The 144,179-nt window shown below is 34.1% G+C and overlaps 7 protein-coding genes across 9 annotated transcripts in view; 3 read left to right on the top strand and 4 right to left on the bottom strand.

Moving 5' to 3' along the window:
* Positions 1-4,182, bottom strand: part of LOC147073688 (splicing factor 3B subunit 4-like) — a 6,072-nt gene extending 1,890 nt beyond the window's left edge. The window contains exons 1-4 of the mRNA XM_085944195.1: positions 4,131-4,182; positions 3,794-3,877; positions 2,892-3,166; positions 115-299 (exon numbers count right to left, since the gene is read on the bottom strand). Coding sequence (XP_085800321.1) covers positions 115-299; positions 2,892-3,166; positions 3,794-3,877; positions 4,131-4,164 — 578 coding nt within the window. The 5' untranslated portion in view covers positions 4,165-4,182. The remainder of the gene's footprint in view (positions 1-114; positions 300-2,891; positions 3,167-3,793; positions 3,878-4,130) is intronic.
* An 8,869-nt stretch (positions 4,183-13,051) lies between these two features.
* LOC147073687 (uncharacterized) lies at positions 13,052-17,320 on the top strand. The gene is made up of 2 exons (XM_085944233.1): positions 13,052-13,319; positions 15,255-17,320. The coding sequence occupies exons 1-2, from the start codon at positions 13,107-13,109 to the stop codon at positions 15,585-15,587; spliced, it is 546 nt and encodes a 181-aa protein (XP_085800359.1). The 5' UTR covers positions 13,052-13,106; the 3' UTR covers positions 15,588-17,320.
* A 7,517-nt stretch (positions 17,321-24,837) lies between these two features.
* On the top strand, positions 24,838-70,947 carry LOC147073686 (HEAT repeat-containing protein 6). 3 transcript variants are annotated; one of them, XM_085944132.1, is made up of 17 exons: positions 24,838-25,000; positions 25,527-25,769; positions 25,934-26,209; positions 40,087-40,293; positions 44,540-44,821; positions 56,730-56,938; positions 59,511-59,740; positions 60,349-60,746; positions 61,477-61,684; positions 62,240-62,406; positions 62,584-62,706; positions 63,577-63,701; positions 65,122-65,209; positions 66,075-66,299; positions 66,731-66,946; positions 67,392-67,698; positions 70,677-70,947. In XM_085944132.1, exons 1-16 carry the CDS (start codon positions 24,848-24,850, stop codon positions 67,647-67,649), a joined length of 3,408 nt encoding a protein of 1,135 aa, XP_085800258.1. In that variant the 5' UTR covers positions 24,838-24,847; the 3' UTR covers positions 67,650-67,698; positions 70,677-70,947. The 3 variants fall into 3 exon arrangements, with proteins under 3 accessions (XP_085800258.1, XP_085800257.1, XP_085800259.1); XM_085944131.1 differs by lacking the exon at positions 70,677-70,947 and having other exon boundaries at positions 67,392-67,793; XM_085944133.1 differs by lacking the exons at positions 44,540-44,821; positions 70,677-70,947 and having other exon boundaries at positions 67,392-67,793.
* A 922-nt stretch (positions 70,948-71,869) lies between these two features.
* On the bottom strand, positions 71,870-79,869 carry Polr1A (RNA polymerase I subunit RpI1). The gene is made up of 3 exons (XM_085944130.1): positions 79,782-79,869; positions 75,415-79,644; positions 71,870-72,744 (listed from the first exon to the last, which is right to left on the bottom strand). The coding sequence occupies exons 2-3, from the start codon at positions 79,618-79,620 to the stop codon at positions 71,944-71,946; spliced, it is 5,007 nt and encodes a 1,668-aa protein (XP_085800256.1). The 5' UTR covers positions 79,621-79,644; positions 79,782-79,869; the 3' UTR covers positions 71,870-71,943.
* Positions 79,870-88,021: 8,152 nt separating this feature from the next.
* On the top strand, positions 88,022-90,780 carry Polr2D (RNA polymerase II subunit D). The gene is made up of 3 exons (XM_085944180.1): positions 88,022-88,200; positions 88,283-88,463; positions 90,558-90,780. Exons 1-3 carry the CDS (start codon positions 88,137-88,139, stop codon positions 90,730-90,732), a joined length of 420 nt encoding a protein of 139 aa, XP_085800306.1. The 5' UTR covers positions 88,022-88,136; the 3' UTR covers positions 90,733-90,780.
* Positions 90,781-93,538: 2,758 nt separating this feature from the next.
* LOC147073683 (protein FAM117B-like) lies at positions 93,539-107,866 on the bottom strand. Its single transcript, XM_085944269.1, has 7 exons — positions 107,461-107,866; positions 104,619-104,749; positions 102,219-102,405; positions 101,326-101,468; positions 100,153-100,261; positions 97,189-97,292; positions 93,539-96,499 (listed from the first exon to the last, which is right to left on the bottom strand). Exons 1-7 carry the CDS (start codon positions 107,675-107,677, stop codon positions 96,308-96,310), a joined length of 1,083 nt encoding a protein of 360 aa, XP_085800395.1. The 5' UTR covers positions 107,678-107,866; the 3' UTR covers positions 93,539-96,307.
* Positions 107,867-117,199: 9,333 nt separating this feature from the next.
* Positions 117,200-143,421, bottom strand: Ube4A (Ubiquitination factor E4A). Its single transcript, XM_085944246.1, has 17 exons — positions 143,340-143,421; positions 141,138-141,804; positions 140,585-140,713; positions 139,405-139,568; positions 136,781-136,963; positions 135,947-136,099; positions 135,134-135,305; positions 134,212-134,353; positions 131,590-131,790; positions 127,389-127,556; positions 126,179-126,302; positions 124,938-125,083; positions 124,650-124,799; positions 123,206-123,449; positions 122,876-123,038; positions 118,801-119,005; positions 117,200-118,470 (listed from the first exon to the last, which is right to left on the bottom strand). The coding sequence occupies exons 2-17, from the start codon at positions 141,787-141,789 to the stop codon at positions 118,284-118,286; spliced, it is 3,183 nt and encodes a 1,060-aa protein (XP_085800372.1). The 5' UTR covers positions 141,790-141,804; positions 143,340-143,421; the 3' UTR covers positions 117,200-118,283.
* Between the last annotated feature and the right edge of the window lie 758 nt (positions 143,422-144,179).

Genomic DNA, 144,179 nt, shown 5'->3' with positions numbered 1-144,179 from the left:
TAATGTACACTATTTATGGCGGATCTTAACAGCCTACCTCCACCCTTCGCCACTGCAATCTATTACCCTCAATTAATGGTATTGAAGAAAATGTAACAATATTTCACGATTTACCTTTCTGCAGCAGATCCGTGTCTCTCCCCTTTGACATCCTTTTTATAAGCGTATGAAACTGAGATGGGTCTATTGCAAAGGTATTGACTGTTCATGGCTTCGATTGCTGCATCACTGGCGTCAAACGATGCAAAATTTATGAAGGCAAACGCTTTTGAGTTTCCTGTATCGGGATCTCTCATAACCTAAAATAGAAAATATCACAAACATTACTTAGAAGTATTTGTAGCTTGTCTAGAATGAGTATCATCTTCAGAGTCCCAAAAGTGCATCAGAAAAAATCATTGTCTGTTAAGTTTGGTAGGATAGTTGGTGAAAAAGATACATACAGTCGAACTTGCTTATTACGATCACGGAAATAGCGAGATCTCGGATGTAATGAGGAAACATTCGTTGACATTTTAGTTTATGATTTTCTCCATACATTTATTCACTTTTATAACGAGCTACTTCTCGGGTATACTGAGCAAAACTGTTAATGTGTCGATCGTTTAAGAACATTTTCGATCCTAAGCAATCAAATTCGACCGGGCAGTTAACTAGATTGATGCCGCTGGGATCGGATTACGTTTATGACACTAGTTAAGTGTCTAAGTACCTAATTGGTGTTTTCGCCAACAGCATTGAAAAAGAAAAATGTTATATAACGAATAATGCTTATAACGAGCAAATTCAGTCGGTCCCATCTTCCTCGTAATAACCAAGTTCGGCTGTACTCGAAACAAATAAACTTTTTTTCAAATTGCCCTTATAACTGGCAACTCTATTAAATACAGTAAGATCATGCGATTGTTTATTTAAATAATGACAGTTCATTGTATAAAAAAAACCTTTGGTTTGTAACACTAATACAAGGCATTTTTATTTCTCAGCGTGGCCCTGGACAATGGCTAATAAATATCAGAGGATGCGTGTGATGTTTGCTAAAAATTAAGAATATACTGCAATGGTTTTTTGGCAAATGGACACGAATCTACACTGCCCTTCTTAGGAAGAAGGCAGTAACTCGCAAAATTTGTGAAATTGAGTTATGAATGCCATCCATTAGGTAATTTTGAAAGCTATATATTCTGTTCACTTTAAAATCAGTATTATCACTAAAATAACGTTAAAATCCTTAGTGAAAAAATAGACATCTTCTAAAATAATACATTTTTTTAGCAAAAAGGCAGTAATTACACATATTCATTGCAGTTACTGCTTGTTTATTATTAATTTGTTTGTATTTTAACTTCCTACTAATAAAAATTACTACCGTTTTTCATTAATTCACAGTACTAAAGTTTGAGAAAAAACACATTATGTCATTTATCTCGAAAGTGTGCGAGAGTCAGTTACTGCCTTCTTCCTAAGGGCAGTACAGTCCTGGCTCTAAGCTTGACGCAGCATGATTGATAGGCACATCTGACAAAATCTACGCAGAGCAGTTATTTCCATTCAGCGGCATGGAAAATAGTCTGGGCAAATTTCAATAATAATTTTTGCTTCAGCCATTGATATATTATTCTACAAAATATACAAATTCATAAAATATATGATCAGAAAAATAAGTACTTTTTCCAGAAAAGGCCGGACACCTGACAAAAATCTGTAAGAATCATTCTAATCACAATGTAGGTAGAGTTCAGTTTTAAGTATTATCATCATAAGCCGGGGTAGATTCACTTCTGAATGAGGGCCTCCATTAGCTCTATCCACTCCTATCAGTCTCCAGTTCTTTGCTGCCAGCTACATCCATCAAACTTTACGAGGTCGTGTATCCAGCGGGTTTTAGGGCGTCCCGGTGGGCGTATAGAGCCACTTTGGTACCACCGTATGTCGGCATTTGCCCAGCGGTTGTTTACTCGCCGAGCGTCATGTTCAGCGCATTGCCATTTCATGTGCTTATTTCGCGATATGCCCAACATGCACCTTTCCAGGCCACGTTGCGCTACTCATAATTTTTTGATTTCTCCTACATTAAGAGTCCATATTTCACATGGATACGTGAGCACACATAAGTACAGTATAATCTCGTTTTTACGTCCCCGGAATTCACGTTTTCCCGGCAATTGCGTGTATTTTTTTCAGTCCCGATGTATTTCAGTACATTTAATACCCGCATTTACGTTTTTCTTTCCCGCGATTTACGTCGGAAATATTCAAAATATGCGAGTTACGCGCACTTGACAATGATTGGGTCGTGACATTCGAACGATTTTTCAATAAAAATTTTAATTGAATGTTGTTTTTTAATAAAACGTTATTTTTTTAGAAACATAAAATTTAAATGTTCTTTTTTTCAATACCCCCCTTTTACATTTTACCTCCAATTAGGTTTTTTTTCTTCAGTCCCTTAAAAAACGTAAAATAGGGGTTATACTGTATATACAATAAGTAATTCTCATAAAAATAAATTATTTTCTTTTATTTTAAATTAAAGTAGCAATAAAATTGACATATACGAATTACTCAATGTGGTATGAAAATTGACCCTTAATATAATGAGGGCAAAGTTCATTTTTTCATCACTTTCATCCGTATTTATTTGTTTATTATTACGAAAGAATAACTCTTTCAAAGAAGAAGAAAGAACGATTCTGGCAGACTATTTTTTAGGGCAAACTAAAATTTTGTGGTAATTTTATTTTTCGAACACTTTATTCATATAATAATACGTCAATGACTTGAACGATCTAATTTCTAAGTGAATCAAAAAATTTAATAAGTTGTTTAATACGATTACAATACAGTACTTATTACATAAGTACACAATTGTTTTTATTTTTTATATTCACCTTTGGTGTTTGTAATATTACTCCAAATGCTGAAAATGTATCGTAGAGAAGTTTCTCATCCACTTCAGGATCCAGATTTCCGATAAATATATTAGCCCCTACGTCCAAATTTTTCTGATGTGCTGATGCCTTATTGACTCGTATCGGTTTTCCATACAGCTTTATCATGTTCATAATCTTGATGGCGTAATCAGCATCATCTTCACCGAGGAACTCAACAAATCCATAACCCTGGTGCATTTGCGTCACCCTATCCTTGGGCATATGAACATTAACTAGAAAAAACAATGTTCATAAAATCATCTTGTTAAAAAAATACACAATGTTTTTATTATCTAGCAGTGGTGTAGGTTCTTACCATAGACTAATATACTAATTATACTAGTTCTTACTAAGCAGCTATTTTTTTAATAACAACAATCGTCAGGTGTTTGAATTTGGAACTAAGCTCATCACTGTATAAAAAATATTGAATGATATGTCAAATGTTAGCATATACTGGTGGATCTATAATAGTAAAGTGTGAAAATTATAAGTTGAAGTGTCATGGCCGCCGTGCCGTCGTGGCGCTGCGATATATTATAAAAGGATTCTAAGTATTGTAGTTCTCGAAACGGTTCTCGAAATGAATAATTAATATATAATTAGTATTATTACCTGAGCAACAGACATATTTACATAATATAATAATTTAATAATTATCGCAGTGTACCTATACCTATTTCAATAGCGAAGGGTGGAGGTAGGCTGTGGAAATTCAACATAAATATTTCACACTAAACTTTGTCAGTCATACTTAAGTATTTGTTTTCATTCAACTAAGAATGCAAATCGCAGATGGTAATACAATTTGCCAATTTGCCGAGATTACAATTATTGAATATTTACAACAAACAACTAACCTACTGGTCCTGCTTGTACGAACAGCTCCCACATAAGACTCTCCTGTACCTTGTCGTCCAAGCCCCCAACGTAAATAGTGGCATCTGAAAATATCACATTTATTTTTTACAATGAGCTTTTTTAAAGCATGGTGCGTGAATACTTTCATTATTATAAAATACAGAAACGTATTAACAACGTAAGTTTAACCTCAATCTGTTAACTTCACAACACAAAATATAAGACTTTTAAAATGATATTAAGAGATTTCAAGATTTGCAATAGTATAGATAAAACAGTATATTAGAATGGTGAAGACATTTTCGCGTTGTTTATAGTCAAAATAAGACAATTTACCTTGATTTCTTTCAGCTATAGGACCGGCTGCCATTTTCAAACATACATGTACGAACCATCGAGAATAGAGGCGGGAACTGTCATTTTCATTATCATAGATAATGTCATTATATTATTCAAAATAGCAACATTAGATTGAAGACTGCACCGCAGTGTTGCCATGTCTACTAAATTTCAGTAGATCTACTGATATTTTTTGCCAATATACTGAATTTTTGATTTTTTTTCGAAATTCAAGAAATCTACTGATATTTGTGTTTCTCCATAATTGTAAGTTTACTGATGATTATTTTAATAATAAACTTGAAATGATTTACGCACGATCTTTTTTAATGTGTTACACTTCTAAATTGACGAAGAAAGCACTGTAACTCTACCCAAGAGCGCCATTTTACCCATAAATATCATCATTGTTTACAATAAATAAATATTATTAGTTATTTTTATCCTTATTAGTCTTAAATTATATCTAATATACTACATTTTCCAAAATCTACTGATATTTTATGAAATCTACTGAAATTTTAAATTTTGACTTGGCAACACTGCTGCACCGTCCAATCTCATGACACGCAAGTCAGACTATTTAGGCCTACCGCGCATGGACAATTACATAACCGGCCGGTAGCATTCGGACAATCGTTGGTTTGCTCGCGCATGATCCAATTTATTACCGGTCAGTATGTTTGAGCGCGCATGGCGTGATAAACATCGGAGGCAGTGGCGATTCTCCCTTGAGAGCGCTGGAGCGGTGCACACCCACCCACTCAATTTATGCGAAAAGACTTTTTTTAAATGAGTATTTAATTTATATTTGATTGATTAAAAGTGTTCTGATCTATTACCGTAGTCATTAATTCATATACAAAAACAAATTCTAATATGTGTTTTTAACCGGCTATTTTAAATAATAATATTATATGTTGATGGGAGCGATATTCGCCATCGCTCGACCAAAGCGCCCAGTAATCTAATTTCGATTTCTTTGCAATGAGAAAGAGCGTCGTCTGTCGCGTGGAATAGCAATACGTAAATATTTTTTCTACGTGCTCGGGAGCGACAGTTTCAGTCGCTCTCGGCCCGAACGCAGATTCATCGGTTTTAAAACAATACAGCCCGTATCACACATACAATTATTGTTTGACAATTTTTATTCAATATTATTATAAAAATAAATTCTTTTCACAGTACGCATTTAAATTTTCGCACATGTTGACAACATTTCTCAAATTTAGGCGAAGTACAATTAAAAATAAACTTCAAGTTTTTTTTCAGTTTGATAACTAAATTCACAATGTTTATCAATTATGATATCTCTCCAAACTAGCTCTGTAATACGTCTGACTTTTTAGATACAAATAAACTCAAAAATGAATTGTCTGTTATTTACAGCTTGGATAATTTTTATAATGCTGACACATTTACGGAAACGGTTTTACTATTAAATTTAATTTTTACTATTCCGATGACATCAGTGGAAAGCGAAAGATGTTTTTTCACACTCAAACGGATCAAGTGTTTTAGTAGAAACACCATCGCGCAATCAAGATTGAACGCATTATGTATACTCAGTATCGAAAAAAGAATGATACAAGCGATTCCTGACTTCAACAAACGCGTAATTGAAAAAGTTGTGTCGATGAAAAACAGAAGAATGGATTTCTCATACAAATGAACAATAAATCCCGGTCACTGCCAGATACGAGATATTTCGGTAGTACTAATAATTCGGTCAAAACAAAATAGTTCGTGTCAACCAGTTTGTGTTAATGTTTAAAATCCATTTTTTTTCAAGAAAAACTGTTTAAAGAGGTACAACAAATAATAAATAGTGAGTTATTTATGAGTTATTTTAAATGTACTAAATTAAAAAAAAACCAATAGTTTTATTTTTTATTTTTTGGTGAAGTTTTGATAAAGGCAAATGCCTTTTTACGGCAGTCAAAAGGTGAAAAAAGTGAACTCCCAGTAAAATAACTCACCGGTCGCCACTGATCGGAGGCAATGCGCGCGCACTGAAGATATGCGTCCGCACCGAAAAATTGCGCACGCGATATGATAAGAAACGTCAAAATGGATTTTGTAGAACTTATATATATAGAGGTTTTGTATAGATTACATATCAAGCTGTTTTAAAACGTGGGTGTATATATTATTAATTTATAAAGAAAGAAACTGAAAAAATGGGACTGGTACGTGCATGCAAAGCCAATAGGTACGCATCGATGAACTGTCAAATGTGGATCTCGTAACGGTTCGATGTATGCGTGCGCTCCATACGACGCGTCATTTGTGCATGCTTGTGTGAGTGCACTCTCGGCCGGCTATGACATATCATGCGCGGGTTCTCATTTAAAAGCATTGCCAATGGAGCCCCGGCCGGCTCGAGATTTTCAACTCGGCCGTTCGCTCGATCGTCCAGGTGCGGGGTTGCATTGCAATACGATCGTTACAACTCCTCGATTGTTGACCGTACGACGGTAAATCGTTCATGCGCGGTAGGCCTTACAGTCTTCGGACTTTTTTTTCTCGTGGAGCACCCCAGATCTGCGGACTTTTTAATCCGCAGACCAGGCTCGTTGGATTTCAAACACGGTTGACATTTTACTCTCCGAGTTGCCAGACTTCGTCCGTCGATCACTACGTAAATTCGATTTGACATTAATACGCAATCATTCGGACCGAAAAAAATCTGTAATTGTTTTAAACATTTTTATTGATTGATTTGTTAATTCAAACATTAGGAAATGAGAGATTTATAAATTATTTTTTTAATTGTATTTATGAAATTCATAAAAGAAAACGTAAAACTTTTGCTGTTTTCATTGCTCTATTATTTTATGCAAGTCTACATATAAATAACACAAAATTGTAGGATTATCGGAAGACAACAGATCAACTCCAACTCTCAAATGATCGATTTGCACTAAGGAAAAAATAGTTTGCACGTATCAATATACTATTGTAACTAATTAATCGTAAATGAATACAAACACTAAGAAAAATAGGTTTAATGATTTTAAACAATATTTTGACAATATTCCCAACCTATTTTTTTTTTGTTTTTTAATATAAATTAACCAACCAACAAAAATCGAGAAGTGTTATATTACCTACCTACATGTTTTCGGTTTGAATGATACATACATAGTTCAAACTCACGGTATCTACTGATTAACGGACGAATTTCGGCGGCCCGAGGATTAAAATATCAATAAATAATATTGCTTAAAACCAAATGAACCCTAGTTTACGTATATTTTCTATGACCCTACACGCGAAAAAAAAGTCCGAAGACTGTAAAATTTACAGTCTTCGGACCTTTTTTTCGCGTATCGTCTGACTTGCGTGCCAATGGAGCGCCGGCTTTAGGCCGCAAGCTTGATATGATGTAGGTACCTACGTGCCAAGAATGGATGTTCTCGAAACCCTGGTTTGCATGCCACGAGGGGCGAGATTGAAAACCTATCTTATTATAATAAATATAATTTTTAGGGCTGAGAGGATCTATTTTTTAAGGGCTATATTTATAAGGGATTATGGAAGTAATGTGGTTACTTTTTATAATTTATTGTTCCAAACTAAATTTATGCCCAATTACTTTGAATAATCGAGGCCCTACTTACTGTACTTACGCTTTTCATGTTTCAAGATGACAAATTATATCAGGTAGGTATGTACTGCGTTAAACATTACTTATATTAACACCAAAGCATCATTTTTGCGATTGCCTTCTAATAAATTGTATTTCCGCTACAATTATTACTTTGACATTGTGAATGTCTACTTTTTCTCTGTGCGATCTATTATTTATCGGTGAAAACATTTTTACCAATGTGTGTGGTTGTCAAAATTTAGTTAACATATATTTTACAATTAGTGATGAATGTTTTTTGTTTGGTGAAACAAACTGTTTTATGTGTTTTCATTAATTTATTTGTGACATCATCTCCTATATATTATCTTTCATTATTATTATCCTACAGCTTTGCCCGTTTTTGCGAGCGATTGTGTGCCTTATTCGTCACGTCCGATGGGTTAAAACGCCAAACACACTTATGGAATGTTCGAAATTCAAATAGGTCATATAGAGTATGAAAGGAAGGGTTTTCCGAATTTAAGTTATCTTGCGATATAATATTGATGTTTCTCTAAAGCTTTCCGGCACATACGTCACATTATTGACAACATGGGAATTTATTTTTTCACAATATTTGCAACACTCGAACCGACTAAACAAAGATGGCCGCTTTAAATTGAAAATGCGTTTTAACCGATATATACAATCAATTTTCACAAACTAATCATAATAAGATTGATCGATAAACATATTAGAACTGATTTATTTAAATTTTTATGAATTAAGTTCTCTGTTTAAGTTAAGTTTCTACACCTCTGAGGGAAATCAAGTCTTTTGACACTATAAATTTATTACTCTATGTATACTAACATACGGTATTTCAATTGAATCACCACATATTTACTTATGAGATGCATTCGAGTGACTGTAAGTTGAAGTGAGCACAATTTTATATAACTTAAAGCGTCAATTACATTGAGCTTTTTTATGAGCTGATTATTGGCAAATTTAAAAGCGGGCGGTTCAGCTACTGCGATTTCATGATTACACACAAAATTTTCCATTCGCTGATAAGCCACAAGCCAGCGAGCGATTTTGACGGAACGTAGTTCGTTTTTCCACCGGGAGGTCGCTACGCTCCATAACAATGTTTCCATTAAACGTCAAAAATGTAAATTTCAAAATGAGTAGTTCGTTTTTCCACCACCATCGCTCTACTGCGCAGACGCAGTAAGCCCACACGCCGGCGTGTAGTGTGAAAAGTTGACCGGCTTTCAACTTTTTTCGGTGGAGTGTTTACAACCTGCTTATTAGCTTATTCGATGATTACACTGGGCGAATTTACAGGCAGATTATAAATTTGCCAATAATCAGCTCATAAAAAAGCTCAATGTAATTGACGCTTTACACAGTCACAAAAAAATCACTTTTAAAAACAAGGTAACATACGTCATTATTTGTTGTTTATGTAAAAAACGACAGGTGATATTATTTACGTCTCCTAATGATTTAAAAATGCACAGCACTATATAATAACTCACATTTATAACAAGCACCCATAGATAACTATAAATATTCAAATAAACAATAACATTTATACGAATTCCGATTAAAACTGATCATTTCATTGAAACGCGGGCGTACGACATATCGGCGTTTTACGACACCAAGGAAAATTTTAAAATATGATGTCACTTTTTTTTTTTTTTTGTAAGGCTGTTGAGTCAATTTTTATTTTGAACCAATGAAACTTATATACATTTAAATAGCTCATTATAACCCAAAAATATTTAAAAGGTATCAACCAGTGTTGCCAACTAACATTTTCAAAGTTCAGTAGATTTTTTGATTTTTTCTTCAAAATACCATTGATTGACAAAAATGTATGAAATTCAACGATTGTGTTTGGTGAAAGCGTGCATATTGACATAATCTCACAAGTGTCTTTTAAAAAATCATGTAAAAAGTGACTTTTGTTCATCACAAATATCATTATTTCTTCTTTTCTGACAACAGTTTCAGTAGATCTAATGAAATTCCAGTAGACATGGCAACACTGACTATGCGATCAACCCAGTGTTGCCAAGTCAAAATTTAAAAATTCAGTAGATAGACATGGCAACACTGACTATGCGATCAACCCAGTAGTGTTGCCATGTCTACTAAAATTTGCCAATATACTGAATTTTTGATTTTTTTTCGAAATTCAAGAAATCTACTGATATTTGTGTTTCTCCATAATTGTAAATTAACTGATGATTCTTTCAATAATAAACTTGAAATGATTTACGCATGACCTTTTTTGATGTTATTCACTTCTAAATTGACATAAAAAGCATTGTAACACTACCCAAGAGCGCCATTTTACCCATTAATATCATCATTGTTTACAGTAAATTAATATTATTAGTTATTGTTATTCTTATTAGTTTTAAATCATATCTAATAAACCACATTTTTCAAAATCTTCTGAAATTTTAAATTTTGACTTGGCAACACTGGGTTGCAGTGTTGCCAAGTCAAAATTTAAAAATTCAGTAGATAGACATGGCAACACTGACTAATGCGATCAACCCAGTGTTGCCAAGTCAAAATTTTAAAAAAAATCAGTAGATAGACATGGCAACACTGACTATGTGATCAACCCAGTGTTGCCAAGTCAAAATTTAAAAAATCAGTAGATAGACATGGCAACACTGACTATGCGATCAACCCAGTGTTGCCAAGCCAAAATTTAAAAAATCTGTAGATAGACATGGCGACACTGACTATGCGATTAACCCAGTGTTGCCAAGTCAAAATTTAAAATTTCAGTAGATTTTGACAAAAAATTCAGTAGATTTCATAAAATATCAGTAGATTTTGAAAAATGTGGTTTATTAGATATGATTTAAAACTAATAAGAATAACAATAACTAATAATATTAATTTACTGTAAACAATGATGATATTAATGGGTAAAATGGCGCTCTTGGGTAGAGTTACAATGCTTTTTATGTAAATTTAGAAGTGTATAACATCAAAAAAGGTCATGCGTAAATCATTTCAAGTTTATTATTGAAAGAATCATCAGTTAATTTACAATTGTGGAGAAACACAAATATCAGTAGATTTCTTGAATTTCGAAAAAAAATCAAAAATTCAGTATATTGGCAAAAAATATCAGTTGATCTACTGAAATTTCAGTAGACATGGCAACACTGGATCAACCATAGAATATTATTTCAAAATTTAATAAAGTAACATTTTTTTATGGCTGTTAAATGATAATTTTTCAAACCAATGAAACTTATATACATTCAATTGGCTCATATAACCCAAAAATATTTAAAAGGTATTCAACAATAATTGGTGTTATACATATTATTTAAATCATTATCAACCAGGATCAATCCACTGCTATAGCAGGCCTAGCAGCCTGAAGTGGTGTCAGGTGATATTGTGAAGGCCTGACTCCAGAATAGACTACGCATATGACTCCAAATTTGTATTGGCAGTGACGAGATGCAAATCGTAAAACTGACAAATCAGCGAAATGTCAAAATGTCTGACGTAAATGAAAATCCATCCCGAAGGGAAAACTATGGCGCCGTTTATGCATACTTCACAATTATATTAATATACAATACCGCCAAGCCGTCTGCAAGACCTAGCGAGACAGACTGGCGAGAGCCAGCTGGCTCAGCTAGTTTATATAATAATATGTGAAAACTACTTTCAAAATGTTAAGCCGGCGCTCCATTGGCACGCAAGTCAGACGATTTACAGTCTTCGGACTTTTTTTCGCGTGGAGCACCCCAGACCTGCGGACTTTTTAATCCGCAGACCAGGCTCGTTGGATTTCAAACATGTTTGATATTTCTGCCAGACTTCGTCAGTCGATCACTATGCATATTCGATTTGACATTAATACGCAATCAGTCGGACCGAAAAAAAATCTGTAATTGTTTTAAACATTTTCATCGATTAATTTGTTAATACACATTAGAAAATGATAGATTTATAAATTATTTTTTTATTTGTATTTATGAAATTCATAAAAGAAATCGTAAAACTTGTATTGTTTTCACTGCTATATTATTTTATGCAAGTCTACATATAAATACACAAAATTATAAGATTATCGGAAGATATTACGAGAATCGTAACTTTTCACTTTTGACAGCTCGGCTTTTTTATTCGTTCGTTGATCAGTAGCAGAGCATAGACAAATCTGACGATTTATTGTCCTCGGACTTTTGGCTCACCAATGGAGCGCTGGCAAAGTTATTTTTTGTGAATTTTGATTATTGCAATGTGCGATTAATTCCCACCCTTAGAAATTACATTAAACCTAATTGTATTACTTACACTTTAAAGCTTGCGGCCATCGTCTAGATTAAAATATTTGTTTATAATTTATTATCTCAGGTGATTTTGTTGTTTATTTATTTGTGTATATTAATAAATACGCAGTGTCTATTGATTTGTATAGATTATTAAGGATTACTGATTCTGCAATGCAAGCACACCGTATTTTTTTTTGTTAAATTTAACCATTGGTGGCCGTGCTTGGCTTAGGTCCAATAAAAAAAGCTAATTTTTATATAAAATTTTCTGTAAATTCTGTAGGTACTCTTACCGCTTGTGTGATAATGACAAGTCAGTTAACTTATTGAAATGAAAGAATTGTTTCCATAATAGCATTTAAGAAATTAAATGCCTATATTTTACCACGTCATTACAGTCAATATAAAAAACTAGGTATGTTCACTTTTGTTTTTTTTTTACTTATCAAGAAACTCCTAATAATATTCTATATTCTTGAAAACGGACTAAATAAATGTATTTGGGTTGTTTGTCATAGTATTGTTAGAGCTTTGGGACCGTTAATTAGTCGAGGTAAAATGAAAAGGTTGTACCTACACTCTCTATGGGAGCGAAAAGATCATGACGTGGCATATGAAAATACAGATACTGCGCTGGATCGACACGTGCATAGATTAATAAATGAAGGACTAACCAGCAAGGCAGGCTATGTATCCTCTGATGGCGAAACAAAACCTGGACGGCCGAAACCGAGATGACTGGACTGTGCCATGGGAGATTAATATATTAAGAATGTTTGGTCTTTGCGACTAGAAAACTTCGACATTTGCGGTCCAGGGTGGCAAAAGTTTTCGAAGGAGGCCAAGACCCGCCGATGGTTGTAGTAATATAAATGATGATGATTACGATCCTTGTATTCATTCAAAAATGTTTTTAACCTGTGCAAAGGAAATAAATAAAATATTGTCTATGGACCACGCCGGTGAACCATAGACTAGTATTGTAAAATCTATGGTAAAATCTAATTACTAGCAGTACTAGCCCGACGTACTATTTGACATATTTACTATTTTAGCAAGCTGTCAGAAATGTTAAAATCCAACATTTCCGAAGATCGTGGACTTATTAACGAAAGCATAGATGTAAAAGTTGAACCAGATAGCAGCAAAGTCAATTTAAAGTTGGAGCCTCTCGCTTACGACCCCGAGAGCCCGAACAAATGGCAGGACGTGTATTCGAATCAACAAGTATTTATAAAGCAAGAAGTGGAGATCGAATATGACAACTACAACGACAGACAGGTAATAAAACACTGCTTTTTGTCAACATGCATATCAAAGTGTGCTTAATTTGCTCGCGTAGCATTCCATTTCAAACAACTTCCATTTTGTATTATTCGCGCCCTTAGGCTAAATTCCCTTCCCCCACCAATCTCGTTCCTCGTATTATCCACGTAGAGTAAAAAAGTGTATGGGCAACTGCTTGCTAATACAAATAAAATTGAGTTGTTAAAGGTTTTTGATCCATTTTTCACAACATGAACTTTAAAAACTATTATAATAAAAATAGATCATTATAATATTAATTATGTATGGTTGCATATAGATTGCTAAAATAATGTTATTTTAATTTTAGTGATGACTGAATATAGGTAATATCAGTAAAATAATATGTCATAACATTGTTTGAAATACAGCATTATATTTTATTAATTCGATTATCAATTTCATTCAACTAATCTTTGTTATAATATTAGATACAATATCTTACAAAGATCGCAGAGCTGTCACTTTATCATACAATACAAAATACTTACCACATAGTCGACATCTTAACAGGGAAAGTAAAAGTCAGAGAGTACTCAAATTAATGCGTTAAACTCAGCATTTATTTTGTAAAATTAATGATTTGATGGACTTACAACTATATACATTACAACAGCGTAATATAATTATGTTTTATTCGACAAATTACCTTTTTTAGATAGCTATTTCGGTTGTCACACCATTATGACGTGTCTCGAATGGTCCCTTTGTTAAATCTCAGCAATCCGATGTCTTCATAGCTAAAGGTATTAAGACACCTGTAGCTTCCGTCATAGGGAACCTCCCTCTTCTTCGACAACTCTTGATGGCTCTTTGACAATGGGCCTCTCTAAATTATTATGATCTCTGGAGATTTATGTTGATTTTGCTCGTTTAGCATATTTAAGTATTGATTGTTCAGTTTTGAGTTTACATCAAATCTTGTACATGTGTGGTAATTGAATAGACAATAAATCAAAATTTTATCCAGTTAATTCTGCCGTATAGCCATGAGCTGTCTTATAATGACGTATACGGTGAACAGTTACTGATATTAGCTATAGTTCACATAGTGATACTATTAAAAAACTATGAAGAAAAATGATCCACGATGTTGAGCGATATTTCCAAAAAATGCAAGCAGTGCACTTTTATGATGTTTGACACGCCGCCACTGTCCACATTCGTCTGTCGTCGTATTTAGAACCGATGATATCAGGATGTTTGTATTTTTGGCATTTCCTTTTTTAACCATGTTCAATCCTAAGAAGATCATATGGGCCTTTACGGAATGGAGGATATGTTAACATTTTAACCCCTTATCATATTTATAGCATTTTACACTGCTATTCCAAAATTACGGGTTTCCAACTAGAATGACTAAACCAATGTTTCCTAACCTTTTTACATCCGCGGACGACAAAAAAATCAAAAAAAATTTTGCAGATCATCAACATTAGAATAAAATAATAAATATTTATATTTACATTATTTTTGAAACAATTGTCGAAATATAATACAATCCCACTTCAAATGTTGGGTTTCTAGGTAACTATTTTTGAACTGCAGAAATTTTTAGGGCCCACCCAAAAATCTTCGCGGACCACCGGTTAAGAAACTATGGACTAGACTACAAAGTGATTGATGATAAATGATTTTTAAAATCCTTATAAATTCGTCACTTACTATATTAATGCCCAACATACAACTTTCAATTATTGACAAAAATCATTGTTTGGCAAATATGGCTGGAGAACTCTGGATGCATTTATAATATATGAAGCATATCGTCTCCAACCACTGTGTTATAAATTAAGTGATTCATAGTATCATCAATAACTACCATGCTATCTTCTATGGTTTTGTACAATGCATATTTTTTAATTTATTTTCTGCTTATTTCTAACACGTACCTACTTATTTCTGTTTCAGAATCCTTTTTCTGCTGACTCATCCTCCCTCGCAATAGAATCCGATTATTATGAAAATGGCAATACGTACAGTACATCTTCGAGTACATACGATATCGAATACGATAACGAGTTCACCATCGACGAACATAAAGTAAAAGTAGAAAAAGACGACTCACAATTACTAACTCCCTTAATTCGAACTAACAAATTGGTTGACTTACAATCATATTTCGCCTGCAGTAGCTGCGATTTTTACGGCAATCACTTAGATATTTTGGAGCAACATAAAAAAATACATCACCCGCCTGTTCTCCCCGCCCGCTTACGAGTACGATCGACCCGGCCCGCTTAAAATCAATCCGAAAACCATGCTGATTCCGCGTGGGAAAGGTATTTTTTATTGCGACATCTGCACTTACCGATTCAAATCGAAACACAACCTCCTGCGGCATAACCTAATCCACAGCGGCGAAAAGCCTTTCGATTGTAAGGTTTGCAATTTCAAATTCAACAGAAAAAGCAACTTAAAGGAGCACATGTTGATTCATAACGGCACGAAACCTTTCTCCTGCGAATTCTGTGACTACAAATGCTTCAAGAAAAGTAGTCTAACAAACCATAACTTTATCCACAGCGGAGAGAAGCCGTACTCGTGTGAAATTTGTGGCCATCAATCTAAATCGAAAGGACATTTTGACCGACACATCTTGACGCATAGTACTATAAAACCGTTTGCCTGTCAAATGTGCGACCGTAAATTTAAAATCAAAAGCAACTTAAAACAACACGTATTAATACATAGTGGAGTAAAAACAATTTCTTGCTCAAAATGTGATTACAAATGCTACACAAAAAGTAATTTAAAATGCCATGAAAGTATTCGACACAACGATAAAGTATTTCCTTGCGAAATGTGCGATTCCAAGTTTAAAAGAAATATCGACTTGAAGCAGCATTTATTAAACTGCCATGAAATAAGAGAGCCTGTCTTTATGCACGTCGATATACATCCAGAAGATATTGTAACGACTGTCGATGTACAACCGTTGGATTGTCCAGTTCCTGTCGATGACCAACCAGAAAGCTACATTCTTCCAGACGATGTTCAATCAAATAAACCTATTTGTTCCGATGAGCAACCGAAAAATCTCTTACTTCCCATCGATGTACGGCCGAAAGAAAATTTATTTCCCGTCAATATACCACCAGAGGCCAATTTGGTTCCTGTTGATGAACAGGTGGACAATTGTTTAGTTCCAATTGATGTGCAAGCGACAAATGAATTGGTTCCAGTCAGTGTACAAACAGTAAATAATTTGTTTCCCGATGTTAATAAACCAGAAAATCTTGCAGTTCATGTACAATCGAAAAATAGTTTAGTTTCAACTGATGTTCACCCCAAACAGAACAGTATTCAATTGAAAGTGTAGAAAAATCCGTTATGTAACGAATATTCTATTGTTGACATAATATTATATAACTCCTACCTCATTCATTCCTCCATTTTCAAAGAATTTCTCACTTATGGCAAGACTATTTTACGATATTAAACTGAAAATGAATTTTACATTTTTAAAAAGTGAGCACGGTAATGTCACAGCTAAATATTATAACGTTTTAAGTACCTCTTTTGTGTTGTGCCTAAATGAGATTTGATTTAAAATTATATTTTGGATTTTTGTTTTATTTGTAACTTAATATTTAGGTATAAAAAGTATTTTTCACAATTTTTGATCTTATTGGTATATTTTGGAATTATTTTTGTCTTTCCTTTATGTTTATACTGTGATTTTTATGTATGTATTTATTGACTGTAAGGATATGCAAATAAATTTTATGGAACTACGGTATTAAAATGTTTGTTTTTATATCTTATTACCCATATAATAATTATAACATAGGTAAATCCTAATCTTCAAAAAAACCAGTAGTATCATGTCAAAAGTAAATTACCTACCATATTTGTTCTTAGAACTGCACAGATTGGAAGTTATATTTACATAGTCGCTGTGCTATTTATCATAATATATTTCAAAGACTACAATATATTTCACATAGTAAAAGTTATACTATTCACTAAAATTCAAAAAAAAGTGTAGAAATAAGAAAAGCCATTAAAATAATTAAAAATTTCGGTAATTTTTATAGTAGTCCATATCTGTACTCCAAGCGGCCATGGGTCACAGGTTCGAATTCTGGGTCTGGCAAATACACAATACTTTGTTTCTTAATTTGTGTTTAGTAGAGTATAGACCTAATAGGTTGAGCAAGTGGCTAACATCCATTTCTTGTAACTGTTAATACAAACCTCCATTCTTTGGAGGCCCATACAATCTTATTTGGATCGGACATGGTATTGAAAAGAAAAAAAACATGGTGTTTTGAGACCAACAACCTACTGTTTAGACCGGTAGACCCAATACAATCTACTTATGTTTGAGTTAGGTACGTACGGTAGTTAATGCTAGGTTTTGATTTGGTGTTTGGTCTTAAAAAACCGCAAAAACTATATGGAGTAGCTACTATAAAATTACCAAAAAATTCTTCAAATGACAATCCTACTAATATTACCTATAAGATTTTTTGCAAACTTCATTATCGAATCATTTCATTCGTTAAAAATTAATAAATATTATAGTAGTTGTCCTTCTATCTAAAAAGAATAACTGGCAGGTTCGCATGACTTATATTATTTTCTAATTCATTTTGGACGATTTTTGAAAACAAATAAAATTCGAAAAATTGAAATTAGAATATTGGGATACGAATACTATTTATATAATATGGCAATACTGCGATCTGCGGGTTATAGTGCTGCCAACCGTACTATAATTATAGTATTTGTACTATATTTTTGGCCCGCGTACCAGTGTTGCCATATTTTTCTATGCTGATTATAGTACAAAAGCATAAAAATTATAGTATTTCTGAAAAATATATAGTACAGGAACATTTTTCGTCTTGAATCCTTTAAAATTATAGTATTTTTGTATATTTGGCGTAAAATTATAGTATTTTACATTTTTCGCGAAATCAAAATTATAGTATTGTACTATAATTATAGTACGGTTGGCATCACTGCCGCTTACTATGTACGATATAAAAGAGGTATAGTACGCCTAAAATACTATAATTTTCAATTTTGGAAAAAAAAATTTGAATGTGATAGATCGTAAAAACTACAACGAAGTGATCATATATTATTTTAAGCCTTTAACTTCCAAGTCGTTTTTTTTATACAAAATTTTATAAGCACGACGTGCCCATAGCCTGATATGATTCATTATTTTCCTATGTTGCTTAGAGAACCTTTGTACACCGACTGGTGTACCGTATCGTATTACCATAATACCGTACAGTAGACAAAGGGTAGACAATTGTTTCTTTCCTTAGAAATATAATGTATTGTATCAATGTAAAAATATAAGTACGGCAATGAATCCGTTCTAGTCGGGGAGTCTCAATCGTTTTTTTCTAATTCAGATGGAATACGGTGAATTCCCGGACATCCATACTGAAACTGAACAGACTAAACTCCATTTTCTTTTTCTCTACTTCCTCAAAAGCTCTTCAATTATTGCACAGACAACATCGTCGTGTTAGATAAATAACATTATAAGCCGATAATTGAATTGTGTCCAGATACAGAGCTAGTAACTATTACCGGTGCAAAATTTATTAAGAAATCACGACAATAATAATTATTTGTAATACCATTTTGGATTTACCAAGGGTTGTGTTGTGGTAGTGAATGAATTTTGAACTGTTCTGAGTTCGAATTTGTATCTTCTTAACTATTGATTTGGTGCTAATCTACATAAGAACAACAGCATATCCAAAAAAGGTAGGTGCTTACTTTTATATTAAATTAATCATTCTAGACAAATTGAATACCTATATAATGCTCTGGAGTTTGATGATTGGCAAAATTTCGTTAGGTACTTAGTATTGGGTGAAATAATATGTAGCAATATTTATTATAGCTGCATTATTTAACTGTGGAACCATAATATTATATTATGTACCTTTCTACTCAGTTCGTCCTATTTTCATAGGTACCTACCTACTTACTATTATTTGGTGTCAAAATAAGCGTAGGTATCTTACCTATTTGATTTTTTTTTTCAAATTAAATCGTAGGATCGAATATGGACAGCGATAGTTCGAGTAGAGAAACGTCGCCCCCAAGAATAGTTAAGCCAGCTAAAAGGTTGCAGAAGTATCGTGATGCTTGGGAAAAAAGACCTGAATTCAAGGGATGGCTAACCAATGATTATCAATCTAAGTTCAAAGCCAGGTGCAAACTGTGTAACGTAAGTTTTACTCCAGAAATACAGGTAATAATGGGTCATTCTAAAGGTAAAAAACATCTAGAATTAATAAAATTAAGATACCTACCATAATACTCAAAAAACTACACTTTCAGATTTTTTCATAAATACTACTCGCTGCCCTATTTCCAGGTTGTTCTATCTCACTTTGAGTAAAATTATCAGGAGAGCAATTTGAAAGTTCACATTGAAATAAATGCACCACCAATATATATATATATTAAAAACTGTGTTATTCATAAAAGAATAACTTATTGTGAATAGAAACATATTAGATCCAATCCAATTAATGCCATGTTTGAATCTAAAAAACCTTGCCTTGATGGAGATGGGCAAACTGTAATATATTTTTAGACCCTAAATTGTTCTATCTGCAGTATATAGGTGAGATATTTTGAATCAATATTTTGGTAGGAAGTAATAATACCGCAGAAAAAGGTTTATTTAATTATGGTTTATTCATTTATATAAAAAAATAATACAAAATTATAATTAAGTGTACCACCCTAGCTTCAAGACTATACACTAAAAAACAAGACTGTACGCTTACAACAAAATTTGGATCAAAAACATGAAAAAATAGGAAAGTTTAAATTAATCATAATGTAATATCACACCCCATGTTGTTTGAAAAGAGCTTCCCAAAATGTTTTGTCAATATTTTTAAAATACTTAAAACAAGACCGAATATCATCCACTTTTTTGTCAATTTTTTGAACTGCTGTTACTGGTAAAGCCATAGGAATAACTCGTGGTGCATTAGTGGATCTACGAGTATTATTGGGTATTACTATGTTTGAATCAAATATCTGGCTGTTATGCTGAAAGCTTAACTTGTATCGTATAATATCTGGGTTACATTGTTCATAAATAATGTGTTTCAGTTTACTGTAAGGATTCCCATTAAAATTACGGTACTTGAAAACAGCTTTGAAGTCTTTGAAATCATCTTTTAGTAGCTGCTTAACATTATATTTTTTATTTGACTTCACGTTGATAAGCGCTCCTAATATAACCAAGGGAAAGAAAATGCAATAACAATGTTGAATACTCAACCAATATTCACACGCAAACGTTACGTCATGTCAGTCACGTGGGACAGAACGCTCGATGCCATTGGTCAGAAATGACAATATCACACAATAGAACAACATGGAATGAACATTTTTTAAACTGGAATAAAAACAGTCTGGAATTGAAAATATTGTTTAAATCGGAGATAGAATAAAAAAGAATTGCAGATATCGACAAATCCATTCATAATTTTGGTATTCTGACTAATAGGTTAAATAGAGTTTTGGAAATAAGACAAAATGGCATTAGTCATTTTGCGTAAAAATGGGATATAGAATAACCGGGAAATAGGGCAGCGTACTAGTAAAGCCGCGAAACAAAAAAATACCAACTGTGCAGAAATTCAACTGGCGGGTTTTTTCGCGGAACATAATAATATCATTGTCGCTGACCACCTAACAATTTTGCTGTATAGTGTAGCCGATACAATATCACTCGGGCGAACAAAATTGACAGCCATATTACAAAATGTAATTCCTCCAGTTTATAAAGACAACTTGGCAAATATTCTCAGACACACTAAATTTACTGACGAGTCGATTAAATGTCGTGCTTCGTAGTTAGGTTTTACGACAAAACCACTGGTAAAGTAATAAGTACATTGTGGGAGTTGATTCAAGTTTTTTCAGAAAATCAAAATAAAGTAAGTGATATCAGTGCAACAGCAAAGCATTTGTATAATTTATTTAATTCAACATTTACAAGTAGAAATATTCCGATGGAAAATATTATTGGTTTTGCATCTGACGGATGCAACGTAATGATGGGAAAATACAATTCAGTGGCGTCTCGGTTTATGGATAGCTGCCCTGGGATCATCATTTTAAAATGTATTTGCCATTCTGCACATCTTTGTGCCAGTGAAGCCTTCAAATGCCTCCCAAGATGCAGTGAAGATTTAGCTCGAAATATATACAACCACTTTAAAAAAAGTTCCAAACGTCAATATCAATTACGGGAATTTCAGAACTTTTTGAATGTAGACTTACATAAAATGTTACATCCAGCACAGACCCGCTGGCTATCGTTAATAATATCGTTAACTAAGTCGTTAATAGAATACTAGACCAATGGGATGCTTTAAAGTTATTTTTTACCCATTCATGGTTCTCGGAACGCCTTATTGCGACCGAACATATTCATAATGATCTTAATGATCCATTTATGAAATTATACTTTATCTTTTTGCAGTGGTCCTAACGCCTCTCAAGGTGAACTGTGGATGATATAAGTCGATCATGAGGACCAAGAAGAGTGATGGTAAGAGTATATATAGCGGTGACGTAATAATAATCAAAATTAACGTAAATTCTAGTATAAAAGATAAACATATAACTCAGTAATTAAATTCGATTAAATGAGATGTTAATAATAGGTATTTCTATATTAGTGATAGGTATTTTGATGTTAAATAAATAGGTGTTAGGTATATAGATGATAAGAATAGAATAATCATGTATTGGACTTCGGTAATGTAATAATAATGTAATAACAATGTAATAATAATTAAATGTAATATGAAATAATGTCCAATGTAATTGCAATGATTAGATAGTATCAGTTTGTAGGATATAGACGGGCGTTAATGTATAGAATCATAATGATAAGCTTAACGTAATATTAAAATAATCTGAACCATAGGATAATTCGAGACGTCGATTAAATGTAATTTTGTACCACTAAAATCAGCCGAAAATCTATCTGAGTCCAAGCCCCATATAAAGCATCAACATCAAATCTAAACTCTTTATTCTCCTAATTCAGGAAACCCAAATTTTCCCGATTTTCATTTTATCAGTTTTCATACTAAATTTCTCATACATGTGAGTGGGTGGGGAAAGGAGGGGGAGGGGGAGGCAAGTCCAGCGCCTATCGATCCGCGCTTTCTGCGGTCCAACTCGCGGCCGTTCTGAGAGCGGCGTCTGCAGATCGGTATTGCGGCAGTTGTCTTGCTCAGACGTATGGCCCCATCCCTCACATACGATTTGCAGAATCCGCGAGATTTTAATACAATCAATTCATAGCCGATAGCTCGAGTTCCACGCATACGATCAAATTTAAATTTGTAATGACGTGACCGTCTCCAGCTCGCGGTGGACCGAGTTATACCGTTGACCGAGTAACTAGAAAGGGTTGTGAAATATTCAACCATATATGGCTCAGGACTAAGATTAATTTTCACTCAGTAAATATAAATTAATTAGAAATAATGAACATACATGTACTTAGTTAAGATGATCTAATAATTAAATAAATTTGTTTTACATTGCTACCATATACGGTACGCGCGGGAGGCTCTCTCGAAGGTACGAACTTGCGACTCGCACCGCTCAGCCACGACGAGACTTACGTCACATGGGGTGAACTCATATGCTAGAGTTTTTGAAGACGAACATTTTGATACCACATACATCCCCGTACGCTAATTATCGTAATTTTCGCGTGGTTAATCGAAATGCTAGAAAACAATGCTTTTAGGATTTGTAATTGTTGTTCGGGCAAGTACCGAGTAACGAGCCAGCAGCGAGAAGCGATGACGGCCTCTAGATACCGGTCGCGCCGGATACAGAAGCTTTGAAAGGGTTTGGGGCGCGGGATTTTGCGTGACGGTCAATAAAACGCGATTTTTATAGCAAAACCGTTATGCAGATTTTTACAGCCCTAAACGTTGATCTCAGGGGATGAATTCGCCAGAATCAAATAAAAACCTCGGAAATCTTGATTCGATATTCAGTTTTATTTCATATCCGACGTTGTCTCCACGTTGGAGCTCATCGTAAAATCTCCATACAAAATCTCATCTCTTTGCAATTTTGAGTAGGCAGCGTGGACCACCCACCTCCTACCTCCTTCTTTGGGTTAAATACCTAAAGTTGGACTTGTCGATTTCAATCGAAAAATAATTTCGAATACCTAAACCTGTTGAATTTTGAGAGAAAATACCTAACGGGTACATTTTTGGACGCGAAGTTTAGTTTTCGTACAGCGGTTCTTCAACGGAGGCCCCGAAATTTTTCGAACTTTTATTTCTTTCAATCATCGGCTTCCAAAGCTCATCCGTGGCGACTCCGTGTATTCGTTAAGAATAATTGTGTAATTTTGATTGTTTTGAATTACGTGAACTTTCATTTGATTGTGAGCTTTTGTGATTTTGACATTTGACTTGAAGCTGTGTAACCAAGTCCAATCTCTTTGTGTGTAACAGTATAATAATTAATTTTGTGGACTATATAAACTTTTTCTGACTATAATTAAATTAAACCAATGTGACTGTGAATAATATATGGAGCTGTTTTAACTTTTCGAAGAATTTTATTTCAAAGACCTATGTGGTCACCACCTTCGACGAGACCTTGGCCTGCGACTCCTTAATGATGGACCTCCACTTCCAACCCTCAGAGCTAGTCGAGGAATTCGGAGGCACCTCACTGTCCTAGTCAGGTTTGCCATATTCCTTTGCTGTGAAGGTTTTTCACAAGTTACTCTCAAAGAGCGCTGTGGAATATGTCTCATGGGGAAACCACAATAAAAAAACGCGCCATCGTCAATCTTCTATCAATTTTAATTCTGCAAAAAATGTAAAATACTATAATTTTACGCCGAATATGCCAAAATACTATAATTTTAAAGGATTCGAGCCGAAAAATGTTCATGTAGTATATTTTTTACAGAAATACTATACCTAATTTTTACGCCTTTGTACTATAGTCAGCATAGAAAAATATGGCAACACTGCCTCTTGGGTGGTTGAGGAAATTTGTACACAAAGCAGTGATGCCAACCGTACTATAATTATAGTACAATACTATAATTTTGATTTCGCGAAAAATGTCAAATACTATAATTTTATGCCAAATATACCAAAATACTATAATTTTAAAGGATTCAAGACGAAAAATGTTCCTGTACTATATATTTTTCAGAAATACTATAATTTTTACGCCTTGTACTATAATCAGCATAGAAAAATATGGCAACACTGACACAAAGACAAATAATATTTTTTTACCAAAAAAGTTTTCATTAAGTACTTTATTTATTTTTATTGGAGGAAATTTTTTTTGGAGTTATCTAAAAATAGGGATTTCTAGGATTTATGGTCGCGTATTATATTTTTTCCCCAAATACGATAATTTTGGAGGCTCTGTACTATAATTCCACTTTCAAAATACGCCAACACTAAAATTGAGTAATCAAAATAAGAAAAATGGCCGACACCCGTGGGCAGCTGCATGCCCTTGCATACAGTTTTTCGTTATTATCTGTCGATGGCAATTGTCCGGACAAACAAAAGTTGAACTCTTTTTTAGATGAATTAAATGCAATTCACCACAATTTGTACTCGGGTACCGATGCTAGTGTAAGTGTGATGTGATTGTTATTATTTAGTTAACCCAACTTATTCTGACAGTGTTTTGCTATATATTATTTTTCTACAATAATTTACTATTCTTTGTTACTGCAATCTACTTATTCTCTTTTAATTGCTAGCCATCGTAAAGTGGACGTCTCTACTTGATCAGCTCACGATATAAAACCCAAATTTTATTTCATAGTGGTATTTGTTTTTTCAAAATATCAAATAAACTTTCCCGTTTAACCAATGTAAAAGTGTAACCACTAGAGAAAATAATTTTATTTAACAAAATCTTAATATTCCACTGTGACCGCCTTTCAACCTCTTTCTACGAACATATAAATAAGGGAGATATAGCTATTGACATACTTACATATCAATTGATAATATAATAATTACTTCATTACTTCCCGAGGGGAAAGTGAAATATGAATGGATAAATTCTCATTAAGTAATATCTAGTAAATTAATAATAAATGGAATTTTGGTTGCAAATAGTATCACCGAACAATATTTTTTACTCTTTCAGGTCGTTTCATCACTAATAAAAACAATCAGCTGGACCGTCCCTCCGTCTGAACCATTCTTGGTCTCAAAGAGCTGCAAATTCCTCAGCAGGTTGATGAAGAAGCATCAGATCCAAGCGAAAGAGAGCGGAGAAGTCTGTTCTTGGCTAATGAAAGCATTGACGCAATGCAATCATTCGATCCTAGAAGATATCTTGGAGGCGCTGTACATTGTCTTGAGAAATAGTGTACAGCATGCCCCACAGGTGGGCAATGGGCAACTTTCTGTGAAAAAAAACAAACATGTTCGATAATTAATTTCAATAATATGCCAGCATAAAGTTCCTAATAATTAACAAGAATTTAGATTTTTTTGCTCATATTTGGATGGGGTTTCTACCTAGTAATCTAATAATTGTATAATTTTTAGTTATGTGAAGACCTTATTGGCAAAGATGGTATACTGTTAAGGTTCGTGAAAGAAGAGGACATGCCATGTGATGCCACACCTGCTGAGCAGCAGTATGTTGAGCTGGCGACACTGAAATGCCTTCAAGCTTTAACCCGCTGCCAAGATGGCCTTATTCAAAATAACGAAAAGAGACTGCCTTTGCACGTTGATTATTTACAAAAAGCTTACAACATAGCCCTTAGATATTTATATAAGAAGAGGACTAAAGGACAGGATGAGATCAATTATTGTGAGGTGAGGATTGAGAATTCTTATGTACGAGGGTAGCCGTTTATATTTCGGGAATAACAAACAAAAACGAATTGTTTTACAATAAAACCAGTTTTATTGTTTTTCAAAATATTCTCCACGACAATTTATACACTTTTCCATGCGTTTGAACCAATCTGGAAAGCATTTTTGCCACTTTGTAGAAGGTAACTCCAAAACATGGTTTTTGAATGCATCAACCCCCCTCTTCTGGTGTAGAAAGTCGTTGACCATGCAATTTATCTTTGGCTGTCGGGAATAAAAAGAAATTATTTGGTGCCAACTCGGGTCTGTACGGCGGATGACCCATCAATTTGATGTTTTGAGTGCTCAAATAGGCGCTTGTTTGAGCCGATGTGTGAGAGCTCGCATTGTCTTGATAAAGGATGATTTGACGCCGACAGTTGCTTTTCCTCATTTCACCAAAAACTTCTGGAAAACAAATGGTTGTGTTCCATTCAGAATTGAGTTCTATGATTCTCTAAAGGTATAGTTGCGACATGGCCCGTTTTTCTGAATTAACAGGCGACCATTTGCTTCGAAGTGCTTCAATCTTAATGTAAGTAAGGTAAATGTACCAGTAGTTGACCATGTACCAGTAGTTGACCTTTTTTCAATAAAATGCCCAAAATAATAAACGTAGACACGGGATTGCTCTAAATTGTAAAGTTGAGACAAGTGAAGCCATCTGTGGTCGGATTGAGGAACTAACACACCACCATATGTCATAGGAGCGTCATAGCAGCTATTTGAAAACAACACATCACGCCGTAAGCATTTTATTTTTAATTTCTTAAGTAAATTGTTAAGGATATCAGTGGATTTAAGCATATAGCAATTTAATGTTTTTGACTTCATAATATCAAGTTAATGCATTACGGGCAGTCATAATATTGATGTATCGATATCATTTGTAATTTTTAAGTTATATTTACAAGGAAGCAAGTTTGTGGGGGGGTCAACTACTCAAACTTTTTTAAATACTTTTTCAGTAGTTGACCAGGGTGGTCAACTACTAGATAAATTAAATAAAATTGTTTCACTTAGTTTTGAACAATTTTTACATTCATAAGTATGGAACGATGATTATTTATTAATTAGAAGTGTCTAGGGTGGTTCTGTCCAGTAGATGACCTAGGCGTCAACTTTTTTTTTTTGGTTTGTGTATTTTTTTCTTCGGAAAACAAAAATTTCTTGAATTATAGCCCTGAATATATAGCAACTGAATGAAGCAGGCCAACAATAGCCGACAACTTACGAGAAATAGCGACGCGATAAAAAAAAATGCAGGGCATCACGGAGGATTTACTTTGGTCATTGTAACGTACCCATATAATTAATGTTAATGTTAACGTTGGTTTTGCCGCAAATTGTTTATCAGCCTACCTCACCATACTTTTTTATATAACCTGCCTGCTTCACCATACTTTCATATAACCTGCCGCCCCTAGGGGAGCAGGGTCTTAGCCAAAAAAGGAATCAAGACAGTGTACCAGCAGGTAAATGCCGACGATAAAGAATGCATAACCGTCATAGTAACAGGGAGTGTCGGTGAGGCTGTCACAACAACGACAGTCCTCTACAAGTACAAAAGAATTCCTCAAGACATTTCCGAAAATGTGGACTTTGTCCATGGAGCCCTTAAGCTGTAACAGTACTAGGAGAATCGTAAATTGTGCCTTCAATGGTTACATCAGAGGAACCCAAGCGGTATTTAGAGAGAGTTCCTGAGTAAAAACATTGATGAGGAAAATCTTGAATCATTCCGCAAAAACAATGAACCTGATAAAGATGATAATTCACTGTTCGCACTGTGGCGAAAAGTAAAAAATGAGTTGGAAAATATCACTCCACCTGACCCGGTCAGACTCATCAATGAGGCATTGCAAGAAGAGGAATCCGATGATATGATGTCTTTGGCCGCCTGGAATACTATGAATTATTATGATGTTTCATCTCCAATCGCTAGGGCACCTGTGGCTTGTCTAACGACTTGTGATGGTGATTCGTCTCCAATCGCCAGTGCATCTAAGGCTGGTATAAGGATTTGTAATGATACTTCGTCTCCAATCGCCAGTGAACCCGTGGCTGGTCCATCAAATATTCGTAGTCCATTCAAGAGACATTTTTTCTTCCCCGGTGAAGGGGAAGAAAAATTCAAGAAGAAAGCAAAAAAGGGAAAAAACGCCCACCCCACTTGCCAGGAGTATTTCCTAAACAAAAAGAGGAAGAAAAAAGAAATGGAACGGTTGAAAAAAGAACGAGCTGCAGAGAGGCAAAGAAAGAAAGAACTAAATGAGCAAGCAAAGGAAGAAAAAAAATGGGGGAATTGAAAGCAGTCAAGAAGAAAATGCGTTTTTCTTCCGAGTCTTCTAACCCAAGTGTTGAAATTTCAGACTCAGCGGAGAGTGAATGGCATAAGTCTAGTGATGAAAGCTTTAAGCCTTAAACTCGATGGCTGCCCGTTATGAAAGTCATTAATGAACATTATATTATAATACTTCCCGGGGAAAATCGTCCATATTTCTAAAGTAAAAACTACTATTTCATCGATGCAAAAGTGCGGGAGACTATGGAAATGGCCAGAGCGATCCGATGTACTTAGCCATGAATGGAAGGCTGTAGTATCCCACATAAATGACCCGACACAAGTAAGCAAAACTCGTAATGTTTATTTAGTTCCGGAATTGGACTTTATTTGGAATATCTAAGGATTTTTATGTTAAGTTTTATTTTGGTAAGTACTGAGCCTATGCGTTACTATGTAGTATGTATGTACTTAGTTGCTAAAATAAATATATTTTTGTATTTTTAGTTTGAAGTAACTAATTTTGCACCTTTTGTTACCCAAACAAAGCTGATGATTGGCTGTCAAACAAAATCCTCTCCTATGTAACTTGTTACTGAACCGCCCATTGCTACCAAGTTGATTCAAGTAGCTATGGGCTAGAGTGGTCTGACAGGAAGCCCTGAGGCAACTCTGATGACAGATTTGCCATAAAGCCTTCTGATTAGACATGGTCAACTACTGAAAAATATAGTGGTCAACTACTGGAACCCCTGATTAGACATGGTCAACTACTGAAACATATAGTGGTCAACTACTGGAACTTTCAATTTATTTGGATGGTCAACTACTGGAACAAAAACATGGTCATGAAAAATTTAACACAATTTTTTTGTAACAGACCCTTTCTTAATTTTTGTCTTGTCATATTAATTAAGACATTTGATCCATTATGAGTAGACTTGCTTTGCCAACATTCGGTGTAATGCTAAACGTTAATCGTTATTTTTGTTGAATTTTTTTCTTAAATGGTCAACTACTGGTACGTTTACCTTACCTGTAACAATCTTATTAACGATTTTTGAAGCACCTCGATTGTATTTTTTGAGCATTTCATTGCACCAATCGACACGCGCCTCTTTTTGTGCGATTGTCAAATTATGCGGGATCCAACGCGAACATAGCTTCCTTACGTCTAAATATTCATGCAAGATCATATACACGCTAGTGTTACTAATGCCCAGAGATGCCTCATTCTCACCGTATGTCACATGACGATCTTGTATTATCAGTTCACGCACAGCATCGATGTTTTCTAGAGAAACAACTGATTTTGGACGACCTTCACGCGGCTCGTCTGTGAGTGAACGACAGCCACGATAAAATTCACTAAATCAGCGATATACCGTAGTTTTTGATGGTGCTTTATCTCCATATAAAGCATTAAGTTCAGCGATGCACTGTTCCCGTTGATACACCCCTGTTACAGGCGGGCTTCTCCCGGTGTAAAATAATCATTTAGTAGTCATAAGTCGAAACGTAACCCTGACCTCTAGAAACGGCTTCATAAAACATCTAATCTGATTCCTTACTCAACTACGTAATTTTTCTTATTCATAAGTAAAGGCCTTCGTCCGGTGTGTGAAAATCACATATTGGGCGGAGGTGTAATTAAGATAAATTTAATTTAATTTAAAAAGTATCAATGATGATGGATGAAAGAGATAATTTTAAGATTAAATATAAGTACTTATTCAAATATAATAAATTTTGCCGCGCTTGCCGGCAACGTTCAAATTTCCACGCGCCTGCGCCGGGGTGGTCCTCGTGATTCGTCAAATCAAAAACATCACGCGATAAAATTTGGCCAATCACGAGAGTCCTTTTTGGTGGGCGGCGGCGTGGGTACGCGGAATTTGAAAAAGAAAAAAGAGTTAGTGAGTGTCCCTTTTTCAACATGTACGGACCTGCGAAACTTATTGTTAAAACAAAATATGTAAACGTGTAAAGAAAATGTAAAATATAAGATAATACTAAGTTACGCACGAGACAGACGTGGTTTCATTTAATTTCTCCTCAATTTAAAATATCTTTTTTTTGTGAATCCGGGGTTCGATGGACACCTGAGCTAGCCGCTGGAACTCCGGGTATCTCACCGTGTTAATCTACGTCGAAAGTTGTTAAAAATAATCGCAAAAAAAATTTCACGAGTTAATTCCATTTTTTGGCCGAGATAAATTTTTCAAATGAATTTAAAAAAAACAAAAAGCGTCCGTTTGTTAAAACGTTCTAAGTACTTTTGCTGTTAAAAATGTCAAACTTTAAAATACAGAAGTCAAATTGCACCTAGCAACACCAGTGTTGCAAATTCTCGAAATATAAACGGCAACCTATGTATGCCTACTAATATCAACGGCAAACAGTGCTTTGCTTAAAATTTACCTTGATAAATATTTATTTATTAACGGGTTATTTATTAGGTACGAAAGGAGTTCCATATGTTCGCGGAATGGGACAGGATAAAAGAATATATTATATATGTTTTATATTTCTATTTTTCAATATAATTTCCTGAATGGTTTCCACACCTTTTCCCTGTTTTGTGAGGAATTTAATTACTGCACGGAGCTCATTATTTGACATTTTTAATATTATCATAGACTTTCATTCGTTCTTTTGAATATTGGAAGAGATTTAATGGAACAATCAACTTGAAATTGCACAAGTATACCTAAAATCAAAGGATTACCTAAAAATAATTTATACCTGCTACTTTCACCAACATTCCACGAACTTATGGAACTCACCTCGTACAAGTAAATTTTAGAAAATTAGTGTTAGAATAAATTATATTTCTACAAATTTGTTTTATTTCGTATTAATAACCGAAATAGCTATCGACTTATAAACCAATATATTGATTTATAATTTACATTATCATTTTGTAAATTTATTATTACCATTGAGTATTTAAAATAATAAGCGAGTACCACATTAGTGCAAATTGTTTTTTTATATAATATCTATATTATTTTTTTAAATCACCATGATAATAGCGACATCTATACCTAATATAATCTTTTAGTTGCCACCAATCCAATATATTATTTTTTGTATGAAATTTGGTTATACTTAACGGCCCACGTGCTCCACGTAGGTCAAAATGGAGCTTTTATGGTATTTTCAAAGCATGATCCTGGACATTCCTTAAACGTTGTAGATAATCTAGTTATATAATTTTGAAGCCTTATTATCCTTTATATTTATTTTAAACATTTGATGACTGCATAAAGTATTTTTATTACATAAAATAGTATTCTTTTTGGCTTGGATTCACTAGATAACAAAATGTATCGCAACATGATGCCCAACATTGAGTCTACGTGCCGGCGCAACGTTGCGCTCTGTCGCCCATCGCAATGCACCGCATGCAACATATGCGGCTTTTCTACGTGACGCGAGACATGTTACACGATGTCGCTTCGCTTGTACCTTGTACTCAGTAGGGGACAAAATGTCTCGCAACATGGCGCGCAGCATTGAGTCTATGAGCCGCCCCAATGTTGCGAACTGTTCCGTACATTGTATGTAACATAACGAGGCTTTTCTACGTGATCCGCGACATGTTGCATGAGTACGCTCTACGAGCGAGCGCAAGGGGCAACCCATCGTCATTCGCGCTGACAAGTGCGATGGTATGGTCCAAACTGCGTGATAGGGAATTTGTATGAGTTTTCACACAAAAAGTGAAATAATAAAATTAATTTAATAACAATATTAAAATATATCGAAACTCTAACGATGAAAAATAATTATGTTAAGGGGGGACATGCTCGTCGAAGGTCAAAATTGAGTTTTTATTGTATTTTCAAACCATGATCCTGGACACTCCTTAAACGTTGTAGATAATCTATTTATATAATTTTGAAGCCTTATTATCCTTTATAGTTATTTTTAACATTTGATGACTGCATAAAGTATTTTTGTTACATAAAATAGTATTCTTTTAAACCTCTCGCTCTAATGTTTTAGAATATAGTCATATTTCGGTACATAACTGTGCAGTGGTGTTAAGATTTTTTACATTTATTAATTTTTAAACGCATTTATAAAACCATTAGTATAATTTATTACGAGATAATTTTTGTAAAATATTCACGATAAAAAATTATATTGATAATCTCTGTGATCCCAAATTTGACAAGAATTAGGCATTTTATTATTCAAAAAATCGGCAAGATTAACACATTTGAAGATGATTTTAAAGATACTTATTATAAGCTATGTCTTTGACCATTCAAGTGTGATAAACATTTTATGAATAATGATTGCTTTATAATAATTATTGACCTAAGAATAAGGTAGTGTTTTTTTGAAATACGCCATTTTTTTTGTCATTTCCTAGTGGTTAAGCTACAACATACGGCCGTAGCTATAAATTGACAAACTATAATTAAAGTAGGAAGTAAAATTATGTTAACGCGCGTGTTTGAACATGTATCTAACCGAATTTTTTTTTATTTTTTTTTAAACGGTACATGTTCAAACACGCGCGTCAATATAATTTTACTCCCTACGTCAATTATAGTTTGTCAATTTATGACTACGGCCGTATGTTGTAGCTTAACCACTGGGGAATGACAAAAGAAATGGCGTATTTCAAAAAAACACTACCTTATTCTTAGGGCAATAATTATTATAAAACAATCATTATTCATAAAATGTTTATCACACTTGAATGGTCAAAGACATAGCTTATAATAAATATCTTTAGAATCATCTTCAAATGTGTTAATCTTGCCGATTTTTTAAATAATAAAATGCCTAATTCTTGTCAAATTTGGGATCACAGAGATTATCAATATAATTTTTTATCGTGAATATTTTACAAAAATTATCTCGTAATAAATTATGCTAATGGTTTTATAAATGCGTTTAAAAATTAATAAATGTAAAAAATCTTAACACCACTGCACAGTTATGTACCGAAATATGACTATATTCTAAAACATTAGAGCGAGAGGTTTAAAAGAATACTATTTTATGTAACAAAAATACTTTATGCAGTCATCAAATGTTAAAAATAACTATAAAGGATAATAAGGCTTCAAAATTATATAAATAGATTATCTACAACGTTTAAGGAGTGTCCAGGATCATGGTTTGAAAATACAATAAAAACTCAATTTTGACCTTCGACGAGCATGTCCCCCCTTAAGAAATTATATTATTTTTGTTGCCGAGAAAAAAATCAATGCATAAAAACGTTTATTTTTATTTCGATTTTTTATGAATTATTTTGATTCATATTTGTTAATAAAGAAAATATTATCGATCACTGTGTATTCGAAAATTAATATATCCATTATTTAATTTGATATTTTTTGTTCTATCCATTACAGAAAAATAAATAAAATTTACTATTTTTAATTTTAGAACATAAAAATATTTACTTGATGGATAATTTATTGTTCAATAAAAATTTTGTGATTAACATATTGCAATAACTTTAATAATAACTAAGCGATGTTATTTTTATCTCCGTAAAATAAAGAAATTAAAACACCAATTTTCATAAGCTTACTATTTTCTATGGTAATGACGACGTTACCTACATAACTCAGCTTCACTATTGAACGGAATGAAATGAGTGAATAGCTAACCATTCCTCTGAAAAACTGTTATATAGCTGTTATAAACTGTCTATATAATTACACCTCTGTGGAAGCCCATATGCGTAGGGGTGGAAATGGTAATTTCCATTCTTATATAGATACCTACCCATATATTTATATATGGCACCCACCATGGCCTAGTTAGTATAGCACCTGTCTCTGGTAAGGCATGGGTTCGATCCCGTGGCTGGCATAGCATTGCGTTTTTTCAATTTTTGATCTAGTGCAAGAATCTAATGGATTAGGCGAATGGCTAACAACCATTTCTCGTAATATTAACTTCAATATTTCATACAGTGTCTGTTAAATACTACCTCACTTTTTTTAAATAGGTGCATACATTCATACATAATACGGATGTCATCTAACATAAGAAAGAAAACATATCATCAGGTATATCGATACTTGCAAGTGTCGATAATATCAAGGACCAAGGTGTTAAAACTTTTTAATATTTTCTTGAAAAACAACAAAAGAAAATGTTATTTTGAGACCCGTTTTCAAATACCGGGTGAAATTGGCGGTAAATTTAAAATAGATGTTCGTTCACATCTCCGAAAACAATACTTATTCCGAGAGAAAATGAATGAACAATAATTGACTGCTGATAACTTAAATATTTATAAACATGGTAAAACATGTAACACAGCAAGGTTCCAATGAATTCGGCGAATGGGTGATAACCATTTCTCGTAGATAACTGAGTTTCTTAATATAATCTAAGTATATAATATGTGGCAATATGTGGTCCGCGTACTATGTACGATATAAAAAATGTATATTGGTAGGTATAGCATAGCACATCCAAAATACTATAATTTTGAATATCGTGATTAAATATTATTATATTTTCGACAAAATTATTTTGTTAACTATAAATAATAATTCCAACTTCGCGGCTCGGCCAGACAATAGCTTACGTCATATATGTTATTACGGCGCCTACATAAAGTCACATACGCGATCAGTGCTTTGAAACCTTTTAATATTTTTAATATCATGGAAATTCTGAAAAAAATAATATATAATAAACTTTTATCATATTTTTTAATACGTGGATGTATATAATATTATAATTAACATTTCAAAAGAAATGCGGTTGTGCGTTACTAAACATTTAAAAGTTTTCGATTATTGTTTTTTTAGTAATTCAGCATTTTTTAAAGGTTAATTTTTTATGTTGAAAATTCACTGTTTTTGTGAAATACGGGATTTTTACATATTGTAAAATGAAAAAAAAAATCCGGCGTCTGGGTAGGAAATTATATAGATCTTATTTGTCGGGCTACGTCTTATTTATGTTCAATTGCATAATATTTTCGATATTTAACTTTGCCTATAATAAAATGAACAGTTTACGTAGGCGTGTGTAGTCAAGATCTTTCAACATGCATACATCATGTCAATTCATTTACACTAAAAACGTTGTGGAATCGCCATCAAGTGTTATGTCAAGACCCAAATCAAGATAAGTCTCCTCGTAAATAAATAAACATTTTAAACACTGTTTTAAAGTTGCATGTCAATTGTTTGCAAATATTTATATAAAAAAAATCATACTTAGTATTTTAAACAAATGTGCACGTTTTTTGTATTTCTGACGTATGGAAAACATATGAAAACGCACGTGTGGACTTGTTTACAAATATTTTGTTTCACTAAAAGTAACGCCGTGTGGTCTCGGTGAATGTTGTTTTGATTAAATTTCGCAAATTTGTATGATATGGACTGCCCAGACTACATTTAAATTGATGTCAATGTTTGCAGTTCAGGACGTGCGTAGAGTTTCAAATGTTTGTAACGTGCATTTGTTAAGTGACATAAGTTTACAAACAATTATATAACTTATTTGCGAGCAGATGATTCTATTATGGAGTGGGTATTCTACAAAAAGATCATACAATAATATCTTCTGGTTATAATCCAAACAACTAATAATCCCCCCTTCAGCAAAAGGTGTGTAAATACCTCTTGAGTATTCAGCTCAGTCGGTCGGAGAGGTTATTAAACAAAAGAAATTATTTTTAATAATAAAATTAGGTTTATTCGCAATTTTTTAAATTTATTTTACTCAAGTACAGCGTTTATTTTTATTATCGTTAATTTATGTATAAAATTTAAGTATAATGGATGTTAAATATGTAATGCGCCAGACACGATGTAGTATTAAAACAAGAATTTACTTTTATAACGCGCGAGAAATCCACACGTAGATATACGTGGGTTGAGATTATTTTTATTTAACGGACGAAAGCAGACTGAAAGGACTCGCCAGGAGTCTTCTTTTTATAGGCAATCCTCCCTCGCCCCTAATTGATCGATAGAGATAATGAATTTTGTCTGTCGATTTTTAATCGATCATAAATCTGTCCTATGAAATATCCCCTTTTTAATTTATTTGAATTTACTGGTTTGTCTGAGGGACCAAGTGTCAAGAGACATTCTTTCATGTTTAAGTGGGCGGATGTATTGCAGTTATAAAATTACGTCTATGTAATCGGGTTTATTTTAAATGAATTTTTAAAGAGCACTTAAGTGGTTGTCTTTGCGATAAACCCGTGAATAATGTCTTATGACGAGAGTGGACACATGATTAGATTAAAATAAGAAATATATGCATTTAAAGCTACTTATCGGGTACCTATTAACATGATAATAGGTCCTGTAATTTACATCCACCGACCTACACATAAAGATTAATGAGTTTACGGTGAAACAAAGTGTCTGACGTCTTTACCTTAATAACTATCTACTATAATTATACTTAATTTAGCTTATAATTACGTCCTTTACAGTAATATGAAATAATATTTGACTATTTTAACAATATAAGAAAAATATTACCTCCTTACAAGGGAATTCGCACTGCTTTGACGGGACTTTATTAATCAACGGTGTGGCTCCCGCAAAGTACGATTTTTAGACCGCTGTTTTGATACCGCGCAGCTATATAAGAGTCAAGATTTTATTTAATTCGCCGAGATGTCAGCGAAGCTCCACAGCAAAATTTCAAGATTTTATTAAACATGCGAATTTCCTTATGATTTATATTACAGACCATAGGTATAATTACTACAAGCACAATAATCGAAGAAAATTTTCAAAAAGTTACATACTAACAGAGCTATACAATTATCTATCTTTTTAGTCTGCCCGCCGGATACTTTTTCGTCTGGATACGAGTTGCACTCACACACAGAAAGCGGTAGCGGCTCACGCATACCAACGAATTTGACTTGCGGCCGCTTGTTATACAAGGACTTTAATACCATCAAGTCGATTTACATATTTGTTTAAAAAGTTACTGGCTTTAATTTTCCTCGATGATTGTGCTATACAATTTACATTTATCTATTTAACAAATTACATATAGTATATTAACGGATATAAAGTAAATATATATATAAAATCAACAATACATCTCTGTCACTTAGCACAGCTCGTTCATCTCTTACATACTACATAGCATAAATAGTAGATATTTCTTTATTATCACTTTATTAAAACTTATACCTAAACATTTTATTTCTTAATATTAGGACATAGTTTATACATTACAAAACAAGGCAATAATTATCATTCTATCATTCATACTTTAATATTATAAATTTAATGATACATTCTATCATTCATACATAAATTACCTTGTTTGTAGTAAATATTTCCCCGTCCAGCATGTTTACATACCGGACGGAGGACTGTGAAATCTGTGAAACATCAAACATATTTATATATGGTTATACAAGGAAGTCGATTAGGCGTTTTTATTAAGCCGTATAGTTAGAGATCAGGTTTACATGTCGCCTTATTACTAAATAATTATCTAACGTGGGAGGCGTCCACCTACAATAAGGAGGTAACACAACTCTGTGCAGGTTCTCAATTTCATTAAATATATACATTTAAAAAGGTGCTGTGCCACTGGCTCCAATGGCTGGTTAAAGACTGTCGGTAAAACGGATAATAAAATTTGTCTAGACATCGCATGACAAGGCCTGAAAGACAAAAATGTGCTCTAATGATATTGCAATAAGAGTCACTTTGGCGGCTATCGCATTTCGGCGACAAGTATGTACAACATATTCTGCGGCATTGCGTAGTGTGTCCGTATTTTGAACAAGAAACATGTTCCGCGGCTTCGTTCCCGAAACATCGACGTAGATGTTGTGCGTCATGTTGCACGATTTGTTCCCTAGTGAATCTAAGCGATGGTGCCCACAGAACGCGTCAGGCGCCGCACTCGCGCAAAATTTCTACAAGTGGCGCATAAATCATTGAAAATACAACGTAATCAAATACGCCAGCGCCCACTGGATATGGCGACGCATTATACGCGCGCGCCGCATGAATCATCGTTTTTTCGCGAATCACCGCTTCTCGGCGATACGAATGAAAGAAAATACAATGGAGTCCATTCATTGACCACAGCGAGCAAAAACACGCTGCGCGAGGCATTGTCGATCGACGGGCGGAAAGCAATTATTTAATTACAGAGAAGTCATTGTTTTATTTTATTGCGTGTTCAGTTTATCGCTGGTTGAAGAATGTCGTCGTAAATTTTAATTACAAGCCCCGAAATAATATAATATTTTTATTGCTTTGTTATGAGAGGCGCTGTAATAATATTTATTTTGTGCTGCTTGGGCCGCTTATAACATAGGTGAAGGGTAATGCGCGGGAAGAGACGTGTGATTATGGTTATGAATAAACACTGCATTCGCCGACTTCGCGCGCCCGACGCGTCTGTGGGCACCATCGCTAAGCCTTAAACCTCTCGACCTAACCGAAAAAAAAACTTTTATTTTAAACGGTACATGTCCATTTCAAACACACGCGTTAACATGATCTTACTCCCTACTTCAGTTATAGTATGTCAATTTATGGCTACGGCCGTATGTTGTAGCTTAACCACTGGGAAATGCCAAAAGAAATGGCGTATTTCAAAAAAATACTACCTCATTCTTAGTTTAATAATTATTATACAACAATCATTATTCGTCGTATGTTCATCACATTTGAATGGTCAAAGACATAGCTTATAATCAGTGTCTTTAGAATTATCTTCAAATGTGTTAATCTTGCCCATTTTTTGAATAATAAAATGCCTAATTCTTGTCAAATTTGGGATCACAGAGATTATCAATATAATTTTTTATCGTAAATATTTCACTATAATAATGTCAACATAAATTTTACTAATGGTTTTATAAATGCGTTTAAAAATTAATAAAAGTAAAAAATCTTAACACCACTGCTCATGGATGTACTGAAATATGACTAGGATTCTAAAACATTAGATTGAGTGGTTTTAAAGAATACTATTTTATGTAACAAAAATACTTTATGCAGTCATCAAATGTTTAAAATAAATATAGAGGATAATAAGGCTTCAAAATTATATAAAGGAATGTCCAGGATCATGCTTTGAAAATACCATAAAAGCTCCATTTTGACCTACGCGGCGCACGTCCCCCCTTAAGTAGGAATTAAATAAATTTTATATGAGAAATGGATTGCCTCTGCCAGGCCAACTATCAAAGCATTGACTAATTTCAAAAGAATCTTAAATGACATAAACCATTATTTCACAGCACAACTAGAGTAAATCAAATTATTATCAGGAATTTATACAAATTACAACACTTAATTTACCACCATCCATTGCAGTGGCAAAGGATGGAGGTAGGCTGTGTAGATCTGACATAAATAGCACACATTAAACTTTTTAAGACATACTTATTTGTTTTCATTGAACGAAGAATACAAATTACAAATTCAATTTTCAGTTATCTATTGTTTACCTCCCACCAATAGACACTATTTTTTACTACTGCATGCCTACTTATTTGTGTATTTGAATTACTACGTTGACTTGACGTAATGTATGGTTTCTATTTCAGATGCTAATATGTGCGAGTAATATACTTTTCCAAATATACTCGGTGAACTGTGATATTGATAGAAACCTCGGAGAAGTGATTGGAGCGTGCCGATGTTGGATGCTGTACTCCCTCGAAGGTTGCGAATCGGTCAAACCACACAAAGTTATGCCATCTCAGCAAGCCATCGCTGAAACACCTTTAGGGCCTTCCAATAAAGGTGGAAAGGTAAATTAAATATATTTTATCGTATACTATAGACTAGTAAACGAAATGATCTGTAATCCATCAACGAACAGAACATATGGCCGTCAAATACATGATATTATATAGATTTGTTTTCTTACATCTTAATTTTTCATTAACTTACTAACCCACTAAATTTAAATTTTCATTTTAACCCTTAAACGCTTACTGAACTACGTATAGTACAAACTTTAGTTTCGCTCTTTTGAGCAAAACAGAAATCAATTTTACCATACATTTTTATATCAAAGTAGGAATCATTATTTCAATTTTGCAGATTGATGTCATTGTAAGTTGTGGTCGTTGTCAAACAACGCAAGTCGTAGATGATGTATATTATGTATGAGCCGGAATTTGGCAGTTATTTTTTAACGGCTAATGTCTTCAAATTTAGTTTTAACCATAAAAATATTAGACATTGATCAAAAAAAAAAGGCTCTATATTACGACCGTACGCCCTGGATAAACGTCAGATTTCTTTCTTCAATACTTGAAAGCATCTAAGCGAGATTTTTTGAGCATAGACAATCATCGAAAAAACCGCTATTATATGGCGAAAACGCTATTATAAGCGTAGACAATAAGTACAAATATAAAAATCATTTACAATGTAAGTATAAAATTCAAACATTTTAAATTAATAAAATTCGCCGTTTTCAAAAATCAGTATAGCATAATAGAGTTCGCCAATGCATTTCATAAAATTTAAATAATTATAAAGTAACCTAAGACATTCGTGCACACACCAAAGCGAATTATTCGCAGCGAATATTCGCCAATCAAGCTCGTATTGGCTTACGGGAAAGAGCATGCGACGTTCAGATTTCGGAAGGGAATTAAGTTATTATCTTACAAAGTTCAATATGGAGCGCTGCGATTGTTTGACGTTTCGGTATCGAGCATTCAAATAATATATCAATAATTTTATATTATCATTGATACAATTATTTGTCTCCGACACTGCCATCCATTCGCATTTACCACGTCAAAATAACCCGAAAAAAGCACCCGAATCGATATGGAAGGTCCGGTCAAAAGAGTCTAAAAAAATAGCCAAATATATGACAAATTGATGGCTTTCATTGTATCTTTTGATCCCCTGCGTGAATAAATGTTACGTTTGTTCATTAACAACAGGTAAGTAGGGAGCATTACAGCGGCATTGGCTTTTTTTGAGACTCTTTTGACCGGACCTTCCGTATCGATGGCGGGTGGTTTTTTCGGGATATTTTGACGGGGTACCTGGTGAATATTCGCGTTGGTTTGTGCGAGCCTTAAACCTTCATATAAAAACGCTCTAAATAGGTAAGTAGATATGCGAAAATAAAGAACATTTTTCAAAATAACGTTATAGATAACAATATTTTATATATAAAATTGAGCCGTGTTAACTAAACGACATTGTTATAATTTCAGATAATTCCGACTCAAATTTGATCAATAAAATAAGAAATACGAGTGATAATGGCTTGGATGGCTTGTATTTACTCTTTGATTAGTGATTGTTCTTATAAGATTGTAATATTTATATCCATAGTCATTATTCCGTATTAATGCATAACCGAGAAAATTAAGATTAAAAAAAAATACGAGGTTAGTTTGGTATAATATTTAATATGAAAGATAACATGCTTCATGAATATTTATGATAGGTATATTATGCCGAAAGGTAAGTTTTAAGTAGGAAAAGTGGCATTTAAATGAAAACCAGCGACGTTTAATTTCAATCAGTGTGAGCCGTTTTATCGAGGCTGTTTGACCGGGCCATTTGTTTGTGGAAGCGAAATGTTAAATATCATAATATCATAAACTGGAGCCTGTTTTATTTATTATACATTTAATTAAATATTATTATCTTATAACAACCATCACTAATCAAAGAGTAAATAAGAGCCATTCAAGCCATTTTCACTCGTATTTCTTATTTTATTGATTAAATTTGAGTCGGAATTATCTGAAATAATAACAATATCGTTTAGTTAACACGGCTAAATTTTATATAAAAAATATTGTTATCTCTAACGTTATTTTGAAAAATGTTCCTTATTTTCGCATACTTACCTCCCTATTGAGAGCGTTTTTATACAAAGGTTTAAGCACGACTGTCTTTGTGTCAAAGGTTACTTTATAAGTATTTAAATTTTATGAAATGCATTGGCGAACTCTAATATGCTATACTTACTGATTTTTGAAAACGGCGAATTTTATTAGGTAATTGAAAATGTTTGAATTTTATTCATTGTAAAAGATTTTTATATTTGTTCTTATTGTCTACGCTTATAATAGCATTTAAGCCATATAATAGCAATTTTTCAATGATTGTCTATGCTCAAAAAGTGTCGCTTAGATGCTTTCAAGTATTGAATAAAAAAATCTGACGTTTCTCTGCGGTGTACTCTCGGTAAATTGAGCCGAAAAAAATATTACTGGCTTTTATAAGATGGATTGATTGATTATTTATGATAATATAATTGTTAAAAATAATGTCAACACAATATTGAATACAGCATTTATATAGTACAAAGTGTTTTTGGGTGAAAATATAAAGAAAAAACTATTAATTATTTGTCCTGGAATCACACCTATCCATTGTATGAGTATATATTTTTTATTAAAAAGAAGAAAATCATCCATTTAAGGGTGCTTTCTTTTTCAAGTGCAAGAATTGAGTTTTTAAGTCATGTTTTCGTAATTTTGCTATTACAATTAAACACCTGGTTTGTCGTCTATCCTTCACCAAGTTGATGGAAATGGTAAGAGTCTTGCGTATTGCTGATCAAGAATATGTAGTCCTAGAATATTTGTATTTTTTGATTGTACATTATGAATTTGGATCCATAATGTTCAATTTAATTCATTGATTTAAATATGTTACGAGGGTGGGTCAATAAGTCCTTAGAAAAGCCGACAGGTGGCGCGACTAGTACTGTAAGCGGTTTGTTTTCATGCAGCGGCACTACCGATTCAGTATGCTGCGAAGTTTCAATCAGATTGGTCGGGTTGTTGTGTGTTTCTCGTACATTTAAAAAAAAATTTGCTTGTGGAAAATGGAAAAATGGAAAATGGAGAAAATTGAGTTTAGAGCTGTTATTAAACATTTTAATATAAAAGGGTTAACAGCAAAAGAAATAAAAAATGAGTTGGATTTAGTTCACGGCATATCTGCTCCTTCACTTGCAAACTATTTATAACTGGTTAAATGAATTTAAATGTGGTCGTACATCAACAAAGGATGAACCACGCTCAGGACGTCCTGTAGAGGTGACTACACCAGAAATGATCAATAAAATCCACGATATGGTGTTAAGTGACCGAAGATTAAAGTTGAGTGAGATAATTGAGGTTACAGGGATCTCAAAAAGTAGCGTCATTTCTATTTTACATGACAAATTGGGCATGAAAAAAATTTCTGCAAGATGGGTGCCGCGTTTGCTCACAGTCGACAATAAACGCAATAGGGTGGTGGCCTCTAAAGCCCTGTTGTCGCTCATGCAACGCAATCCGGATGAATTTTTTCGTCGCTTTGTGACTGTAGATGAAACATGGATACACCACTATACTCCCGAGACGAAAGAACAGTCAAAGCAGTGGATTGCGAAAGGCGAACCATGTCCAAAGAAGGCGAAAACCGTAAAATCAGCTGGTAAGGTTATGGCTACTGTATTTTGGGATGCACGTGGAATTATTTTCGTTGACTATTTGGAAAAAGGAAAAACAATAACAGGGGATTATTATGCATCTTTATTGGACCAGCTAAAAAACGAAATTGAAGAAAAACGGCCTCATTTAAACAGGAAAAAAATCCTCTTTCATCAGGACAATGCCCGTGTTCACACATGTTTACGATCAATGGCTAAAATTGAAGAATTGAAGTTCGAATTGGTCGACCACCCACCGTATTCGCCAGATTTAGCCCCCAGTGACTTTTTCCTTTTCCCAAACTTAAAAAAATGGCTAAGTGGACAACGTTTTTTTTCAAATGAAGAAGTCATCGATCGGACAAATGCTTATTTTGAGGACCTTCCGAAAACTTATTTTTCTGACGGTTTAAAAAAAATTGAGAAACTTCTAACCAAGTGTATTGAGCTCCAAGGAGATTATGTTGAGAAATAAAAAAAAAATACAAAAATAAAAACTGTTTTAATGCTTTTTTCTAAGGAATTATTGACCCACCCTCGTATGTACATTAAAATTGTTAAGATGGATTGTTTCAATGAAATATTTTCAGAGAATGAAATTGCGAAAGCATCGAAATTCTAAACCGATAAGCAGCTGGAAAGAAAATTCAAATATGGAAGACACAGCCAGCAATACTAACCATAGTGCAGGGTTTTCTTACACTGCTGCCAACTCTACAGTCAGTAATTTCGACAATGTTGCCATTCCTCATTGGGCTGTCACCAGTGAATCAGATATGTCTGATTCGGAGAGCAGCCGACAAGCTAAAATTAAATCATTGCAAGCAAAAACACGATTGGCTGCACTAAATTTACTCACCATTGTGATTAGGGTATGTATTAAAAATTAATATTCAATTAATACTATGTACAAACATTACGATAAGGTTCGATAGTTTGGGCAAGAAACAAGATAAAGAGGGATGGGTGTCGAAAGGGATAAGACAAAATAACAAGCTCGATCTAAACTCCGTGGATGATAGCAAACACAGGCAATTAACATATTAACGTGCATACTTTTTGCGCACAAGAAAAAATCACATTTAAGGTGATGTCTCTAGGTAAAGTTGTTATCGAAAAATAGCTAGAAAAGTTTATTAATCGGTAAATATATATTCAAAAGTAATGAGAAAAATAAAATAAAAAATTAAGAAGTATCATGGAGTTCTATATACCAAAAATACATGTGAAATTTGGTACATTTCTATCGGGTGGTAAGAATGAATGACATTAGATTTATTATCAAAATTACGATAAAAATGTACGTAAATCTATTACCCAGGGAAACGCTAAACGAAAATTGGAATTTATTATATCCTTATATCTTTTTTTTCAAATTTAAAAAACATCGATTTAGAGGTTAGAAAGCACGCAATTAAAATCGAAAAATCTCGGCAGACGCAATTAATCGCAAAAAACGCTTAGCGTTTCTATTAAAAATATTATTTATTAATTTTTACGGCAGTTATTTAAATTTAATCTTGTATTTTTGTATATTAACGAATCGATAGAAATCGAAACCATAATAATTGCTCAAATTGGCAACATGTTAACAACACTTAGCCGACGCTTGGCCGTCTGGTGCTGCCATCATGGAATTATTTGGAAACAAAATATCTCCATACAAAATACACACACATACCATAACATGACGTTGAAAATGAAACTCACACAAAGACATCACAAAATAACATTTCTCTGCATTTTGACAATAATCAGTTTATCAGTTTGAGGCGAAATTGCCATATGAATAAAAATAACTTAATAATTGAAATTACAATATTTACTTAATTTACGTAGAAACCTGCCTATATTCAAAATTTGAAACTGCGAATTATTTGCAATTAGTATTTGCTTAAATTACAACTGTTTTTTATCATTATTTATGATAAAAATAATCAACAAAATAAACAAATCTCGCATTTTAACATATGGTAGCATTCGTGCTCTCGATCGAATATCGGGTTTATAACAATTCTTCTTTATTTGGCCATTATTATATTGTTTGAAAACAGGAAGGAATCGACTCATCAGTAACATTTTTGTCAAGTAAGTAAACTTTTCAGTGTATAATAAATAATATTATTATCGTACATCAAAATGACAAACTATGTAACGCAGTTTTGATTGTCAAACAAACATTCAAAAATTATTTAAAAGAGTTACATATACTGTATTTTCAATCACCATCATACATTTATCATCAATATATATTATTTTAGGCGTAGACTCATCGTTTTCGTAAAATTATAAATACTTTACGTCTGTTTGAGGTTATGTTTATGACAAATGTCATCGAGCCTATCTTGTACGTTTTGTAAATTATCTAATAGATAGTGAATTTCTTTCATTCGCATAATATGATTGTAGAACCGAATTCAATAAAATAAAATTTAAATTTCATTCAAAATTACTGAAACTTGTCTCGAAAATGTATCTCATAATCATCATTATAATTATTCACAATGCTATACAATGTAACCAATGATTGATTATAATCAAATATTTTATGTGCTTTCAAACACGTGTCCGTGTTTTTAACACAACATAATCGTAAATTGAAAACGTTATCTACAGTGATAAGTTTGACACGAGTATATGAATGTAATGAGGTTATGTTTTTTTGTTTACATATAGATAAATCTTTTAATACTGATGAACTCGACGAAATATTGGACGACAGTGACTGCGAAGTCGGCGACGGTTACGAGTCCGACAACAGCGACGACATTTACATTCGACATTTACAACCTTCGACATCACAATCCAGGGTTCTTCCCTGGTTCACAAAATGGTAGGTTTACAATTTTCTTAATAATATATTTATTGGTTTTATATACCATCCGGTCATACACTAGATTCATTTTCATTACATGCTTTGGCATAAAAACAAGAATTCATTACATCTTGTACACATGATGTAGCGATTGTCTCGAATGAGGAGTTGATGGTTTGAATAGTAAACTTCAATCAAAACATATTATTGCCCATCATTATTTGTATTTTTACTGCTAAATACTTGAATTAATGAGGAAATATGGATTATGTAATAATATTTTTTTTCCTATTGTTTCAGTATGCCGAATGCTGGTCCAGAATTGGAGGAAGATTTGTTGGCGAGAGGGCATGTTGCTGACAATGTCCTCAGCTCCTTTTTCGAATACTTCAACCTCGCTCTCTTCGAAAAAATAGCTGAGCAGACAAATTTATATTCAGCACAAAAAAGGGACTTGTGGTCGGTGAATACGAATTCGAAATTCGTATTCACCGGCATCCAAATTATGATGGGTACATTAACCCTTTGATTAGTATCGCCGCACGTATGCGGCGACACCGTAGTGATCCAAATAGAGTATCGCCGCGTATGTGCGGCGACACCGTATCATTCGAAATTTTCAATAATAATAGATAATAATAGAATAATTTCGATGTAATTATTATTTACAGACAACACAAATACATGTATCATCAATTTTTAGATGTTATTACAAAATAAATATTTGTTTCGAGTGAGAAAAAAATACGTAAATAAACGCAACTATTACGAACAAAATCTAATTCCGTAAAATTCCTACATCCCCTTTTATTCTCTTTTGAAAAAAAATTTAAATTCTACCATCGGAAACAGATGTTCTGTCGAAGATTCCAGGCCCAAATTGGAAACAACTGTGTTCAAAATTTTATAAATTATTACGAAAATATTTTTTTATGCATAGCATTTTCAGTTCTGTTTGGATCCCAAATATGTAGAAATTCATTTATACATATAATATGTCTACAAATTATTATAAAAAATATTATTTTCAAAAGTTTCCAATACAGCTCTATTTTGTTTACATTTAGATAACCAAACGCGGCGGCGCGACAAGAATAAGGGCCATACATGTGTCCCACATTTCAATTTTTTTCACACTTGTTGACAGCTTGATTGCTTTCGGGTCATTAGGTATCGTTGTTTCAATCACTCAAGAGAGATTCAAATATTATGCCGATTTTAGGTAAACCTCACCCTCTGCACAACCCTTAGCAAAATATTTGGATATTATTATTAAGTTTTTTGCTTGAAGTCGGATTGCATGCATTGAAATTGGATCGCGATAATAATTATTCGATATTATTTATTTTGTGATTTTGCCATTTTATATCTATTTTTTACTATTTTTATTACACAATATATTATAGCGGTGTTTCCCAACCAGTGTCGCGAGAGCAAAGTATAGTAAAAGCAAGGTCAGTTGTTCTCAACATTTTATAAAAATATAAATTTTTATAAAATACTAGCTGAAGTACCCGGCTTCGCACAGGGTCGCTTCGTGGTTATATTTGTCTTAGATATTTGAAAAATAATAATAGGTAATTATTTTTTTAATATTAAAATATCTTTGTAATACAATATGGCAATATGAAAATAATTCTAATAGGAGTAAAGGTCAAACATAAGAACACTAAATTAAAATCGAATCCAAAATATGAAAACGTTATTAATGTTATTAATATGTAGTAAAAAAAAAATCAAAATTGGATGGAACAAACAAACAACAAACTTTGTATTTTATATAATAATAATTTAGATACCTTCGCAGGTGTGCGCACAACAACTGACAAAAGTTTCATCGCAATCGGATGAATGGTATAGGAACGCATACGAATAGTAGAAGAAGATGATTTTCTAAATCAGAAATCTTCGTGGGCACGCGCATGACAACTCACCAAAGTTTCATTGCATTCGGATTAATGGTATAGGAACGCATACGAATAGAAGAAGAAGAAGATGGTTGTACTAATTCAAAAACCTTCGCGGGCAAGGGCACAACACTTGATCAAAATGTCATTGCAATCGGATGAATGGTATAGGAACGCATACGAATAGAAGTAGAAGATGATTTTCTAATTCAGAAATCTTCGTGGGCATGCGCACGACAACTCACCAAAGTTTCATTGAAATCAGATGAATGGTGTAGGTAGGCATTCGAATAGAAGAAGAAGATGATGGTTGTACTAATTCAGAAACCTTTGCAGGCGTGCGCACGACAACTCACCAAAGTTCCGGATGGATCCAAAAAAACGGATGAATGGTATAGGAACGCATACGAATAGAAGAAGAAGAAGAAGGCAGTTGTACTAATTCAAAAACCTTTGCGGGCTTGCGCACAACAACTGGTCAAAATTTAATCGCAATTAGATGAATGGTATAAGAACGCATACGAATAGAAGAAAAAGAAGAAGAAAATGGTTGTATCAATTCAGAAACCTTTGCGGGCGTGAACACAACACTTAATCAAATTTTCATTGCAATCGGATGAATGGTATAGGAACGCATACGAATAGAAGAAGAAGAAGATGGTTGTACTAATTCAGAACTCTTTGCGGGCGTACTCACAACAACTGGTCAAAATTTCATCGCAATCGGATGAATGATATAAGAACGCATACAAATAGAAGAAAAAGAAAATAGTTGTAACAATTCAGAAACCTTTGCGGCGTGAGCACAACACTTGATCAAAATTTCATTGCAATCGGATGAATGGTATAGGAACGCATACGAATAGAAGATAGAATAGAAGAAGAAGATGGTTGTACTAATTCAGAAACCTTCGCGGGTGTTGACACAATTACTGACGAAAATTTTATTGCAATCGGATGAATGGAATAGAAACGCATACGAATAGAAGAAGAAGAAGAAGAAGAAGATAGTTGTACTAATTCAAAAACCATTGCGGGTGTTACCACAACAACTGACGAAGGTTTCATCGCAATCGGATGAATGGTATAGGGACCATACGAATAAAAGAAGATAGAATGAAGAAGAAGAAAAAGAAGAAGAAGAAGATGGTTGTACTAATTCAGAAACCTTCGCGGGTGTTGGCACAATTACTGACGAAAATTTTATTGCAATCGGATGAATGGAATAGGGCATACGAATAGAAGAATATAGAATAGAAGAAGAAGAAGAAGATGGTTGTACTAATTCAAAAACCATTGCGGGTGTTACCACAACAACTGACGAAGGTTTCATTGCAATCGGATGAATGGTATAGGGACCATACGAATAAAAGAAGATAGAATGAAGAAGAAGAAGAAGAAGAAGATGAAGATTTTTCTAATTTAGAAACCTTTATGGGTGTACATACAACCACTTACCAAAATTTCATTGCAATCGGATGAATGGTATAGGAACCATACGAATAAAAGAAAATATAATGAAGAAGAAGAAGAAGATGATGATTTTTCTAATTCAGAAACCTTCATGGGTGTGCATGCAACCACTTACCAAAATTTCATTGCAATCGGATGAATGGTATAGGAACGCATACGGGACAGACACACAGACAGACATTCATTTTTATATATTAGTATAGCCTATACTCTTCCCGCAAGTGCAAGCAATAAGTTTACAAAGTTTTATTGCAATCGGATGAACGGTATGGCTGCGCATTAAATACGAACAAACAAACACACAAATATTAATTTTTATATATTAGATATATTTTTATAAAACTATATTACTACTTGCATAGTAAATTATGGTCAAATAAATTGAGTGATTCTCAACATTTCATAAAATGTTTTTTTTCTAAATAATTTTACCTCAGACTTTTTTCGAATGATTATTATTACACCTATTATAATTATTTTGATTGTATAATAAATTTAATTTTCTACAATTATTATTATTATACTTACTATTCTTATTTTGGTTGGATAGTAAAATATTGTAAAATAAATTCAGTGGTTCTCAAGATTTTATAAAAAGATTTTTTTTTCTAAATTCACCTCATATATTTTGTTCCAGCGATTGATATTCTACTATAATTATTTCAATTATATAGTAGACTATAGCAAACCAGCGGTTTCCATTTTTTGTACTTTATTTAATTTTTTTTCAAATGTTTATTATTATTCTGTTCTAATTTTGATTGGATATAATGAAATGAATTTAGCGGCTCTCAACATGTTATAACAAGAAATCTTCTTCTTAGTGTATCTCACATTTTTTTTCATTGATTGTTATTTTGCCCTGCTAAATTTCAATTATGAAAAAGTTGTTCCTGTCATTTCAAAAACCTCTAATAAAATTATGATAAAGTGTAAACAATAAATGCATAACAATGATAAATAGTGTACTCGTGCAAGACAGAAACTGTTGAACAGACTGATATATTTCAAGTATCTACCTAGGTGAGTTTATATAATAAGACTTTATCTATACCTACTTTCTTTTGCAATATATTACAACATAAAAATATTCTTTTTGGTGATGAGAGTCAGAAAATATGTTTTACTATATTTTACTATGTAAGAAAAACAAGAGTAGCAAGTGTGAGATAAATTTAGATAAAAAAATATTTTTATAAAATGTACTGCAATTGATTTACTATAGTTTATTACACAATAAAAATATTTTTTATGAGACCTAATTACCATTGGGAAAAGTGCGGGATAAATTTAGATTTTTTTTTTTTTTATATAAATTGTTGAGAACCGCTGATTGATTTACTATATAGTTTATAACGCATTCGAAATAACTACTATAATATATAATAATTACCATCGGAATAAGTGCAAGATAAACTTTGAAAAAAATCTTTTTATAAAATGTTTAGAACCACTGAAATTGATTTTTATTATGTAATCGAAATATAGTCATAGTATATTACCGCAAACACTGTCTTTTTACTTAGCAGGGCAAAATAATAATGCTTGAAAAAAATTGTGAGGTAAACTGAGAAAAAGATTTCTTGTTATAAAATGTTGAGAACCGCTAAATTTATTTCATTATATTACTATCCAATCAAACTAAGAACAGTATAATAATATCTAATCATTTGAAAAAAAGAAATTTCTTATAAGCACAAAAAAAAATGGGAACCGCTGGTTTGCTATAGTGTACTATATAATCGAAATAATAAATTATAGTAGAATAACAATCGCTGGAACAAAATATAAGAGGTGCATTTAGAAAAAAATATCTTTTTATAATATCTTGAGAACCACTGAATTTATTTTACAATATCTTACTATCCAACCAAATTTAGAATTATAAGAAATTAAATTTATTATGCAATCAAAATAATTATAAAAGGTGCAATAATAATCATTCGAGGAAAGTCTGAGGTAATTTTTAAAAAAAAAAATTTTTATGAAATGTTGAGAGCCACTGAATTTATTTGACTATAATTTACTATCCAAGTAGTAATATAGTTTTATAAAAATATATATTTTATAAAAATATATTTTTATAAAATGTTGAGAACAACTGACCTTGCTTTTACTATACTGTGCTGTTGCTGCACTGGTTGGGAAGCACTGCTATAATGTATTGTGAAATAAAAATAGTAATAGTAGGTACATAATAAAAAAATATTCTAAAAACTTGTAAATTAACCCAAAATAAAATACTTAATAAAAGAAAATCTTCAAAATTAACTCACTCCCGAGATGTATATTCTAAATATTTAACTCACTAATCAAAGGGTTAAGGTTTCCGCAGACTCGAATGTACTGGTATTATGATCTAAGCATTCCAATCATTAATCAAGCAATGCCCAGAGACGGGTACTTCGAACTGCGGAATCACTTTCATTTTGCAGATAACACTGCTGACCGCACAGGCTGCACAGATAAACTTTGGAAGATTAGTCCCTTTTTAAGTGAGGTTCTAAAAAAATGCCATACTTTGCCCAGACCTGCTCATAACTCCATCGACGAGCAAATGATGCCGTTCACTGGCCGCTGTAGACACAGGCAATTTGTGCTTAACAAGCCAAATCCTGTAGGCCTTAAAAATTTTGTTCTCGCGGCCAGAGATGGATTAGTGATAGATTTTCACATATATGTAGGGAAGGGAACGGTATCAGATGGAGATATGAAGCAGTTCGGTCTGGGCGCAAGTGTGGTCAAGTTACTCTGCCGGACTCTCCCCAATCCTCCTGCATTGTCTATACTGATCGTTTTTTCACTAGTTTGAAGCTCGCCGATTCGTTACTTCAAGACAAAATATTCTTAACTGGAACTGTCAGAAGTAATAGAATCGGCGATATGATTAAGAAATTAAAAAAACGATAAGGCAATGCAGAGGGGAGATTGGGATGAGAAGGTTCGGTAGGATGACAAAGTCTGTGTAGTCAAGTGGAAAGATAATAAATCCGTGTTATTATTTTCCACTGCGGTCGGCAGTACTCCTGTTGGTACCTGCATGCGATGGTCGAAGGAAGTAAAGAGGAAGATAAGTGCCACTCAGCCGGCCATTGTAAAGCACTACAATATGTCGATGGGTGGCATTGATCTTTGCGATCGGATAATTGCTTATTACAGGACTGCGATGAAGACATGCAAATGGCCTGTGAGGGTTTTTAACCACTTTGTGGACTTGGCGGTGGTAAACTGTTGGCTAATGTATATGCGGAATTGTAAACTAGAAAATGTACCCTGAAAGGATATTATGGGACTGTTGTCGTACTGAATCAGATTAGCGAAAGCTATGATTCGGTATGAAGATCGGGTAGCCAACATTTTAACACTGCCAGCACGAGGTCGGCCAAGAAACATGTCGACATCGCAGGTAGACACAGAGCCACCAGCTCGCAGGAGAACGGTTGTCCCCCAACCGATCGCTGAGGTACGTTTGGACAGCGTTGGCCACCATTCAGCATCCGTGTGCAGATACCCTGGATGCAAGTCCCGCACCAGGTATATTTGCATAAAATGCAATATATACGTGTGCACAAAATTTTGCTTTGAGCTGTATCACACAGTATAGGATGCAGCTCAAAGCAATTTTAAAGTACATATTTAGGGTTTTATTTCATAATTTTAACTAATTTTAAGTGTAAATATATTTAATTATCCTATTTATAATGTTTTTGTATTGTTTTTATTGTGTAATGTTCTATTAAAATTGACCATTCCTATGAACAAGTTGTTTTCTTTACCTTCCCTAAGTTTATAGAGTAGGTAATATTCATCTGCAGTGTGACCTGGTATGTGCATATAGTATATTTTACTTTATAAAATAAAAAAAACTTAAAAAAATTTTTTTTTGTTAATAGACTAATACTTCTCTTCCATAAAATCAAAGAAATATTTTTTTCGATGGCTGGTTCTCCCTCGGGTCTCAAGAGGTTATATTAGAATATATTATTATATTCTTAAATAATATGTAAATGAATTTTTGTCAAAGAGATTGGACTCCTCCCCCAGAGGTAGCACACAAATGTCAGTGTGTACTCGTTTTGTGAGAGAAAGTTCTACTTCTCTGAAATTAGGTACACTTTGCTGCAAATGGGCCATACTTGGACATAAAAACGCCCCACTGAGTATTTTTTTTATCAACACAAGCTTACAACCAATTTATGATAAACGTATTTTCATTATAAAAAGTTCCCGCAATAAAAACTTTATAAGGATTCAGGGTAAGAAAAAATAATGCAAATGGATGTAAGTATTTTATTTTTAATAACACAAAAAACACAATAATATTACGAAAAATTATACACAAATCAGTTAATAGCAAATGGTTAAATATTGGAATAAGACATATGGTCTTGTTTTTACATATTGTTCTATATAAAATAACATAGCATTATTGTTTAGATAAAACGGTTAAATAAATAACACAAATAATTACAGTTAATTACAAACAAATAAAAATTATTATATTACCTACATATTTACACATGTGTATTTTGAAAATATTTTATGAAATAAAAATATAACATGGGTTCGTTTTTGACATATTGTGTATAAAATTACTTGTTTATACAAACCTATTAGAGACAAAATACAGGTAGGTATGTTGAAAATTTGATTTTATAGTTAATTACAATATTTTATCTATTTAACACACTTTTTTAACTCTCATTTAACTTTAACACTCATTTAACTTTAACACTCATTTAACGTCAATTTCCGAGAAATGCTTCCCACACAGTAATGAATATTTAGATGGCACCCAGCTCTCCCGCCCGACTGCATCAATCCACAATTTCCGAAGAACTTCATTTTTCGGAAATCTGAAATAATTTTATTTATACCTATAACATTATAAAATTGCTACATATACTCCATTACATACTTCATATAAATACAATTTTTTGTTTGGTATTCTTAAAAATATATTTAACTCTGAAATGAAATATAAAATCTATGTAAATAATGAATGTCATTAACTAGCACTAACAGTTTTTACTTTGAAAAAGACATCGTATATTTTGGGTTCAAAATAATATTATGCATACGGCCCTGGATTTTTCGCAATAAACAACCATTTGACGCTTGATGTAAAAGTTTTGAATTGTTATTGTAAAAGATCTTTTAGGAAAAACTATCAATGTATAAATAATTAATAGTATGCATATTGTTCCGAAATGCTGTTACTCATTTGTATTCTTCCATTAATAAACATTTTTTTACCGAATAATTACGTAAAAGAATAACAATATCATATCCGCCGTGTTGTTTTACCACACGAACTTGAAGTAGCTCCAGAATACCAACATTACCAACTGTCTTTCTCCGATTCGTATTTTTTAGTACATAAATGATAGCGTGTTCCCTCTCCAGTCTTTCAATCTCTTTGATTTTTGTCTAGCAATTTTTTTCATCTAGAATTCCATTCCACTGGCAACTTTAATTTACTTTTAAAATTAGTTATGGTAACTCACTGCCATCTGGTTGAAACTGACCAAAGTTTTTAGTAACAGATTTTTAGAAATTCATGGTAGATGCCTTTAAATATAAATAAATGGCGTAAAAGTCACATTATATGTGATATTTAGGCAAAGACATCGCCTTAAGTAGCTTATTGATTTAGGAGTTCCTCTAAAACAGTGGTTTTCAAATTCTTTATTTTACGACTTTACCTACCCTTATACCCCACCCCGTTTACACGTGCATAGATTTACTGTGCACAGTAAGAAAATGTATGGGGAAACATGTATTATCATGCAGTTGGCAAGATTGCGTCCATGAATCAAACAAGTTTGGAAACTTCCGAATTGTGATGATTTATTACGCGCAAGTAAGATTATTTTCGATCTGCGCCTGTGCAGTAGAGCGATAGGGGCGAACATGCCGGTAAAAAAATGAACTACTCATTTTGAGCTTAACCGATTTTCAATACGACCTGTCAGATAGTAGTATAAAATGACAACCTCGCGTCTCGCTTACTCTTGAAGAATGGGATTGGAGAGACAGTCAGCACTTTTACATGTAAACAGTTATTGTCATGATAGTTTAAAATAAGCACGATTGCCGACAGTAATTACAGTACAATCGACAGTACAGGCGCTATTAGTTTGTAAAAAGGAAGTTTCTCGTCTCAGTTTGAATACCACTGCAATATAATATAAAATGATCAAATTAATTTATCGACTTCATCTATTAAAGCTAACCACTAGTTGTGTGAAACATACTTTTTATGAATTTGAATTAAATCTCATGTTCACGATAGCTCCATTGAGAAGTCATAGACAAGTGATGTAATATCATTATTATATATATATTTACTTTTGATTCATTTCTGTATTGAAAGCTGTAAATATTTAACAAATTGAGTATGGACATGTATTATTATTAGGGATATCTATGGAATAGTTTTTTCCTAGTGAGTGGTAAATCAAAAACCATAATAATATTATATAACTTCAAATGGTAGAAAAATTAGTAACATGCACTTTGACATAATACTGCACTGCCGTGATACAATAAAATATTACCTATCCTATTATTTTCTACTTGTAGTCATCAGAGAAGCATGTGATATTCGGCTACTGGTGGTCGTTACTTCCCGGAGATATATCGGGGGCGAGTTCAGGTCATGGACACGGCGGTGGAGGGCTGGCCCTCTGTGTTCAGAAAGAATCCACAGCATCTGGGCGGGCTGCGGCTCTTACCAGTCTTCTCTCATTGCTTACTGTCTCCAGGACATATCTCGCTCAAGCTGAAACTAGGTATGTATTCAACATTGAATTTTATTCATTCACTCATATAGCGGCAGGGTGTTTGAGACAGAATAAAAATATTCACAGTAACAAACATTTTCACATTCTCAAGAAACAGTTATCGTTGGTTATATTAACTTGGTGGATGGCAGATTTAATCCCTATTTACAAATCTACTGATATGTATTTTTGAATTTGTAACTCGATGTTCGACTTGTACCGAAACTAAAACATTCACACATTAATACAATTAAAGGGTACACAGCAAAAACTGGCTCATCGCATTTTTTCATTTTTGAGATTTAAATGCCAATTTGTTCAACAGAGGAAGTGCTCAAGAATGGTATCATTAAAACTACCAAAATCGATTTCATTGCTTCATAAATGAAGAGAGAAGAAAGTGTAGTCAAGGCAAAAATCAGCTCATTCTGTATAAAACTGTACAAATACGGGCTCATTGCATCATAAACTAAACACAAACGAGCTGATCACAAATTCATCGCTATTTTCACTTTCATTATATTTCAAAATAAATGAGAAATCAACATATAAATACTTTTACTTAATATTAAACCCATTTTCCAACCAATAATAATTTCATTCTTCTTTATGCCTCTTCTGCATAATTATCATTTTGTCAATGACCTGTTTTTGCCATGTACCCTTAAATTAATATAATCTGTGAGAAGACAGACTACGTCAATTATTATTGTACATAGAAAGGCATCCAAATACACTAAACTATAACCAACAACTTCTATTAAGATAAACCACAAAAATTGCATGTTTTACGAATTTACTGAAATGTCTAGTACTGAGTATGTATGACTACTATATTATAATATACAATGCTGTCGTGATTTCGTTCAACGATTTACGAAGTATTAATTATCTGTGGTTATACTGACTATCTATTCTACCACACTATAATGCCTTGTTCGGACTGAGCCAGTGATTTAGTGAAGTAGCGAGTGATTTGGTAAAAAACCGTGTCTGAACAGACAAATTTAGTCCAGTAGTTTAGTAAAATGGTCAGTCAATCCGATCCATTTTATTCTATTATTTCTGGCGAGTAGCGATCCCCACCACCTCTCACTATATACTAAACAAGCCACAAACCAAGTCTGAACAGGCGAGTGCATTAGTTGTCGGCTGCCGTAGGAATGGCACAGCTATATTTATAACATCTATGGGCACAGCGTTGAAACAAAGATTACTACACGAAAAAACATAACTTATATTATTATACTTCAATGCGACAAAAAGTCGCGAACGTGTGTTGATAGATCCGTAGATAAATGGCGATATTTCACAGAAAGCTTGTTGTTATTGAGGATAGGTAAAGAGGTACACATTATCTTATGATTATTATATATATTATATTATTATATATAATTATTATATTCATTTATTATTCCGTTTAGGTACATTGTACACTCAGTATGAAGGATATTATGTCATGTCAGTAGGTAGTGTGGATAATTTGTTGATTAAAACTTTGATAAATAATGGAAATATTTCACAGAAAACTTGTTGTTATTGAAAGTAGGTAAAGACGTAGGTAGGTAGGTACACATTATCGTAGTGTTCATAAGAATAATAATTATAAGTTATATTCATTTATCATCTGTTTATATTTTTTATAGTCAGTAAGGACAATGGAGCATAAAATCAGGGGCGGATCAAGTCAAGCGGACGCCCTGAGCGGTAAAAATTTCGGGCCCCCCAAATTCAAGTTAGAAAAAAAGTTTTATGCGTAGAAACACTCATTAATTTATTAACATAAAATATAACAAAGGTAATAGAAATAAAATAAAAAAAACATGTTTTAAATAAATTTTCGTCTTGCAAATTCGTCAATTATTTTGGCAGTGTCAATTCGGTTTAAAATTTCTTGCTCTATATACAAAATTAAATCTTTTTCTCCCATAGTACTTCTCAAATAATTTTTTGCACGCTTTAAAACAGAAACGATCTTTCACCTGATGCGTTAGATAAGGGGATTGTTAAAAAAATATTTCTACATTTGGGAATGTGTAAGACATTTCTTTGGCGGTTCGATAGATGTCTGGTGTGGTTTTAATATTGTGCATAAAGTACCTATTTATTACCTAAACAAACTACAAAAATACATAGGTAAGCATACAAAAATTTATGCAACCACAAAAATATAATAGGTAGGTATCCTATGTAAATTAGTATTCATCATTAGTATCAATAGGAATTTGGAGCATAAATCGATTTAATTCAACAACGCCGTTTTTGCATAGTGTAATTTGAATTATTTTTGAAGTTACGACAGACGGCAGCACTCTCGTGTCGCGCGAATGGTGTCCGTTTGAAATATCCGTCGCTCAGCGCTCTCGACGCTCTATTCATTTTGACGCGTCACTCACTAATGAACTGTGTTCTGACACTTTTCAGTTACTAATTCACTAATTCACTCGCCACTCTACTATATCACTCGCCCAGTCCGTACCGGCCTTAACTTGTCAGAAATGCCATTCATTGCTGTAATACTTCAGTATAGTCCAAGTTTTTTGAGCTGCATTATAAATTTCTTATAATGTGCTTTTTTCAGTAAACGAGCAATGACTTCATTCACCCCGTTCTCTGTGACTTTGGGCCACACCCTAGAAAATCTGCACACGCTGCTTTGCTACTCTTTGTCCAATGAAAGATCGGTTCGGGTGTTGGTTGTGACTCTCAAGTGTGTGGTTGCCTGCATCCAGGCTACGCCTTACAAGAAACTAGATGGGACGTTGCTCATTGGTATCGTTAAGAATGTGAAGAAACTTCTGACTCATAAAGGTATACTTTACTGGTGACTATTTATAAATGGCATAAATAAAGCTGACATCAGAATCTGTCAAGTTATTGTTGTATTTCTACGCTGAAACCAGAGTGATGTATCTGTAATGAATAACAGCCCATTTTAGATAAATTTAGATTTAGATTAACGTGTCCAAATGCGACAAAAATTAAACATTTTACATTGCTTTGTGATCTCATTTACATTGTGATGGGAAACTGTACCCGGAATTCTCAACATCAATGTATTTCATCACATCTTCACTTCCATTAAAGATTCTCCGCATACTCACAACGACACATTCACATAGTCTCCATGATATATTTGACGTAAAAGACAAAATAGCCAAAATACGGAATATATAATTACATACATATTATTATTATGGCTTGTCTTTGATGCGTTGAATGTATGGTGTACTAAATTCAAATGTCAACTGGCGATTTCTGTTTTGTTATTGTCAATGTCTTGCTATTTACATCGCTAGTCGACTGATTTGAAATCAAAGCAATCCAACATGTCATGTTTGCGGTTGATAACAGGTACAATTATTATTTACACTTGTCGATTGGTTAGCTTGCTTAAATGTGATATTTCTTAATTTCAGATTGGACAATTCAGGTGGCAGCACTGATTGTTATGGGATGCGTTGTGTCAGTTGATCCCTTCGTTCCAGAAATAATGAATATGCTTCTGACTTCATACACGTCAAATATAATCGCCGCAGATACCTCATCAAAAGTCATTTATGAGGAAAAGTCTAAATCTCACAGCGTAATTAAAAAAACACACCAAGACACAGTCTGCAGTGATAGTGAATTTTCAGATAATGATTCTGAAGAGGAAATAATTCCTGAGAGCCAGATTGCATCTAATTTATTGAATAGCAACACGATTAACATGGCTGACTTCACGGTGTTACCTGAAACTATCGAAAAGATTAGTTGGCTAGTGGAAATATGCCTTCTAAATTTAGGGTGGACATTTAAAAATGGAAAAATGGAGGTAATAGTTATGTTTTCGTTTATTTCTGTAATATAATCTACGTATTGTTAATTTACTGCTGATTGAAAGAATTGACTGTTTTTCTTATCTGGCAATTTTCTATTCGAGCATAAAATTCTGTAATTCATTTAAGTATTTGCAACCCTATAAGCGTGTCCGGAAACTTGTACGTATGCAATTTGCCGTATCACACACACTTCACCATGAAATGTTGTATCGGAAATATATGGTCGTATATTCAAGACTGTCCTACCTCATTGGGTCGTATAGTACTGACATAAAATTCATATCTAAATAAAACATGGTTCTTGTCGGTTTACACTTTACATGAAGCCAGATGGAAACAAATTTTGAAATTAGCCGATATACTGGATTATTTGTTAGGTTAGGTTAGGTTTTCATTCTTGAATTCATGATTTTTGTCAAAATCAGCTATGTAAATTGAATTAATGTTCATATTGACTCTAATAAAATTGGAGACCGTAAAGTATACGGTCATCTCTTTCTGATAGAAAGCTCACAGTGAAATTTTTTTCGTACAACTTACAATATAACCCACTATAAGTATGGTACATATAATTCTACTCTGCCATATAAACCAACATCACTTATACAGCTTTTGATGAGAAATATAATATTTCCCCATTTGCTCTGGTTCAAACACACATTAAAACCGAACCCATGACTAATAAACAGTATTTTTTTATAAATCTGTCAATTGTTTTCACAGAGCTGTAAAATTGCGTTGATTCCAATCAGAGTGGAATCTCTGCAGGTGCTGTCGGCGATTGCTTTGCAACATTTCCAGAAGCTTCTGTCTCCGTTGGTGAGCATCATGACCATCATGCTTTCCTCTGCTCTGCGAGATCCTGTCATGGATGTTTGCTTACACGCTTCAAAGTGTGTCAGCGCTATGGGATTTGCTATGCAAAAGCTGGGTTAGTTAACTTGATTTTTTTAACTGATTAGGTATACATTGTCAAAGTGGCAAATAAGACTATACACATATGTGTGCATTCCTCCTAACCAAAGCTTCTTATGGAGCGCATGCACAATAGCACTTATTTAAATAAGTCAGCGTAATCACTAGTTGGTGTATTTTATTGATAGTAAATATTGACTAGTGACTAACAAGCTGGGTTACTGTTGTTCCGTGCAGTTATTGACGCTGACAGCTGTCAAACAATTACATTGCAAACAGAAATAGTAAATACAGTTTCTGTATTGATTACTGATTATCTATGCAAACACCAACTAAGTAGAGTAAATGATTGGCAAGCTTTTCCAATAATTATTGGTGGTCGATGAATTTGGAAAATGATGTATGTAACATGATGAGCGTGTTGTTATTTCTACAATGAATACAAATTCTGCACGGTGCATGCATTTACAATTAAATAACCGATGAAGTAACCATCAAAAAAGGTGTTCAAAGTTTATACTGATGAAAACTGTCCAAACTACATTTCAGTTTTATGTTTTATTTCTTCCAGATGAATCACCTGGCGTCTTAAGCCTGTCTGACAGTTTATTCTTCTGGACGAGTCTGTTGCGAGGATCTTTAACGGAGATCCTTCAGTCGGAGCACAACGCACCCGCCAGAGCCATCGCATGTGATTGCATCAGCAGTATTGGAGAAAAGACCTTCGTTCACCTACCGGTAAATTTCACTTTATGTATTATATGAAAAGCACTAAAAAGATAGTAATTAGTAATTTATTAATAATTAGTTGTTCTCTGTTTCTTGCATTAGTAACATTAAAATAAAATAGTGTCTATTCATTTATTAATCGTAACAATTTAATAATTAAAGGAATTGTTTCGTCATCCCATTTAGGAAAATCTAAAATTGCTCTGTGCGACTTTATTATTGGGATCCAGTGGCGATGAAGATGTTTCGATCCGCGCCGCCGCCGTCAGAGCACTTGCCGTGTGCATCATGTACCATCACTGGAGAGAGGTATATTTTTATCAGATCAGTCAGATTCATAGAGCTTCGACTATACTAGAGGGAGCGTTATGTATTCTTTATTATAACATCACTGGATTTCTGGAGCATTTTTTGTGTGGTTAGAATTGGTAGTCATTGTAGCCACAGAAAATTTATGTGTTCTAAGTTGGCCCATTGAAACCTGGCGGCATTGTTAAATGAATCTTCCAGTGTCCGTCCGATGGTATGAAAAGGACTGAATGATATGATCAATGTAGCGCCCTCTCTTAGTAGACAATTCTTACTATATTATTGACATGATTATCTTTGGCAGTCAATATTTCGGTAATATAATAAATATTTATAATAATATATGCCATTTTTGTGGTTGTGGATGTAAATAATTGAGTTACGTAGAGTCATAACTCACATTTTAAAATTTTCTTATTTTTTAGTTGTATATCCACCAGTATAAGTTGTCCGTTGAGTGTGGGCGCCACTTGTTAACATTTGACATACCATTTAATACTTTTTATACTGTAATAAGCTTAGTTCTAAATTCGAACACCTGACGATTTATGATGGTTTTGATTCCAGTGCAGGGCGAACTTAATTTTTTGTTTTGAAATTCGTAACAATAGCTGCACGTTTCATATTTTATCGAAAATTGTATTGCTTATGGTTTTTGACAGACTCAGTGTTAATTTTTTTACAAATGATTCACACACAGCTAATTTAAACGTTAGTCTTATATGTAGTACTTTTTTTTCTGCTTCACTTTTACGTATTTGGGCTCCATCTACATAGTATGTAAAGGTTTTCTTCAACATAATTGGTCAAATCATTTTTTTTTTTATTATTTTTGAGTTTTTCAATTATTTAATACAGCATTGCTTTAAGGACGCTGGTTTCCTGAGCGATTGCGGTGAATCAGTGCTACGGGTCCTGAAGGAATCCATCCCGGCAGTCAAAATCAAAGCAACATGGGCCCTTGCTAATATCACCGATGCCCTGTTGCTTAATTTGTGAGTGAATATCTTTGACTTATATCTAGAACTTAACCTTACGTACAAAATTTCAATATTAAAGTGGTCAAAACAGGACATAAAATAATGGGAAGCGCGTTATCTTTTGAGAGTGGTTTTAAGAAGGTATCTGGCCAAGAATGCATGGTATTTTTTTCAATGTATGCCAATGGCACCAAGGGGTTGGATGAATGACTGACAACATTTATTAAAAACATGAATGCGATTTTGCAATATGAACCCTTATATTAACACTTTACCCACTCCTAAAATTGCACGTTGGTAATATTTGAAATAAATCTGCAGATTTCAATTGCAAAATTAAAAACTATGTATATAACTTTTGAACCGCCTGCTAAAATTATCAAATTTTAAATGTTTATTGTGACTAATACACAAATATTAATATTGTTAGTTCAATTCAAACATTCAAAGATTTCAAAACACCAGCCTATTCATGGAAGGAATGACTTCTGGATGTTAAATCGTACTAACTTTACTAGGATCTAACATCCATTTCACTTTGAAATATCATTTATGATAACACTAAAAAAATATTACATCTAGCATACATATGGACACGAAAGGCCGTTCCGGACTGGTCGAGTAATTTAGTAACTAAATGCGTATGAACAGGCAAATTTAGTCAAGTAATTTAGTAAAATCATATAGTCGAGTCGATCCATTTTGTTCTATTTTTAGTCGACTAGCGACCCCCACTACCTCTCACTAAATACTAAACAAGCCACGAGACAAGTCTGAACAAGTTATTTTTAGTCAAGTTCATTAGTTGTCGTAGAATTTCTTCCTCAAATTCTTCTAATATAGCCATTCTAAATGAAGTTATTAACTTATTTATTTTTTTAATTATAAAAATTTCAATAAAAAGAAAATTCTATGCCGCAATTAGTTAATTGGTAGTAATTAACGTAAGAATTGGTATAATTATGGCGAATAAGTTCGCTTTCGGCAGTTAACCGATTAAATCTTGTGAATTATTCGCTGAATAAAAAAATAGTTAATTATTTATTTTTGCTTTGTTACGTTGTGCTCTGTTCATTTTGACACTTCACTCACTAATGTAGTGTTCGGATACTTTTCAGTTACTAAATCACTAAATCACTCGCCACTCGACTAAATCACCCAACGAGTCCGAACCGGCCTTTAGAGCTGTTTCACACGAGACACTGGTATCTGGCCACTGCCTATATATTTAAATGAACGCGACACTCGTGTGTCCCTGTCTGAACACGCCCATTCAGTTATGTGTAAAAGTGGAATCTCGCCACGCCGGTGGCGCCACACAGGTGTCCTGTGTGAAACGAGTCTAACACTTCACACCGAATGACACCGCACAGGCTAGCAGATTTAATTTTGTGAAAAATTCTTTTTTGTGACATTTTGCATTAAATCATTATAGAGAAGATCCTGATATTGAACCCATTGATAATAATCTGCTGGGAAGACTTCTTCATGAAAGTGTTGTAGCATCCAAAGAAAATGACAAGGTAAATGCTGTTCTATTATATTATAAAGACATTCTAGAATCTAGACAAACATAATATAACAAAAAAGGTTAGGTTTCCTGGTATGCTTGACCATTGAAAATAATATTCCATATTTATTGAAATAATTCACCAAAATCTGAGAATAAAAATGTGTTACAGTAGTATGTAACACCATTTATAATATTCTGTGATTGTTAGTTACACAATGGTGTTTTATAGAATTGAAAACATCAATATGATATTATGTATAATCAATATAAATGGACTTTGCAACTGTCGACGCTGCCTTAGTCCATCCAGTCAATTTGCACATCTTTTTAAGTTATTAGTCCCACTATTACAATCGATATCCAAAGTATGTACTACAGTAAAACCCCGTTAATACGAATACGATTAATTCGAAATTTTCATGAAAATTCATAAAATTTATTTACAGCGATTTCAAATTATTTTATAAAATTGGGATAAAAAATCTTTTTCATAAGTTTTGCTGTTTTTTTTGCTATACTATTAAAATTTTGTTTCGATTTTCTGTCCCGTTTATTTTGAATTGTTTTAATGTACAATATAACCCCCTACATATGGGGGGTTTTCTGTATTGTGACCAGCACATCATGGCTACGTGCAGAACTATTCCTGCCTTTGGTAATGCCAATTGAGTGGGCAATAACTATGTTCAACCAAATTGCTTCAAATATTGATATATTCCACTTGCATGAGTGAGTTTACGTGGACTTTGTTTTAAATTCAATGATTTCGTTTTGTGTGTACTCGACTTGTTTTCATAATTTGACTTTTGATGTGTTGGCCAAAATATAGAAGTCACAATGTACCACTACATTGATGTTATTGTTATTTATTGCAGATAAAAATGAATGCAGTTCGTGCAATTGGCAACATTATGCTTTTGTTGAACGAGAATCATTTAAAATGTAATTCCCGACTTCAGTCGACCACTCTTGCCGCCATTGAGAGACTAATTTTCTGCGCCTCAAACGGGAACAACATGAAAGTGCGCTGGAATGCTTGTCATGCATTGGGAAAGACAATGAGGAACGAGACATTATTTGTCCACTTTAAGAAATTACAAGTAATTCCAGATTCACCATTATTTACTTTTTTAGTGCTAACACCGCGACTGGCGCGTTTGGAGTACTTGGCCATTAGATATAATTAATACAGTTACATGATACATCACAATGGTATGGATAGCGTGCTTATCGTTAGGCCTTGTCTCGCACACCAAAATTATCTCAATTACAGTTTTTCAGACATGATTTGACATTACGAGCAAATTATAATATGATTGCCGCCTATTCTCAACTGGTGACCTTAAAGGATCTTTTCAGGTACTTATGGGGCAAAAACCATCGCTTCATGTAACATCATGCCTGCCTTGAAAACGTGATGATTTTGAAATCCCTTTCCCAAACATTTTTTTTAAGGTTAATGTTATGAAAAATTATAATAATATATAAGTCAAATTAAAATTTATAATAAATACTATGACAATTATTCCAGATCAACCTTTTCACTTGCCTCTGTGACCTGATTGAAAAATGTCGCAATTTGAAAGTGAGGTCGCACGCGGCGGCCGCTTTAAGATCGCCCGGCACACGTCAGCTGTATGGAGCCGCTCTCGGCCAGGTGTGGTCTTCCGTGCTAGGTGCCATGGACAGCGTCAGGCACACCGATGACTTTACAGAATACTTGCACAAGGATCATTTGGTTGAGCAGGTAATGGACTTGCAGCCTTGTTACACGTTTCTTCAGACTTTAACGGATTTGTATACTATATTTAATTATGAAGTAGCAATTGTTAGCTCTTCGCCCAACTCATTGAGTCCTAGCACTAGATTGTAGAAACAACATACATTTTTTTGCCAGGTTGCGGGATCAAATCTATTTCCCACCTTCAGAGAGAAAGGTTTCATACTACATTTCATGCCATATTCTCTGCAATAAGAAGTGTGCTTTATCCCAGCTCACAGTGCAGGGAAAGTACAAGACAGTAAAACGAAATTGTCTTGGCTACGTAACCTTCTTAAATGACTCCACGTCCAAGGTGTCAGTGATCTGATGCAACTGAACCAGGATAGAGAGATGCTCTGCAATTTGGTCACCTGCCTTTGATAGAAGATAAAAGAAGAAGAAATCATTTTTAAAGTTATTACTTTTACAGCTGTGCGTCACTCTCTCACACCTGACCTGCCTGTTGACAACCGATGATCTTTCGGACATCTTGGAAGCGACAAGCTTCCACTGGGAATGTGCCGAGCAGCTCCTCAAGCAAGTTGCGCAGAGAACCGAACCACAGAGCGACACCTGCACCAAATTGTTGGAAGCCGCTAAATTTGTTACCACTGGACTAATTTTTAACACCGAGAGACAAAAAGATTGTCTGAATATCTTACAAAATATGTTCATTTGGGAAACATAGCTTTAATAAACTAATTATTTGTATAATGCACTGACCTCAATAATAGACTGCCACTTATTTTTAACCTTTTTATCGCGACATAATTTCGCTCATGTACTTGTTCGGGCGCGCTGCGATTTTTACGATTCATAAATCATACCGAAACGTCATTAAAAATGTACCTAAAAATCCACTGAGTGGCTCTAGCTATAATAAAACATTCCTTTTAATTTTACAGCATGTGAAAATAAACAAAAAGATCGTAAATTAAGCAACAGAGCTTTAAGAAATTCTGTCATACATAATAAAGCACGCTTGGAGTACATACCGCAGAGTGAAGTGGCCTCTATGATACCGGATAAGTGGTAGACACTTGCGCCGATGATTAATGTTCACACGTTTTTTAACACCAACACAGAACGCACACAATCGTTATTGTTATATTATTTCCTTACAACTTGGTCTCATATTTCAGTCACACCTAATTAATGTTTATGGCTTAACTATATTTCAAAAATTGATTTTGTCATGGTAGTCATAAAAACAGGGCACAGAGCATAAAGCGACATCACATGCTTCACACATAATGTTCGTCATTTTTCTTTTTTTATCTTTAGTAGTTGAAGCAATACACACACGACATCTTCGATATGGTTTTGTTTTATTTACTGTTGGAGGAATTTTACGGGGTAAATGTCTTAGGAGTTCTGTTTTTAAAATTCTTTTTGGGTTATTAACTACACGAGTAGTTTGTGATGTCGATGGTCTTGAGGCACTGCCATATGTTTCGATTAATTGCCGGATTACGTTTAATTGAAATTCAGCTAAACTAATTTTTTTACCGGTGATAACTTTGTAAAGTATGCTACTATTTAATAAAAATAAATCTATGATGTGGAATCCAACCTTTTTATACCACTTAAGACTCTTTCGCATACACGAGAGGCTGCTCAACATCATGTCAGCTTTGTCTACCGTGCCCATATTTTTATTATAATCCACAACGCATTGTGGTTTTATAATGGGTTGTCCTGTGGCCCTATTAATTTTATCTGTCGGTACCATGGAGTCATCGTGCATGGTACTGATCATATGCACTTCCCGCCTATCATGCCATTTTAACACGAGCAATGGGCCACGGTTAAGAGATTTTACTTGTCCTTTCTTCAGTTTATCAAATTTTGGCATTGACTTTCGTGTTTTACGTACCGTGCCGCAAGCATTTGTCTTTTTTTTATGTAGAAACTGAAATAATTCTGGGCTGCTGTACCAATTATCACAAAATAGTTTATGCCCTTTACCAAAATAATCCTTCATCAAAGTGGTGACAACAGCCCCAGATATTCCCAAAAGTTCACTATCACTTATTTCGGTTTCTACACCACAATAAATAATAAAGTCTAAAATATAACCGGTTTCCACATCACAAATCACAAATAATTTGATTCCAAACCTATGTCTTTTTGACGGTATAAATTGTTTGAATATTAATCTCCCTTTAAAAACAATGATACTTTCGTCGATGCAGAGATTTTCGTTTGGTAGCATTGTTTCTTTGAATATTTTTCTGCAGTGGTCAAGAAGTGAGCGCACTTTATAAAGACGATCTCCAGTAGGAATTTGGGTATCAGAGTAATGTAGCATTTGTAGAATCAACTCATACCGATCTCTTATCATAGTTTGGCCAAATATTTTAGAATTTAATAATGGATCAGCACTCCAATGTTCTTCAATTGTGAGATGGCGATTTCTTGTCATCAACATTGATACAGCATAAAAAACATACATCTCTTCTGGGCATGTATCATACCAGGCATGGATCCTTGCATTCGGAGTGTGGGCCTGTGTGTTGAGCATATGGTTGTGGTAATTATTTGTATGGTTAACTATGGTATTCATTATTGTTTTGTTAAGAAAATGACGAAAAAATTCCATTTCTGTGGAATTTTCATTGAGCTGTACACTAGGGTTAACGCCTGAGTTGAAACTATCAAAATCGTATGTGATCGGCACGAAGGGACCCGCAGTCCACGATTGGAGTAAACTGTCTAGTGCTGCACTGGTAGACGGTTCAGCCACTCCTTCATCACTGCCTATATTGGAAGGCTCGTCAACATCGTCGGGATGTTCTACTAGCGCAGCTTCTTCATTATCACTTTCCATCTCATAGTCCGAATCCAAACATTCAACATCAGGGATAGACATTTTTATTTAAACACTAAATATGCTATTATAACTTAACAGTTTTGAGGAAATTTAAAGTTTTAATTCACTACACAATAATATTAAATTTTAATCTTAGTTCTTTATTCGACTGAAATGAGAAGAATTTTAATCATCACTTTCCTTGAAATAAAAATGAGTGGCCGTGAATTTTGAAAATCTATTCTACATTTTTTAATTTAAATTTAAATATTTTACAGATTATTATTTACCTATTCTCAATTTTTCGTATGTATTTCCATACAGTACAAAAGATTTATTATAGGAATTTTAAATTATTTATGTGTTAATAATTTCGTTTTCACTTTACAACCACTGATTTAATTCATAAAATCACTTTTCATTTAAAGAATTAACGCACATAATTAATTATTAACAGAATGGCGCATCAATAATAATTTTATAGAAAACCGTAAAAAACTTTGAAATGTATCAATCACAACACGAAAGCAATCGACTGTTGAAAATTATCACCGCACTAGCCGATTTCATGTATGAGATCATTAACATCAATTCGCGCCGGCGCAAATTGCGCAAAGCAACTAGCGGTAAATTTTGAAACCAATCATTGGAAATCTGTTTTACTCCAATATCGACAGGGTATGTGTCTTTGCTTAATTTCGAATTATCTAAAAAGTCTTATTGAAAAAAAGTCACAGATGTCAGTAAAGGAATAACCCAGCTAGTTTTTCAAACAAATTTCGACTGTATTACTCGCCGAATTACGAAAATACGGAGGTAGAAACTTATGGGCACTTCTGGATGCCCTTAGCGGTGAACGGTTTAACTATCATGGGCATTTCTAGATGCCGTTAGCGGGAGGAGGGTTAAATAAAATAAATAAGGTTTGGCAACACCAAGTATAAAGGACCTGAAACTCTATAATCATATTTATTGTATTCAACACAATAATTATTATTTTTAGATACAATAAAATGTCAAAGAAATATTTTTTGGCTGAGAAAGGGTTACCTTATATTCGGGTCAATATACTATAACCATAAACATGTCCACATTATATTCACGTACTAATACTTAATCTTAAATTATTTAATCTTGTATAATTATGTTATCAAATAAAGATTTTGTATATCATATTTTTGTATGTTTAATTTAATCTTGATGTCCCAAAATAATGTTTCATAAGATCGCAAGTAACAAAAAATTCTGACCGCCAGCCACACTACGGTTGTGTGTTAGAAAATCTCTGGAGGCTGATACCTGATAAATGATGTGTGTTTGAATATAACTCAGTCAAAGTTTGTCTAATATAGTTATATTCAATTTTTAATTACAGAATTTCACCTTATACAATATTATTCTATAGCATATTATGTGCAGTGATATCAAATTGAAACTAAAATTGTGTAAAATATTTGCAGTTATTATTAGTCTTACGGCGATTGGACCAATTGGGCCTCATGCTGTAGGTGATTTCGGGTGTCACAAATAATAATGAAACAGCAAGAAATAAGTTGATTTTTAAATTATATCAACAATTTGATTATAAGACATTTGGAATGCAGGGTCTTGTGCAGTAGAATCGTAGTATCGTTGGGAGAGTTCAACTCCATTATTCAAGAACATCTTCGGCGTATGTCATTCACGAAAACACATTCGAAATGAACTCATTCATACGTGAGATGCAAGTACGAAACAATATTCTTAGATGGGTAAAATAAACTGTTTTGCTGTCGTATTTTCTGCTACTAATTCTAGATATAAATTAAAAATATGACTGATAAATACGCAAGAAAATAATCATATTGATTGGATACCTGGTTTTGCTATTTATGTATTTTTTCCCTCTTTCACAGCCTTTCTTTCAGTGTCACAGTAGACAAAGTTTCCTTGAATGTCTTTGGCTACCGCTTAAATTTTTATTATTTAATAAAACAGATAATTTTTAGATTCACTCTTCTTTACATGTGATGATTATACCTGTCAGCCATCAACCATTGGTGTTACTTTATGTTGCAGTGGCTATGTGACGTTTCTAAGTCTAATAAAAACAATAATTGAATGAAAAAACAAAATATATTTAAAATATATATTTACAATAGGTAATTGAACAATATAATATTCAAACTTGTCAAATCGAGTTGTTGTACAATGAAAACGAGCCCGTACCACTTTTGCACGGTTGCCCGAGCATCAAGCAACTAGAAGACGACTTCAACATGTCCAGTTTACCCTTAATGGCTGCCTCTTTCAAGAAATTCAACGACGATTCAAAAGACATCTGCTGCAGCGGCGATGTCGAAGACTCCATACCCTTTCTGCTCAACGGTTCAAATGCACCATTATAAGTCATATAATCAGAAACTAGCGACAGATGCCTCAAATCTACGTGAATACCGTAGACATTAAACACATTTTGGATTTCCTTAATGATAACTTTGCAAGCCGCTTCGATGCCGTAAGTATTTGCCATGGCATGGATGTCGTTAGTATAAAGTTTATTCAGATTTAAAACTGCTTCATATTGAAACATTTCATTTATATTTATACCTTCTGTCTTTAAAATGATCTCACTACTATTGTTTAAATAGGTGATAGCTCTTTTTATATGAGGTACTTCATAGATGACACATTTTCCGGGCAGTTTCTGCAGGATTGCCGACAGGTCAACCTTGGAGACGGACAGAGGCATGTAGAATATCAACTGACACCACAGATAATTGTCTTTATCGTAACTGTATTCTGTGGCGTGAGAGTAATGCGTGACGACTTGCAATGAATGAATATCGGCTTTCTCTTTGAAATCTTCAAAACCTTCATCTTCTGTCTTGTCTGTCTTTTCGGGAGCGTCCTCGGTGTCAGAATGTTCTTCTTCTTCTGATTCGGGATCTTCATACTCCTGACACTCGGTGTGGCGCTTACGATTCCTAACCTAAAAAGGTATAAAAAGTAGTTCATGAGTTAATGAGTTTTTTTTTAATGATCGCTTTTGAACATTTGAATGAGTCAACAAAACTAGGAAGTTCAACAATATATTATTATCTCATAACAATGTTTAAACCGCAGATGGTACAGAAAAGTTTTGCCTATATAGACAGTGCACAAACATACGGAAATGAAGCTGGAAAAGGTCTCACTAAACACATTACCACCACGTGACATGATATATAAGTTCATGATGGCCGTGCGGTTTAAGCGTTAGCCTACAATGTCGAGGGTCCCAGGTTTGAATCCTGGGTCTGGCAAATACACATTGTTTTTCAATTTGTGTTTAAGTCAAGGTATGGACTTAATGGGTTGAGCAAGTGGCTAACATCCATTTCTCATAAAAACAGAAATCTGTTAATACAAACTCAACTCTGTGGAGGCCCATAATATTATCTTATTAGGATTGGACATGGTCACGCTGACAAATTAAGTATACGATAGTCATTCAGCAGTATATTTTGAATGATCACTATCTTTATAAATTTGATTATGGAAAGTGCACACTCGAATAGTTCTTCTAATTGGGAAGAAGAGATTGAAACTGTTGTGGCTTTAGCAGTTATCGGTCAACAAAATAAAAAAGTGAAAAGGACATGGGTCCATTATATAAATTAATAGAAAACAAGAAGTATTGGGAACATTTTTATAGTGACATCTATTTATTTTTACAAAAAACATCTAACAATCCTTGGTTACTATATAAATGCATTGTCAAACTCAAACCAAAAATTACATTTTCGGTCTTCAATTTTCGAAAATAATGAAAAAAATAAGTTCTATAAGTTAAGAACAGTGCTTTACATTTGATATTTTGAATTATTATTCCTGTAGTAAGCTGGCAAAACATGATATGTCCGTTTTTCTGTCACTCAGGATTCGACCCCGAGATTCACGACTTCATAAATGGACTACCACTCGTGCATTGCGGCCAGAGCATTGTCAAGCAAATACTGGTTATTACAGACGGCCCTTGACTTTCGAACATTCTACTTTCGCACAATTCACAATTTTGTACATTTCTTAAAATTTAGATTTTTGTTGCAAAAACTGTGCGCTTTCATGCAGTCACTCCTCTCTCCTCCGCTCCCTGCCAAATCCCTTTTCATCCTGTCCCTTTCGCAAATACGTAAAAGGGTGATATTCAACTATCTCTTGACAAGTTTATAAAGAAAACACTAGATTGCTAATACACCTCTTTACCTTTATTATACCCTGTTGATAAATAAATATTTTAAAGTATACTTTTCGGTGTTTTTTTTTTAAATACATACGAGAGGAGTTCCATAAGTTCGCGGAATGGTGGTGAAAGTAGCGGGAAAGTAGTAGTATTGGGGTTAAAATAATTTTTTTATCGTTAAGTAATCCTTTTTAGGTATACTTGTGCAATTTCAAGTTGATTGTTCCATTAAATTGGTTCCAATATTCAAAAGAACAAATGCAAGTCTATGATTATTTTAAAAATGTCAAATATTGAGCTCCGTGCAGTAATTAAACTCCTCGCACAACAGGGGAAAAGTGTGGAAACCATCTAAAATGATATGAAATTGGTTTATAGCACTCTTTGTTGTGGTAAAACCATGATTTACCATTATTAGAAGATGATGACCGTTGTGGAAAGCCAAATGACGTCACTACACATGAAATGGTATTAAAAATCAAAGATACCCTTATAGAAAATGGTTGGCTAAAACTAATCGAAATCGCAGAAAGGTTCAATCTATCCAAAACAATAATTTCCGGAATTATACACGAAAATCTTGGGATGTCAAAGGTAAGCGGAAGATGGGTGCCACAAATGCTTATGGCACATCAAAAAAGTTACCCTGTGGAATGTTTAGTTTTTAAAGCTGTCTGGCGTCAGTCAATCAAGAAGAATTTATCAACAAAATTGTTATGGGAGATGAAAAATGTGGGTTCATCATTATGACCCTGTGTTAAAACAGGAGTCCATGCAGTGGCATAAAAAGGGTGCTTCAGCCCCCAATCGTACCATCGGCTGTGAAGGTGATGGCAGCAGTGTTTTGGGAATCAGAAGAAATCCTAATAATAGATTATAAACAAAAAGGCACCGACATCACGGGACAGTACTACGCTATTATTCTAATTCTTAGTCTAAGAAACTATTAAAGTAAAAAAACAAAAGGCGTGATCTTACTTCGCACCTGTTCACAAGGCTCAAATTGCTATGGCTATGAAAAAATGCGGCTTCCAGGAATTACCTCATCCACCTTACAGTCCTGATCTGGCACCTAGCGATTATTACCTGTTTCCAAATTTGAAGAAAGACTTACGTGGAAAACATTTTGATGATGATGAGTCCCTACAGGCAGCCGTAAATGACCATTTGAAGGCAAATCGGAAAATTATTTTTATGAAGGTTTAGAAAAATTAATCGATAGACCTAAGAAATCTATTCATGTCCGATGAGATTATATTGAACAATAAAAACACAATATATATATTATTTTTTTTCTGTCCCATTTCATACTTTCGAACAATCAACATTCAAACAAAATTTCAGAAAACGAAAGTCAAGGGCCGCCTGTATTCACTCGAGCAGTTATGCACCGCATGGAGGCAGAAAAGAACAAAAAAACCTTTTTTTAGTTTGTACCTGTGTATTGTCATCATCATCATTCTGCACTTCTTCATCTGAGCTATCAACGTCCTCAGCGAAAACGCCTTTCTTGGTTGGATTATTGATAGGAACATCCGGATCACCATCCGGATCATCATCAGCATCCTTCTTCCTTGACTTTTCTTTTTCTTCCCCAAAATCTTCTTCCAGCATGCCCGATCGTTTGCCGGCGGCTTTCCATATATCTTTGAACAAGAGCGCAAAGAAGCGTTTCTCCATGTATTTTAAAATATGCTTGGGAGTAACGTTGCACTTATCTTTGTAGTTTCGGTGAGGCAGAAACTTGAAGTTCAAAGTATACAAAAATTCTCTGTTGGGTACGACCTTCAATTCCGATTGCACGTCGATCTTTTCCAAGACGTCCTCGACAGTAACGCGGCACAGTCTTCTCTGCACTTTCTCAGCACTTTTAGAAACATTCTTCAAGTGGGTGTGGAATGGTATATCCATGCTTGGCGTTTTTAAATTAGATGAAGCCAACATTAGGATCTCTCTCAAGCGAGGAATACCCAGCGTGACGTTCATTTCACCTCTTCCGGCAAAGTGGAAAGTGTTGAGGGTCATCTGAGTGGAAGGCTCTCCAATGGACTGTGCGGCGAGAAGTCCGACCGGTTCCCCGGGAGCCGCCATCGATTCCATCAGTTTTATTTTCATCATATCATGAAAATCTGAAGCGGTAGATGTGAAGTTGTCCATTTCAGTTAAATGATGTCTTTTTTTCAGATAGTTATTGACAAGCGACTCCATTTTTTCATTTATAACACCAAAGAAATGATCAGGTTGGAATTTCGACACAAGAGGATCCGGGCATTTCATGCAGTCTTTCAACTTATAGCCGTCTTTTACATCAGAATCTGCCGAATACCAAGCATCAATCACTTTACATGCTTGCGGGTCTCTCCCTGGATATTTCTTACAAAATTCATTGAGGTTATCACTCTCTGTGACGAATTTAGAAAACTGCAAAAATGGTGTCTGTCTCTTTTTAGGATCGGGATGTCTCTTTATCCACTTTTTAATATTCTTGCCATACTTTGTCACCATGGCATCATCGTAATCTTCTTTGAGTCGCTCAAGGATATCAGCATCGACGATAGCGTCAGTGTTCTGGTCTAAGAATTTCAACTGCTTGTTTTTTAAAAACGTAGCTTTACAAACGTCCATACCGTCCTCTCCATATGCAAATTGTATAATACTATCATCAGAATCCCGAACCGTCATGTCATAATTGATGGTGAGTCCTTCCAGATGCTTTATCAGACACCTCTGTAGATAACCGGATTTACTTGTCTTGACTGCGGTATCGATCAGGCCTTCCCTTCCCGCCATGCAATGGAAGAAAAACTCTTGTGGCTGTATTCCGGTCATGAACCTTCCATCTATGAAACCACCGGCACGAGGGGACGTTTCGAAGGGAGGAAAACTGGGCAACGATCTTCCGGAGGCCATTACCGGCGGCCTTTTACCCTCCAATTCTATTTGACCCAGCAGGCACGAGATCTGCATAGTGTTCACCGTAGACCCTTTAGCGCCAGACTGTACCATCAATTGCAAATTGTTCTCTGGGAATTGGGAGAGCAATCCGGAAGGTAGACAGGTCTTATTAATATCGTTTGTATACTTATCAAGAGCAGATTTGTATTTTCTATCCAGAATGGCTTTGAACTTTGCATTCTTACTGCTGTCGTCTTCCAGAGTTGAAATGAGAAACTTATAATCGACATCTGGAGGCAAATCCACAGCTTCGGCGGCGGTGGCATTTCCAATTTTGCGACAACTTTTGACAATTATAGTCCGAATATCATTGGCTTTGGGAATAACTAAGATGTCTTTCACTCCCAAAGTGAAGCCTTCCCATTGCAAAAAGAAAGTGAACAATTTCGCTAGAGAGCTGAGTAAAACCCCGGAGACATGTCCACCGTATAGTTCATACACGCAGTGTACCAGACCGTATTGGGTCGCACCAAAATGAGACTTATCCAAAACGCCCGACAATAACTCTCCGTGCTGAATGATAACTTCACTCTCTGTCATACTGTTTGGATTGGGGAATTGAGTGCCTCCAACGATCCAATGACGTGAGGCCTCAGTTTCCCATGCCTTTGAGCTGATCTTCGCCGTCCCTATGAGCGTTATTGGGTTTTTATTAGCGGGAACTATGTTAATTATGAGAGTGGACAAGATTTGTTTTCCTGACCAAAGCTTTACGGGTTTAATAATAGAGGGGGGGAGAAGTTTAATGTTCTTTCTCAGATGACTAAGTCCCTGATAGACGAGCTGTTGGTAATCGGTTTTAGAGAAGAACCGTCCTCTGAGAGATAATCTCACTCCCGATATGACGTGATCTTGGATGAGACCGCTCAGGGGTGTACCATCTTTGGGAACAAGATACTGCCTGTCCACACTCATTAGGTTGTATGCCTCGCTGCGGGCTATTTCGTTTTGCGGAAAATGTGCGTTCATTTCGTCCCCGTCAAAATCAGCATTGTAGGCTTTGCAATTGGCATAATGCAAACGCAATGTTTTTTCACCTTTCAATACTCTCACTCGGTGCGCCATTATACTGGGTTTATGCAAGGTGGGCTGACGATTGAGGAGCATGATGTCTCCATTTAAGAGATGCCGGTGCACGACCTTGACTCCGGTGACTTTGCTTTCATCCGGTGTAAGCAGTCGCATGGCCAGACTTTCTCTTTTTTCAGCATCCCGCGCTGGAATACTTATGACACGACCGTCTTCGTTTTCTATGGTTACTGCGCCGGGATGTTTGTCGGGCCCATTGATCACCATCCTCCGCAACTCTTCGACGTTCCACGACGTGACGGGTACGGGATAAGTTAATTTGGTGGCAAAGGCTTCCGGAACCCCGATCTCTTCGATGCTCAAATTAGGATCTGGCGTTATGACCGATCTGGCAGCGAAGTTTACTCTCTTCCCCATCATATGTAACCTTATGAGGCCATCCTTCTTTTCGATTATTTGTTTGAGACCGCGTTCACCGCTTTTAGACTTATCACTATTGATTAGATAATCAACGATCATTTGCAATTCCTGCCAAGTGTTCTGCAATTTTTCCAGATTCGTCGAACCGGGGGCGTTCTCAACGACCGCCTTGGCTTGGCTTGAAATAATAGAACTGTCTTCGCACATCTCCATCTGCGTCGCTTGTATGATAGCTCGCACCACAAATCCATTTCTCATGATTGATTTATACACTTGAGTCTGGGGATGTTCTATGATTTCATCTTGCAGAAAATTGCAAGGTCTGACAATAGGAGGAGGCACCGGGATTATATTCAAAAAGAATATATCAGTCGGTTCAGGTATTTTTATCGTTTTCAATACAGGGATCAAGTGCATCAGAGTCGCCTTATCTTCGGCCCAAATTTTTCTCAAATACTCCTGTGTTTTATCCGGCATAAGCATCGTATTTTTTTTTAACCCTTTCCTATCAAGAGGGTCGACGATGACGCACATAAGCTTTTTAGCGACAGACGTTATCTTAATAAGCGGTTGACGACAGTAAATGCAGGATTTTTCTGTTTTCTTTTTGAATGCCTCGTTTATAAATTTATTTCTGATTCTGTAAACATTCTTATTGATGAACAGCTCCATGTGCGGACTTTTCTTTTTCAATATCCTCACATATTTTTTCACTACCCCACTCTCCATAATATCGAAAGACAACGCATCGTCAGCCGTTTTAATCTTGGAATTACTTTTAATCAAATTGGAAACGAGAGAGTCAATATCCAAAGCATCCGTAAGGTGACCAGAATCGAGGAGATTTATTTTCAGATTAAGTATTTTTTTCGTCTGATCGTCTATCTGTAGGCGGAAGCACTTGACACAGCTGCTACTCAGAATGGTGTTGAGAGTTTTATGAAACAACGGGTGGACAACCATCACCGGCAGTCTTATGTGGCCGAAATGACCAGGACACGTCGCTATGGTTCGGTGGCAGGTGCCGCACGGATCGCTTCTTTCGTTGAGAGGGCCGAGAGCCGGATCGTAGAGTCCGCCCTTCAACGGATGTCCCAGGGCGTCGAATGTCAGCGGGCTCGATATCTTCACTACGCTAAGCTGCTCTATTTCATCCGAAGTAAATATTGAAAAATGAACGCTCCGGGGGACCATCGGCTTGTACTGGGCGCTGCCCGCCGGCTTGTTGAAAGTCGTCATAACGCCGGTGCATTCAAAACTTCACTAAAAACAAGTCATAACCTTAAAATTATGGTATCAAATTGATTATCTTAGTATTATGAATATACTCAAATTTGAATTGTAAGAAATTACTGAAACAATTATTTTGAAATTATAATATACCAAAATATTTTAATTACCTAAAATTTATATTATTATTGTTTTATTTATTTATTTGACACTGACAGTCAAATGCACGCTGCCTCAAGTGACAACAGTACATAGCCTAAAAATTTGACTTCAAAACAGTGTTGCATTGTCACCGAATTATAGCACGCAGTTCAATTATAATATTTCCGCAAAAACTATTGCCTCGTCATCCTGTTAAAAAAAATTACAAAAATATACAGTAGGTACCTATTTTTGTTTTTCGTCAAAAAAAAATAACGGAGAATTTGAGAAATTCCTAGGCATTTTTTAATTTAGGTACCTACCTCTTCTGCGAAAAATGCTTACGTCCAGTCTAATCTCTTTTCCAGACATCTTCATACTAATTATTCCTATCCAAGTCTACTTGGATCGTACTTGGACCGTGTCAACGCGGCTTTAATCCAAGTGACAGCTTCATACTATTTATTCCTATCCAAGTTAACTTGGATGAGTAGGATGCGGTCCAAGTAGCTTGTATAGGAATAATTAGTATGAAGATGTCACATACGAGTGCCATCCAAGTTAACTTGGATAGGAATACATAGTATGAAGCTGTCACTTGGATGAGACATCTTCATACTAATTATTCCTATCCAAGTCTACTTGGATCGTACTTGGACCGTGTCAACGCAGCTTTACGTCGGTAATTCAATAACTTTCATTTTAAACCGAAGTCAAAGGTTTTTTATCTCTTTTTTCTTGGTTCGCCAAATTTTCTTTTATAGCAAAATTATAGCACTTTGGATCAATATAATTATTATAGGACGGAAATATCGAAATCTAAAGGTTCAAATAGACATGATGATCGGGCAGATAGGTATAATATCGACCCTTAATCGGCAGAACAACGTAAGCGACACTTTTTGGTAAATTACGTTTTAAATGGAGAACTGTTCAATATCACCTAGCGCATAAGTGACAAAAATATTAGAGCCCGATCTCAATCGCGTGACATTTTTTTAGGGCCTGTGCCTTTTAGCGTTTTAACTTGTATCGCATTATAAAGTGGAGCAAAACAACGTAACCGACATTATTTGATAGTGTAAGCTACGGTACGGTTTATTCGGTGGTCCGTCTGGTAGTGAGTTGTGCGAAAACCGATTTGGGAGCAAAGCTCGCGCCGTCCAGTAAAACTGGCTGAGATAAAATAAACCTGGTAATAGAGTTTATTAAACAATAATTACCCGCCGTTCCATCTCACTACTGTCGGAATAATCTACGAAGAATAGTATCTTCCTGTAGATTTTTGAAATGTTAAAAATGTATAAGTATAAAATTTATACTGAAAATTTGGATTCTTTGAATGAATCCACTAATGTCGTGATTCGGAATGTTTTCAGAAACGTATTTAATAGACAGTAAGTTCAACTTGGGTTTTCATCTACCAAAAAAGATAATAGTGTTCTTTTTGCGAGAAAGTAACAAATATGTCTGGTGACGAGAGACTTCGGCTAATTGAAACGGATACTTACAAATGTCCCCTTACCGTAAAGGATAAATGCAAGATGTTCTTTAATGATCTGGCCAAAAGTAAAAATCACAATGACATTTTGTGCGCAAGTTTTGACCTCGAGAAGGTGCTAAACACTCCCTAGTCGAAATACGCATACTATAATGAAAGTATCTACGAAAGTGGAACAAATAATGGATATTGCTTTTTATGGGGTGAAACTGATGGTAAACGTGGCAGTAATGAGATCTCAGCAATCATGCACAAATCTTTGGACAGGACTGACAAAGCGGGAAAAAATCAAGGAATTATTATACTGTGATTGGTCAGAATAAGAACCGGTCAACACTGGGTATGCTATCTTATTTTATGAAAAATTCAACTTTCATTGAATTGATAGAAATACATTTTCTATTACCAGTGGGTCTATTCTGTATTATTTGTCGATCGCTAAAGTGATAAAGTGATAAATATTATCAAACTTAGGGTAGGTTTGTATTATAGAATTAGCACTATTGCGAGGAGGTGTGAGGATGATGAGGTAGATGGACTTCAATGGATCGAAGGTAGATGCGTGTTTGAGTAAATATCAGTTTATTCTCCTCAACAATACTTGAAACAATTCTTACAGACAATATATTTAGAATTAAGATTAATTGATAAAGTTAAATTATAAAGGCGTGTTGCTATGAGAAAAGTTGAACTGAATGCGACGAGCAGAGATTCGACTATATGTGGCAAAGATTTGACGACGTGTGTTATCAGATTCGCCCCGCTTTGAGCTTTTATAGAAATTATAACAAAGAAAGGTTATCTGAGGTCAGGACGTTGACCCGATGACCACATGTCACTTGTTTACTGTGAGTTTACTAAGTACGAGCAAATCTGATAAGTTGGCACATTTCCGGATTGCTTTATATGGCCATGAAAATGCTTGATAACGCATACTCGTTACAATGTTGCTAAATAATTCTTATGAATAATTATATTTTATCAAGAAAGCAAATGTGTTTATGATGAAATTTGATGTCTTGCAAATTGCTACGAAAGTTGACTGACCTGACAGCGTGTGCCGTCAGTCAGATTGTGAATCAAGCCAATACGCTTTTCTTATCAACTAGTTTACATAGTAACAAATATTATTAGATACTTAAATATATTATGATAATTTAAATGTAATGATGAGTTTCCATGCTAGTCCCGACACACTTATTGTAACAATTACAATACGTTGATTATAATTGTTGCAATAAGTACTAACACTTTTATATAAACCTACCCTAAGTTTGATAATATCTATCACTTTAGCGGTCGATAAGTATAGAATAGACCCACTGGTCGTACGACGATGCCGGTCGATTCCCTTCATGCGACAATTGAGTCATTTATATTCAGAGTAGTTTAGGCACTATCAGAATGACCCACCATCATTTCCAACGCTAGGTCATCATGTCATATGCAGAATTCCGTGACTGGAAATCTTTCGCTGCTACTTGCATTCCTTCAAAGTTCAAAATTAAATTTGGTGAATTACGAAAGGCATAATTTAAAAAACTTACCAAATATTGTACCTACTCTGGTGACAGTAGGACTAAACTGTTAGACCTAGAAAACGTCATCAGATCCCGATCAAGTGTTGTGATGCTTTAAGCGCAGCCACCCTTGCTGTATAGTGCTAAATCACCAATATCGGAGATCCAGTATAACGATCTTAAAAGTCTCTGTGTTAAATGTAATATCCCTCAGAGATGACGGATGAGTTTATGAAACTGCCACATGGATTATCATTGGAAGATACTTTACCGGAATCCGATCAGGAAGATGTGAATGAGGATAATACAGCGATTACTGCTTAAAAAATGTGGGACAATAATTTTTTTGTAAAACTGAATAGTTGATTACAATTTTATTTTATCATAATTAGTAGGTCCCCATATTTAATTATGTACGAGTAGATACGTACCTATTTCATTTTGAAAAATAGCAATACCTGATAATATTAATAATATAAGCGAAACCTTAAAAATACCAATCATTTATTTTTATTTTACCTATATGTGATTAAGTATCTACAAGCAAAAATATTAATTTAAAAAGTCAAAGTATTTTTAATTTATTTAACAACGTCCCCTTTCGTAAAATAAATGGGTGCTTATGTTATTTATTTTAATACCTAATTAGTAATGCCCTGTGATAATAATTAGCATGAAATTTATAAATAAAAACGACTACGCCAAATAGCGTAAGCGACATGCCTGGAAAAAATATCGTGTCATAGACATAAGCAAAACAGCGTTACCGCCACTATCTCGAAAACTAAAAGCACTAATGCAATTGTTTTATAATTTCCGTATAGGCAGTAACCAATTATTATTAACCACATTAACAGAATTCATTTTTGGAACTAATTACGGAAATAATTTTAAAAAAACCTTCTCCTCTAAAATTTATGAATTGTCGCTTACGTTGTTCTGCCGATTAAGGGTCGATATACCTATCTGCCCAGTGCTCGAAATGGAAAATTTTACGAACAGGAACGCTCAATATATTTCAAAAATGTGCAGTATTAGATATAATATCTGTAATATAAAAAAATATCTTAGTTTTACATAATGTACTTTATAAAACATTTTCATCATTACCTTCGCCCGAATCAGTTGTTTGTAACATAAAAAATATATCATAATATAAGTTTACTAAAAAATACATCATTCATAATAATAATAATAATTATACAAATATGTACACCTAAATGTAAGTATATGAATCTTATTGGAGTAGGAAACATAAAAATATATGAAATAATGGACAAACCAATACAATTGTCCATTTGTTTCGTCAGTAGTTTGAATAAAAACATGTAACTAAGTGTAAATGGAAACATGAGTGAAGATACCTTATCGTGATTGATTTTTGGGTTTTCACCACGTGTACTTCTTCCTTCTTTCCTCGATATCATATAATATCTCTTGATAATGGCCTCTGCAAGAAGCCCGAAACGTCGAGCAAAGAATGAAGAATTACATACGGTGAAAACCCAAAAATCAATTACGATGACAAAACAACCGTGAAAGTCTCAAACAGAAGATAAGTACATTGGTTAAACCAAGTTACATGCTACTTTATTTAAAGCTAGTACCTAAATTGGAAATATTTTGATTAAACTATTTTTTAATCACATCAAAATCCATCATGTACGAAAAAGCAGGAGCATGGTTCATAATAAATTAATTTAATAAAATTAAGTACTTAATGAATACACAAGTTTTACGAATGTAGCATTCATCATTAAATATGCATAATTTTAAACAACCCCAGACTTGTAGATATTAGAAAAAATATTCAAATATTTACACTATGTGGGCATGTGGGATAATTTTATTCTAATGGGTTTCTGATGTTGTTGAAACTATTAATTATTATGTGAGTAAATTCCCATTGGATTCCTCTATGATTTTATTTAAATGTATGCTACCTCTTTTATTTCGCCAACATCTGTCGCATGAGTTTTCGCAATTTATTATTTGCTCAATGCAATCTATATGTTATGTATTATATAATATATGTGTGCATATGAGGGTGAGAAGAAACACGTCACACAGTGATGTTCCTAAACAAAATGCCGCGTCAATTTTTCTACAGTATTTTAAATCTCCCTACGATGACTCAAATACCTTTGTAATAAGGAATCTGTTCTATGAATATATAACAAAAAAGACCTTTGCGATAATAGGTATATGAAATTAATAACTAATACATAATATTTATTCGCTTTTTATGTTACTAGGTATAAGATAGAGTTAAAACACTTACCCAAGTCACCGGAGTGTAAGGTCCTATTCGGTACCCAACTTCTATAGGGAACCAACTCAAAATACATTGTTCTAAGATTTCGTCGTTACCACTTGGCAATACCTACACAGTTTTGTTATTTTTACTCATTTGTACTCTGCTATTATTGTACAGTAGGTACCTATATACAAATCTTTAGTACTATCATAGTACCACTATGTTTGTGGTTTGCATAGTATGCGACAAGTTTCTCCAATCACAAGACAAACAATAATTCAAAACACCAACAAAACCTCACAATCAAGACTTATATTTTTCACAATCAATATTTTTTTCAATGCACAATTTAGGTAGGATTCATTGTATTATTATTGAATAGTAAACAGCTTTGCTACGTAGAAGTTTTGTGAAACAAAAAATACGAACTAAGTAGGTACCTACCTTTATTGATTTATTTCAAAGGACCGTATTACTATGGTTATTTTAATGTCCTCAACCAATATATTTTTTCCATCAGCTTTATTTTCTGTATAACATGAAGGATAGGTAAAGAGTTTAGGTAGGAACCTAGCTACGAGTATTTTTTCACTGCAAATTATTTCTGCCGAACTAAAACCGAAATAAAAAAAATAAGAATAGGTACCTAGCCCAGCATGATATGGGTAATACTATGAACGTTTAAATTTGTTCGTTGCCCCTGATGAAGATGCCCATACACGCAAAAATTGTACAGAGACCACTGATTTACTTGCACAATAGCGATATTAAACCTCCTCGAATGTATATCGCTCCATACCGATGGGAAGACACCTCGTTGGTTGCATACCATCTAATATCAACAGGTCGACTAATGAACGGCCTCGGTTGTCTTATGATGTATTGTCAAAACTATGAATGCGTTAAGCCTACCTAGTACCTAATGTTAGCTATCCTATATCCTATATTTTACGCAATCGTCAATCGGACAGTTATGGTTTTGTTTCTCCCATTCATTTCTCTCCCGTTTCATTCCATAAAATATTGTGACTTCCACTCCCGTATTGATCACAAATTTAATGTACTCAAAATCATAACTGTTTGGGAACCCGCGATTTACACTCTTACCCGAGTCAGCTAAGCCCTGTGGTTCATACCAAAGTATCGAAAATCCAAGCCTTGGTAGATACCTACACAGAGGTAGTTTATTTATTGATAAAACATTAATTAACAAATGAATTATTTTTCACAATACCTATGTAGATATTTCATGTGTTTTAATTTAAAATCAAAAAAAGGTACGTAATAATTTAACGTTATTATCGATATTGGTAGTAGGTACCTACCCTAAATAAATGATGTATTTTGTGATTTTGTCTGTAAGCAAAAAAAACTTGTTGAATAGCACTGAAGAATAGAATAATATACTATTATCTCATATTGTCTTAAAGAAAACGGAAGAGAGCAATACAGTCATGTAAGGGTGCTTTCTTCAATAAAAACTGTATTTTTTATTATTAGGCATGGGTTGTCTAGAAATGCATTGTTAGGAAAAAATATACCTAGATGCATTTCTAAGAAGAAATTTGGCTGACTGTGGCACCCATTTGTATCGACATGTACGAATTATTAAAAATCAGGGGTAGTCAACAAGTAAAATTATTGTTTAATAAAAAGATTTTTTTTTTAAATATATTTATAAACCGATTCATATTCTTCAATTTCAACACAATCTGAACCGGAACGCCATATTGAATATTCAGATGAGGCTCAAGAATTTTACGAGACATCTCGCTATCAGGATTCCACGAGAAGGAACGGTAGATTCGAGGATTCCACGAGACGGAACGGAATTGTCAAGGAATTCACGAACCGGAACGGCGCTCCGGGGCGTTTCGCTCCATTCCGAGCGCTGTATCTGCCCATCTTAGCATATTATGCTAAAGCCGCGTTGACACGGTCCAAGTGACAGCTTCATACTATTTATTCCTATCCAAGTGCACTCGTGTGAGACATCTTCATACTAATATTATTCCTATCCAAGCTACTTGGACCGCGGCCTACTCATCCAAGTTAACTTGGATAGGAATAAATAGTAGGTATGAAGCTGTCACTTGGATGGCACTCGATCCGAGTCTACTTGGATCGTACTTGGACCGTGTCAACGCGGCTTAAGAGCGATTTAGTGTATATTATGATCATATCTATGCCATTCCGACATATTATACATACATATTGTATGACATCGTATTTACACTGTGTGACACCCTGTGACACAGGACATAAGAAACGGGTTTTTCGGCATATACCTATGTGACCGATCATCATAGAGTCTATTTAAGCCATTAGGCCCTCCTCCCACGTAGCAACCGAAATCCGACGGAACTGAAACTAAAATTCCATCCAGTGTCTAGCTAATGTATTTCAATGGCTGCTCACTGACGGCGAGACTGGAATCTCTCTGTTTCAAAACGGTCGTGGAGAGACGCGACATATTGCTAGACTGCGAAATCTTTAACGTGAGACCCCGCGGGGGCGCTCGTGTCGGTTTTCGATTTTAAAGTATTGTAAGTACTGAAACGCGAGAGGAGGGGATGTAGTTCTCCAAGCCACCGCCTATCACCGTAAAGATTTCGCACTATACCTAGTGTCTTTTGTGTATTTTTTTCCGATTCTTTTTTAATATCGTACATAGTACGCGGACCTAAATTATAGTACAAAAAATACTATAACTATAGTACGGTTGGCAGCACTACTTGAAATTACGAGTGATGTTGCTATAACCAGTCTATAAATTTCCTAATGTCGTATTCAATTAAAAATTATTACATTCAAGTTAAGATGGTTTTTTCAATAATTAATGAAAGCATTGTTTTTCGAATGAAATTATGGACATAAATTATCATCGTAAATTGGTCATAATCTCATACTCGTCTGGTTATAGTAATACTCCATTTTTCAGTTTTGACGACATACAATGTTAAGTAGTCTATGGACATAGACTAAAAATGTCTATGGATTTCTGTTTGACGTTTCGGTTGTCGGTATTGTATTGCATTTAGCCAATTTAGCAATCTGAAATAATAAATACATTTACTCACATTCACTTTACAACATTTGATAAGCAATGGCAACAGTAAATGGTACAGAAATCGTCGAAGAGGATGCAGCAGATCTACAATTCCCCAAAGGTAATCTTTATAAAGAGTAGTATACTGAACATGGAATTAGTTTCATACTAAGTTGTGAATAACAACAATATATTTTTTGCAGAATTTGAGAATGCAGAAACATTGCTAATTTCTGAAGTGGGTATGCTGTTGGAACATAGGAAGGCCCAAAATGAATCTGCCGAAGAAGAACAGGAATTCTCAGAAGTGTTCATGAAGACTTTAACCTACACAAACCGTTTCCGCAAATTCAAAAACAAGGACACCATACAAAGCGTCAGAAAGTAAGATTTCTAAATAATTATAACGTAACTTTAATATAACATTTATCTTTCTGCGCCCTTCATCATTTACGCTCTCAACCGAAGTAACTGTAATTGTTACGTATGCATCGGACTCATACACATTGGTTAAAGAAACATAGTGTGAATTTTACCCGACTAGCGGGGTGTATGAAAGTAATGCACTGGCCATAAGCGCGATGTATTATAGGGAGATTGTTGACATAATTATTATAATAGAACGCTGTTCAATTAATATATTTAAAAAAATCTACTTTAACCTCTAGACCGGATTATGTTTTGCACACACACCTTATCTTAAAGTTACCGAAAAGGATTCCTTAACCATAGACTACTTTAGGCACTTAGGCCATTCGCTCACGCAGAAACTAAAGTCTGACGAACTGGTTGGTGATGGAACTCATAAACTGGCCAGTGACTGATGCTTCACACACGGCGCTACTGAAACCTAATAATCTCATAACCTCAAACTGTCAAACCCATTGTCTTTCCTACTTCATTATAAGCTTTTTCCTTAATATCTTTACGGGAATTTTCTAGCAGCCTGTAATTATACAGGCAGGAGTATTTCTCAACATCTGCCACATATTTTAAATTAAAAATCAGTTCGCTCATCTTTAACTTTTGACATTGCTTGTTTAGTTCAGTTCAGTGCTATTAATTTTGGTAAGAAAATATGATTTTTCATCAATTCTACTGATATTGGTACTGGAAACTGAGAGACTAGCATGTCGCGTCTCTTCGGTTGCGGACGTTTTGAAACAGAGATTCCAGTCTTGCCGTCAGCGAGCTGCCATTGAAATACATTAGCTAGATACTGGAGTTTCAGTCTCGTCTTTTTTGAGATTCACGTGAGCGGATGGCCTTATCTTATCACCGCATCTTCTGTATCCATACATACCGAGCTATGTGTATAAGTAGCTCACCAGACAATTTCTGAAAGTAGCTCACATCCTTATTTAGTTTGTAGACCGCTGGTTTAGACGGCTAACTTATTGTAATTGTTACAATAAGTGCTAATACTTCGATACAAACCTACCCTAGATAGCTGCCGTAGCGGCTGAAAGCAGTCATGTGTATAGAATAGATGGGCTATTTTAATTACAAATAGAATTTTTATATTACATTTTTTTGTATATGTTTGATAGGTATGTCTGTTTTATTATTGGTTTATCAGTGTTTCCCAAACTTTCGATATCTGTGTACACCTTCTATAATTTTCGTAACACTGAGTACCCATCGTCAAAAAAAAATTGCATATCATACTTTAATAACAATCAAAATATATTTACTTTTTCCTTTTTTAGTAAGTACATAAATAAAAAATAAAATATAAATAGAATAAACAAAAGTTATATTATAAATAACATTCATTATAATCAATGAGAAGAATGAAATTGTTTATGTTGAGACAGATCATCATAATTTGGTTCCCTGGTTGTTAATTTCAATCTGAGATGCAGTTCCACATCCAAAAGCCTGTTCCTTTTTTTGACTTAATGTCTACAAATGCTGAAAAAAACAACTTCACATAGATATGAAGTTGGAAAAGGCGAGATGTATTTCAGGACTTTCTCTGGATATACATGTTGCATTTGCAACCATAATGATTTTAAAGTAGGTACACTCCTTATAGGTATTTATTATTCAAGAAGCCGTCTGAAGCTAATTCCAACAATTGATCTTCTTCTGCATGCGATAAATCTTCTAGTATGGATGTTGTATTGATGATGTATTAATGCTTGTTGCACCAGGCACAGCCAAAGCCCGGTGCAGCGCGTACCCCCACCAAACTCTTCCCGTACCCCAGGGGGTACGCGTACCACACTTTGGTAAACACTGGTTTATTGTATAAAATAAAAAAAAATATTTAGAATATGAAAATTTCACAAATATCTTTTTATTTATTGCCTTTTTATCCGCCCGAGTAACACTGGAAAATTCAAATGATACTAGGTATATAAATAATATTTTTTATTTCTGTGTTAACGGTCCGTAAAACGTTTCTCCTATTTTCAATGGTTCACAGGTTTAAAAAGGTTGATATACATTGGTCTAATGCATAGCTATTTTCAGTCTCCTTATGCAGAAAAAGCTGCATAAATTCGAAGTTGCCAGTCTAGCAAATTTATGTCCCGAAACGGCAGAGGAAGCCAAAGCCCTTCTACCATCGCTGGAGGGAAGGTTCGAAGACGAAGAATTGAGGATCATGCTCGAAGACATTCAAACCAAAAGAAGTTTACAATATTAATAAAACCAATAACTATAAGAATTATGAATAAACGAAGGAACAAAGTCACTGTAGTGAAATTTTATTGATTGAACTGACGTGTGTGCAGCACAACTTATAATGTTATTCTCTTAATCTGTTGGTACCGAGTTTAAATCCTGCCTAAATCAAAATTCATGTTGTATTGTTTAAATGATTGGATCCAGGACATGCGCTCAATGGATTATTAAAATGCAAATAACCAATTCCCATACATACTCTTATGTGTGCACATTTTCATGTTCCATTTCCTTCATTTTGAGAGCGAAAATGAAGTGTAACCCTTGTCATTCAGCTGTTAAAATCTCCGATGTGACAAAATTTAAATTTTACTGAAGAAACAAAAAACTGCTTTAGTCCTTACAGAATTTTTGAAGTCTCCGGATAACTTGATTTATCTAAATAACAGGTATCCGGGGCTCGTTATCATCGAGTGTTTATAACAGCTTCGATGTGATGACGTAATGTTGAACGAGAACTTCTTGTCCACGTGTTCAAACTGTGAACTAACAATCCCCTCCAGTGCAACTAATCCCACTTCCGTTTTCAAATGAGGAACGCCCCCAAATTTATCATTTCAATTTACGCTGCCGTGGTGTACGGATCTGTCAATTTACCTAATTTGAAGCTTTGTATAAAAAAAATGTATCTAAAACGATCAAACGAATTATTATTAGTTAACTTTTGGTTTTTTGCAAAGAAGAAAAGGAATAGCATCTAAAAGGGGAGCCGATACATTATTTAAACACGCCTCTACCGCGTGTCGCCGCCACGACAGGTACGTCACTAGAAATCTTCTACATGTGTTTACAGCGACTTTCTGTTATCACCGATTTGTTGTTGTCGAAACTATACATGAAGGGGTTTTTATAATAATACTTAATAATTATATTGTAATATTGGTTATATATAAACAGAAATAAAATATTACAAAAAAACATCTTGAACAAAATTATCGCATCAGAGGTTTTAATATGCACCAGAATACTGAGAACCAAGGTTTTGTTAATAATTCTAGATAATGTTGACTGAAGATTGTGATAACAATGCCCAATCCAGAAAATCACTATGCTCTGTTTACAGTGATGATCGTTTATTTTCTAGCAGTGCGTTGAGTAATCATATACATGTGTTACATATTTTGTAGTTATCAGTATGGAATATGTACCTTGATCTGAAAATCTCAACAATGTACATACATTGTATCATTAATGTCTTGTATCTTAATTTATTATTCAATATTGTTGTAGGTAAACTGTCATTTTCCTTTAGTTTAATAGTGTAAAACAATTTTTGAAAATAAACATATTTTATAATGAAAAGAATGGTTTTTATTATTATTTATAATCTTACAACTGAGGACAGGGGCCTTATGTTAGAACTTGCGAGTTGTAGTCGCCCGGTCAACATGAAGTCATATGACATCATTGTGACGTACTACCAGAGTGATAATAGCATTCGAGAAAATAACGCTAGTCAAATACTGGCATTATTCATTGTCCCCATACACAAATAGGTGTTTCAGCATAATAATATCTATGGTGAGCGGTGTGTTGGGCGGCTTGCCTCGAGTGTGTATTGGTTTACGTCACAATTACGTCATGTCGTCGGGTGACATTATATCACCAGTTATAACATAGGCCTGCAGATCTGAAGTTTTCATTATATACTTATAATAAATGACACGGAATAAATTTCCATATTAATCGAAAGAGATCGCATGATTTGCCTTGATGGGTATCAATTTTTAAGAAATAAGAAATGCGGATCGGTTACTTTCTGTTCCTGTTAAAGTTGGCAGGCAACCTTGATGACGGAAGACAGCACAACTGCATTACTCAATTACCCCACAGCACCCATGATTATTGCTATCACACACTTTTCATTAGTATGTTAATAATGACATTAGAGTGAAGAGGTAAGGTGTCGTTAGATGTATTCACTTGAAACAGTTTTATTCAAAAATCCACGGGTTATCTCTGGGCATTGCATTGATGGAAATTTTTTTAAAGGAATGTGATAAATGAAACGACTAGTTTTTTTTTTTAATAATCAGTCTGTATATTGGATATGTCTGTACATACAGTAACATTATAACTTATGCTATCTTCACAGGATTTCATTCCACCATTCTTCCTAAAAGTACAATGAAATAATTAAGAAACGCTACAGCTAATAAAAGTTCTTCGACCGGCCCCCGTCCATGGCCTCCGCCCTTCACTAAATCATAAAATATAAGCAAGTATAACAATGCAAAAATAAAAGACGGCAGTCGAATGCCGATCTATGTCTATGTACTAATATAAACAGGGTGAGGAGACGCAGACCAGGGGCGGGGCCGTGTCGCGCGTCGCCGAAAATTTTCAACTCATGTCAAATTTAATTCAATTCAATGGGCACTTTTGGTTTTGTCAAAGTCTTTTTTTGTAAAAAAATTTATTAACATTTTCGACACCTCGTCTCTCTAAAACAGTCATCCTTTAAAAGTACATTTATATATAATATATATATTATATGAACATATATAACAAGGATATTTAAAAGAAACATCGTAAATACACACCCATCCCTCGGTACATAGTAATATGTTCAGTCTGCACTGAGAAAAAGTCATCAATTGCTTAGTAAACAAGCAAGTTATCAATATCCAATAACACAAGTATGCAATTTGCTAAAGTAGTCAATTTTCACTGCATACGTTATTAGATCAATCTCAAAACAGTCAAAATAAGCTCACTAATTGAAATATCTTTACTTAACAATTATCGGAGACCTTCATAATTTTTTTCAAGGAATGCATTATGCAGGAATTTACAAAGTGACGTTACCATCATACTCGTCTCACATTAGTTCAGTAATCATAGTAGCACCAACGATAACCTTGAGCACGTAGCACGCAAAAAAAAAGGAAACAGTAAAAACTGTCTACCTTTCATTTTAAATAAAACTTATAAATATGAAAAATGAACAACCTATCCAAAAAGACGACTCTTGATGCAAATCTTTTTATCGTCATGAATTACAAGGTAGATAGCACCTAATACCATTGGGTAATTCAATAATGATCTCACCTTTGATGAAAATGGGATTTACGTGTTCTACAAGAATAGACTGATATAGACCTTTTTTCAACAGAAACGGCGAAACACATTCACAGTATAATTTATGATCCTCATCTCTTGAGGTACATATAAACAGATAGCAGCCATATTTCAAGCTGCGATTTCTCTGTATCATCTGTGTCTATGGTAAACGATCATCATTATTAATTTATTGAAGGGCGTGACAACAAAGTCTTCATTACTACAAATATACATTTAGGTGTCCATCGCCAATAAAATAAACAGGATATACCTACTTATATATTAAAACTTCATTTCATACTAATTCATCTCTTTTCTATCTTGTAAGGAAAAAATCGATTTTTTTAAAATTGTTATGGTACGTTTACATTTGACACTTATATCGTCATATTTATGTATGACACCATATTCACTAAGTGTAAACAGTAATTATATTTGTACCAGCCACTTATTTCGCGTGTGTCGACACTCACCTGTCACTTATTCAATCTAATTATATACGCAAATGTAAACACCGCGTATACGACAAGTCCGAACTTGCAGCGAGATATCACCAAAGTTCAGCCACCGTCTACTTTTATGTCAAGTACCTGACACATTATTCGTACCTAGTTTGACAGGTAGTGAAGTGCATAGGTATATGTATTTCTAAAACAACGGACAAATAATAATTATTATACATTGTGAATGTATGCCCAACGCTTATGTAAATAAATGTACTGTAGCGATCTGTCAAAAATCATAGACAGTGAGAAATAAATCGGATGTGCTGTGTAGTATGGATTTTGTGCGAAAATAAAATATCGCTTGTTCTCGGCACATACGATTAATTCTGATGCAGTCTGTGAAGAAAAAAATGCGCTTCAAATGGTGTTAATTCATTTTGGCCCACAACTGCACTCGTATTACGATAATATATTGAATATGCAATGACGATTCACTTCTTACCAGTTGCTAGATATCGCAATGTTACTGTTAATCGTTCTTCTATACTTATGGCATTTCTAAATTGTGTGTTTTGTTTTTTGGCAAAAGGTCCAATCTTGCAAACTAAAGTTCACAAATTGAGGTGGATCTTCGATTTTAAACTCTGACATTAAACGGAAAGCACCTAGTTCTTCTCGTCGCTGAATCCATTCCTGCATCCATTTTCCCGTTTTTCCTCGTTTTTTTTTTGACATTCCCATATTGACAACTGACAACTGATATAACGTTTTTGAGAAGTATACGAAATAAGTGTCCGAATAAGTTACAATGCTATATGTAAACACCACATATATTTATTCCAAATGTTGCATTGAATAAAGTGTAGAGACTTTATTTCAACGAGAAGTATACGAGAATTTTATGTCAGATCCATAAAATAAGTATAATGGTATAAGTGTCAGATGTAAACGTACCATCAGTTATTAAAAATATGTATGTATAGCTTTGGTTTCCACCAAAGAATTTTGACTATATTTGAATCTTATATAACATTTCTATTATGACATTGGAACAAATTTACCAAACGAATGAAGCAGAGCTATGTTGATAAACTATATGATAGCTATGTTGGCATTATTCGATTTCCTTACTCAAGCAATGGTTGTCACTTTTTAATAACCATTGTTTTTATGCTACTCATGTGCAGTTGTAAACAATTTTACATGATTTTACAACTAAATAATAGTGAGGAAATGTTGTATTATTGGTTGGTTATCTACTCATTGTATCAAATTGTCTTTTCATACAATCGTCAAATGAAACTTTAGTGTGAAATCACTTACAGCTGTAGCTAACTGTATCGGTAGACCAGAGGTTCTTTTTATAGCTTTACTTTCATATATTTAAGTTCCATCTATATTTCAAAATATTTTCATTGCCACATTCGCCACGGCACAGTTTTTATCACGATTCATTGGCTTTTAAGCTTCGCTACCCAGAATTATCGACAAGACTAAGATAGAGTTGAGGTAACGAGTTGTATCGTCGATAAACCATGTATAGTTTATTCACACCCACATTGCCCCATCATGTAGTGTCATCTTTATATAAATATGAAACTGTGGTTTGAGGGTTCAAACCCGCGGCAGGACAAAATAATGCATATTGTTTTTTCGGTGTACATTTGATCCGCTGCGAGGATCCAATGGGTTGGGCAAATGGCTAACAGCCATTTTTTGTAAAATAACCACTGAGATATGCTCCGCTTAGGATTGAACATGGTAATCTACTCTTTTTACTTAATAGTTAATTTCTCGAATTCTAGAGGAAGCGCGTATCCCGAAGTAATAGTTGGTGCCACCTACTGCATTCCAGAATCATATCAGTCCATCACAAACCGGTGCTACACCGGACGCTAAGAAAACATAAATGCCGTACGGCCGGGAGATGGATGCATAAAAAAGGGGATTTATATAATATATATTGGCAATTTCAAACAATGATAAAAGATTTTGTTTCCACATAGGGGGTTAATAATACGTTTGGATTCAGTCGTCGGTGGACACTAAGCTCTCTTTACTTTGGAAATGCAGGGAGGGGGAGGGTGCGGGAGGCTGCAAGGGCTGGAATGCTGATCCCAGGGACGGGCGCAGTTGGAACCCTACGCTGGGCTTGATGGGGCACAGCTCTCCCGCACCTTTGCTGCCGCCTGCCAGGATCTCCGTGAATTTTAGATTTACCTGCAATACACAAAAAATTGGTTTCAGTCAACTGCTACGGCACTGCTGGGTAAATAGAATATTAAAAAATACATTTCTATCAAAGTAAAAGATATAAATACATATTTAAAAATAAATCGAGCCACACGATTTTTGCAAAACTTTACAGGAAAACAAAAAACATTGCAAGTTTTAACGAATAGATTACAGAAATGACCTTTTTAGGTAAAATTTCAGAACATGTGAAATACTTATTTCTGTGTAGTTTACAATTGAGGGGCTGAGGAGTAGAGGGGTATACGTAATTGTGACATAGGGAAAAATTAAGTAGTTAGGAGCAGTTTTTTTATATGTGTACTTACCTATTTTTCGTAAAAAAGATTAAACCATGAAACTGCTTTGGATGAAATGTTATAAGCATTTTATTCCTAACATTGGAGATTACATCACTTGAACTCCTCTGTGTAGAAAATGTTATTATTTTTATAACGCATTTAATTTGAACATTTGGTTTGACTTGTGTCATACTAAAAACAATAACCTCAGGCCTCATTTGCAGAATATTATAAACAGTTGTGTAGAATTTATAATCGCACGTTGAAATTAAAAATCGATTTCTCAGCGATTATCTAAATCCTGTCCTGCATCTGTTTATTCGTCAATTCTTCAATTCAGTATAATTAAATTTTTATTAACATTGTCCGCATTACCTTTTCGCATCCGTCTGGAGGTTCTCTTGCCAGAAAACGATTGATGTGAGGAGACGTTCCTAATCGGTTGCTGTCCAGGTCCGGTGAAGAGCAAACACTGCCACCTGCACATTAACGACACACGTAATTATTATTTGCCTATTCTAAAAATATTCACATTCATTTGCTCTTGTTTCCTTCCCATCTCCAAATGGAGCGTAGATAATATTATGAATGCAGTAAGGGAGATAAGAAAACATCACAAATACCGATGTCCCGGGTCGCTAATACCAAACAGTATTCAGTATAATAAATATTCATCATTTGTTCTGCAAAGTGGTGTGGATGTGGGCTGCCTCCCAAGGAGGTTTAGCCATTAGTTATAAGGCCTACGAGTCCAAACAAACGTTGAAAAAATATGTCAAATTCGTCCCAACGAGAGATTCGAACACACAACCAACGGCTTCAGAAGCAGCCATTCCGACACTAGACCACCATGAATGCATATAATTAAGATGAATAAATATTATCTACAGTGAAAAAATAGTCTAAGTACAAAACTAAAAATTTGCAAATCGTGAAAGTGCTTACAGGTTTATTAAATACATAAGTACTAAAAACAGGTATGCAATTCAATAATAATTTTATTTTAAAGATCTAGAGCACTTTGAAAAAGATATAAAAAAAAACTAAATAAAAAATGATAATCACCTAGGTAATTTCTAAATGATAAAATACGTAGTGGCATATGTACTAAAACTACAAACTATAGCATTACAATGTTGAAATAAACTAGACAATATGAAAATATATATTAAAATGTGACATAAAAATGCAAATATCCTATGGATTGGAAAAGGAAACACATTGTGCTATTCGTGTTTCTGGATACATTTTGCTTATATTGATTGCAATTCATGCATAGTAATGGGGGGGATTCTCGAACATATGATCACAGATGACACAGTTTCGAGAATACACCCCGAACATGATTAAAAACTGAAAAACAAACAGTGGTAGTTTTGCTTGCAAACTACGGGGCACTATGAAATGGAATTTTTCGGTGACACTTGACCTGGCTTGTGGAGCCTCTCCGGTGAGCATCCGCTGGAGTAAGACTCTCTAGACGGGGGGCCTGCAGTCATCGTCAATCGTATTGGAGATACCAACAAAACAGTCTTTATAACATCTACTTTCAATAAATGGATAATGATATTTTTAGTTTTAACTATTTCACTGCGAAAAATAAATTTGTTCATTCAGAAGATTCGAGTTTGCGTTGTTGGGGAGTGAATATTTTGATGATTTATAGGCGGGAAAGAATTTTAAACATACGTTAACTGAATCCGAAGAATAAACCAACATTCGGCATCTCCATTTTGTTATTAAAATAGAGATCTACTATATAACTATATCAATATAAATTGAATGATTCATTCAAATACATACAGTAGTTTCATACATAATAATGAATGGCTATATTATATGAATATAACAGAGACAGAAGATTTGCATCATTCTTCATATTGATAGTATATTTATGTATGTATTGTCGAACATGTCCACATGTTAAAACTGTGAACTAACAATCCCCTCCAGTGTAGCTAATCGCACATCCGTTTTCAAATGAGGAACGCCCCTAAATTTATATTTCATTGTACACTCCCGTGGTATACGGATCTATCATTTTACGTAATTTGAAGCTTTTTAAATAATGTCTAAAACGATCAGGAGTGATGTTAGAATAATTATTATTAGTAAACTTCTGGTTTATTGCGAAGAAGAAAGAGTCGCATCTAAAAGGAGAGCCAATACAATATTATTTAAATACCCTCTGGCATGCGTTGCAGCCATGACAGGTACATCAGTAAGAAGTCTTCTATATGCGACTACAGCAACTGTTATCGCCGATGTCTTGTTGTCGGACAGTAGTAGGTTTTTTAATAGCTTATTAAATACTTCAAAATCATTAGATAAACACATTGATCGGTTATTTTTGGCAATATTGACAAATAAATCTAACTAAAATAAATATTTTCTATGCACTAAATTATTATTCTACACCAAATACTTCTCAAATACAATCAATCGGCTTACTGCAAAAAGTCAACATAATATTATGAGTTACAGTAGAACCTCGTTAATAAGAACACGGATAATTTGAAATTTTCACGAAAAAAAATTCCCTTGGAACATTATTTTCATATAAAACAATACCTTTAATTCGAAATTACTTTCGAGTCCTGGCATATAAAAATATTCAATAAATTGTAACAAAGTACACTATTTCATGAGCCAGTCATTGAAAATTGTGACAGACTTTTCGTAAAACATCATTAATTACTTATTTTAAGAAGGTAATAAAAATAATCCTGACATTTTATGACCCATTAACACACAGGGAACCTGAAATGTGGTAGGCACATCTATGATCGTAAACGATATTAATGAAAATCAAAAATTTTTTTTTTTAAATTTTAATATTTTTCCCCCATACATTTCATAATTCGTTATTCGAATTTTTTTTCGATTTTTGGTCCCATGGAATTTGTATTAACGAGGTTTTACTGTACTCCAATTCATATAAATAATAATATTCTTTTATTGTGAGAACAGTTATCTGAATTTTTGTATCTTACTTTAAACAAACTACGTAGTATTAGTGGCAATGGAAATCCCTGCATGTTATATTGAACCGACGCTTGTATTTTACACCACTGTAAAGTATTTTTAATTTAACCAAAACTCCATTATTTGATTCTTGAAGATGGTGATTCTTCACAAGAACTAACCTCATTGAAATATTGTAAACTAATTTTACTATCTATTCATCATATTATATTTGGGTATGTAGAAAGGCTTTGTTCAGAGCCTGGATGTACAAGGGAAAGATTGCCAAAATCGTCACCGATGCCCGGTAACGGATACGGCACAAGAAAAATAATACAATTGACAGTTCAAATTATATTATGATTGTAGCATTACCTGAAGAGTGGGCGCTATGCGATTGGCTATCTGGGTGTGCAGGGGTCTGCGTGTTGACAGAGCGTCTTAAAAGCTCTGCTAACGGGGCTCTATGTCCTTCCGGAGTAATCTGCAAAGTGGTAAATTGTTTGTCAAAAATCTTTCTTTATTACATGATTATAATAATATCCCTAGAAGTGATAATAAATACAAGACAGTGTTTGTTTTACTTATCGTCCATCCATAAGTTACCAACATTGGCCATATGAGTTTTCAGATGATGATGACGATTTGTATTGCTCTGACAATATGCAATTACACTCACTGTGATCAGCTGGTGTAACTACCACTAGGACCAAAGTTTTATACTCATTTTTTACATTGTAATTTGAATACGTGTGATGGAAAACTAAATTGATTTCAACTATTATTGTTATGACAATTACATTATAATATTATGTTTAACAAATTCTGGAAAATAAATTATATTTTTATTCAACGTAAACATTATTAATCGAAATAATAGTATCGAATTTTCACCACTTTTGGATAGGAAATATGCAAACACAGGCCAAGATCCATTGAATGTTACTAATCACTAAACACTATATAGCCATTACATATACATATTTAATGTATAGTGTTTAATGGAGAATGAATATGTTCGCCCAAGTTGCTTACATCGGTAAGCGCGCGTAATGGATAATCTCGCAGTCTGACAACTGTCATATTTTACTTAAATTTATGGCATTTACTTGTTTCCGACAAAGGAAAATTGTTTTTAATGATTGTATCATATGCAAACACGAAAGACTAATACCTGTGTCTAATTATATTAGTCATACCATCAATATAATAATATATTATGTAAATAGATCCTATCTTAATAAAAATATTGATTCAAGGTAAAATCAACATTCTGAAATTAAAATATATATATTATGTATAAAATATATATATTATGTATGTAATATACATATTTTTTTAATTGAACAGGCAGGAGACCCAATAACAGTAGTGTAATGAAACAATATGTAGTTTAATGAGTAATACATAGAAGAGAAACAATTCTATGCGTGTGGGCTTTACTGATTCGTAGTTGTAGTCCATAGTTACAAAGGACACATTACAAAAACACAAATGCAAGACAAGGGTGACTAATATGGAATAAATCAGTTTCTATGTGATATTCACCTTATCTCTATGCCTATCCAAATGGTGCGGGGGTGTGGGGCAGAGGACGAGGCGTTCGATTTCCTGATTCAGTCCTTCCACTGAACTCCTCGCGGCCCGCAGTGGGACGCCCACACTTCCTCCCGATGACTTCAAAGATGAAACTGAAAACAAAAATATGTTTCACTCAAAGGCATTGAAGAAAAACAATAGGAGATGGAGAGTATAAAAATACTTTAAAGTGATGCTGACAATAGGGTCACCGAGGTCAATAATTTAATTAAGTGAAAATCATTTTGCATTGCAGATTCACTTGGGGCAAGTATCATACCAGTACTCTTTGCAAATGTTACAGCTGCTACAACTGTTCCTGTTACAACTGCTGCACATGTTACAATTAACCGTCACAACTAACCAATTCGAGAACCATTCAGTTTATTTTTACATGTGAGAACAAGCCTGAGATGTCAATCTGGTTTCTATCGTTTGAATAATGTAATCAGTTATGTTTAATACAACTACTCTTCGTGTTAGTATATATAATCAGTACTCAAAACAATTCTGCTTTATCGAACATACATAATTTGAAAACACCTCAGATATATACCTATTAGAAAAAATCTTTCAAAAAAATAAGACACCAGGTGGAAATCGCACGTGCATCTATCGGAATCGCATCAATGTGCTTGGTGTTGGTACCCTAATTCTGCGTTGTCAGAAACAAGTAACAATATTCAAAACTATATTTATTTGATTTCTGTTTGGAATACGAAATTCTATAACAGCTGTCACTCTCGTTTCAATTTTTTGCCGCCGCCAGTTTGCCCTTGGATTAGTTTCTATTTCTTATTCACTAGTGCATAACCTGATTTATTTAAACAAGTATCACTATGCATAGGATTATTGTCACATACAAAAAACAGGACTCATCGTCTGCGATGCGTGTTCTGCAGCGTGGTGAGTGCGGTGCGAAGGCGTGGCCCGCTGCAACCGGTGCCTCAGGAATCTGTCGAGCTTGTCTTCTGAAGTGAGACTCGGTCCTCCGCCAGCCGACACGGGTGTCACCGCTCCACTACACGTTCTATTGGCACCATCATCAGTCTACAAGATGAAATTAATTAAAAAATATACTCGAAATTGGATTCTTTTTTTTTAAATATACAAATTAATTAACCAAGTACAAGTTTGTCATTAGATTTCAAATTCAGTCATGTCCAAAATGGATGAACAGGAGAAAAATAGCTATTTCGTTTCTTCCTCTAAACAGTCACAAAAATGATTGATTATAGCATTCTAAATATAACATATTGTAAACTTAATAAGTTCCACATTATTAGATAATAATAATGTAATTTGCATAGAAATGTCGGCCATTTTTTTTATAATAGTGGTCAGTGATTGGCCTAAATGGACATGGTTGGGTGTGTTTTAGGTGGAAGTGGTTGAAAAAAACGCCAAACTTTGAATTTGGTTTACCTGTTATTTGTTATAATACTAGGATTTGGGCAATTTCGATAATGAAGAAATGTTAGAAAACAGTAGTTCTACAATCTACAGCAACTGAGAAATAACTCAAAAAACCCAAAACGTGGATTTGGCTGAATTTGAAATGTAATGACACAAGTTATCATAATAATCATTTATAAGTTTGAAAAGTACAGACTTCATAGTAAGGATAATACTATTATAATTAATATTTATTATTAATTATTATTTGATGAACAATGCAGTAATAAATTTATTTATATATGGACAGATAAGAAAAACAAGTCTAGCATAATGCATAGTACAACTAAATGATAATGAATTGTTGGATAAACTTCAATGCTACAATCACATTTGGCAGCATTTTAGTTTTCACAGTACAATGAGGCATAATTTATTGCTGCATTGTTATTTTATTTAGTAGTCTATAAAAAGAAATGATCCAGTCAATCAAGATGATAGTGAAAAAAACCTTCTCCAGAAGAAGACTTCTAAATGTCATCATTTTATATTGGAGATTCAATGCAGCAAATATAACAATTTTATCGCCTTGATCTGTCGAAAACAGCAAGCAATTTAACACAGACCATCCTGACAATGCCTGATTCTAATAGGATCATAATATGGGCCTCCACAGAGTGGAGGTTTGTATTAACAGATTTTGTTTTTACGAGAAATGGATGTCAGCCACTTGCTCAACCTATTAGGTCCATACCCTGACACCCACAAACTGAAAAACAATATGTGTGCTTGCCAGACCCAGGATTCGAACCTGGGACCCACGACGCTTAAGCCGCGTGCGGCTATATATTATTAAATGTGCAGATACTGTCAAGAAAAACTTTAATACTTGGATGAGTTCCAAAACGGATGTTATTGTTTTATTAATATGTTAACCTTTTTAAACATGATACATGTTAGATAATATGTACCGAAACCAAAACATCTATATTATAATGCAAACATAGTCTGTGAAAAAAGGGGTTTTGAGGAGTTTTAAAATATCTTAAGTAAAATTTTAAAAGTAAGCAATCTCACATATAGAAATAGCAAGTGCAACTTCTTAATTCTATTCATTTAATTTAGCTCTAAGAATGCTGTGTATCTTGCCACATAGTGCAATCACCACATAGTTTAGGTTTTCCGACCCCGCATATATATTCTGATATATTGAAAAGTATCCTCTCAGATAGTTGGGAGAACCAACGAGTGATTCAGAAAATTTCCATTATTTTGCTAGATTTAGAATTTTTTAATAGGCATCTGGCATATGAGGTTAAATCTAGCGTTTTTCGACACTGCAAATAGCTTAAAATTTACCATGAAAAGGCTAGAATATTACACTGGATTTGCTTGAAAATCACCATTGCTGACCTTTTGTACCTTACTAATTATCTTACCAAAAAAATAAATGTGACATACATGTTTAAATGACGTCCAAAATTTTCTGGTTGATTTACATAAGTACCTGCATTGATTTTTAGTTGGGTGTATTAATTACTATTTGTGAAACAATACTTCTTTGTCAATATTTGTTCTCGTGAAGGCAATGTTTATAATTATGACTTATTGTTTGAAATGCCAGTTTCTAGACATTTTAGATAAGAAAATCTAGCATTTTTATACCAACTAGCTAATTTTCTTCCTTTATCAGACATATTTTTGTCAGTGACAGTTGGCTACAATGTTTGCTATCGTTCTATAGTCCGCCCAAAACAGTGACAGAAATGAGAATAGTTGTTACCGAACATGGCATGAGATGTTTTCACAATGAAAATGACAATAGTATGTATTGAAGATACGTACAAGACTACAATCAAAATGATTACCTGAGTAGCTTTGTCGACCTGTAGCAAGCCAGCATGCAGGTAAAAACAGTCTCTTGGCCACTGGCCTCTCTGGTGAATAGCGTCTAACGAAGCCGTACGTCGGATAGCATTGGTACTGCTACGTATTCTGTCTGCAATAACAAGAAAAAATACCTTCATTATGACAGCACCAATAACACATCTGTCACTAAAATTTAATAAACAATCAGGGCCAGATGCTTGATCATATAATTATATAAATAAGAGGCCTTATACCTTAATGAGTGGTTCCAACTGATATAGTGACGGAATAAACAAATACAATTCAGTGAGTTCTCGACTTACGACGGGGTTCCGTTACCTAGGTTGTAAGTAGAAATGGTTTATGTCAAATTTCAATGTAACAGACAAGTGCTTGCTGAATGAGGCGGGGCGGGGTGTACCTTCGAGTCCATATTTTCAAATCATTGAATTGCATCATTTATTTGGCTAAAAGCTGCAGCCATGTCTTTCGGCACAGTTTTTTGGACGATTCTTCAAGTTCATCTAGTTCTTTTAATGCTATTACATTTTAAAAGGTGTCATTTTCATCACAATATTTCTTTACTCCTGGAATGAAACAGTTGTCAAACCAGTCTTGAAAAAGGCATCGTCACCCATGCCTTTTTATTCCAAGAATAAAGTAGCGGTAAAGTAGACTCATCGATTTCCTTGAAGGCTCTTGAAATTTTAGAATGATAAATCAAAAATTGGTTCAGTTTATAACCAGCGACATTTCCACCCAACAAAGGGTTACACGATCTTTACATGCTTTAAAGACGGGCATGCACTCAGCTTCTATTAAAACCACCGTCCCCAAGCGCACACAACGGGTGACCAGCTGTATATTTAAAAAAATATGGATGATGCAATTGATGGCTACATCTTATTTACGCCAGCAGCACAGTCGGGGTGACAAAAAATGAGAAAACAGATTTTTATGTCCGTCGTAAGTCGAAAACTCACTGTATTGATTGTCATTATCTCATTTCCAACAAAGCAAAATTATTGTAATGAGTTTTGATTAGCTACGTAACCACGAAAATTACTATTACCAATCAAACAACTAACAAACAACAAATTGTGTACGGTGTAGTATTGCAATTAAAATAGTATGATCCGAATACAAGGAATACTGTATCCAGTGTGTGCTCAATTAAATTAAATTCAATTAAACTGCTGAAAGTATAAATTAAATTTTATTAAATATGAATATAATAGAATAATTTAATTTATATTGCGCAGTTCCATACTATTACCATTGTATGGCAGCACATTCGATCGCAAAAAGTGTGGTTGTTTTCTATATCGCTAACAAATAGTAAGTTCGCTCCTAAGCACAGCATAAATGCCTCCATACAGTGATGGTTGTATTAACACTTATTAAACGAATGACAATAGTTAATCATTTTACATCTATCATTAACCAGCCGCAGGTTTCAAACCCACCACGCATAGCTTCATATTTATACAAAAATGGCCAATGTATGTGTGATAGCATGGTCACATCGCTCAGCTAATAACAACATAACTGTCAATTATTATGCAATGAGTTCATAATTAGTTAGCTTAATATAACATCGACATCTTTTAGATTTACAGAAAAAATCGTATTAGAGGTTTTTATATCGATGTTTGTAATGATGATGAAAAAGCGCAGTTCTGTGTCAATTTCCAGAAGGGTCTTAAACAATCAGTGCGATGATAAGGATTCGATATTATGCTATTTATTATTTTTATGACCACATCCAGACAATATGTTCTAATGCAGAATTATATTTTTGTATTTTTTTTTTTAATAATATAAAGTACACAAATGAGCCCATGGGCACACAATCGAAAATCCTTGCAGTAGAATCTCAGGCAAGTTCAATAATCCGGCACTATCTAAAGAAGTTTTCACAAATATTAACATCGCTCAGTTGTCATTCTGATTTTCTTAGTCACACATAGGCTGACATTGTTCATTGTAATTACTTACTCGAGTAGTTATAAACAGATTTAAACAAACTTTACAGGATTTCTTAACTACATAAATTAAATAATGCCGAAGTGCAGTATTATTGGTTGCTTATCTACTCAACGTTACGGATTGCCTTTTTATAAGCCCTGCAAATTGGCAAATAAATATCATAGCAGTAGTGTGAAGTTCTCTGCAAACGAACCTGCAATACGAAGACACTTGTAGCTAACTTAATCAGTGGATCAGAGGAAGTTTTATTGCTTCAGTTTATACATTTAGACTCCATCTATATAGACGAATTTTTCCAATATTTTTACACCCATCCTTTATCTGTCTTCCCATTGGCATTAAGTTAAACAAAGAATAAAAACAATAATAATAATACAAAATATCCGACTGGAAAACATTAACAATAAAAATATGGCTATCTTATTAAGTGGATAATTCTAATAATATGGAGTGAATATATTTAAATGAATATTATAAAAAGTATGTAAATTCTAATATGAAACAATGTTTTTATTTCTAAGTACCCAACCTTTCTATCATTATAAACCGGGTATTGTTTGTTCTTATTGTTGAAATTGTGCTGCTTTATGGTTAAATATTTTAAACATTTTTCCATAAATAGATCTTTTGTTTTTGATTCCATCAGATGTGGCGGTCTTAATAATCCAAATTCGAAAGTTTTTGAGTGTCAAAAACAACAGCATATAAAATGTACGCATCAATATTATGTAGCGGTGTGTTTTCCTACATGACATGCCGTCAATTGTTTAAAAACATTAGCAATAAAATTATGAGAGCAAGGCAAGTACGGAAGTGTCAGATTTGGTCCACTCGATTGGGTTCGCAAAGTACCTTTGTAATTGACGGCTCCGGGGCTTCTTTGACCGGATAACGCATGATCTGGAGAGATTCTTCGCCAGGCGTTCGTCGGCGACAATGTCGGACTGTTGCCGCAGCTTTTCCTCAGGCCTCCGGGCTGTTTCATGAGCGAGGAGACCGGCAAAGTCGCCCGCATAGGCCCCTGTTTTCCGACCGGACAGTCCGACTGCTTTCGAACGCGACCCGACATGTCGCCTCGCTGAAGCTGTCGCCCGCTTTTATTTGCTGTAGATTATTAAACTGTTAGCCACTCTCGCAAACGGACACGTCATTTTTCACGATTAATCCTTCGGTAAAAAAAACTTAAACAAAATGAGAATACATTTTCTCGACGTCTGAAAAAATATCAACTTAACTTGACTTATCACCTGAAATCCTCGGCCAGACTTGCCAGGCTACGAAAATCACTTTCCAATATTATTTATGTAAGTGCGATAGCAAAAAAACATTTAGGTAATTTCTATTTATCTTTTTTTTGACCAAGAAAGATTATTAAAATGATGGTGGTAAACTGTTATGTATACATACATCGAAACTCAAAGTTTCCTGTGTTATTTTGCTCTTATAACATGCATAATAATTATTATGTTTAATCGGACATACGCAACAAAATAATTTAGCTACCCAGTATGTCATTTGTGGCCAATATGGCTTAATTACATTGGCAGACGCACAGACCCAACAAAAATTGTAAATGAAAATTATTTACATGCGTAGGTGCGTAAATAATACATCGAAAATGGGAAAAAACTCAAATCTGGCAAACTTAATTCTGTCTTGCGCAAAAAATTGCGCAAGGGAAACAATGAAAATAATGGAATGTTTATGGCTGCAGAAAATCAACACAGAAGGTAAACAAATAACCAAAATCGAAACCTCCGCGAAACTAAAATCCCTAATTATTAGTGTATGTTGAAGTTTTTGCGATAAAAAACAGTTTATTAAAGAGTAAAATTATAATTAACCAATAATTCTCTACATTTGAGAATGTAAGATTTTTTATAGAACACACACTTTCAACTTCAAACAGATACCTACCTACTAGAAAAAATCTTTTAAAAAAATTCAAAGCTGGGAAGGATTTGAATCCACATTCATTGAATTCCAGCCAATATGCTTTACCAATTGAGCCACCTGCGTCTGCCAACTAGTATTCAACATTTTTTACCCGGTCAGTCCAAGGAATTTTGAGGATACGTCTATACAGCCACGTCTCGAAAGCCTCAACTATCTGTGGCATCTTTTGGTTTAGCGTCCATACAATACCATTGAAAAGAATTAAGAGAACATAACAACGAATCATACGCACTCTCAAACCTAGGTTAAGGTATCAAATTCTCATTTTGAGAAAAGCACTCCTTGCATCTCAATTCTAATTTGTATTTTCTGAGACTGGTCCCATTTCTCAGTGACCCATGTTCTTAAATATTTATAGTGCGTCACACATTCAATCGGTGCATTGTTAATAATAAATCTTGTTGGTTTTCGGCATCGCTCGAAGTTCTAAGTCGAATGGAAAAAGACCGAAAATTTACATAGTATGAAAACTGGAAAAATACAGTACCTTGGCCACATTACAAGAGGACAAAGGTACAGCATTCCCCAACTTGTCATCCAAGGAAAGATGAATAGTAAGCGTAGCAAAGGATGGCGCCGCATTTCATGGCTTAACCACTTCCCAATTAGATTTTGGTGAGAAAGAGTGTCTAAAAATTCTCAGAAATTTTTTTAAACATTTTTTGAACAATTTATTAAAAATTTTATTTTTATGTTTGTTTTACTTTTTTTCACATTAAATTAACACTTTTTTACAATATTAAAAATTTTATGAAAAATGTCAAATTTTCTTTTAACGTTTTATTATAAATTGTTAACATGTTTTTTTACATTTTATCACAACAGATATGTAGGTCTATGTTTTAAATTTTACGGAAATAATTTTAATAAGTCTTTTTGGTATGGTAAATTTTTAAAAATTCAATACACAACCCTACATCACAATCTCGTCTCCTTCCGTATTCGTTTGTCGTTTTCATTCATATGTGAGCAGCATACTTTGCACGTCTATTAGGCCTTTCTTTATTCGCCGTAGGTGGTATTGGTTGGTAACTAAAACGAAGCTAATAAGTATGAATAATATATACTTATTTTTTACGAACTTACGTCTAAAATGTGCTCAAAAATAACAAAAGTAACTAAATTCAAATTACAATAACATGCGACATACCTAACACAAAAATAACTATGAATGAACAATGAAGTCATTGACTAATCGTAATATACTCAGGCCCTCTGCCCGGCAGTAAATAAAGCTTTTATTATGTCATATGGCTCATATATCACTCAAATACCAGTCAAAACAAATAATAAACTGTGTGACAAGTTGAAATACAATCTTCCCGAATGTAGCTCGTGATAAACATTCCTGTCAAGAGAAAAAAAACGCCCGAGTGAGACTCGGGCTGGTCAGTGTGCGAAGTAAATCCGCGCCCGAGTCACACTCGGGATAAACAGTAAAGTGGTTAAGAACCTCCGTGATCGGTGCAGCTACACTGGACTGATCCGGGTAACACATGATAAGGCAAAGATCACCCTGATGGTGTCTGACCTCCACAAAGGGATAGCATGATAAGAACTAGTATTCATACATTTGAAGTGCTTCATTAATTGCATTAATATTGGTAATCGGCTTTTCTGGCTTGAGTCAAGGTGCCAATAAATAAGTAACATTTGATTCCTAGCTGACGTCAGGATCTATCCAAATTTTAATGCAATTACCCTTGCTAATAATTTAATAAACATTATTTAACGGATAATTTACAAGATTTAAGAATGTAGCATATGCTGAGCATATGATGTAAAACAAACAAAAAAATAATAAATGTATACAATGAAAAAAAAAGCATTTTTGTTGATTCAATTTTATTGACGTGTAACAAATTATAAAATATTTACACTTTCACTACAAACAAAAAGGTAATAAACCCTCTGATAAGAGATCAACCAGTATACATAAAGGCAGTTACATTTGTAGCTGCCTTTACCAACACACAAAGAGTGGGGCCAAGCAATCCCCGTAAGAATTTTATGCATTGTGTAATTTTATTCAAAAAAATGCCGATGAGTGTTGCTATACTAGTAGATCTTGTTACAATATTATTATACTCTGAAACAAAAAATATATTCTGCTTACAATTTTATAAATATGCATAATATATTATAGGTGAAAGGACGAACTGCTTGTATTGTCTTTGAACAGATAACTGTATTAGTGGATACATACTTATTCAGGATAATAATTGAATGGTATAGCAATGCACTAATACACGACAATTTAAGACTGTAATAAAATCTTAATGTAACGGACTAATATTTTGGTGATGGAGTGTCCGTTAAAGGTGAAAGTCCGTTATAATGTTTAACAAAGTAGGTTTTCTGAATGCGTATGTTAAAAAATTGACAAATTAGTTATATAACTAAACAAATTAACAATGTTCTTATAAATAAAACAATGTTTAGATTTTATAAAAACACAAAAATCCTATTTACATGTCAGAAAATCTGCTGGCACGTGCTAAAAGTGCTGCTGAAAGTCACGCCACATGATAACGGAACCAATTACCACATACAACGGTATGTCATCACATGCTAATCATGTGCCGAATATTGTTTACAAACAGTGGCTCTTCGATTTAAATATATAGACTGTTTTACATACTGGAAAATTTTCTCCTTTAAATCGAGGTCTAAAAATAATTATATTGTAGAAATCATTTTATAATCTGTCAAAATGTGTGTGAAATTGAAATTAAAAGAATATATTATATTATAATTTATACCACATATTTTATTAGAACACAACAATAAAAAAATCACAATACACTACTTGTAAGAACATGATTTTAAAAGAAAAACACTTAATTTTATTAATTCCTGTATTTGCAGAACAATCTCATTTCTATAGCTTTGAACACAATAAAAATCCTAAACAGTACAGTAAAATCATTGGAGCGGTGGGTACTTAAAAAATATAGTACTATGTACTAATATGTCCCAAAATACTATTATTGTTAATAATAAAGATGGTGAAAAAAAAACATACATTTTGTGAATATGTAGTTCACGACGGATACATGGTTAATTTTGGTAAACCATAACTTAAGTAAATGGTGTAAAATAAAAACCTCTTAGTTAGTCAAGACTGATTCATCATCAAGAATATAGAGGTGCTGAAGATTAAACCAGTACAAGTGAAATAATTGTTTTTTTAGTTAGGAGTAGTTTTCACCTCACCACATACCACCTGTGTGAAACAGGAACCAAACCGCTCTGTATGAAAAGTTATAGGTATTTTAATCCTAATATTGGACTATATACCACAAATGATATGCAGGAGACACAATTCCAAACAATATTTGAACACCAAAGTGGGTACTTTTTCCAGAAAAGACTATTTATAGACATTTTACAAAAATCTATAACACCCGCCTTTATTGTAACAGAGATATATTAATTTTTTAATACCATACCTATTATTACAATAAACATCCGGCGTTGGGGTGCCGACGCATTAGGCAGAACAATACAATAACACAGTTTGAAAACCAACCCTTATTAAAGTGCATTATTTTCCCATCATGTTCATCCGTTTATTACGAAAGAATAAATTTGTATGAGAGGAATCGGACAGGCAGGCTAAACGCATGCAGCATGGTGTCATTTTATTAGTCACACACTCAGTCCATTTAATATTTCAATGTATACATGGTATCATGTCATGGCCCCCACAAGGGAGGGACTGACAGGGCTTTAGCTTGGGGGCCCGGCGTGGTGGGTCACCAGATAAGTGAGATAAACACACCACAAATTTAGTCTAATAGTAAAAAATGTCGCCTGTATTTCACGAGCAGAATTTTATTTTATAATTATTTTTAGTGTATTTCCTGACTAATAAAAATGACCATCCAATATGGCGAGGGGTCGCATGTTACTTGGTTATCATAAAAAGGGGTCGCGATCAGTGCATCATAATATCATGCCGAGAGCCGAAAATTCAAGTGGATTTATTTAAAAATAGCAAAAATCGCTAAAAATACATGCATACCCTTTATTTTGAACCCTAGAGTTCCGCGTAATACCATTTGGGGAAAACTACTATTGAACATTACACTGAGCTTAACATTAGGTTGGGGGCCCTCCAAACATCGTGGACTGGCGGCCTGCTTCAGGATGTGGGTGCCATACGTCATGTGTATAAAATGTTGTTTTCAAAGTAGCGTAATTATTTTGAATGCTATGAACCGACTTGTCTTCATTCAAACACTAAAAACATTAATAAAAAATAAAGAAATGTCAATATTATTGTTAACCTTTACACTGCGTATGGCATGTAAACATGCCATAGACTTTATCTCGTATTTTCGACCAAATTAGAAAGAGACAGTTGTGGATAATATGCTTTAAAAATTAGTTCAAACCTTTAGGTAGACATATCAGGCAACGGATCATAAAAATGTCAAGTAAAACACAAGGAAATATATTTTTGAAAAGAACACTCGTTATTCAGTCATTTGAATCGCGCGCCATTGCGAAGACGGGTGTACTCGATGTGTCACCAGGGTTATCAAAACAAAACATTGGTCATGCATCGAAAAGTGTGCATCGATAATATTTTTATTTACCATTTAATTAATTATTACGATTACGTTAGTGTTATGTATTTTTTATTAGTGATTTGTGATCTCGATAGAAACATTTTGACGATTCGTTTTTAGTATTTTTTGTCATTATAAATATATGTGAAATAATTATTTCACCTGCCAAAATGTCACTACCACATAATATTACCGAAGAAATAATGCTGGAAAATATTTTATCGACGCACAGCTCACCAGTAAATTTGTATGGCTTTGTTCATTGTTCCATATTTGATATTTACATTATTATAATGGGTAATAATTTTTATTTTTTATGTGCCACGAAACTGTGTTAGCTCTGTTCACATTCGACAGGCCCTTTGTACAATGAAAAAGCCGAGGCGCCTCATAAATTATATTATAATAGTATTTTAGCAGTGCAGTAATTATTTTTAGTGTTTTATTCTCCAAAACATCCTAATGGTAATGAGTAAGTGTAACGATGACAACATTATTTTGTTGTCGACAAAAATAAATATAGGTTCCGAATTTGAAACAGTAATAAAATTTGAGTTTACGACTTACTAAATGCGATAACCCACTGATTATTCCACAAGTGATTTAGTAATATATCTGTCATAGACCGTAACCAACTTCGGCAGGTCAACTCAGCCCTGTGTATAACAAATACTAACGCGGCGAATTGCTCGGTAGTATGTGTTGAAACCGTGTATGTGAAGACTTGACAGCCGCCATTTTGAACGCGCGGTCAAAGCTTGGATATTTTTTAGTGTCTTCATTTTCTTCGATTTATTTTAGTGAGAATGTCACGAATATAGTTTATTTCTTGGTGCATTTGGAATAACTGATATATAGTTCATCTAGTAATCTATTTTTTAATTTTGGAATCGATCTGTTTTAGCTGTAGTGACCGTTTTAACAGATCAGTTCCCGCGAAAATGGCTCGCAGCGAAAGGGTTAAGAATAGTAATAATGAATCATTTGAAAACAAGACTTCATTTAGAGAATGTTGAAAACAATTATATAGAATTTACAATTGCATATTTAATTTTTAAGTTAATTTACTCAAATCGGTCACCAGTTCAATCCTCACCACCTCAATATGTCATCAATAATATTATTATTAATGAAACTTAAAAATTAATTTTAAATCAATAACACGGCAAATGTTTATGTAAAAAGTACACTATGCATTAATTTATTTACCTATCCGTAATTCATAGACAAATACTTCTATCAATCAGATAAAAAAGTTGCCTTATAAATAAATCAACACTTTACAGTATCATTTTTTTTTTAAATATTATACCAGTCTATTATAAATACGTTGACATGAATAATTAATTGTATTTATTATAAAGCCAGTAATGGAATGAATCTAATGATTAGTATAATCACAAATTTAATTTATACAGCAAAGTAAATTAGTATCATTGGCTACATATTATTTATTATTTATCCATATTATATGTATAGCAAACAACACTACATTGTTATAACAAAAATTAATCAAATTTAAAAATTATATACATATAATACAATGTACAGTAGAACCTCAATTATCCGTATTAATTCAGATAATCTATCCATCTATCTACACACCGCTTTGATGAATGAAATGTGTGAAAAGACTCATGTCGATTGTGTGCTTTGCAACATTGCCTATGTGCTGGTTGAAGACATAACATACATATATACTATCACAAATTTCATTTATCTGTAAGGCACCCACCAAGATGACCATTGTCTAGTTGTCTAGTTGGGGGCACCGAATCTCGTCCTAGACCCAATCTTTATTACTCCAAAAACAAGCATTTTCTCATATCATTATTTGAAGATTTCATCATTCATCAAGACCAAAACGATAACAAGATCATAACAAAATCAGGATAATCGAGGTCCTACTATTTAAAATGAAAACTATAATTATTAGTATGCTTGTAAACAGTACATATGGCCATTGACATGCGGGACACATCCTTATATCGAAAATCTCAATATTAACTGGACACGTTAGCAGAAGAGGTCAAAGACATGAAAGCGAATTTACAAAATGCATCATTATTGCAATGTAGGTAGAATTCATTAATTGACCACATACAATGTAGAATGTAAATTGTATAAGACGTTATTTAAGTGGACACATCCGATCCTAATAAGATCATATGGGCCTCACCCTACAGAGTTTGTATTAACAGATTTTGTTTTTAACGAGAAATGGATGTCAGCCACTTGCTTAACCAATTAGGTCCATATTCTGACTCATACACAAATTGAAAAACAATATGTGTACTTGTCAGACCCACGACGCTATAGGCCGACGCTTAAGCCGCGCGGCCATAAATACAGGTACAGTTTATTTTTCAACCACATATTCATCTGTAGAACGAAATTTGAATGAGCATACCCAGTTGTCTATGAGCAGATGTTGTGTCCATTAGCAAGTCAATACACAGTATATTTACTTTGAGGTATACTAAATGTTTATGTATTTGATAATACATATAATGCTGTTTTATTTCTTATTATGTGAATCAGACAAAGCCTAAGGCCTCTTACACACTGTCAACTGGTTTGGCTGATGACACAACCACAGCCACATGCGTAAATGCTGATGTCTTTTTTACTGCCTGACAGTGCGTAAAGGGCATAAGTGTAAGACCAATTACAAAAAAAAAAACGAATAATCATTGGTGTGTTGATGACGTCATGAATGATGCACACAGTGGCAAATTTTCAATTAAGTTTTACAATAAATTTAGCACCATACAATATTCGATATTTTTAGATACAACCAAATTATAACAGTAATCGTACACGTCAGTGGCGAAGGGTAGAAGCAGGCTGTGGAGATTCAACATAAATAGAGCACACTACACTTTGTCAGTCATACTTATTTGTTTTCATTGAATTAAGAATAAAAATTACCGATGGAAAAGGTTAGTTTTTAAAATTTAATTAAGCCCTGCTTAGGCCAAACCATAATAGTAGAGTTAGGCTGTGGAGGTCTGATTAAAATAATACACACTTTTTCAGTCATACTTATTTGTTTTCACTGAAGTAAGAATACAAATTGCAAATGGTTTTAAAAATTCAATTAAACCCTGCCTAACCAAACCATAATAGATAAAAAAAATATTTTTCTATCTATAAAATACCTAAAGTTATGTATGATTTAATGGCGTAATTTTGTGGTTTACTTTAGGAAGGGTTTAATTAAATTTTAAAAACTATCTGCAATTTGTATTCATAGTTCAATGAAAACAAATAAGTATGACTGAAAAAGTGTGAAGGCTGACTGACTGAAGATGACTGATAAAGACGATCTGCAATTTGTATGCTTATGGTTCCATGAAAACAAATAAGTATGTCTGACGAAGTTTAGTATGTATTATTTATGCCAGATGTCCACAGCCCACCTCCACCCTTCGCCACCGGTACACATTGTTATATTTACCCAATAAATAGTATGTAACACTATAAGAACACCTGGCGGCTTACCATTACAGTAATTGATAAACTTGATTCTCCATGTTATATCACTCTACATAAATTGAAAACAATACAAATAAAACATCGCTTAATTGTGTCAACTGTCAATTCTTGGTGGATAAATATTATATTAATTAAAATAGAGCAAAATAATATTTATTATGGTACTTAATACACACAATTCAATAATAATCACGAAGGATTTTGTCAACTTAGAATGTTATTTAGATAACAATGTCCTTCTAATTGAACGATATCCATCCTAATCGTAACTAAATTACAGGTATTCCCCGACATGATATTTTTCAACTAAAAGTGAGTTCTCGACTTACAACCATTCGCAATTACGACGAACAAAAAATGGTGCAATCGATTGTGTCATGTATAATTTTTTAAAGAATGTGCAGTTAATCACCGTTTGTGTGCGCTTCTGGACTGTGGTTTACTTTAATTTTAAATATAGATCTTCGAAGGTACGCAGTCTCATTCAGCAAGCACTCAACTGTTATAATAAAATTCAGACAGACAGATTTAAGTCGAAAACTCACTGTATATTGATTTTTGCATATGAGTAGTAAAAAACCTTTTTCAATTATATAATAATTTTAATATTCTGCATGAAACTCACTTACAACTAAGATCTAGGAACATAATATCTCAATCATAAGTTGAGGAATACCTGTGTATGTATTAAATTTGTGAGTGTGGGTGTGAATCCTGCATCTGGAAAAAATCACATGACGTTTTTTTTTTATCAATGTGTGTTTGATCCAGTGAAAGAACACCATGTGTTAGGGAATGGCTAATAACCATTCCTTTAAAAAGTCTGTTGATAACTCTCTGGAGGCCCGTATGCTCCTATTGAGAGCGTGTATGATACTTTATTTTGTAATATTGTAATACAAATAAATATGGTCATTTTTCCTAATGAGATGTCGGTTTTAACCGTTACACGACAAATATTACAATATATTTTGAAAACACGCTGGTTTCATTATTTCATTGCAATAGTATTATAATATAACATCCTGTTAGGTGCAGCACAACAGAAGGTGGCGTGGCGACGGCGTTAATTTTGCTAGCGGCGCAAACACTCCACCAAATATTTCAGAGCACACTAGCCGTGGCTTTGCAATACAGAATGCAGGTGGCCCTTGCACATCTTTTATTATTGATCTTATCGATCTGAAATATTCACTCACTGATTCTCTATAGCCATTAAAAGATGAAAACAATATAACCAATTGATCTACTTTCCGAGATAATTAAAGGCAAGCATTTCACAACATCGCTACTTTGCTGCAAAGTATGATGGGTGGTCTCCAGCTGTATGCAGTGAGGATGTCACGTAAGCCCTATGCAAATTCCACATATTCGCCACGCAGTCTTCTGTGGGCATTCTGCCTTAAAGCTGCCGATTAATTTATTCCTATAAATGTGCACTAACACTGAATAAAACACACATACTATTATCATAGTGAAATTGAAAGAATAATATAGATTCTACCAGAGAGCATGCAGGTGTTATATTGAATATAGCTCTTTGAATAAAAATGTATGCCGGAAGTGACTTTACATGAAACATAATTTTAAACTTCAATCGCAATTAACAATATATATTAATTAGTATCTTACATATTATAATATTTAATTTAAGTGGTTTATTTCGGGGTTTTCCACTTGGGCGATTTGAATATTCTTATCGTCTAGGTGGACTTTTCTCTTTTGGGCGATCCACTCTATGATCTTCTTTCTCAACTCATCATCAGGCTTAATTTGATCCATGGTGAGGGGAGATCTGTTGAACGGGTCGGACTGATCACTCAACAGATGTCTGAAACCATTAATAACATCAATAATTATTTTCTTTTATTTTGTTAACTGTCAATTCATGGTGGAACTGCATTGTATTGTTGTTTTTATTTAATAAAACGCAATTTTTTATAGTACTTATTCCACTTTTAAAAGTATTTATTAAATAAAAACAACAATCAATAATTATTGCAGACTGTCTTACACCAAATCTTGCCCTGATATGCTATATATTGTTTTTTCATTAAAATCTCGATTTCGCCAAAATGGTTGATTCGCCCTTTTTACAAAACACCGATGATATTTAGAATCCATTTCTTTTGGTTGTCTAAATATGTTATTTATTACAGACCTAGCTATTGTTGTTCTGTCGACTGTCGTCCGGGAGCTGGGCAGCATAACTGGATCCAGCATGAGAGTGCTCATAATGGGATCGAGGAATTCATCGGGTGCATCGGTGAGCGCCTCTTCTTCTTCTAGTTGCCGCTGTGCTAGAGAAGCCACTCGTTCTGCCACCGTCTGCAATGGTCCAATCAACTCACCACCGCAGATACGAACTACAAAGGTTAAAAAATCATTAGTTTCGAATATGCCTATGCCTAATCATACTTTATAAATTAGTGGGTTTATGCGTTATGTAGCCGATTTTCAGTTGCGTAACACATAATGCATGTTATGTGGCCAGTGTTGCCAACTGTCGTTGAGAAAAACATGCCAGAGGGGGTATGAAAACAAGCTATTTGACAAGAAAAAATGCTAGATTTTGTGAAAATTAAAATTCAAAACCATTTTTGCCACAAAGTGCAAAAAAATCACACCACATTTTCCCAGAAACTCATGTCAAAAATGACAAAAAATTATTATAATTAATCTAACAACCTAAGTTACTTAAGTAATAATAAGGTAATACCAGAGCCCGATAACCGTCAATAGCCGGGTCTACACTCGGGACTTTTCCATACGTCTCACGAATTGAACTCAGGGCATGCGTCGTCGACCTTGAAATCGGTTCGAAAATGGCCGCCATTTTGTGATGAAAGTACTAACGCACTGCGATCCGATCGGCTTGGATTTCTATTCAACACCCCAGCAACTTCGTATTTTTTCGGTAATATTCGGGTCGTTCGTGCATTTGGCTGTCAGTTGCGTTGTCAATAAATGTATTTATTTGAGTCTATTTGATCATATTGGATGCATTTTAGTATTGGAATATTACGATTTTTTGCAAAATGTCGACTGAAATGATTACAATAGATTTTATTGAGAGTAGGGGCACATTGCGCATTATGGCATATAACCATAAAGACTATACGAACAAACTGAAGCGCAATGATGCCTACATGTTATTGGCAGGAAAATTTGGAATGTCAGTTTTAGGGGTAAAAATAAAATGTTTACGGTTCTACTTTTCCAAGGAGTACCATAAAACAAAGGAAACAAAGAGTGGCGCTGTGGCTGACAACAAGCATGAACCCTCGTGGTTTGCATATGAGACATGAGTCAAATGGCATGTCGATAATAGGGGTTAAAAATAAAATTGAGAGCTTGAGTTCGTATTTTTCAAAAGAGCTCTACAAGACTAAGGAAACAACAATGAGTTGAGCTGGGGCTACAGCAAAAATGAACCCTCGTGGTTCTCATACGAGTCACTGTTGTGTTGTATCGAATATAATATTATTATCTAGTTATTGTAGGTACCTATTCAATGACATATTGTAGTATTGATGTGTCGTATTATGTATAGGTAACGCCCACGGTGGCCGCACGGCTTAAGCGTTAGACTATTATGCCGTGGGTCCCAGGTTCAAATCCTGGGTCTGGCAAGTACACATATTGTTTTTCAATTTGTGTGTGAGTCAGGGTAAGACCTAATAGTTTGAGCAAGTGGCTGATATCCATTTTGCCTTTGACATCCGTGTCAAGTTCTGAAAAAGGACGTTTTTATTCGATTCTGTTGCCCTCATTATTCCGAACAGTAGTCAGAAAATATATTATATCATTAAATTTAAATCTCTTCAACTTAAATTGATGTAATTACAATATACCTAGTATAATTGTAATATTTATTTTGACAATCAGAATTATTCGCATGACGTTTTGGCATAGAATATTTTAATTTCGAGGGTGAATATCCATACAAGAATAAATATCATTAATTTAATACAAAGTGCACCGATAGATGGCACGAAACTAGTTCCATGACTGGTTTGTCGTTAGGACACACTCAAGTATGCTCATTTATTACAAATATGATTGTGATAATAAGTTTAAAAAAATAATTAATATAATTAAGTATTTGTTATTCTAAATTTTACTGTTTTCTTTTAACATTTTACACTCGTTTCCCGTACGCTCCGTGGTGGCGCTGTATTACCGTGAATAATTTTATTCATCACCTGCGAATCTATTTCGATGTATAATCTATGACTCAACGAAGTGTAAGCTGTGATGAACGAATGTAGACAGTAAAACGGATTCATCTCCTCTGCGCATGCACAAAACTTCTCGGTGTAAAACCAGAATTTAAAAGTTGAAGAGGAAGTCGGCGTTGAAGTGACTAAATGGGGACGTAGCTAATGAGACGCTACATGCCTAAGCACACATTAAATTATAATATCTGATACTATTATATAACGCCAAGAATTCTCCTATTGTTTCATTGTTATTTTATTTCTCAAGTACCTACCTACCTTCATTAAATGTCTGAATAAATAAACTAAATATCTAGCTTATTTTCAGCACATTTAAAGCTGTTGACGGCATCAAAAACACTAATAAAAACGCCATAAGCTAGATGCCTATCGAAAAATGCTATATCTGGCAAGAAAAACGTTAAGTTGACAACGCTGTGTGTGGCAAATGTAAAATACACTCTAATGCATGCCAATCAAGAACTAGGAACTTGCTCCTGTGACACTCTGAACACAACTTTGATAGGTGCCCAATATAGCAGAGGATACACCTGCATAATGGATGTGGAGACATGGCAGGCGGTGGAAGGAAACGTAATTGAGTGCCGATCATCCATGTAAACACAAAAGACTAGCACTATTAAAAATATTTTATTATTCTTCACTATTCGTCTTGGGTCATTTGGTGTAGTGTTGCAACATTGGCAACAAGTCCAGTTGTATTTTCCAAATATTCATGGTATGATATAGGTGGGCTTGTCCGGAAATTTGTACGTATGCAATTTGCCATATCACATTTCACTATGGAATGTTGTATCGGAAATATATGGTCGTATATTGAAGACTGTCCAATTTCTTCAGGTCGTATAATACTGAGATAAAATGCATGTCTAAATGAAACAAGGTTCTTGTTGGTTTACAGCAAGCCAGTGGCAAACAAATTTTGAAAATAGTCGATATTGAACATACATAACTTGAAAACACCTCAGATATTATATACCCACCAAAAAAAATTATATTTGAAAAAAAATACAAAACTGTATCGTCAATATATGGAATGTTACATTCTCAAAATCTTGTGAATTATTCATTTGAATAAAAGAAAAAATGGTTTATTATAATAGCCGATATACCTACTGGATTATTTTTGTTAGGTTAATGCCATCTCCTGTCAAAATGCGTCGGTGTGAGATGTATTTTTCTTGCTTCCTGGCGGTATACTGATTATCGTCATCATCTGTGATATTTTGGGACTTGGGAGGTGAATAAATATCACCGGAATAGTCGAAAACGGCGATTTTTATTTAGTTAACATTACTATATGCCTACATATTTATAAAATAATTTTTGGAGCCCGGTATGAATATGTTTACGGTTACGATGATAAAAAGATTCTACTGTCCGTTTTCAAAATGGCTGCTTGACCTTCTTTTCTGCGCATGCGCGCCGAGATCGTTTGCCTTTCGATCCTCCCGCTGCAAATCATTTAGCACTACGAGCGGTCTCGCATCGCTTTTAAGCGATAATTTTACGCTAAAAGCAATGGACAAGAATGCAGCATTGCCGATGTTATAAAATTTTGGTGCCAAACAAGTACAGCGTTGCCGGTTTTATTATTATTTATTTTTGCAATCAACCCTTACTATGTGTCGGCTTGATAATGGTTCGGGCCTCTCTAGATCCAGAGACATCCCCAAATGGGGACCATTCGGGGGTGTAACATTAGGTTAGGTTCAAATAAAATTGGAACATTATTGTTTGCAATGCTTCACGAACAACGCGTAATTTTTTTCATCTAGCATAACAAAGCTCACGGCGAACTGTGCTACGGTGAAATGTAATAGGTGGGGTGGGATGAAGTTGTCTGTTGGAAAGTGCAGGAAGTCGTTTATTGATTTTTACTGATATCGGTATCCAATGCAATGAAGAGCACCTTCAGACAGCTAATACATAACTAGACAAGTCCCGCATTGGACTTGTGGAGTGAAGTAGTATGATTTGAAGGAGAATCGTTACCTAATACATCCTCTGCACTCTTGAAGAGCTGCGGACTGTACGAGCGGCCATCTTGCGACACAGCCAAGCAGAAGCCTTCATTATCTGACAGGTGAACGTAGATGCTGCAAATGTCCAGGACAGTCGCACCCGGGTCAAACTCATAATCCTTGAAATCCTTCACCTGAAAATGAACCGTATAAAATATTGGTGCGGCCAATACAAAATACTATCTCTTCTTGAATTTGAAAATACCATCTTTTTAAATTGATTAAACAATGTCTTAGCATCATGAATTGAAGGTTCTGAAGGAAGATTGAAGGAAAAAAGTTAATATGATGAATATTAAACCTTGAAATTCTTTCTATTTGGCCCCACGAGATGCAGAAGAAAGTAGTTCAGCATGGAAGCGACCCGGTCGACCATGGTGGGGTGGCAGAACACCGACTTGACGTGGCCTGTGAGCCTCTCCAGCGCCTGGATGGTGCCCCGCCCCAGGATGTTGTCAAAGCGAGCTATCTGCGACGTGTGGTGAAGCGTCATATTGTTTTGTTCGCGTTCTTGTGGCGATAGAGCGTCCCATTCATTGTTGTTACTGGAATAATTTAATAAAATACATATTACATAAGATCGACATAGTGAAAATATATGAAATATTTAATTACCGCATTTAAATAACATGCTAATTATATCGAATGGCCAATTAATTAGTGTACAACAGGTGTGCCGTCTGCGTGGAAAAGAAGAAGAAAATTAAAGAATTGGGCACATTTGCGCAACACATACATGAATACAGTAAACTCTTGATTAATCAGTTCTGAATTATCTGGTTAGAGGATTATCCTGGCATCATAAAATGAACAAGGTTTCATACTGGTTTTCATTAAAAGATTCACAACGAAAACAACAAAAGTTATTTTTTATAAATAACATGTATTCAATAATATGTAAAATGTATTAGAAATATGTCTTTGTATTTTAAAACACAGAGGATCCTTGTTATCTGTGGTTAAATGGATCCAAAAAAATACCTTTTAAAGCGAATCCACTTAAAACGAGGACCAAAATTACTTTGTAGATGCGTTTAATTGGGACATGTTTAGAAAAGAAAAAGACGTGGTTCCGTAGATTTTTTTTGAGAAAATGATTGAAGAAGAATGGATAAAAATATTTCAATCACACATAAAAAAAATTTGACGAAATGGTCAGGTTATTAATTTTATTAAATATCAACTATTAGGGTCACGAAAACATACTCGAATAATACACGAATATATACATAATCATTACATGACCCTGCTTGTGTATTAAAAAAATTCGGTATCTGGTATTCGGCACAAGTTATTAGCATACATATTATTTTCTGGATCATAGAATCATAGATTTCCATTGACAAACATTTTGCGTTTATTCAAAATGCGTATCTTCCCGAAATTTTCACAGAATTAAATGATGTATGTTCATTACTGCAAGGAAAAACGTAAATATTTTTTATGCAACAGATAATAATATATTTCCAGTTATGGAGCCAAATAAGATTCGCAATGAAAGGACAAACATTCAACTGTGGCATATTTTTTTTCTTGCGCTAAGTTAAAATATTTAAGGGGTTCCATTATGTTATTATTATGATTCCTCGTGTTTTAAAATTACCTCCTAGAATTCTACCACGTAATTGACAATTTGAGTGTATGTTTAACCAAACATAAATTTTATAATTTAGGCATACCTGCTACATAAAAAAAATAATGAAAATACAATATTAATTTTTCAATAGAGGAAATTTAATATTTACCGTGCAGCCAACATTGTCCGTATTTGCGCCATATTGCTTAGAGCCTCGTCCAATAGAAAAACAGCATCATTCATTAAAAGATTAACAAAGCGTAAGAAAAGGGGTGGAGTCACCGCTTCCATATTAGCTTCGGCTTCATCAGACAGAGACCTACATAACAAAAGAAATAAATAGCAAAAAAAAATGCTCATAGTATTTCATGTTTATCCAATACAAATAATTGACAGTTAGCGACATGAAAGTGAGAAAAATTATTTGATTTATCAAAAAATGTCAACATATACATACTTGAAACAATTTCTATGCTCGTCGATTGTCCATAAGAAGTCCATAACTATGTACATCGGTTGTCTGTAATTGAATTTCTGCTCGAATTGTACGCTTTGACCTGTCACTTCAATTCCAACAAATACGTCCAGTAAACTAGGTATAATCTGCAATGAAACAATACATGACTATTTATTACAATGGTTAATTATTTAATAATCTAGAGCCAGATGCAGAGTTGTCAAATTGCATTAGAAATGTAAACTTAAGTAACCTATCTCTTGAACAGTTTTGTATCTATATCCAGAGTGATACTTATGTAGCATAAGTTGCTTAAACGAAGTACACCGTTATGATGAAGAAGGGTCAGAAGTAATTTTTGAAGATGTATGGATATATCCGTGGCTCCAATACAACTGACTTTCTTTTTTGACATGCTTGCATATTGTGGTTTAAAAATTAAAATAGGTCTTTATTCGGTTACATATTTCATTTCCAACTTATGCGTGGTGTAAATGAAAAACCTGCACATTCTTACTAGTGTTGATCCGTATCACTGATAACTACATATTTAAGTAGGAGGCAGCATCATCATTGTTTGCTCTCTTCAGGTGCAGAACTAACCCACAGCCTTTGGTGTTGCCAATTGGGAGGGCATTAACTGTATTTAATTAAATTATATATTCCACTTAAGTGAGGATAGGTCACTCAATAGAACTCTATTATTAACCACTATAACTTATTCTTTAAATGTAAATGTGATGTGGTGAATGTTTTGAATTAAAAATTTGTGTCAGTTAAAAAAAAATACGAAACAATGCCAAAAAAACACTTCACTAACGAATAAGAGTGTTCTCAAAATATCATAAAGCTTTCAGTTATCAAAAAAACACATGGTTTGACATTTTGCATGAGGCTATTAAATATGTGTTATTAAATGCCCACGGTGGCCGCGCGGCTTAAGCGTTGGACTATAACGACGTGGGTCCCAGGTTCGAATCCTGGGTCTGGCAAGTTCACATATTGTTTTTCAATTTGTGGGTGTCAGGGTATGGACCTAATAGGTTGAGCAAGTGGCTGACATCCATTTCTCGTAAAAAACAAAATCAGTCAATACAAACCTATACTCTGTGTAGGCCCATATGATACTATTAGGATCGGATATGGTCGAAACGAATTAAATAAACCGTAATAACGAGCCGCATTGAAATCACGTGTATTTCACTAATTAAACAAACCTAAATAGGTGTAGTTTTTTTTACCTGAAGTCTATGTGGGTGCTCCTTAAATAGACTCTCTCGGTAGTATGTTCCGAATGCACTGACAGCTGAATCATCATTTCCGTGAACTGGCAACAAAGCCTCTAGGCATTCGGCAAGCTGGGCTCTGAATTAAATTAAGAAAAAACAGTATTATTGAAAGACAATCCTGCTATGTATCATTATCCTGTAAAATAATAGCCGATTGATATTATGTACCCAAGGCTTACCATAATTCTGAAACTCTAAACCGGGACAAGAACGGGGTATAGGGCAAAGAAACAAATTTAAACACCAAGAATTGTTTTAATTGTATGTACAAAAGACTGGAGAAGGTCTGCTGAATAAATTAAAATTATTTTATTTATTTATTGTACCAGTCGTACTTCTCGCTGGAATGAACTTTTTTCGCACCCTTCCCCGCTATCTCATTACATATATGCTACTATGGCCAATCATGATAATTTATTATTGACAATAATTATTCATACGCGGAACAACAGCCGGGACAAAATGCCAAACCGGCAGGGACGCCGGGACCAATGTCTGAAACCGGGACGTATGGTAAGCCTATCCATAATCTTCTTTTGATGATATATGATAACGTATCGTCAACTGTAAGTAGCGTGGGGTGACTTTTGAATGTAGAGAGTCTTCAGGTGCAGTAAAACCCCGTTAATACGAACACGGTTAATTTGAACAATTTTACAAAATTGGAACAAAACAGTTTTACTGTTTTTTGCCATACATTTTGTATTTCGTAATTAGAATTTTTTTCGATTTTCTGTCTCATCGATTTCGAATTAACGAATTTTATTATATGAAGGTTCTAAAAATATTGATATTATAGAACCTTTGGAAAAACTATTATATCTACATTATCGATAATTTCTAGAGACGCTCTACATCTACAGCATCTATGGACCTCACGCCACTGATTATCAAAATAAATACACCTTTTAAGTAACATCTTTGCTAATATTATGAAAATTAGATTCCTGCACTCTGCTCGGTCCGCTGCTTTCATTCTCCGATCGACCACTCTCAACACTCACAGGTCTCTCTGCGGACATCAAGCCACTGAAGTTTCCCGCACTCCGTTTTCCTTCTGGATCATTAAACATGTGGCGCTTTATGCAGATGTTGAGTGTTGATAAATCTATGTAAGAACTTGTCGAGCTTATGATAATAGCGACTTGCGTGTAATAAATACCTTCTGTGAGGATTTCTCATTCTCTCTGCGGATCCCATGAAGACTAAGATAAGTGACATGACAGCTTCGAGGAGGGCCGACCCTCTTTCTTCCATTACTTCCAAGCTGAATCTCCGCAATGCTCGCACGTAACCTATCACGTTTTCAACTACAAACTCGGGAACGCATCTGTAGAACAGAAAAATAGACGATAATATAAAAAAATCTATTATGCAAAATTATACAATAAAGTATCTTCCCACATCTTATATAAAATAAAGTATGTAAAAATAGTTATGTGTACCAACATGTATGATGTACATATTTTTAAATAATTTTATCATTTACACACGGCACACCGGTGTGCCGCGAGACGATGCTAGGTGTGCCGCGGTGCATTAGTTCCAAAGAAAAACACAAATAATTTTGTATATTATACAATACTTATTTAATAGCCAAATTTGAGGACATGGCTGGTAATTTATATTTGAGCACCTGCATGGACTTAATAAAACAATGCAAGGTCAGAATGAAAATATATTGATGTGGTCTGATAAATTAGGAGTTAATACAAGGATCTCGACAAATGTACCAAAGGACCTACCAGACCACCATTGAAAACAAACAATTAATTTTGGATCCGTCTCAAAAACATTTAACTTTGCTGCAAAAGAAATTTCATCATTAATTTCATACAATCAACACGACTGGATTCGAAACCCTTTTGCAATCAATGCCGAAAATTCTATAGAAGCGCTTTCCCTATAAATTCGAGGAATTGATTGAATTGAGAAACGACGGGACGCTAAAACTGAACTTCACCGATGTTCCATATGCTATTTTCTGGATTTCGGTTAATAAAGAATATCCTCGGATTTCCGACAAAGCTATCACAGTTCAGCTCCCATTTTCTACGACATATCTAGGTGAGAAAAGTTTTCAACTCAATTTATAATTAAAAATAATAAACAGTCTTGCTTGAAAGGTCTTGACCGAGAATGTGTTGCTCTTTCAAATATCAAGTCAGAATATATAAAACTTTTAAGTTCATTGAAAAGCAAGCTCAGTTATCACATTAATTAGTTAAGGACCAAATACACTCTATGACGATCGGGCACTAAATACTACCAACATGACGTTTGACAGACATTATGGTTGGTACGTCTTCGATAAATATATTAGGCTATGAGTATTCGCGACCGTCAATCTGTCAAATGAAAATCGAAATATGATCGAAATACATCAGCTGCATATCAGTTGGCTTGCTAGGTTGTAGGTAGTGAGATTTGAAACTACCTAAGTATACTTATTAACTATTTTGTTCTTGTCCACATCGTATTATAATGCCGGCGAATGTAGGAAATCCATGGATGCTACCATAATTTAATAAGAAAACAAGAAGTTATCATGTACCTATGCTTGCCGCGTGAAGATTTCGATGGGTGATTATTAAAGGTTGAACCCATGAGCCTCTTATAAAAAAGCCGTATGAAATCCAGTGAGCGATTGGCAATAACATTGCGTTCCAAGTCCTGAACTATTTCAAGGGGGGCGTATCCGGAAATTTGTACGTAAACAGTTCACCGCAGGACACATATTCGTGCGCCGCAGTACGTGAAACATGAGTTTGTGTAACAACTAATCAAATGACAAGACCTTCATTGAACATTTCACCGTGGAGTATATTTGTACGTATGCTACAACATGTGGAGATGTCTCTACTAGGTTAGGTTAGGGTTAATCTAATTGGAACAGTACTATTTGCAAACTATCGCCGCATTTTGTAAAATATGTACAAATGTATTCCACGGTGAAATGTTCAACGAAGAACTCGTCATTTGATAAAATGTTATATGAACTCATGTTTCACGACTGCGGCGCACAAATAAGTGTCTCACGATGAACTGCATACATACAACTTACATATAACCTAAAGGGGGGGGGGGGGGGGCTGATAGGGCTCTAGCCTGGGGACCTATGCTTAGGGGGGGTGGCATGGCAGGTCAACCAGATAAGTGAGATAAACACAAATTAGAAATTTGCTCTATTAGTAAAAAAAGTTGCCTGCGGAGCTATTTTACTACGCTGGTATAAATATTTTAAAACATGCGATTGTAGGATACAATTTATTATTATTGTGTCAATACTCGACAAATAATTATTCTTAACCCGATAATTAACCATAACTCCAGTGGATGTATTAACCCTTAGACTGCGTATGGCATGTAAACATGCCATAGACTTTATCTCGTATTTTTGACCAAACTAGAAGAGACACTTGTGGATAATATGCTTTAAAAATTAGTTCAAACCTTTAGGTAGACATATCAGGCAACAGATCATAAAAATGTCAAGTAAAACACAAGGAAATATATTTTTGAAAAGAACACTCGTTATTCAGTTGTTTGAATCGCGCGCCATTGCGAAGACGGGTGTACTATATGCGTCACCAGGGTTATCAAAACAAAACATTGGTCATGCATCGAAAAGTGTGCATCGATAATATTTTTATTTACCTTTTAATTAATTATTATGATTACGTTAGTGTTATGTATTTTTTCTTAGTGATTTGTGATCTCGAAAGAAACATATTGAAGATTTGTTTTTAGTATTTTTTGTCATTATAAATATATGTGAAATAATTATTTCACCCGCCAAAATGTCACTACCACATAATATTATCGAAGAAATAATGCTGGAAAATATTTTATCGATGCACAGCTCTCCAGTTGTTTGGCTTTGTTCATTGTTCCATGTTTGATATTTACATTATTATAATGGGTAATAATTTATATTTTTTATGTGCCACGAAACTGTGTTAGCTCTGTTCACATGCCTGGCGATTATTCGACAGGCCCTTTGTACAATTAAAAAGCCGATGGCGCCTCATAAATTATATTATAATAGTATTTTAGTAGTGCGGTAATTATTTTTAGTGTTTTATTCTCCAAAACATCCTTATGAATAAGTGGATGACAACATTATTTTATGGTGACGAAAATAAATATAGGTTCAGAATTTGAAACGGTAATAAAATTTGAGTTTACGACTTACTAAATGCGATAAGCGATAACCCACTGATTATTCCACAAGTGATTTAGTAATATATCTGTCATAGACCGTAACCAACTACACGGCAGCATGTATTCAACACAGCCCTGTGTATAACAAATACAAACGCGTCGAATTGCTCGGTAGTATGTGTAGAAACCATGTATGTGAAGACTGGACGGCCGCCATTTTGAACGCGCGGTCAAAGCTTGGATAATTTTTAACGTCTTCACTTTCTTCGATTTATTTTAGTGAGAATGTAACGAATATAGTTTATTTCTTGGTGCATTTGGAATAACTGATATATAGTTCATCTAATAATCAATTTTTGAATTTTGGAATCGATCTGTTTTAGCTGTAGTGACCGTTTTAACAGATCAGTTGACTGAAAATAAATTCCCGCGAAAATGGCTCGCAGCGAAAGGGTTAATAAATACAAAAAATCGCTAAACATACAATCAATAACATTAATTTTACTTCGAACACCATTTAAAAAACGCTATTTTAGAGTATGCAGGGTCCATGTTTTGGTGTATAAATTGTTTTACGTGTGATGTGCTGCGGAATTCTGGGAAGACCTTTAGTATGCCGTGGGTGAGAAAAGGTTGCGGAGCACTGATTTATAGCACTAAAACCCTTGGCAGGTTTTGGCCTCCTCCAAAAACTTATTCCATCTTGGACGATTCAGCACCGGGAGCTTTCCAATTGATTTGGCCGACCATTTTTAAATCTCCCATTAAAAAATTTAATGGCTACTTAATCACTTATTTGTAAATGTATGCACCGCGGATAAAGTATTCCCAGCTTTATTTTTATTTATTATTGAACCTGCTCTCAGTGTTCATTAATATTATTCACAAAATTCTCCATTAAGTGTTTTAATCATTCCTTTTTGGTCTGTGTTTGCATAGATAATTAGTACTCAATACAATCTTGCTCATTTCTTAGTTATACGAAAATTGACTGACTAGCGCCGACTTAATTAAATAAGTACTGCTATGCATAGGGGCCTAAATATTATAACTTTTTGTGACTACCAAAAATAACAATTATCCAGTGATACACAAATAATGCCGCCAATAAAAAAGATTATCAAACCTCACAGTTTCGACTGAGTTTAATATAAATGCTATAACTGTCTGAATTGTATAAATGCACCAAACAAAATTACCTTAAAGTCTCTGGGACTTCGGGGGGGAGGGGGAATTTGAGCTCTAGCACCGTCATGGGCGCATACGACTCCAACACAGGCGAGACCTTCGGCGTGCTGTGGGTGGCGACCTGCACCAGCCACGTGCATGTGGCCGCATGAAGATTCGACAATAGGCAAACATATTGAGGCTCAAACAATACTACTTGAAGAGTTACATATCTGAAAGAAGAAGAAGAAGGCATTACATTATTACAGGTTATCGATGTCAGAAAATGAATATGTATTATATTATATGTGTATCTTCTTTTTCCTCTATCAACATTTCAGATTCTCTTGGGAGTTGCGTCTGTAACGAGTCCCAAACATCTACAAAATCTAAGAAGTTTGCAATTCATGCAAATAATTCATCCCCTTTTGGTTACTGCTTGTATTGATAATCGGTACTTAAAACAACCTTGACTTGTCTGAAACTATATCGTCACCTCAATACTACAACTAGATAACTTGATTTTCACTGTTTTTGAGATAGCTATTGAATATGATTCTACATTTCCTTCTCTACAAAATGATAAAACTAGAAAAGTCAGAAGTTAATCGGAACTGTGTTAATTTTGTGTTTGAAATATTAGATAACTTTAAAACCATAAATGCATTAAATAAATAAAATAATAATATCTACACTATTTTTAATTCATACAATTGAACATTATTTAATTGTTCCCAATTATACAAGCACAATTTCCCATTTTTATTTCAAATAGTTATAGCCTAGATTTATTGATCAAGTACCTAAAGTTTAAATTTCATTTTCCCAACAATGACCAAATCAGAGTTATCTAGTTGTAGTATTGAGGTGACGATATATTTACATGAGTTTTTGTTTACAAAACGTAATTAATTGACAGCACCTGTCATTTTAATTTTAATTTCGCCGTCAGTAGTGTCATCAGCTGTTTATCGTTATGTGCAATTCCTATTTTTTTTATTTATCTGAAAATCAGCTGACCAACACATAAGTTCAGATATTTAAATAGAATTTTTGACTCTAGTATTTTTCTACATTTTAAAACACCGCTTTAAAACAAGAAAACATTAGTTAACTACAAAATAAATTGTGCACTCATTCTCATACAGACAAAAACTTTTGGCAAACTTCCAAACTCTTCAACGGCAAACACAAAGGATTACGAGTAAAAGACGCTTGTCAACAAAGACTTGACCTTGTTTTTTGATGATAAAAACAAACAAAACAAGCTCTATTGCCAAAATACCGTCGGATTACATTGAAAAAAAATATAAATATTGTTTATTTTTGTAAATTGGATGGATTAAAAATAGGAATCTATTTAAAATTAGTTGTTTGAAAACAAAATATCGAACATGACTGTTGAAAAATATATTACTAAGCAGAATTTTCTTTTATTCATAACATAAACATCATCTTCACAGTATGAAGTGAATGTAACCATGACAAGTGAAATAATTCTTGTAAGCATATTTTGTCATGATGACCTGTCACTTGACGATATCTATCTGAAGGTCTATTTCAACTCCAAAATCATGCAAAATTGTAATAAAAATGCTATGATCTATTCTGTGCGTTTAGTACGAAATAACACTTTTAACAGCAGTTCCACCGGGTGTGTTATTAGATAACCACTCAAGCATGCACGACATTGGTCATACAAGTTAGAACCTCCAACGAAACATGGGTAGCACCAACAATAACAGGATTCGCCTTTTAGATAACTGTTTTGCACAAAGAATATGGCCGTAACATAGTACTGTGGGGTAATCTCGGATAGTAGTATTGTGTTTTTGGTGTATACCATAATAAAATTATTGTTCACCCTACGACAACTTGAAGAGCTCTCTAGCCACCCGTAGAAAATTCACTTACACTACCATAATTGAGAATAAGGTTCGATAGATCAGGAAGGCAACAAAAAATAGCGGGAGAGGCCGAATGTGACAAGCCGTTATACAGGAATAATGTAAACACGGTCAGTGATAGCGAACATAAACAATATACAAATTAACCCTGCCTACCTTTTTCATAGGGAAACAAATATGTAATAATAAAAGTATGCCCTCACTACACATATTTTTCTCGTCCCAATGTTTTTTACAAGAATGATTTATTGATAAGTAATTTGGCACATCAATGTTGGAATTCATGTTGCTATTGACTCTACAACTACATAAAAGAGTTTTTATCAGTTCCAACATAGCTACACATTCTTAAATAGAGCATACAAATTTCCACGGAGTTGAGATTATATTAACATTTGTTTTTAGAAGTTATAATTTAGCCTACTATGATCAGACGCAGATTGAAGAAAACAGTATGTTTTTGTCAGATGTGGGGTCAGACGAGTCCGGAAGCCACAGCTTTAGAGACAATATCTCTATTAACTATAACACCAAGGTGTCTGTTATTGATAGCCACTCAATTATTTTAAATTCTGGAAGGTGAGAAAATAAAACAATAAAACAACGTTAGTCGGTCTTAACTGATACTAATATGCTCTTTGAAGCAATGAGTATAATATGAAATATTTTAACAAACTCAAGACTGCATGTTGCATATGATTATTTGGCTGGGGGGCTTTGGGGGATGACATAATTTCAATAGCCTACTTTTTCATGTCATTTTGAATGCGTTCTCGGAGAGCTTCGACGACGTTCTGCTGCATTTGGGCGACGGCGTCCGCAAGAGCTCTCTGGGCGTGATTCAAATCACGGTTTAACGTAGTCAGTCTCTCAATTGCAACACGGTAGCCTTCAAAATAAGAAATGATAAGTGTGAAGTAATGAAATAAGATGTAATAAAATGGATTTATTAATTAAAATATAACACAACATTCATAAATTCTGAATTGAATATAATATATTATGTCACAACTTTCACCATATTTAAAACACAGATGCAATGAACAAAGAAAAGTCCCTAAAATTTATGATGATTTGATGTGTTTATCCAAAGAATTTGGACTCTAGATAGAAGTCTTATACGCATTTCGTATTAAGAATTTTGAAGACAGTTTAATTTTTTAATCAAACGATTATACATGTGGTTGTATTGGTAACAAGCTCATTTTTTCCTATTTCTATTGGCAGCCCATAAAACAAAATTGCACCTGGTGTTCTCATTTTGTATTTGAAGTCTGTTGGTTTATTTACATAACCTTCGTGTGCATTTCACCGTGTTTTGTGTTAAGATTCATCTTAAAAATAATGGTCAATGTTTTCCTTTTGGCTGCCTATAGCTAAATTTTATTTTATAAAGTCTGCATTGATACGGCAATATTATATGAGATGTGCATAATGTAAAACTGAAGTCGAATTTACTTATATAGTATCTAATCCTATGAATTGGGTATGTAATTAACTAATTAGGTGAATTTTAAATATTATAGTGGAATGACATAGTAAAGATGTGAAGTTCTCTTCAAATGAACTTGCAACCGGAGGTTCTTTTTTTGCTTCTATTTTATTCGCTCCATCTTTACAGAAAAAGTTTTTCTCAAAATCTTTGCATGATATATCTCATTTCAATTACCTAAGTCGAGTGATTTGTGCGCTAAGAAAAAGCATTCAGTCATGAAGTTATAATTCTTGGCTGTGGATCTGGGCAGAGCCTCCGCCCCATCTGTTATCTCTCTCGGTGGAACGATGCACGTCTCCTTCGACAATCCTTTCATGCTGACACCTTTCTCTTCTCTTTCCTCGTCCTGATAATAAAAAAGAACAATATATTAGATCGCGTGTAGGACGCGAAGACAGAGAAAGAATTGCGCCATGCTCTTTCAACAATGTAAAGAATGGAAAACAACCAATCCAAATATATCATTCATAATATGCTCATAAGAAATAGTAATTTATCCCTTTTTTAAATCCCATAAAACAGTCCACTAACATTGTATGAGTAGCTCTTTTTCTATCCCCACCTTACAGAATTAACAATTAAAAATGAATATAATATAAATTAAATAAATTAAGAATTAAAATAAATGATTCTAATTAAAGGAGTGATTTATGCAGAACAAAGAAAAAACATGTTCGGTACATCATGTTAAACACGATAATTCACCTTTGGCCAAATTGTGGGCTGGCTGTTTTCTGTATAACTACACTCGATTCAAGTACTTACTAATTCAATTCAGACTGGCGATAATTATAGTGAGTATTACATGCACTCAAAAAAATGTTAAAATCAGGTACTCGTATGTAATAAGGCTCATCACATAAGCGAAACACCTGTGGTAAAATAATCGTTACGTGTAGTGAATAGGTACCAAGTGATACATTTCATAAATTGCCACAAAACAGTTGAATAAATATGTCAGTGAAATTATCATTGAAGACGAATTACCTCAACAGCGCAATATGTGGGGTCAATTTTCAGGGATTTTGGATCGTTTGGCTTTGAGCAAAATGGCTGACAGAGTCTAAGAAGGACGGCACTCAGATTCAGCATGAATGCATCAGACACGCAGTTCATTGACTCCGGAGTCATTGCCGAAACCTAAAATATAAGAATAACAAGAAATTATAACCATGGCATTGTAAACAACCGCCAAAACACTATAAACAATATCATTTATAATTGAAGGAAATCTTTTTACACGCAAAAATTAACAAGTACAATGACGTCATGACCACAACTTTCAGCAATCTTGACGCCATCTATAAATAAAATTTAGTAATATTGTTATATGTATAAATACGTACTACATTATAAGTATGAATCGAAAGTTTAGGCTTGAAAGAGGTGAGAGACAGGGCGATACAACAGGTGCAATCTAAACACTGTCGGTGATACCAGCCATAGAAAATAAATACACTACCTACGCCTGATTCTAGCAAAAGGGAAGGAATCAGATCAGCGCACCTTAATTACTAAGTGGTACCATAACAATTGCTTTAAATAAAATTACAAAGATGGTAGCCTTCTGTTGACAGAATCTAAAACACTCTGATCAAAAAAATCCGCATGGTTCAAGTACGTTTGAGATTTTTCCAAGATACATATTTAAAAAATAAACATCGCCATCGTAATAAAAGTTTATTGCTCGACATGTTTTTTCGGATAGTAAATTCGGTCGACCAACACTGGCAATATTTGTGCATACCATATTATCACAAAAAAAGGTTTTAGATAAAAATACCTATGGATCGATTACAAAAAATAGTATCAGTTATTTACCTGTGTATTCCAAAGCTTCCCCCTAGATTTATTACTGTACAGACAGTCACTGAGCCATTTCAAGATGCCTGTTTTGGTCTGAGGGTTTGCCTTCAGCAGGGCTAAAAATATCCTATGTAAATTGTCATGCAGGTGTTGAAAGGCAGGCCACAATGTGTTGTTTGCTATGCTCACGTTGGAGGCCTGGAAATATAAATTATACTCATCTAAATTAGCTGCAAGTTATTTTTCATTGCAGTTTCATACGTAGCGAGCTTCACATTTGTGTTCTGTGATTTATTTGTCAAGCCCGTGCCATGAGATAATAAAATCTTTCTCCGTCGTGTCATGTCCTTAACAGAGTGTCGCTCCGCAAGTTGACAAAGGTAAAAACGGTGTAGCCTTAGCTAGCATACATTATTTAGACCAGGGGTTCACAAACTTTTTCATCAATTTTGAAATCAAAAATAACGCAAAAAAAAAAAATATTTCATTGTATTATATTGTCGGTCCCTATTAAAAGAGTCGGATCTGAAATTTTGTCATTTTCGGATTAGTAAAAGTTATTTAAACACTTTATACATTTATACAACAATTTGAAAAATTTCGAGATATTCAAGTTAAAAATGACGGATCTACCGAGAGTGTCCGAAAGACAATGTCGGTTCTTACCAACCGACATTGTTGGCTGGGCGTGGGTGAGCAAGATCTGACAGTTGCTGCTATGTTCACCGGACAGACGGATGTTTTTATAAACGTTTAGAAAAGTTTCTATAACCCGTATTTTTATTCATTATGGCAAGCAATAGGCCACAAAGAATATTTGATGAAACATCTTTGATTGCTCGTACTGAAAAATAGCATTTTGCAGATCCGACATTTTTAATAGGGACCGACGATATTTTTAACTAAATATACATTATTATTACTCTAATAATTAGCTATAAGACTAGATATTAACTGAGCCTGCGCCGAACCCCCCTCACTTCGCACATCCGCATACAGAAATATCAAAGTGTCTGATCATTCATTCTCGCCAAGGATATTTAATTTTAAATGTAGTTTTTATTATCCGATATGAAGAAAAAATAAAACAGATTTAACATAAATCTCACGGGACACATCAAAAAGTCACGCGGGACATAATTGGCCCACGGGACACACTTTGTGAACCCCTGATTTAGACAATCAATCACAAATATTATTATGGATTTGCGGATATTAAAAACAATATTAACCTTAAAGTATATATTTTAATCCACTAGTTAATAACATAATATAATCACAATACTTTTATAAGTTCAGAATAATATTTAGTTAGGAGTGATTTTAATTTGGTCAGCATTGCCATTGTAATATACATAACACAAATATGTAACAACAGGAAAGTAATAAAATTAATCAAAGCATGCCATCAAACAACATCTTGCCATTCTTTTTTATATTTTAAAACAGCGTTCAAACCAATGCAGAGAATATACATTTAAATACAGTTACCAAATCGATCATACTAACAACGTTTTAAGTGTTCTACTGAGCTACAAGGTTCTAAGTGTGAGGCCTCAGTGCCAGTGTTCGGCGCAGCGTTGACCGTTTTGCGCAACTCAAACGTATAACCGTATAATCAAAAAAAGACATTGTCTACGAACATTTTCACACACGGATATATGTTTGAGTTGCGCGTACACTTAGTGTCAGAGAAACAAAAGTAACAATGAGGCAGCTTAGAATACTACTTCATTGTTAGGTTTGCTTTGTCAAAAATAAACACTTGGAACTTTGTAGTATAAAAGTGCGGCCACACCGGCAACAAGTCGCGTGACAACTCGTTAAATTTTACGATAATTATCATAATTGCTTAAGAAATTTTACGATAATTATCATGCTTATCGTAAAATTTAACGAGTTGTCGCGCGACTTGTTTTCGGTGTGGACCCGGCATTAGGCTCGCGAAATGTTGCAATACAAAAAAGGTTGCATTACTGTTTCTTTGGTTATACTAATAATTGTTGCATAATACCCCGTTTACACGTGCATGGATTTACTGTTGACAGTAAGCGTTATCGCGGCCATAACAAGGAAATGTATGGATAAACATGTATTATCTTGCAGTTGCATTGCATGCATGAATCAAAAAAGTTTGGAAGCTTCTGAATTTTCATGCGACAGTAGGATTTTTTCGATCTGCGCCTGCGTAGTAGAATGATAGTGGCGAACCTGCCGGCAAAAAAACAAACTACGAACAAATTTTCAGGTTGACCGATTTTCACTACCTGTCAAATAGTACGAAATAGTAACATAAAATGACTACTATTGCTGCCAGTAAATCCATGCACGTGTATAGACGCTATAATCCTGTGCTATTGATGTTTTGAACCTGTTGCGGAATCCACTCTAAAAGTTAATTATATATTTTGATACATCAATCGGTAATGATGGCAAGATAATATTAGAACAAGAATAGACATATTATGTATTATGATAAAGAGGAAGAACCCAGAGGATATCAAAAGGATATCTTGGACAATGCAGAGTGAAGTACACAAATCTAGCAGTGGATCAAATAAGGTCCAGATGCTTTTAATCAAGCTTGAATATTGTCATCAAAGACAGATTTGTAATACAGCATGAAATAATTTGATTACCTGATCAAAGGGAGTGTCAAAGAAGGCGCATTTAGCGGTAGGAGTCTTCGGGAGAGCAGATACCGCCAACAAAGATCCAAGTAACGTTTCCTGATATCCACGTCCCACTTTAATGTTGGACAGCATGCATGTCTCAAGTAATATGCCAGCCATGTACCGATGACCTAACACAGAAAAAAAATTGTAATTAAAAAATATTGGTATCAATCAGGGAACACAGAATTAATGGGAACTGAAATACGCAACGGGTGTGGAGTAACAGGCAACCGATTTCGAGTGTGGAAGAATATGGGATAAACAAAAATACGTCACTCTAAGCTTGTCCTTCGTTCTGACACCTGCTCTCGGTTTATGCACTGACGCTCATTCAATATTGGTGTATTTGAAGGTTGCAACACACAATATTGCACGTCTGTGTTTCATTTTCGTAGAACATTCACACATTCAAAACTCTGCTTCAAAATGTAGTGTATTGGGATATAGCCTATCTGAATTCTATTTATTAATCTGTTCTGTGGTATCCAGAAATGGAGACAGAAAAGATCACTATTGTCAGTAATATTGAAGATTTACAGATTATCAAAAAAACGGAGAAAAATGATTTTTTTCTAACCCTTTTAATGTAGAGATTAATGACTCAACAATACTACTTATTAATAAATTTGCGAACAAGTATTTTCTACTATGAGTTTTAGAAAGCACAAAATTTATTTGCAACTAACTAAACATCTGCATTTTTCAATTTATATTTTCACTTCATAGATTAATATTTTGATTTTTCATTGCGTTTGTTTCATATCACACACTTAAAATATTTCTGTATTTTTAAAGATTCAGTCTCTTATTCTTGCAATGAAACTATTGTTAAAACTAAAAGTTGAATGAGGCTCGTAAGTCTGAAAAAGTTGCCGATCCCTGATAAATCCGAAAAAAAACTTCTATGTGAACTGGAATCATTCTACAGTGGCACCATGAGTGATTAGCATGTTTCCATCACATTATACCAAAATAATTGCGAATGGCTTTTACCATAACAATGATGCTACTGTCGACTGATTTCAGTCTACCTAATCATTATTAAATTTACTTTACATTAAAGAGCTACACAACCCAGGTGGGCAAGCGGTGGAGAATAATCCAAGCACACAATATAATACTTAATAATACAATAAATACGTACCAGCAAATAGATGCAATGCAGGGAAAACGTAAAGGTCGAGGCTGACTAGATTGGACTTTGCCACGTCCTTGTGGATGGATTTCAATACAAACAGCAAAGAATGGTGTAATTGACCTAGTGATGCTTCGCCTGAAAACAAATGTTGAAAAATTCATTACTAAAAATACAATAAAACCCTGATTGTACATTTTTGAAGGGACCGACAAAAAAAACGTAAATAAAGAGAAAAGGGTCAATGTGTTCTTTCACTGTTTCGAGAATGTTTCTTTTCTCCTGAACTGACAATGTTTTTCTTCGGAAAGACTCAAAAGAAAAGACACAAAAATACTATCGCATTGTGTAAGCTTTTTCTTGGGTACTGCAGACATGTACTTGTATAAATATAAACACACAAATGCATCTGAAGTTCATTCCAATGATTGCCATACATTAAATTGAATGTGTTCAAAACAAATTGGTTTTTTAATATCATATAATTTTAATACAATATTATGTTCTAATTCAAATTTTACAAAACCATATTAGCAGTGATATAGCATAAATTAAAACTTACCTTCTAATAGAAACTCCTCCACAAATTCCAAGACGAAGTCACTACAAGAAACATCCTTGTCTTTAAATAGAGCTAATAATTGATTATCAAGATCTTGTCCTTCAAACAGATCCGGCTGTTGTACAGCGGTGACCGCATTTCTGAAGATGAGCCTCTTCATTTTAAGCAAAGCCTTTTTTTCACAATCGTCTTTGGTCTCCATATAAAGCATTATATTCCGATGGGAATTGAACAAGTAAGTGATAACGTTTTTCTGAATAACGTCTGTGGTGAAGTTTTTACTATCTTTAGGAATAACCAATCTGGATGGGTCGGGTAAAAGTAGCCGCTCAAATAACGCCTGTTCCAAGAGGTCCAGATCGATTTCAGTTTTGGGCGCCTCGCACGTTGCCAATTCATCCAAATACACAAGCTGATCACAATACTTGCTCGATGATGCTGCATCTTTGTTGATTGTGAAGTAAAATATGTTTTCTACTAAGTAATTAATCTTCGATTCATCGGTCTCCATCCTCTTTTTGGGGGGAGCCGATTCATTTGGATGTACAACCGATGACTGGTCAATTGTGTCTACAGGTTGTGCACCATTTGCCTGACCAGCAGCGGAAAATAGACCGGAGAACGGATTCGCCTCCGCGTTTTCATCCGTCATGATTTAATATGTCTCCTGAAACAATCGGAAAAAATAATATGTAGTTAATTACATGGCATCACTGTCATTAAAATGTAATTAAACGGTCTTAACCGAAATTAAGTTATTATACACAAAATGGCAATCTGCATCATGGTGTTTATGCTCCAAAAATATTGTACCTCCAGATAGCTGATAGAGAATTCGAGTTTTTCAACTTTATTTTCTCTAAACATGCAGCATTGACATATTGCAATAACACTCTTATACGCAAGCAGGGAGCACAGTCGATTTAAATGGATAGCTTGTATAGTATGGCAGTTTTTGCATTTCTGTAGTGCTGGTCGAAGGGAATAGATTGCGAGGGTGTGCACCTTCCTGATGGAGAGATACGATCAAGAAAGCAACTGAATTAACAATGACTGAAGCAACTCAGCTCAGGATCGCTCTAGATGGAAGGAGATTATTGGCAATGCCTGTAATTTCAGTGATCACCATCCCAAGTAAAGAGGCAAAGGATATGCTTATACTGATGGATCTAAACATTGTTTACATATTAGATATTGGTAAATGTGCCGCAGAGGTGGCCATGAGATTTTACAACTTTCTTTTTAGACCAAACCAAACCTAACCTAACCTAACCTAATCTAACCTACCCCAACCTAATATTACCTCATATAATCTTAGTTTGTGATAATGGTGTATCAAAATGTATGAAAATTTCAAATTTTCAATTAACGATTATTGGATCGAAAAGCCGATGCGCCGACAGAAAAAGGTATTTATTATAATTGTCTACATGGAATAAACTGTTTTCGTAAAAAAAAAAATATAAAAGTTCATGGCTACCGCTGCGGCACAATTACCTAGATATCTAGTGAAAACATAATAAGAAGGATAATGATAGATAATTCGATCATCCAAATCAGAAATTTTATACATTTTAAATAGATCGCATTAGATGACATTTATTGTGTATATTGTGATCTAGCATGTTCCATTAATAAAAATTTTCGATATAATCTACAATTTTATTTATATTTTTTGCCACCATTACTGGTGTAATCGAAAGTAATACGTTTGATTTCAAATTGGAAAGTATTTATTAAAAAATATGATTGAGCTTTTGCATGTCAGCCAAATAAACAATAAGATAATCCATGTAAAATACTAAATATTTATATTTTTCCATGCAAATTTACGGTAGGTTTTTATTTTTAATTTAACAGGACGTCTAGTTTCATTGCTATAATATTATTATATCGTAAGAGTGACAATTAAAATAATGGATTCTACCATGATTGAACAATTAATTAATACCACCCACAAAGAAAAGTTGTTAGCTGTATAAATAATATCTAATTATCATGCATAATAAAAACTCAAATTGGCAAATATCTGTGGCAAAACACTTTCATTCTGGCTGATGGTATCAAAAAGTTAAGACCTTATCACGATTATGTCAACAATGAGTGGTATAATGTATTGTAACAAAGTGATTATCGTCAGAATTGATAACTTTAAAGACATGACGAATTATTCTATGATAAACGTTCATATAGAAATCATACCTGTAATTTTATTATTGTTGAATGATTACAATTTCAAAATTAATAATATCAATGTGTCGAAACCAGTTGTCATCCACACAGTGACGAATGAAAATACATACACAGTAATGCCAACAGCCAACAATCGAATGTTGACGGCGAAAACATGACAACTAGAAGCGAGGAGAGAGATAAAAAATATTTACCCCATTTCTTGAAACAAGTATCCCCAAAATAAACCGGCGTAAATTATCTTTGAAACTTGTCAAAATATGTCTATCGCAAGCATAAATTTAAATAAAATACCTAGGTAATAAATACAAATTATATTATTAATTTAATTAAGAAAATGCCAATTTTAAAAGTACTTATTTCATTTTTATTAAAATTATTATATTATCTGGGCAGTTTCTTCCGCTTCAGAGGGACAATTTCAATTAAATAATCAATAGGTAATTAAGATTATTTAGTTGAAAATGTCCTCTGAGGCAGATGAAACTGGTCCAGATATAATTAATAAAAGTGGAATAATTACTATAAAAATTTGCGTTTTATTAAATTAAATTAATAATACAATGCATGTCCACCATGAATTGACAGTTAACCCATTCACTATGTCCAAATTAACTGTTGCGTTGCCCATCAGTGGGTCTATTCTATGCTTATCGACCGCTAAAGTGATAAATATTATCAAACTTAGGGTAGGTTTGTATCAAAATATTAGCACTTATTGTAACAATTACACGAAGTTGGTTTTTATTGTTGCAATAAGTGCTATATTTTAACAGCACCTATCTTGCTGCTGTTAAAATATCGCACTTATTGCAACAATAAAAACCAGCTTCGTGTAATTGTTACAAT

The sequence above is a fragment of the Rhyacophila brunnea genome, unplaced genomic scaffold, assembly GCF_057557595.1.
Source record: "Rhyacophila brunnea isolate RB1 unplaced genomic scaffold, BYU_Rbru_1.0 scaffold_17, whole genome shotgun sequence".
In the NCBI taxonomy this organism is placed as follows: Eukaryota; Metazoa; Arthropoda; class Insecta; order Trichoptera; family Rhyacophilidae; genus Rhyacophila; species Rhyacophila brunnea.
The sequence above is the reverse complement of the archived record's forward strand: the minus strand, read 5'-3'. Positions and strand labels throughout refer to the sequence as shown.

What these genes read in the sequence shown, in the direction of transcription:
- LOC147073687 (XM_085944233.1), top strand. Translation starts at nt 13,107, where the DNA reads ATGTTAAAATCCAACATTTCCGAAGATCGTGGACTTATTAACGAAAGC. An exon ending in ACAACTACAACGACAGACAG is followed by an intron (nt 13,320 to 15,254) that starts GTAATAAAACAC and finishes TTTCTGTTTCAG; the next exon opens with AATCCTTTTTCTGCTGACTC.
- LOC147073686 (XM_085944132.1), top strand. Translation starts at nt 24,848, where the DNA reads ATGGCCGACACCCGTGGGCAGCTGCATGCCCTTGCATACAGTTTTTCG. An exon ending in CTCGCTCAAGCTGAAACTAG is followed by an intron (nt 56,939 to 59,510) that starts GTATGTATTCAA and finishes TGCTTTTTTCAG; the next exon opens with TAAACGAGCAATGACTTCAT. An exon ending in ATTTGCTATGCAAAAGCTGG is followed by an intron (nt 61,685 to 62,239) that starts GTTAGTTAACTT and finishes TATTTCTTCCAG; the next exon opens with ATGAATCACCTGGCGTCTTA.
- Polr1A (XM_085944130.1), bottom strand. Translation starts at nt 79,620, where the DNA reads ATGACGACTTTCAACAAGCCGGCGGGCAGCGCCCAGTACAAGCCGATG. An exon ending in ATGATGATGACAATACACAG is followed by an intron (nt 72,745 to 75,414) that starts GTACAAACTAAA and finishes ATACCTTTTTAG; the next exon opens with GTTAGGAATCGTAAGCGCCA.
- Polr2D (XM_085944180.1), top strand. Translation starts at nt 88,137, where the DNA reads ATGGCAACAGTAAATGGTACAGAAATCGTCGAAGAGGATGCAGCAGAT. An exon ending in AGATCTACAATTCCCCAAAG is followed by an intron (nt 88,201 to 88,282) that starts GTAATCTTTATA and finishes TATTTTTTGCAG; the next exon opens with AATTTGAGAATGCAGAAACA. An exon ending in ACCATACAAAGCGTCAGAAA is followed by an intron (nt 88,464 to 90,557) that starts GTAAGATTTCTA and finishes AGCTATTTTCAG; the next exon opens with TCTCCTTATGCAGAAAAAGC.
- LOC147073683 (XM_085944269.1), bottom strand. Translation starts at nt 107,677, where the DNA reads ATGTCGGGTCGCGTTCGAAAGCAGTCGGACTGTCCGGTCGGAAAACAG. An exon ending in AGGTCGACAAAGCTACTCAG is followed by an intron (nt 102,406 to 104,618) that starts GTAATCATTTTG and finishes TTCATCTTGTAG; the next exon opens with ACTGATGATGGTGCCAATAG. An exon ending in GCATAGCGCCCACTCTTCAG is followed by an intron (nt 97,293 to 100,152) that starts GTAATGCTACAA and finishes GTTAATGTGCAG; the next exon opens with GTGGCAGTGTTTGCTCTTCA.
- Ube4A (XM_085944246.1), bottom strand. Translation starts at nt 141,789, where the DNA reads ATGACGGATGAAAACGCGGAGGCGAATCCGTTCTCCGGTCTATTTTCC. An exon ending in CCACATATTGCGCTGTTGAG is followed by an intron (nt 135,306 to 135,946) that starts GTAATTCGTCTT and finishes TTTTATTATCAG; the next exon opens with GACGAGGAAAGAGAAGAGAA. An exon ending in AGCACCCACATAGACTTCAG is followed by an intron (nt 125,084 to 126,178) that starts GTAAAAAAAACT and finishes GTTTCATTGCAG; the next exon opens with ATTATACCTAGTTTACTGGA.